Raw genomic sequence first — 134,161 nt, forward strand, 5'->3', positions numbered from 1 at the left:
CTTTCAGGTATTCCAAAGTACTGATTCTCTATAACTCTAAGGTGCTTTGCAGCCAAGTGCTTTAGAAAAAAATACCTTTACCCTGGTCCCTGGGAAAGACGTTTATACAAAGAGGTTGCATTTGGGGCTCTCCTCTGGTGAAATAACAACAAAATCTAGCCAAGAAAATGGGAAGTTTTAATATTTCATTTATGGGATTGATTCCATGATGCCATTCCCAAAGAGTGATTATCCCAACAAGAATATGAGTAGTTACAATTCTCAAGGCCCAATTCTCAGGGAGGCTTTGTAGGCATTTGACTTGGAGTCAAAAGGATTGGGTTTCCACATCACCTCTGTGGGCAAGTCCTAAAGTCTCATTTCATATGGAGAAAACTGAAGTTTTTTCTTAGATCTGGTATTCAATGATTCCAATCTAATCATTATTTTATTTTAAAATTCTAAGTCCTTTCTTGACTGAGACTTGGAGTGAGGACAAAATGTTGCTACTCCTACAAACTCCCAGGCATATCTGTAGCTTGTACCTTATCAGGTTCCCCAGCTCCCAGTTGCCAAGGGACGTTTGAGTGCGTTACACAGGAAGTGTCATGGCACTCTCCAATGGGGGCTTGTTTTTCAGGTTGCACTTCAATAAGAAAAGCTTTAAAAAAAAAAAAAAAGCCAAGAGAATTTATACCTCTTTTCTGTAACCCGTGCCCTCACGGTTCCACTGCAGCCCTTCATCTCCATTGCTGTAGCACAAAACAGAATGACATCCTATGGAAAGTACACAGTTCCTAGAAAACAATGATACTGAGTTTTTAGCAGCCAAGGTCACCTAGGCATGACAGAAACTCTTAACACTTATGTTTTTGAAGTCAGAAGAGGATGTTTGAGCTCAGACTGGGCTATGTGCGACCAGGTCACTGTGAGACACCTAAGGAGGATGCAGAGACGGCACCCTTCCTAGACAAATGCCAGGGACACCCTTCCTAGACAAATGCCCAGGCGTGAATACGGGTGAAGTCTTCCCTGCAATTCCAGCAGCTTCCTGCCAACTCTTAGCCCACTCAAGCCTACCTGTGGACCACCTGTTATGGACTGAATGCTGGTGTCTTTCCAAAATTCATATGTTGAAACCTTACCACTCAGTGTAATGGGATTAGGAGGCAGGGACTTTGGGCGGTAATTTGGTCATGAAGGTGCAGCCTGCATGAATAAAATCAGTGCCCTTATAAAAGGGACCCCATGTGAGGATACAACCAGAAGTTGGTTGTCTGCAACCAGGAAGAGGGCCCTCACCATAATCTGATGATGGCAGCATGCTTATCTCAGACTTCTAGCTCCAGGACTGTCAGAAATACATTTCTGCTATTTATAAGCCATCCAGTGTACAGCATGTTTGTTAAAATACCACCATGCTTCAGGGTTGCATCTCTTTGTGTCTATCTCAGCCCTGTTGGATCTAAGCTGCATTTTGCACCTGAGATTCTGGAGCCCAGGTCAGCAGCTGCCCCGCCCGGGGGTTATCTCCAGTAGTGCACAGGTGACACCTACATTGGATGTCCTTGGTCTTCACAATTCAACCAGGCATTGACTAGCAGTGGGAATGTGCTAAGGGAGCCATGCCAGGCAGGGTGTGCTTTTGCACAAACTGACTTAGCTTTTAAACAAAAACTGCTTTGGCCAGACATTTGTGTGCAAGCTTCAGCTTACAGCAGGGAACAGCACTCTGTGGGCTCACAAAAAAGATATGAAGGAGGCCAGATGGAGGTGTGCTGTGGCTGTGGCCTGCTGCTTGGTGACAAAGGGCTGGAGGCTTTGAGTTTTGTTTGTTTTCCAAGTCCAGACCAGCAGTGGACGGGGAATCTGGAGGCCTGCTTCCTAGTCCCATGTCTGACACTCTGTTACCCAAGAACAAGGCTCCTGATGCCACAGGATCTCAATTTTCCTGTCTATGACACAGAGGGAGGTAGTGGATTACATGCTTTCTTGCCTCTGGCCTGAGCATGTTCTGATTATATGCAGAAGGAGGAGGCAAGACAAGATAAGAGGTCTCGCTTCAGCCGTTTCCTCCTTCAGGGTCTGGTCTGGGTCTCCTGATACCCAATACCAAGTGGTCCCCATCTACCCCTCCCCTGGTCCTGAAAGCTGGGGCTTTGTGGCAGGTAACACAACTTGCCTTGTGTTCTGCACTTGAGTGCTCTTGAGTTTCTGCTCCCCAGAAAGATCAGTTTCTTGCCAATGTCATCACTTTTAGCCAGCAGGGACCTATCAGCGGCTCCATCAGGCACTGGGGGCCCCAGCCCCCCTTGGCTTAAAGTCTGAGCCCTGGGAACACTGGGGAAACTTAATTCTCGAACACCTTCCACTCAAAGAGCCACTGTTCTGCAGAACCAGTGCTGGCCCCTGTATTTCAACAGCTTTCGGGTGGGTTTCCCACCCCAGACGTCGATAGGGCCGAAACGCCTGTGAATGTATTGACCTGACTTCACCCGCAGGCTCAGTTTCAAAGGGTTGGCTGAGCTCTGAGCCCGCCCTCATTCTGTCTGAGGCTCAGCTCCTGGAAACCTCAGGCTGGATCTCAGTTACTGGGAAGCCTTGCTCTGAATGTGGGTTTTCACTCAGTGTTTCCCGATGAGCCATTTCTTGTGGCAGGACGCCCACCTCTTAGGGGAAACAGCCTTCATTCTGGGAACTTCTTGCTTCATCTCTCCTTCTGTCTATGCCAGAGGTTGCTATGAAGGGGCATGCACTTAGCTGGCAGGAGAAACGGGGTGCAGCTGTGCCTGCCCTTCTTTCTCACTGCCACTGTGCCACCTTGGACGAGTCATTTCTACTCTGTGGATGTCGGGTTCCCCCGGGCTTATAGCAGTAGGTCTGCCTTCCTCATTGAGAGAAATAAAAGTGCTTTGTAAATAGGAAGCACTACCTAATGCTATTAGGGAATCCACTCAACAAGGAGTATTGGGGACTTTTTGCTATTTCCCTTCCTGTGACTGAGAAATTAGCAGGCACAGATTGTGAAAAACCAGCCGGCTCTTTGGAATTACAAATGTGCACACACCATCCCACTGAGCATCATTTTCAAAAGGCATATTAAGCAGCAGAGACCACAGGGGGGACCCATGTAAACAGGCCTCAGATCCTGGTGAAAAAGGCTCCCAGAAGCTGTCGTCTACTGAGCTGTTAGGGGCTGCTCCTGCTTTCTGCCCCCGCCCCCACAGCCCTGGCTGGTGAGAACTCATCTCCCAGGGAGAGGGTTCTGGTTCATGGTGAAGGACAGGGTCCTGGTGCCATGCAGGGCTAGTGCTGTTCCAGGTCCACAGTGTGCCTTCAAGACCCAAATCCCCCAGGGCTTGAAGCTCTCCAGAACCTCACCCCCAGATACATCTCCCAATGTCATTGGCGGCACCCCATGTTTTTTCCTGTTACCCCACAGCAGGCCAGGGGGAATGTTGCCTGTACTGGACCAGTGAGGACGCTGAAGCCCCCTGAGTTGAATTAACTGGCTGAAGACCAGGCTTCCTGTTGTGGTGCTGGAATTTGACTTGGTACCCACTCCCAGCCCTTGCTGTTCCCTCCATGTTCCCTGCTCCCTGCTCCCTGCAGATGCACAAATGAAGACCAAAGTCTTGAAAGAAGCTAGGGTCAAGCATCATTAAACCCACGAGTCTTGTGCTAATACAAGGCAGGGTCTCTCCGGATGTTGAGGCATCATGGCTGTGTTGGGCGGAACCCCTGTTTGTCAGCAAAGGTTGTGGAAGCTCGTGCTCACTCCTAGGGGCCATGGTGATGCAGACAAGTGAGGTGCACTGTGTTTGCCTGAGCAGCTGCGGGCTGTGCTGGGCAGGCCACTCCTCCCTCCTGAGGTGACATCCCACATGACCAGCTTCACAAGGCAGCTTTCCTGAACATGGGTGAGGGGGTTCCATGGGGGTGGGGATGCTGCCAGGGACTTCTAGGAAGCAGACAGGGTTCAGGGCTCAGTACCACCATCTCACTGCTGTGGAAGCAAGAAAAGGAGACTATAATTCAGCTCAGGGTGGCTAATGGACAGCTTCCCAGATAACAGACAGGAGGGGGAAGATTAATTCTGAAGCAGGAATAGATGTTATTTGGGAAGGGAAGGGCATTCAAGGCAGAGATGAGGTGAAAAACAGCATTGATCATCTACCGGCTACGAGTAGTTGAATCTGACTGCAGTAGAAAATAAAGGAAGCAGGGCCAGGGAGTTGGGATGACGGCATGGATGAAGCTGAGGAGCAGGCAGAGGCCAGATTGTGGCAGTCCCTGTAAGCCAGGCTGAGAGTTTGAACTTGGTCCTTAAGGCGGGGAGGGGTAAGAAGAACTTTAAACAAGAAGTAGTGCGGCTAGAGGCGGGTTCTAGAAAGATCACTCTGTGGGCAGGCAGGAGATGTTCATCCCTATGCAGGCTCTGGGAGCCAGTCTTGGTCCTGTGAACCAGAGGTGTCCCTCTAATGAAGTGCTAATTGCAAACCAGTCAGTCACACTCTGGGATGCTCTGGCCCCAACACCCAGAGTTCAGCTCTGTTCCTGTGAGTGCGGGCGTCTACCAGGAAGTGGAGCTGGCCTGTCTTCTCGGAAGAAGCAGCAATTAAAATGCAACCCTGAGACATCAAGGAGTCAGCCAACTCTGTTTATTTTTATATACTGATAAAATCCTCAGAAAGGGAAGCCAAGCTTTTCAGAGCAGCCTGCTCATGCCCACCCAGCATGCTGTGGATCTGCAGGGAGCCCCTGCTCAGAAGGGCAGTCAGTGGCTGTGTCAGTGACCATCTCAGAGGGTAAATATGAGCTGGTCTGAGGAAGTGGGCACATGGGTCTGAGGGAGTTTTGAACATGACTGCAAAGCCCAGGGTCCCCAGAGCTGCAGCTGTAGCTGGATTCAACTCAGCCAGCACAACATAGAGCACCTAGTGTGTGCAGAGATCTTTTGACAGACTTGCTGCACAGTCGAGCAGCCGTCAGGGAGGGGAAGGGCCATTCTACTGCACATGCTGCTTGGATGGAAAGAGCAGCTGAACTTCTCACTGTGGGTCAAGCTGGGCCTCTCTATATGCATTTTATAATAAATTCTGCCCCTGGAATTCCCACTGGAGGAACTGAAACTTCAGATCCCAATCCCCCCCTACCCATTTCTTGTAGGAACAGAAAGTCTAAATAGTTTAGGATGCCCAGGCATGGGAGGCAGCCTCTTAGTGGCCCCCAAGACCCCTGCCTTTTAGCATTCAGCCCCGGATCTGTACCACAGTTGGTTTGTGTGACTGATTGCATCCAGCAGAAGTGTGGCACTCCAAGGGTGGGGTATAAAAGACATTTGTGTCTTGGTCATGCTTGCTGTCTTGGGCCATTTGTTCTGGAGAGGCACACTGCCAGGTCAGAAGCATGATGGAGAGCCCACATCATGCAGAACAGGCGCCTTCTGCCAATAGCCACCAAGTGAACTAGGATGTATGGTGCCCCAGCCCCATTAAGCTTTGGATGCCTGCAGCCTCAGCCAACATCTTGACTGCAACTTCATGAGAGAGCCTGACCCAGGACCACCCAGTAAGACCCCTCCCAGATTCCAGACTCTTACCTTAAACTGTTTTCTGACCTTAAAACTGTTGTTCTAAGCTGCTAAGTTTTGGGGTAATTTGTTACACAGCCGTGGGTGACTGATACACCATGGGAGACATTTTACCATCTAGAACATGGGTTTACAGAGATGGACATGGGCCTGGGTCCACACCAACCTTGTGATCTTGGGCAAGTTACTCCACCTCAGTGACTTAATCTTCTCATTCCTAAAATGGGGGTAGTAACAGTGGCAACCTCATTTGTTGTCGTGATGATGAGGCCAGTGAATGGTGCATTAGTTCTTGTCCCAGCTCATACTAAGTGTACAATAAACAGGACTGAGCATCAACACCATTTTTTCAGCCTTTCCTTCCAGCTATAACAAACTTCTTACAGATCTGCAAACGTATGACTCACACCTTTTCCTAGCTCTGGGCTTTGCTGCCTGCCCCTGTGCAGCTGCTTCTGCTGGAGATCTTTCTCCCACCTCTCCACCTGTCACCCTCACCCATCTGGGTTGCTCAGGTGCCTGTTTGCTCTGGGAACAAGTTCCTGTAGACAGAGATGATCATTCCTTCTGGGCTCCCACTGTGCAGTGAAGATTGTCGTGGTGTTTCTTAATTATGTTTTATTGTCATTTTTCTGGGGTCCTTTGTGTCTTCAGGGGCATGCAGATAGTAGGCATTCAGAAGAAGTGAGTTGCACCAAGGCTCTGCTGGATTTATACAAGAACATCCTGCAGGGAGGAAGGCCAGCCATGCTGCTGACCAGCCATTCACTGGCAGCCTCTGGCAGCTGTATATAGTCAAATCCTCATTTGAGTTGTATATTTCTTCCACTCTTTTGTGTTTCCTTTTGCCACCACAGGCAGCTCTTACTATTTTATTTAGTTCCTCCTTGAAGCATGTCTTTTGACTTTTATTTTATCCCTTTCATAATTTCATCTTATTTTTTAAATAGAAAGTGTCTGTATACTTGAGACTATAAATGTACACATTAATTAAAGGAGTTGACATAACTTTATTCCTTTAACTGTATTTCCTTTAATCTGGTCCTGGTTGATCTCTTCACTCTGAAGTCCATAAGCATTGATAAAGTGGAGACTCTTATTCTGTACTTCCCCTCCAATACAGAGAATACTGGGCAGTGGGGCCACATCACATGGTTTTTTAACTTCAAGACAACTCTGCTTCTAAGAGAGGAAGGAAGCCCCAGCACCAAGAGGCATAACCTCAAATACACCCCAGTCTCTGTGTTCCATGAGGCATCCAATTCGTGTGCCATAGCAAACAGGAATGCCAGGAATTACCCAACTTGGACTTTAGCCTAGGCACCACCTCTAACTCACTGGGGACACAAAACATATCACCCAGCCCTCAGGACCCTCAGCTTCTTGGTGGATATAATAGGGACAATGACACCCTCAGGGGATTCATTTGCCCGGTAATTCTTGGGTGCAGACTCTAAGCCATGCTCTTTGCTGGGTCCAGTGTCTGCCTAGGAAGAAGCTGTTCCCTGCTCTACAGGGGACACTCAGCCAAGAGAGGAGTAAGGTCAACATTCAGATCCTGGTGACTGCATGGACTGAGAGATACAGAGGGCATGGGAGAACAGGGAAGAAGGGTGGCCAGGCAAGGCTGGGAGCACTCAGGGAAGGCTGCAGGAGGCGGCACCAGAGGTGATGGAAGTCTTAAAGGTGAGGAAGGCATGACGGAGGCAACCCAGGCATGGGGCTGAGAAGCAGCAGTGCAGATTCCTGTGTAGGTAGGCACCTGTGCACATGGCACAGCTAGGGGATGAGACATCTGGCAGTTTGGCATTCCAAGTACAGAAAGCATGGAGCAGGAACAGGGAGGGTGGGTTGAAAGGGGAGCTGGAGAGCCTGGCATGAGCCAGGACATGGAGGAGAAATACAACACGTCTGAAAGCGCTTTGTAAACTCTGAAGACCTTGCACAAATGTGAGGGCCATCCATTGTTTCAGGACACTTAGCTTTCCAGCTGCCATAGCCCATCCTTACAAAAAACATGCTGAAACCAGCGTCTTTTTTTTTTTTCTTAAATGATCCTCCTTTCTACAGACTTGCAGAGTACAATCAAGTATGTGAGTATTCACATGTTGTCATATAATCAAATGATTGGTGATTTTCTTTTTAATTTCCCTTTCTTTACCCAGTTGTGTTTCTACTGATTTCTCATTTCAGGAACATAAACGCGGTGTCTCCGTGTTTTTAGGAATAAATTGGGAAGTGCTCACTTAATTTCACCATCCAAGAAACAAAATCACTTCTCCCTCCATGCAATCCTGCAATCCAATCACCTGCGGCAGGAGATGAGGAAGGAAATTACTCTGCTTTTCTTTTGCTTTTTTCCTAACTAGTGATATTTGAGAAAATTAAGTATGTTTTATTTTACACTCAGGACCCAGATCCTCAGACACACTTGGGGACTGAAATAGGAGAATGCCAGTTGGTTACAGAAGCAAATATTTCACTGCATCCTTCCCCAGCCCCTATGAATGTCTTCGTAAATGAAATAATAGATTTTGTTTTGACACTACCTTAAATATTTCCACTAAGGCAAGACTCAGAGCATTGTAAATAGTCCCTGTTTATCACAACTGTGGAAATTTCACTTTTCTGGGTAGGACTGTGGAGCTGATGTTCTGGGCTTAGGATTCCAGTACCCTTGGCCTGAGCCCTGTCTTTGCTCATGATATGACCTTGGGCATAGACTCCCAGCTTGAATGGGGGCAGCTGTAGAGTGATAGAAAGGGCACTGGGCATGGAAGCAAATAGAACAGATTTGAACTATAATTCTGCTGTTTACTAGCTATGTGACTTCAGGCAATTTACTTAAATTTTCTAAGCTTTGGTTTTCTCATTTTGTTAAATGGGGATAATAGTGCCCATCTTGCTAGACTATGGTAGAAAGTTTAAAAATGAAATGGCATATAAAAGGTGCTGAGATGGTGCCCAGTATCTGGTGCTGCTATGTACAGTTGCATGGTTTCTGCACTGAACAAAGATGCCAGCCAAGGGGCATATGGAGCTGATACCCGGCCTTGCTTTTCTAACTTGCTGGTGTGCCATACAGGACACTTAAAAAACAAACCATCTGACCGGGGAGAATATTTGGAAGAACCATCCTGCAGAGATGGAGTCTCTTTGGAATTCACATGCATGTGAATTGCTGGGAGAGGGGTCCCTGAGCACGAGGAGATAAATCTTCACTCCACTCCATTGGATTTGACTCCACCATCCTCCTGCAAAAAGCCATATGGCCTCAGCTACAAATCTGTTCAAAAGCAGAGATGGCACCATGTCCTGAAGCAGCACATTCATCTCCACATGACTCTGTGAAAAGTATTGTTTTATGTTTGAGCTGAAATCTTCCTTTATTCTACTTCTCCTTGGTTATCTATGGACTCTTCGGGGCCCTCATGAACAAGTGAGTCAGTAAATACCAAGTGCTCATTGGCTAATTTGTTAAATAGCATATTGCTTAGGTTAGGCTAGGTTGCTCTGCTGCAAGAAAAAAAGCTCTGTGACTTAGCACAGCAAAAATATGTAATGTGAGTTCACTACAAGTAGCAGAGAGGGGCACTTATGCAGGCCCCAAACCCACGAAGACTTCACTATGTGGAACACTGTCATCATCGGTCCTGGCAGTGAGAGAGAGAGAGGCTGGAGAATCCAATATCTGCTTTTCCCTGCAGCAGAAGAAGGGATGCATTTCACTCTGGTTGACATGTCACTGGCCAGTCACATGACCCTGCCTATGTATAAGAGGTCTGGGGAATGTGGAGGAGCAAATGGATAGTCCAGTGAACATCACTATCTCTGCAACTTTCGTAACAGTGGACTGATTCAGTTAGGACCGTGAGCAGGGTGCTGGCCTTCAGTATACTGGGTAGCTGTGGGCAAGCCCCTTTCCATTGCCAGGGCTCATTTTGCTCATGGGGAAAATGAAAATATGAATTACCACGCTGACTACAGATATGGAATGGGACTTGGGTGTTCCACAAGCCCTAGCTCTCTAACACTTGCCTCTATGGGCTTCAGCCATTTGAAAACACAGCTGGGAAAGACCCCAAAGCATACAGGGGCATGTGAGAATGAGAAATCTGTCCAAGAAGCCAGAGCCCCTTTTCAAATGTTTGGCTCTAGAGCCCTCCAAAGCAAATTATGAGTATGGAGAAAGAAGAGGGTCTTTCTGCTCCTATTTCACCAGACCCTGTGATGCCCACAGTGTGGCCCCACTTTTAATAGTGCCTGGGGTGGGTGGAAGGGCCTGGTCTGTGGCCACAGAGAGAACTTTTGTCTCCAGGGGTGTCCAACCGGCCTCTATCCTGAGGATTACCGTAACTTTTTAATTAAGGCAAAGTTTGCAGGGAGTTTGGCCTTTTGATGTGGCAGCTGTAGCTGGAAAACAGGCCTGCACTGCAGACTTTACTGCCTGCCGATGGCCCAGGAGCTGCCACCCACATCTCAGAGCCCACACCCCATAAACAGCCCAGATCATGTGTCTTTAGGGCAGGGTGCATGACAGGGGTCGGGACCACCATGATGTGAGAAGACCGCTTTTGCTGATAGTCTCACAGGCCCTGGACCACCCCAGGTCCCCCACAAAATGGGGGTAGGGGTTTGAGATAGCAGAAGAGTGAATAAGGTGATCTTCAATACACATGGCAAAGTTGTCAGTCTTGGCCTCGGCCTCGGTGTCCTACAACACCCAGGCAAGAATGGAGTGGGCAGGGGCATGGAGCCAGGAAGTTCCTGCAGCATCTTCACACCAGAGTGCATGTGTCTGCTTCCTCTGGACAGGGGGAAGGGCAGGGACCTGCCTCACTCACCTTGGTATCCCAGAGTCCTACATAGAGTAGGCCAGCCCTTTAGATGCTGACAGAACTGAAAACTGTCCCTCTGGGGACAGTTACAAAGTGCACTTTGAGCATGTCGCTTTATTTGTATTCGACATCTATTTATTGAGCCTCTGCTATGTACCAGGTATGTGTCCCAGACACAGAGGATTCAGCAGTAAATAGCAACCCCTGCCCACAGACCGGCTATTCTGGCTTAGGATGTTTATGACACCACTGAAGTTTATGACATTTATGGCACCCACCATGATTCATCCAAGTCACACAGATAATTTAGGGCAAAACTGAGATAAGAACTTGGGCTTACTGATTCCCATGAGGGCAGCACTTTTCAAACTTTCTCACTGAAAAACCCCTAAAAGAGTGTCTGGGGGCAGGGCCCAAAGCAGTCAGATGCAGGTGTGACATTACTTTGACATTTCAATGCTTTACTCAAAAAATTTATACAAATGTTGAATTCCATACTATATTATATCCATAGTTTTTTTACTATAAATAGTGTAAGTTAATTAATAAATATATCTGTAAAAAAAGTTTTCACCTCATTTATCCTGCATCTCTGTATTTCTCTTGGCACACAGACACATACTCAGCGCAAGGAGCACATTGTGAGCTCACATGGACTCTCCTAAATTTCCACCAGGTCTTATGTACTGGCTTCTCTTTGCTGATGTTCTCAAACGAGTTACAGCATACATAAAGTTAAAAACAAATGACAAACTAGGAAAGAATATTTGCAAATGATATGTCCTTGATCCCTCAAATACATATCCTACAGATCAATGAGGAAGAAACAAGACCAACAGTGCAATACAGTTGACAGCCATTTATATGAAAGGATATACCAGTGGCTGTTAAATATATGAAACTCTGCTTCACCTAATTCATAATAAAATAAATGCACATTTAAATCATGCTGAGATGCTCATTTTTACCTATAGGGTTGGCAAAAATCTCAATGTTGGTTATCACACGGTGTTAGGGAAGTGTACAGAAACACTAGAGCTCATTGATTGCCACTGCTCCAGGTACAAAGTGGCACAGGCCCTATGGAGGGCAATTTGGCAATATTATAGAGAAAGCACATTTATAAACAAGGTGCTTTTATTAGGTCAACCCCTTTGTTTTAAGTGTCATTTATATATTCAGCACTGGCCAGAAGCTCTGTGGGAATAATGAGGCACTTGCACAGGGCCTGCCCCCAAGGAGTTTGTGACCCTGCCTCGTGGCACTGGAGACAGGACATAGTAAAAATAATGATATTTTATATCTCTCATTTATCAAGAACTTTCAAATGTAATAGGTCATTGAGCATCACAGGCAACCCTGCAAGGTAAGTATTTTTATTTCCATTTTCCAGTCCAGAAAGCTGAAGCAGAGCATAATTTGCCCAAGGTCATACATAAAGTAACCCCAGAGCCAGATGAAGAAACAGGGATTTCCATGCACTTTCTGCTGAGGCCAAGCAGCCTGCTCAGGGGAGAGTGTGGCCACAAGCAGCACCAGACTGCATGCGAGACATCCAGAGAGAGTTCTCGGGAGTGGGAACCAGCGCAGGTGCAGGTCACTGGAGTCTAGTCTGGAGACCGAGATGGCCTGTGCATCACTCTTACCTGGGTTCAAGGGTTGGTGCTATTACTTGCTACCTGTGTGACCCTGGATGAGCAGCAAAACTCCTCTGAGCCCTAGGCTGTTTATGTATAAAGTACAGGCAATAATAAGGTTTTTGTGGGGATTAATGAAGATATTAATAGTATCTTTAAAGTACTTAGCCTATTGCCTGCTACATGGTTTGCACTCAGTAAATAGTGGTGATGAAGTAAGAAGAAGAGGAGGAGACAGAGGAGGAGGAGGGGGAACAGGGAGAGAAGGAGCAGAAGCTGGGGGTGGTGATTGTCAGCTGCATGGGAGAGGGGAGGCCTGAGCCTTGAAGGATGGGTGGAATTCACGCTAGCATGCACATGTGTGTGTTTGTGTATTAGGAAAAAGGCTCTTCTCTGAATTGGGTCCTTGATGTAGCTCAAACCCAATGCAAAAGTGAAACACGTCAGACAGCAGTGTTTCTGGGAAGGTGGTGGTGGGTTCATAGTCTGGCGGAGGAGCCACCATGTTTCAGACCTGCAGGACTGAGGCACTCAGAGCTGGTCGAGCCACACCTCTGCTTTCCACCAAGTGGGACCGTGACACACTGGAGGTAGCCCAGGCCACCAAGGGTGCAGTGGAGGGGGAGGGAGTGGCTCACACAGAGGGAGCAGCGTCCTTGCCCCAGCCAGATCACAGTGCACACCTTTTCTCTCGGAGCCCAACAGTTGAGCTATTTAGAGGGAAAATCTGATTTATGTTGGGAGAAAAGTGAAAATACCTTTCCTCGTAACTTCCCATAGAGGGTTAAGCAGTAATGGAATTCGAGGTTTCTGGTCAAGCCCCTAGAATCTCACTTAGCCCCTGAACCTCCATCTAGAGATGAACTTTTAACTCCCAGAATGATCCCAGAAAGCTCTTTTCCCTCCTCCTCTCAGCTGCCAAAATGACTCCCCAAGTCTGCCCTCCATATAAAAACACAATGAAACCTTATACAGTCAGGAAAGTATTCAAGCCTCATAATAAATAATTGCCCTGTGACTGGTAGATTGGATCTCCTGCACACCCTCAACGGGCCCTTTTCTTTAACAGAACAAATAAAAGGAACAGATGCAGGGACTCTCCTGCCAACACCGCCATGGCCTCTCCTCGGGGCCTGGAGGGTCATGGGGGAGCAGCCTCCCCACACTGGACACATAGGAACAGCAGGACAACACCCACCCCAGAATGCTGCTCTAGAGACACTGAAACATCTTTGGCAATAGCAGCACTTTCTTCCCGGGTCCTTGTGGTTGTCTTCCTCTTTTGTCGCTAAGGGAGTGAGTCCACAGTAAGAAGAATCACCATGCTCCAAGTGGAATCCCGGCATTCCATGACCGGCTGACCAACCTCATCAGCTCTCCCATGCCCCCAGCACACATTCTCCGATGGCACTACCCCCTTTGCTATCTTTCATCTCACTCCCATTTCTCCCGCTCCTTTTTTTTTTTTCCTGCTTCTCTCTATCTCTCTCTCCCCCTCCTTCATTAGACTGTAAGCTCTTCACAGGCAAGGCCAGCCCCTGATGAGGCTCAGTGTTCTGGCACAACTCCTTGATACCAGAGAAAGCCATTAAATGTCTGTCAGACTAAAACATGAACTGGAAAACACAGTTTCTTGAAAAACAGGAAATGAAAGGCCACCCTACCAAGTGCCTGTATGTTCTCTTCAAGATTGATCCTAGCACATTTTGCCGCTTCGGGTGTCTCTGCTTCAATTCTCCAAGTGTTTCCTGACAATCTCTGCCCTGCCTGGCTCCTCTGAGTAGAGTCATGTGACACAGAGCCCAAGGCCTTTCCTATGTCATGCTAATAGCAGGGACTTGTATTTGTTCTGCACAGCCAGCACCCAGCCCCCTTCTGATCTGAGTACCTCTGGCTCCTCTCTGGGGCCAGCCCCCTACCCCTGGCATGCAGATCTGAAGGTTCCCTGACCTCTCCAGCACCCAAGCCTCAACCTAGCCAATCCCAGCATTCTCCCAAGAAATTCGCATCCCTTTGCTAATGGCAAATAGGCAGAAACTGGCTGACCTGGCAGTGGCACTTGGAGGAGATTGCCCTTAGGTCTCTGCACACTCCACACTGGAGCTGCCCCTCTCTTGCTCTCTGAGAGGTCAGCCACATCAGTTCTTACCTCTATTCTCTCCTTCTAATAAGTTACCTTTGATACTTAAGTTGACTGGAGCTGGGTGCTTAGAATCCAAACATCCTAAGTTCAGATTTCACCTTGGAATTTCACCCTAAGTTCAGTTCACCTTGACACTACCGGCATTTTCACTGGATAGTCCTTTGCTGTGGGTATCTCATTGGTAACCAGCGTGGCAGATGGCCAGTGGATGCTGGGTTTCCTTGATGCCTTGATGCAGCCAGCGCTCCTATGCCAAGGTTTCTCAGCCTTGGCACTATCAATATTTTGGACTAGATAATTCTTTGCTGTGGGCACTGTCCTGTGCATTGTAGGATGTTTATCAGTATCCCTGCCCTCTATCTGCTAGATCAAGGGTCCCCAACCCCTGGGGTTGCAGACTGGTACTGATCCGTGGCCTGTTAGGAACCAGGCTGGACAGCAGGAGGTGAGCAGGAGGAGAGCACTACCGCCTGAGCTCCGCCTCCCGTCAGATCAGTGGTGGCATTAGATTCTCATAGGAATGCAAATCCTATTGTGAACTGTGCATGTGAGGGATCCACGTTGCAAGTGCCTTATGAGAATCTAATGCCTGATGATCTGAGGTGGAACAGTTTCATCCTGAAACCATCCCTCCAACCCTGACCCCATGGAAAAATTGTCTTCTACAAAACCTGGCCCTGGTGCCAAAAAGACTGGGGACTGCTGCAGTAGATGACAGCTGCACCCCCTACTTGTGAAAATGTCTCCACACACAGCAAAACTGTCCCCAGGGAGGTAAAACCACTACCATAGACTGATTAAATGGTTGAAAACCAGCGTCCCTAAATGGACTTGGTGGCTGAGTGCACATCACTTGGTGTAAGGCGTTGAGTCAGCAGTTGGGGGACCTGGGGTCACCTTGCCTGGAGCTTTCCTTCACTTTGCCCTCCCCACTTGCTCCACCTTCCTCCCAGGACCAAACCTGAGCCAGAGTGGGGACAAGCTGGGAGAAATCCAAAGGACTGCACAACGACGACATTGGAAGATCCATTACCACGTCCCAGCAAGTCCTTACTTGTCAAAGAAGTTAAAACCTGCCTCTTGGCCAGCTGGCTGAACTTGCTGATAACTAAGGCAAGTGAATAAATACCCAGACCAGTGGAGTCTGTCTGAAGTATCAACATTTCACTTATCGTATTGGGTGGCATTCAACAGACAACAGATAAATTGTTCTTGCAAAGACAAACCTGTCTTTCTTCCATCAAGTGCTCTTTCTGCCATAATGACCAGCATGGTGGAGTGGGAGGAGAAACAAGCTGAAATTATAAACCTCGGAGATACGGAGCTCAGAAGCTGCCCTTTCAGACAAAGCAAAGCTCCGACCCTTTCTCACACTTCAAATGGAAGCCCCTTTGAGCCTGGATAAGATGCCAGTGGACGCTTTGTTCTTCCCTTCTCAGGCCCCGGTTGCTCACCTTGGAACTTTCTGAGGCCACTTAGGTGCAGGTCCACCAAGGACATCTGGCCGGTCCAGTTCCAAATAGGTAACTCTTAAAATCCTGACCTTTGCCCTCTGTGCTTTACCATCTGTCAGGTAGAGGGAGGGAGGGCACTGAGTGTAGCCTGGGAGTCAGGACACTGAAGATGGGGTCCCAGATCTATCACTAACAGCCACAGCTTGGTAACACCTTTCCCCTCCCCGGGCACCTGTTTCTCCATTTACAAAACAGTGTTGGAATAAATCAGTGAGTCTCAAAATTTATTTTGTTTTCTTACGATTACTCTGAACCCTCCCATGGAGTATGTGCACTTGGGCACACTCCCATGGATGCATAATTTCATAAAACATATGAAGATGCCCGGAGCCTCTCACAGCTATGCAGTCCAGGGTAAGGCCATTGGACCAAATGTCCTTGAAGAGCCGCCACTTTCTTGACCCAACTTTTGTAGCTCAAGCCCATCAGTTTAGCTTGTGTGATGGCGGACAGGACATGAATTTTGAAATCAAACTCATCTGGTTTGTGATCCCAGCTCCTTCTCTTATTAGCTCTGTGATACTAAGTTTTCTAACCTTCCCAATCCTCATTTGCTTTGCTTATAGAACAGTGAAATAATACCCCTGCAGTTCGCTCTAAGGATTAAATTATGTAAAGTGTGTGACCATCACACACCTAGAGAATTCTTCATTCATTTCTGCTTTCCTACCCTTTCCTCCTCTGCCTTGTCCTTTCATTGGTGTTAGGCTCATATTAAAACAGGAACAGAAAAGCAGTTAGTACATCAGATTATTTTGATGTCTGGGCAGGTCCTGGGGAAGGTATGATTATGTATCTACTGTTCACAGCAATACACACACACACACACACATATACAAAACGTGACTCTCTCTATATATACATATGGAAGGTATGATTATGTATCTACTGTTCACAGCAATACACACACATATATATACAAAACGTGATATATACATATACACACATACACTAAACGTGACATCCCAAGAGATAAATTTACAGTTTAGGAAATGGCTCTTTACAAGCTGTGTGGCTGTGTTTAATGGGCCTACCCTCTCTGAGTCACATCTATAAATGGGGATGATAATGCCTCCCTAACAACCACCCACTCAGAATTCCCTCTGGATACCAGACACTGGGCTGAGCATTTACATATCACTTTACATCATTAATGGCAAGTCTATTGTGAGGATGGCGTGAAATAACCTACTTGGAAGGGTTTTATAAACAGTGAAGCATGAGGCAGATATTTCATTTTCCCTATTATTAGTAGGTCTCAAGTGCTTGTTTTCCATTGTGAAAACAGGAGGGACTTTTCCAATCAGAAGGGCAAGTGTGTGTGAATGAGATGTGCCAATGAATGATGGTGAGTCAAGGGCTGTTTCAAAATTAAAAGGTGAGTGCCGGCTGGCAGCTTCTTTCCTGGAGCTTCGGTGAGACATACAAAGAGGACAGAACACAATATAATTTCTCTTCCTGTATGTTTCACAGAACATACAACTCTCCTTGCTGAAAGTCTAATTTACCCAATTCACATTTAGCACTCAACTGACTGGATGCTGCAGCACAATAGCCCAAATCCCGGATGAAATGATACATCTAGTAATAAAATATCTAAATGATGGATAAACATGGTTTAGGGAGGCTTTTGTAGGTAAGGCCGCCTCAGCTAGTCTAAAAAATCCCCATGCTTTGGAAACTCTCCCCAAGACACCTACTTCCAGCACGTAGACCTTTTTGTCTTTATTGAGCTGAACTGCCAACTCCAACGTGTGCAAATACAGATTTAACAGGCAAACGTGGAGCCAACTCCAGGACTGTAAGTGTTTGAAACTGCAGATCTGTTTGATGAGCAAATAATGCGCGATCAATAAAGACTTGTCGAAATGAAACTAAAGGAGAGCAGCTGTTTGCTGAATCTACTTTGGTATAGATGGTATGCAGACCGAACAACAAGGAAATGCAGTGCAGGGGTGTCAGGTCCGAGCAGTGTGTGTTAGAAAGAGAATGCTGGAATTCTTGACTAACGTGGACTTACCTGGGCTGAGAGAGGGGCAGGCTGAATGCAAAGGGGGCCCTGCTTGGAGTCACCCCATGACTTCCTGCCAAGGAAAGAAAGAATAATCAGGAGCTGACTGGAGGACTAAGCCAGGTTTGCAAAAATTAACATCTTGATTCATAATAGCCAAAAGGTGGAAACAACCCAAATATTCATAAATGAATGAATAACATGTGGTATATTCATTCAATTTGACTACTGTGGGTACCTCACATAGGTAGAATCATGTAAGATATGGCTTTCTGTGACTGGTTTATTTCACTTAGCCTGATGTCTTCAAGGTTCATCCATGAGGAATTTCCTTCCGTTTTATTTTTCTTTTCTTTGTTTTTTTTTTTTTTTTTTTTTTTTTGGAGATAGGGCCTTGCTCTGTTGCCCAGGCCTTAAAAGGAAGGACATTCTGCCTAGAGTGGCTCAGGCCTGTAATCTCAGCCCTTTGTGAGGCTAAGGCAGGAGGTTCACTTGAGGCACAAGGTTTAAGACCACCCTGGGCAACATAGTGAGACCTTGTCTCAAAAAATTAAATAAAAAAGTAGCCGGGAGTGGTGTTGTGTACCTGTAGTCCCAGCTACTTGGGAGGCTGAGGAGAGAGGATCTCTTGAGCCCAGGAGTTTGAGGCTGCAGTGAGCCATGATTATGCCACTGTACTTCAGTCTGGGCAACAGAGCAAGACCCCATCTCAAAAAAAAAAAAAAAGAAAAAGAAAGAAAAGGAAAGAAAGGAAAAACAGAAGAAAATTCCTCATGGATGAACCTTGAAGACATCAGGCTAAGTGAAATAAACCAGTCATAGAAAGCCATATCTTATATGATTCTATGTATGTGAGGTACCCAGAGTAGTCAAATTCATAAAGATAGCAAATAGAATGGTGGTTACCAGGGGCTGGGGAGAGGGGAGAAGGAAGAGTTATTCTTTAATGGGTTCAGAGTTTCTGATTAGGAAGACAAAAAAATATTCTGGAGACAGACAGTGGTGATGTTTACATAACAATGTGAATTTACTTAATGCCACTGAATTGTACACTCAAAACTGGTTAAAATGGTAAGTTTCATGTTATACATATCCTACCACAATAAAAAATAATGTCCTATAGTATTTTTCCATTCCGACTTAGATTTGAGTTGTCAAGTGTCAACCTGTACCATCAGATGGTGAATAAGTCGGTGCCAAGGATTGAATCTGATTTACCTAGCATCCCCCACTGTGTCCAACACAGTGCTTCTCAAAGCATGGTCCGTGCACTTCCAAGGGTCCCCCCAGACCCTTTCAAGAAGTCCACGAGGTGAAAGACTCTCCACAGTGTTACTGAGATGCAATTTGCTGCTGGCTCTGGTGGCGGTGCTGCAATGCATTGACGATGCAAGGACAGTGGCCGCAGTAAATTGCTGGTGCCTCAGCAAGAATCAAAGCAGCGGGCCTAGGCTGGACTGGTAGTCATCATACTCTTTTGCACTCAGTCTTTAAGAAGGTACTTAACAATGTCCTTGATGAAGCAGAGCAACATATTAAATTAATTAAGTCTCAACCCGTTGGTAGACAGCTTTTTAATATTTTGTGTAACAAAATAGGGAGTCTGTGTCTAGCACTTCTGCTCCTCCTGCAGTACAATGATTACCTCAAAAAAAGGTCCCTGTGAGTGTCATGCTAAAATAGGCACTTTTTTCCATGGAACATCATTTATTTATTTATTTAGAGACGGGGTCTTACTCACTCTATCACCCAGGTTAGAGTGCGAGTGCAGTAGTGCGCTCTTGGCTCACTGCAATCTCTGCCTCCCAGATTCAAGCGATTCTGCTGCCTCAGCCTCCCGAGTAGCTGGGATTACAGGCATGTACCACCATGCCCAGCTAATTTTTGTATCTTTAGTAGAGACAGGTTTCACCATGTTGGCCAGGCTGATCTCCAACTCCTGACCTCAAGTGATCTGCCCACCTTGGCCTCTCAAAGTGCTGGGGTTACAGGTGTGAGCCACCATGCCCAGGTGGGACATCATTTTTACTTGAAAACATGACTGATAGGCAAATTAAGATTACTCTGATTATTCAGTATCTGGTCAATGACCCTTTCTCAAAATCGAATGTAGGGAGTCTCTCGCTTCAAGAAAAACAACCATCGTATGGTTGCCAAAGCTAAAATTTAAGTGTCCCAAAGAAACTTAACGTTTTGGACAACTCATATTCAACAACATGAGCTTGAGTGTTTCCCAATACTTACAGGATTTTCTGATGAGATCAGGGGTAATATAAATTAATTGTATTTCTTGGATGTTGTATAATTAAATGGGCCAACATTTCAAAACATCTAGTGAACCAATATTTTCTAAATGACCAATGCATCATACTCCAAAATTGTGCATGGGTAAAAGGTCCATTTAAAGTATAAGATAGAAACATGGAATTTAATGTAAATCAGGTACCAAAAGTTCATTGATATAGTTTCAGATTTCATATCACAACTAAACTAAGAGACTACCACATGTTGAGTTTTAGTGTAGTACCAAAAGAGAATAGCCACAGTTATCTGAAAAGGCAATACTCCTCTCTTTTCCAACTACAAATCTGAATGAGTCAGGATTCTTTCCACAAACTTCAACCAAAACAACATTTTGCAACAGATTGGATGCAGAAGCAGATATAAAAATTTAGCTGTCTTTTATTAAGCTAGATGCTAAAGAGATTTGCAAAAGGGTCAATACCATCTTTCTCATTTTTTTGTTTTGAAAAATAGTTATTTTTAATAAAAAAATTTATGCTAATGTATAGTAGGTTTTTGTTGCTATTGCTAACTGCATTATTAAATAAATCTTTTTAACATTTCTCAGTATTAGTTTTTCATATTGATAGATATAACCTACATAAGCAAAAGCTCTTTGGGTTGTCAGTAATTTTTAGGAATAAAATGGGTCCTGAGATCAGAAAATGTGAGATCCTCTGACACAGTCTTTAGCCCTTATCTTGCTAGGTAAATATATGAATGAATATACAAATGAATGAATGAATGCATAAATGAAGATGCTGCTGGCAAAAGTATGGTTACAAGTAGTGAAATGGAAAAAGATGGGTTGAATGGAAGGCTTCCAAAGGACCGTTCAAGGTAGACTATTAGTGGTTCCTGATCTGGGGATTACACAGATGGATAATATTTTCAAATTATTTTGGGGCTCTACATAGAGTGGCCAACTTTTTAACTGGTGGAGTAAGGATATTAAAAATGAAACTACAAGTCTACTATCCCGTTTATTTCATAAAAGTCAAGATATTTTAATGGGAAAGGAAGCATGGATCTAACCTTGGTACAAAGGGTAGTCTGGAGATTGAATAGATTTGGCTTTGTTGAAAGCTGGACTCCCGGTCCTCGTTTTTCTGGCTTTGCCATGTCCCTGTAACTGTATCCTCTGTCAGACTTTGTAACCATCAATCTAGAGCAGGAGTTGGCAAACTTTTTCTGTAAAGGACCAGATAGTAAGCATTTTAGGCTTTGCATGCCATTCAGACTCTCTTGCAACTACTCAACAGTGCTGTTGTAGCACAAAAGGAGCCCTAAACATTACATAAACAAATATGCAGGTTTGTGCCAATACACTTTTATTTACAAAAACAGGTGGTGGCTGGATTTGGCCCATGGCCAAACCCTGATGTAGAGAGCTGTATAGGGACATCTGGGTGACTGGAGAGACACCATTCCTGCCCGGCCACCAAGGACTCTGGAATTGCCGAAACTGCTGGGTATACCATTTTCCTGGTAAACAGATCAGGAAAATCTGCTCAAGAATCTGGCTGGTCCACAGGGGTACACGGAGCCTGTCGTTTCCGGCATCTGAGGAGGATGGGAGTAGACAAAGTCATCAGACCTCCCCTGGAAAAGCAATATTTAAGCACAGTAAGCACAACTCTATTGGTATCCAAGTTGCCAGCTAAAGAAATGGAAGACAGGCAGGTGAGATGGCCTGTCCACGGCGACAGGAGAGGTAAGTGACAGACCATCACCTGAACCTGAGCTCTCTACTGCAGTTTGATTTAGAGATGCATTTAAATGCCCCAAGTTCAAGAAAACACCAAATCCATTATTTTCTTTGAGAACAAAGGAATGCATTCTTAGACAGTGAATCTCTATCGCCATCTTCTCTCTTCCAGGGTGTCAAGATTTGCCAGGCAGCTTTCTGCCAGCCGTGGGCATGTCCTCCCGCCAGCTGCTGATCTGCTGGTCAGATTAGGGGCACATGCGTATGGTGGCAGAGGCAGGGAAGAATGAGCCACATCATTTCTGACATGTGAGCACCAGATCTGCGAGCATATGGCCTGGACGCCTCTCCAGGAATTTCACGGGACATTTCATGCAAGTTGAGACTGAGGCATTCAGGAACCTGGATCCAGAGAGAGAAAAAGAGAAATTGCAGAAAATATTTCCCTTTGAAATATTCTCATCAAATGTGATGGAGAAGAGTTAATATCTGTAAAGAGCTCACTGGAATCATTAAGAAAAAGGTGAAAACTCCAAAAGAAAACTGGAAAATAACGTGAACTTATGATTCATAAAAGAAGCACAAATAACCAGTATACTTAAAATGAAATTTATCCTTGCTGTTAATAAACAAATGCAAATTAAAATATGACTTTATTTTTTTACTTACATTTTAAAAGAATAACATTTAATGTTGGTGTGAATGCAGTGAAAGGAACATTCTTTGTATATTGCTGGTGAGCAGGAAAATGGGTACATACCAGCTGGAAGTCAATCTGGCAATACATACTAATAGTTATAAAAAATAACCATAATCTTTAACTCAGTAATCCCATTTCCATGAATATGCACAAAACAAACTAAGGTCACCACCTCCCTCTGACAAAATATCTACCTCTATGAATACAGTTCATGCTGCTGATAGCTTTTTCTGACAGTTCCACAGGTCATTTCTTGTATACTAGAAACTGAAACTTAAATGCCTCCTTTTTTCCTCCACAAATGATGCTGGGAATTCATATGTACATAGCTCCCCTCCTATTCAAATATAGGTTTGGGGGATCCTCAAGCAGAACCTTGTATTTATTCTTGGTTGAGTCAGCCCATCATGTGATCATTTGAATCCTATGCTTGTCATTCCAAACAGCCTCAGCTTTGCCCAGCTTAGTGTCAACTTCAAATGACATTTGTCAGCCTGCCATGTGCACCATCATCTGCCTTCCCAGGAGGTGGTATAGTGAGTGACACAGCTGAGGATGGGCCCAGTGGTAGGCCACTAGACACCTCCTTTCCTATTGACTCCTATCCACTAAACAGCGAGTGGAATTTTTCAACCTATCACGAACCTACTTTATTTAACTAGGATTTAGACACATTCCTCTGTTTTGTCCACCTGGTAACCATGAAAAGTAACATCAGGCCGGGTGTGATGGCTCATGCCTGTAATCCCAGCACTTTGGGAGGCTGATGTGGGCAGATTACCTGAGGTCAGGAGTTCGAGACCAGCCTGGCCAACATGGTGAAACCCTGTCTCTACTAAAAATACAAAAATTAGCCAGGCGTGGTGGTGGGTGCCTGTAATCCCAGCTACTTGGGAGGCTGAGGCAGAAGAATCATTTGAGCCCGGGAGGCGGAGGTTGCAGTGAGCTGAGACCAGGCCACTGTACTCCAGCCTGGGCAACAAGAGTGAGACTTCAAAAAAAAAAAAAAAAAGGAAAGAAAGAAAGATAGGAAGGAAGGAAGGAAGGAAGAAAGAAAGAAAAGAAAGAAAGGAAGGAAAGAAAGAAAGAGAAGGAAAGAAAGAAAGAAAGAAAGAAAGAAAGAAAGAAAGAAAGAAAAAGAAAGAAAGAAAGAAAAGTAATGTCAGATGTCTTGCAGAAGTTCAGCAGAAGCACAATTACAAAGGGCAGGAGGGAAGAGCATGCCCCCAGGGGAAATGCCCTGTACTCTGCCTGGCACTATGGCACTGGCTTTTCTAGATCTCCACCCTCCCAGGACTCCCACTTCCTCTCTCCTCAACTCCTACCTCCTGCCCTTCCCCACAGGGCTTTGCTTACCTCCCTTTGACCTAATATTGGACATGTGTTATCTGCCTCTGGCTGCAAGGTGAGCAGAAGGGGGTCCAGAGTCAGGGATTGGATGACTCACTCTACCATTTACTCCTACTTGGACATGTCCTTAACCTTTCTGATCCTAAAATCCCTCACCTACAAAATGGACAGAATATGCCCTGTTCTTCCCTCCTTCAAGGGTTATTTGTAAAACTCAAAGGAGACAGTGGATGGCAACATGCCTTGTAAATCCAAGGATGGTTCAAAGGGAAGGTTAATTGGTCAGTGTCACCACCACTACTACTAAAATATTTTCTCCTTGCTATTTGGTGTAGGGGAAAGGGCAAAGTCTTCTAGAGTGTTCACTAAGTGTGTAAAGGATGAGGGATCAACACCAATGGCTCAGCAGCCCAAAGCTTCTCTGTAGACTTTATAAACAAAAGGGATTTGACACCGGAAATGACTGGACCAAAACCCTAGAATCCTTGAGTGTAGGCCCCTTGAGAGCCAGCCTGACTGGCAGCCCTTGCAGATGAGAAACTTTCAGTCCCAAAGTGGAGGAGGATGTGTTGAGGTCACACCACAAGTCAATGAAAGATGGGATCCTAGTGCTTTGCAGCCCCCCAAACTCTTCTCTTGTCATCAGACTTCAACAACACTCATTTGAGGGGCCCCAAGGAGATTCCAGGAGATGAGATTAGAAGCTACAAAAATATTGATCTTCAGGCCGGGCGTGGTGGCTCACACCTGTAATCCCAGCACTTTGGGAGGCGGAGGTGGGAGGATCACGAGGTCAGGAGATTGAGACCATCCTGGCTAACACGGTGAAACCCTGTCTCTACTAAAAATACAAAAAAATTAGCCAGGCATGGTGGCGGGCACCTGTAGTCCCAGCTACTCGGGAGGCTGAGGCAGGAGAATGTCATGAACCCGGGAGGTGGAGCTTGCAGTGAGCCGAGATTGCGCCACTGCACTCCAGCTGGGATGACAGAGCGAGACTCCGTTAAAAAAAAAAAAAAAAATTGATCTTCAAAAACATATATGAATATAAAATCCAAGGGAACAAAGCCACCCTTAAAGGCTCCACCTGTAGAGTTCATTAACATTCACTCAAGTGGTTTGTCATAGTAGGTTGGCATTTTGGGGGGCAATGGGGAGGGGAAGTCTGTTCCACACCTTCATTTCCAGGGAAGCTTCCCCAATTTTGAATCTGCCTGGGAAACCTTGAGTCCGCAGTCCTGTTTCTAGGTGAGGAACTTTGGAGTCATCTGTAATTCTCCTCTCTTCATTCCACAAGGCAGGAATCCTTGACTGCTGGTCCCTGGTGACCCTATAGATTTGTTACCTGTGCCTGACTCACCGCAGCACTCAATGAATCACACTGCTGCATGAATGCATTTGCTGACTGAGTCCCCAAAGGGTGAACTGACTTTCCCAAGCACTAGGTGGCAGGGGCTGAGGAGAAAACTGCTTCCTCCCTCCTTCCTCTTATATGCAATTCATAGAATCACAGGATGTTCAAGACAAACAGACCTGTGTAGATCACATTCTTCCCCAACATCAAAGCCCTCTGATTTCCTCGGGTACCTTTCTTGGCAGCCACACTGAGCATTTTCAGTCACTCATCATTCAACAAATATTTGAGGAGTGCTTATTTTATACAAAGAGGAAAGTTAAGTAATGCAACATCTCTGACCTCCAAATCCCTTTCCACCTCTAACATCCTCCGGGCCTGGATGAAAATCCCAGTGGGGCTGGTAACCTGCCCGCAGCTGCAGCCAGGCACAACGTGGGAATCCCAGCAGCCTCTGGTTGGTCCGTTGCATGTCAAGCTCTGGCTTTTCTGGGGAAGATATTTTCATCAGGAAACTACATTTGGCCTAAAATGCTGAACCTTACATAGGGCTGAGGGTGAGTATTAGCAGCTCTGCCCACAGAGCTGCATTACAATTTGCAGAGTTTCTGAGAGGAGGCTGGGATCTGAGTGCCAGGGTAGTGATAAGCCCTTCGTCTTGGGGACACAGCATCCCCCAGGGCTTGGGAGCATCAAGATAGGTCTGTGTAATTCCTCACAGTGACACAACTCAAACCTCAGAGCTACTGGTTTCCTATAGCCTGGTTGGGGAACCAAGGTTTAGCTATCAGCATCCATTAAACAGAAAAAAACTCCAGCAAGCCTTCTTATGCTAAACAGGAGGAAACCCAGGCCCAATGAGGTTAAACAGCATGCCCTGGCCACAGCTCAAGCAGTGAAACAGACAAGACCTCTGCACCATTGGTTCATTGTTGGACACACGGACACCCCCTTTTTCAGGGGTAACATGGAGCTGTATAGTTTCACTTCAAGCTATGTGTGAGTAGCCTCTATTATTGGTATGTGGCTGAGAAATTGTTTTTCAGTGAGGAAAGGATTAAGTCCATTTTGAGACATCCTATGATAGAATATATACAGCCAGTAAAAATAACATCTTTAGAAAATATTTCAAGGCGTGTGACAATATTCATGATCGAATGTTAAGTGGAAGTAGCAGGAGGCCAAATTATATATGCACAAGGAATCCTGATATTGTGGCTACATACCACATTTCCTCCATTGTAACAGCATTGATAACAAGAGGCATCACTGGCTTAATAATAGTTCAGAAAAAAGGAAAACATTAAATCTACTATAAGAAGGATCCTGATTTCAAAAACATTAAAATACAAAGAATGTACAACCAAGAAGAAGGGAAATGTAGCATAAATACATCACACAAATGTATGTATGTGTGTGCACATGTGTGAGTTCATAAGATTCGTGAGAAATACATGAAACGTGGAATGATGGTTATCTCTGGGGGAGAGATTTTTATTTTATTTATTCTTTTCAGTATTTTTCAATTTTGTTTCTGATGTGTGTGTATATACTAATTTTTTGAATCAGAAAAAAATAAACTTTGTCTGTAGAACAGTCACAGCAAATATAGGGAAAATACACATGATTTTTTGACTTACCCAGGGCAATTTCCACTTTCCAGTCTCTATACTTTTTCAGCGTTTCATTTCGTTATGTTTCTATCCTCTGGTTTTTAAGCACAGTTTAGCATTCCCTCTTCCATGAACTGTAATGAGGTTCCCATAATGCCTTTCCCCACTTTGCTGCATTTTAGCAGTACCAACATCTCTTAGGAAAATCAGGTACAATGTCATAACACAGGTGCCACCAGCATGTTTAAGATCCCACTCTGCACTGCAAGCAGAGTTCTTTGTCAAATGTCCACCTGGGAAAAATTACCCAGACTCCAGCGTTAAGAGACTCTGCTCTTTTTTGAGAAAATAGTGTGCTTTGGATTTTTACTCTGAAAAATCACAAATGTTATCTTGACTATATAATCTTTCCTTTTTTCCCCACCTGCTAAGAAACTCGGAGTCAAATTTGAAACTCACTATGGTAACTCTGTTGGTCTCTAGAGTGGGGTTATTTGTGTGCTATTTTCCTTTGGTTCTGATTCTTGAGATAAAAGATTTGATTTGACTCTCTGTGTTCTTTTGTAAGAAGCTGCAAATCATTAATGGAAAAGGCAGAAAATAAATAAATACATAGAATTATTTTCTGTGAAATCTTATTCCTCTGTGAAACCTTTCACTTCTCCCTTTTTAGTACTCACTATATCCTGTCTACCAATCAATCTTGTTAGTTACACTTCTAAACTATGTTCCATATATGTCCACTTTCCTCATCTCCTCTGCCATCCTCCTGGTCCAAGCCACCAGCATCCCTACTGGACAGTAACAACAGTCTCCTCACTCGCCTTTCTGCGTCTTCTCTTGTCCCTCCTCTGTTCCATGTATCTCCTCAGAGAACACCTTTGGCCACCCAAAAAAAGCCGGACCCCTATTCATCCTCTCTCTCAGATGTCACCCTATTTTACTACCCTTGTAGTGCTTACAATGCTTGAAATAATCTTCATGTGTTTGTTTACTTGTTTGTTTTCTTTTCTCTCTCTTCTTCCCATCCCCAAAACGAGAGCTCTATCCTGCCAGATGCTACATTCTCAGTGCCCAGGACCACCTGGCACATTGCAAGTTCTCAGTATTTGCTGATATCAATGAAAGTCCCCCTCATCTCCAGCATCCCCCTAACCATGGGCAGTAATTCCCCAAGCATGTGTTTGCATTTTCAAACCATGAGCAAATCTCCCTTCTGCTAGCCCCTCCGACCTCTCAGCAAGGGGTTCGCCTAACCTGTCTGTGGTGGGAGAGTTTCCACAATCTGTGCCTCATGGGAGACGGGACTAAAGGCTGGTGAGGGAAGCAGACGACAGTGGTGATGAGGACCCGCTCAGGACCCCCGTCAGCAGGATTGGGATCTCTGGAAAGGTCCAGAGAGGCCTGCGGCCCCACACATTATCCCAAGGATCACCCCCATCCTTTCTCATTAATTCATTTGCCAGACATTCAAAAACCATATTAAAATTATTTGCCCTAAAGGAGCAAAACTTCCCAAAGAGACCTCACACACTCTATGAGACTTGTTCCTGGAGATGAATTTTCTCCAAGGCAATAAATAGCCATGTCCTTCTTTTCTTTGGCTGTCTCCTCCTTCCAGGAACTGGATGTGTAGGTTCCACTAAGACCAGAGCTCTTGCCCTGACATTCCCTTTTTGCTAAGAAGACTTCCTGGTTCATCAGCTTGCAGGAGACCCTTTCTGCTCTTCTCTGTCTGGGCCCCAGGAAGACATTTATAGGGGTTCAGGGAGAAGCCCCCCAACCTCCTCTCAGAAGACATTTTACCCAGTTATTCCAGGGACTAGAGACGATCCCTAATTCCTCTTTATACCCTCTTCTTTTGGGCCCATCAGTGCAAACACAGGCCAAGGTATCATCCCAGGTGACCTGTGGTTTCCAAGCTCAATATGCAAGCCACTGTGGTCTCCCCACATTAAGTAACTTCCCTGGGAGATGGTTGGGGCAGTGACTGGCCTGGGGGTTGCAGGCCCTGGAAAAATCCCCTTTGTGTCGCAGGAATATCAGTACTTGGAGAAGGATCAGAACAGCCGAGAGAAGAGTGCTAAGGGTCGGCCCCATCTGTGAGCGTGTGAATAGGGTGGGGCAGGAGAGAGGGCCAACGCTTTGTCTCGGGGATTTGGAGATTTTGGATCTCAGAGGATTTGGTATATGAACCCCAGGTAGCTTCAGTACCCTCCTGGGCACCCCCCCAAACCCATCCCTCCAACCCTAGGCACTGCCCAGAACTCCAGGAAACCCTTGAAGGAGGCTCTAGTTCAGGCTCACCAATTTGAGGGACTTCAAAAACATAGTAGGAGGTTAGTGCTAAACATCCACTGTCCCCAGGTATAGCTAAGGCAGCTGAGGCAGAGAGTTATGCAGCAGACTAGGAGACCAGCCTGAGTCCAAGGCTGCACTGAATCTGGGTATGAGATTTCCATTTCCCTCTCTCTTCCTGCAAGGCCCAGCTGAAATCTGTGTCATACACGTGTATGAAATATTTAAGCCTCTCCCAAGGAGCATCATGTCACTTCTAAATCAATTATTCTAATCTAATCCTCATCTGCCATGGTTTTCTGGGCCAGTGCCATCAAGAAAACCTCTTGGCAGGTGAGAGAGACTGAAAACACAGGGCATTTGTTTTTAATAGGTCCTCTACAGCCAGCAGTTTCCAATACAGCAAAGTCCACACACGCATGAAATACGACTGCTCCTTGGAGATGACCCCTGACGTGCTCTGAGACCCATGCAGAGTGGTGCTTGCCAAACTGTGAGCATAAAGTCGTCAGAAGCACCTTAAAACTGCAACAAACACCAAGGTGAAGTGAGGCAGGCGAGGATGCCCGGACAACAGCTGGGGGAAGGCTGGAGGAGGCCTGTTGTCATGTTACCAAGTGGCCTTTTAATATCTTCAGCCGTAAAAGGCACTGTTTACTCCATCTCTGCCTGGGCTTCAATAGGATTCGCTTTTTCCCAGCTCCTTTTGTTTTGACAGAAATGCTCCAAAATGCAGAAAGAGGCTTCACCTTGCTTTTCCATCAGGCGCAGCTGTGGAGCTCTAGACGCAGTTGGGCTCAAGGCACAGGGAGCTTTGGGAATTCTCATGGTGGCTGCAGTGCCCTGTGTGCCAGGGAAGGGGCTATGGGAGCCGCTCCCACTGGACCCAAAATTATCTGACCAAAGCTTCCTTCTTTATAGAGCTGTCTGCTCCTGCTGTGCCATCACCAGCCCTTCCCAGCCAAAATTCCCACCAGGCCCCCATGCCTGCGCCAGCTGCGCACAGGGCAGGAGATATATCCACAGCTCTGCCCAAGGGGTGGGGCTGTGAGGGACCCTCAACATCAAACCTGACAGCCTGGCAGAAATGAGTCTGGGACTTCCGAGTCCAACTCACCCATGCTGGGCCAGCCCTGCTCAAAAGGTAGGGCTTCCTCCGTATAGGATCTCCTTGACTACAGAAACCCTCAAATTCTGTTTTCTGGGGTGGAGAGGATTGAGGTCCTACCTGGAAACCAAACTGAGTGAGTGGCTGTGTCTCTTGCATGCCCAGGGACTCTCCCAAACTGTCAGGAACCTGACACTTCCCTTGAGTGGGAATTTAATGTTGGAGAATCTAGGCTTGAACAGAATAAGGTAGAATGGAGTTCAAATCTCATCTCTGGCACATCCTGGCTGTATGATGTCAGGAAATCACATTTCAGGGCCTTAATCTGTCTATCAGGAAAACAGGTGTAATGACATGAATCTCCAGCTGAGAAGTAAATGTGATCATTCACAGAGGATGCTCTACACGCTGCCTGGCAGTGGAAAGTCTCTCTACATGGCAGGGATTATGGGTGTCCCTTTGTGGCACAAAATCCAGTTGTCCTCTCCTATAGAGGCATGCGGAAGACATTCCTGCCCCTGGTACTCAGTGACTATTGGCCATTTGGTGGTGATCTGTGTCACCCGAGTGTAGGGTGTGTAAGGACAGGCATGTTTTTAACACAGTCTCTCCCCCTTCCTTGGTAAGCCACCTTTTGCAATGGCAGCATCACTAGATGATGAGGGGGTCTCACCAGGCTGGATCTCTGAGACAGTACGTGGAGAAGAGCCCTTTACCAGCTCCTGCAGGGACTGGCATGTAAGCCAGAAATAAACCTTTACTGTATTAAGCTATGGAGTCTGGTTACTTGAGCATTGACTCAGTGCATCCTGCAAATACAGCATCTGATTCCCTAGCCACCAAGTCAGCACCAAGCCTTTGCTCTTCATTCTGCATGTTGGACATAGGGGTTGGAGGCCCTGGGCCCTCCCTCTCCCGCTCCTCCCTGACAGTGAGCTGTAGCTCTCAGCCACTCCCTACCCACATTGCCTCCCCTCCCTGCTGGCCCTCATTGCTGAGGTCTGAGCAGGCTTGGGCCTGGACCAGAGGAAAGGGTGGCAGGAGAAGCCAGGAAGAGCGCTGTCTGGAGCTCCAGATGGACCTGCCCTCGGGGGCTAAAGTGCTCTGCTTGACTCAAAGCCCAGGGCAGCAGAAATGCCCAGCACAGGCTGGCTGCATCTGCAGCTTCCTGCCCCTGGCACCGTGGTTGTAAACTCCTCCCCATAGAGAAGCAGAGAAAGGTCACAGTGACCTCTTGTTTCCTCTGAATCAGCCAAATTTTCACTCCTCTGTTGAGGTCTGAACGCTAAACAGTGCCTTTTACGGCTGAAGATATTTTCCATAGGGCTGTAGAAAGTGAGCTAGAGGGACTGTCCACACCAATTCCATGGTACAGAGTAGGAAACTGAGGACTGAAGAAGGATGGGACTTGCCCAGTAGCAATGATTGTCATGAGACCAGAATCTTGCTACCAGCATAAGCACTGAGCACAAATGTCAATTAATTTTATTTTTCTAGAATCTGGAACTTGCTCTCTCCAGAGCTAAGTGGTTTAGCCAAAGAGATAGCTTCTGCTGAGCAGCAATGTGATGTCCATTCTGAAAAGACCACAGCTCGTCCTAGCCAGAGAGCGAACCCAGAGAGCAAACCCAACCTGCACGGCTGAGCCTGCCTGGCTGTCCAGCAGGGCATGAGCTTTCTGTGCGCTCAGGAGGGAGGCCTTGTGGTGGGTCCTCTGCATCACCACCCCCAGTGTTCTCCACTTATTCTGAATCATTTCTTCCAGAAGTAAAAACGCCCAAAAATTAATGACTCTGAGGCAAGAAGAGCCCTTGAAGACTGCATAGATGGCTGCCACTTGGGGCCTCTCCATGGCCCTCTCACCAAGCAGTCATTGAGCCTCTGGCTAAAGCCCTGCTGTGATAGGCAGCTCACTACCTCCCACGGTGGTTATTCCATCATGGGCTTTGTCTCACCATCTAAGTGTGATGTCCCCTCTCTGCTCCAGATCTGCCCTTTGGACCATGTTAAACCTCTCCACACCTTGACAGCCCTTCTAGAATGGGAGGCCCCCTGTGAATCTTCTCCATCTGGGCATGAACAGTCCAAGGCTATCAGCTTTCTTCACGGAACTCAGCGTCCCATCTCCTCACCTCCAGCCCCCTTGCTGCTCAAAGAATGCTCTGGCAGCATGGATATCCCCTGCGATCATGTAGAAATGCAGCTTATCAGGCCTGCCCCAGACGTCCTGAATCATTATCTACATCTTAAGATCCCCAGGCCCAGTGTGGTGCTCATGCCTGTAATCCCAGGGCTTTGGGAGGCTGAGGCAGGAGGATTGCTTAAAAGGCCAAGAATTCAAGACTAGCCTGGGCAACACAGCAAGATGTAGTCACCACAAAAAAATTTTAAAATTAGCAGAGTATGATGGCATGTACCTGTAGTCCCAGCTACTCAAGAGGCTGAGGAGGTTAAGGTTGCAATATGAGCCATGATTGTGCCACTGTACTCCAGCCTGGGCTACAGAGTGAGACCCTATCTCTAAAACAAACAAACAAACAAACAACAACAACAACAACAAAAACAAGATCCCCAAATGTTTCCTGGCCACATGAAGTGTGGGAAGCACTGGCCTAGACACCTCCCACTGTCCATGTAGCTCTTAGAGTAGAGGTTCCAGAATGCAGCTCTCTCTCAGGAATGCAGGGCAGGACTCTCACCTCTCTCTCCTAAGCATTCTTTAGAGCTGCAGAACCCTGACCACACAAAGCATCCTGGGTCCACCCGGATCTCAGAGTTGTCTTCACGGGAACTGTTCCCACACTGCATCTCCCAGCCTGGGTTGGGGGGAGTTGGTATGTGTTGGGTCAGGTGTTGACACTTACATTTGCCAAATTAAACATCACTGTTCTTTCAGCTGTGTCTCACCTACTATTTAACCCATCAGCTTTCAAATCTGCCTGCACATTAGGATCACCTAGTGTACTTTTGATACAATCTCTGATTCCAAGACCCCTTTCCAGAAGACTTGAATAGACTCTCTGGGGAGTCTATTTTGTGGGTGTCAGGTCTTTTTTTATGCTTCCCAGGCAATTCTAATATGCCATTAGGATGGAGAGCCACTGGTTTACTACATTTATTAAGAAGTGAATTTTATTTATTTATTTTTCAACCGTGCTCTGGGATCCATCGATGTAGTCAGCTCACTTCTGACTGTGACTCTGGGCTCATGGGCAAGGTACCTATTGGCTACTGCCACAACATTGCTGTGTAACAAACAACCACAAAATCTGAGTGAATACAATAATAAACACTGTGCTGGCCAACCTAGGCCATGGTGGCTTGGTGGCCCTCCCAGATTATGGAGCTGGGTTAGCCATGCTACTAACTGCAGGTGTGTGGGTAGGGTGACCCGCTTTTCCCAGTTAGCCCAGGACTTTCTTAGTTTGAGTGCTCAAAGTCCCAAGTCCCAGGATATGCCTTGGTCCTGGGAAAACCGGGATGGTTGAATACCCATCCATGGTCGGCCTGGGTAGTTCTGCTCCCTGTGTCTCATCCTCCTTGGACCAGCAGGCTAGCCAGGCACGTGCCTTTCAAGATGTTGGCAGACACTCGAGAGAGCAAGTGGGCGCAAGAGAGACCCAGCCTTGAATGGGCTCACTGCCACCGCCCAGCACAGGTTAGCTTTGTCCACCATGTTGGCCAGAAGTCTCCAGTCCCAATTAGACTTCTTCCTTACAGATTTAGCCTGGCTCCAGGCTCTGGCCATCTTTCTGGATCTTTCTTCAGGCATCTGGCATGTTGTCCAAAGCCAGTTACACAGCTGAGCCCAAAGTGAAGGGGCATGGAAAAATATTCCACCCACTATGAGGCCATGGCAGGCACGTCGATGCAGAGAGGGCTAAATAATTGGAGCCAATCATTCCATCTCCCACAGGCAGAGAGGCTCTGGCTTCCAAATGTGGATGACCTTAAGTCCTTCCTTGGCTGCCAGCTCTCTCTGGGGAGCCCAGTTGCAGGGCCAGAGACCTTCCCAACTCCCACTCCCGCCCAGCTCCTAAGACACATACTGCTCTGGTGCCTCATTGCCTGTGTGGCTTCAACCCTCTCTCCCTCTTCCTCTCCTCCTTCCCTTGCTTTTTCTTCATCAGGTATTTAGAGGCGCCTGGAAAGGGAGGGATGATCTTGTGTCAGCCTCATGAGCTATCTTGACCTGCGCCAAGTAAATTTCAACATAACAAACTTAGCCCTACTTCAGCCTGGCAGGCTCTCTTGGATCCTGATTCATTCACCTCCAGTACATTCCCAGTTGCCTCCAGCTCTGCATCCTGCCCACATTTTTCATGTATCAATAAGCCAGATGTCAGCCTGGGCTTTTGGGCCCTGAGTATTCAGGCACACTTGGCTGTAACCCCCAACTCCAAGACATGTAATCCTCCAGAGATCCCTGGCCTTGACTTTTTCCCACTCCCAGAAGAATCATGCAAACATCCCCAGACCAATCTGATGCCCCCAGAAGCTCACATGTCATAAATATAACTGTGCTGAGGCCACTGTGGGAAGGACAGGGTCACGTCACTAACCTCACAGTCCAACAAACACCCCAAGCTCTGGTTCCTCCATCCCCTCCTTCTTCTCCTTCCTGGTCCCATCCTGCAAATCCCCTCCCTGTTCCTCCTGTTGGGTCATTCCACCTCCACTCAGACCCATGGAGAGCTCAGCTTTTGTCCTGAGAGGAACTTGAGGAAATGTTTCCCTGATCTCATTACATGTCGATTATTTCTGACCATGTTTTAGGTCCCTGGGCTCTATCTTTCCCCAGCCACCCAGCAAGCTTCTGGGCTCTGATCCCAATTAAGAGCAGTAAAGCATGAAGAATGGCTAGGCCTTCAGGGGAAAAAATTTGAAAAGATCTTCATTGCTTTAAACATTATGTGGGCTGACTCACCCTGCATCCCTAAATTTATGACTGTGGTCTCCACAAAATAGGAGCAAAAGGATGCTGACCTTATACCCCAGCCGGACACCTTCCACCCTTATTCCTGCAGCCCACCTACAGCTTGCCCCCAACTAACCAGCCAGGGCTGGACCACAGAGTCAGGGTGGCAGTGTAGGTGAAACTCAGCACTTCCAAGTCTGGATGCAGGTCCTGGCTCTGCCACTTAGAGGCTGACTGTGCCTGGATAAGTCTCTTACCCTCCCAGGATCCCACTCGTTGCTGGGGTGATACCCACTAGGTAGAGATGTTATGGAAAGTGCATCTAAGAAATAGCACCAGCGGAGGTGCCTCGAAACCTGAAAAGCACCACACCAATGCGAGGCACTGTTCTTCCTGTATGCTGAGTTCAAGAAATGAGGCTGATTTCAAAACTTACTCGTAGTAAGTTTCTAACTAGAAAGGAGATCCACTGTCACAAAAAACAGGTCTCATCCCCAAGCCAAATAAAATGGGTTTCTGGCTGGGCCCTGCTGGTGGCATGTGATGGGGCTCCTGCCTGTCTGGCAGAGCTGACCAAGAGGGCGGGCTCCACTCTCCACTCCCCAGCCTCTGGGTCTTGGGAGTGCAGGGGGCCAGGCAGCTGCAGGCAGGAGGGCAGGAGGATTTGAGCAGCTGGGCTAAGGTCAGGCACAGAGGCTTGGGCTCAGCAGACAGCCAAATGCTCGGCCCAGCTGCTACTGCCTCTTTCTGGGACCTGTGCAGGAGGCAGATGCTGGCTGCCAGGCTGGCGGGCTCCCCTCCACAGCTGCAAGGCCACCTGGGCCCAGGGGTCTGCTCTTCCCTCTCCTCCTGCTGAATGGCATTCTTTCCTTTTCTTTCTCTGTCTCCTCACTCTCCCTTTCCTTCTATTCCTTTTCTCCCTCATCTCTTTGTGTCTTCATTTCTGTCTTTGTCTTATCCTATGTCTCTCTTCTTTGTATTTTTTCCCTCCCTCTCTCAGTTTCTTGGCCTCTCTTCATCTCTCTGTCTCTGGGTTAAAAGTTGTAGGAAAAGGATAGAAGGTGGGGCCCAAGAGGAATCCCAGATGAAACTGAGCTGAGCTCCTACTACGATTTCAATGTCTGTGTTTCCCCAAAATTTATATGTCGATCCCTAATCTCCAGTGCAATAGTATTAGGAGGTGGGGCCTTTGGAAAGTGACTAGGTCATGAGAGTGGAGCCCTCATGAATGCAACCATAAGAGAGGCCTGAGGGAACTGTTTGCCCCTTCTGCCATGTGAGGTCATAGCTACAAGGCGCTGTCTATGAATGTATGAACAAGAAAGTGGGCTGTCATCAGACATCACACCTGCCACCACCTTGATCTTGAACTTCCAGCCTCCAGAACTGTGAGTAATAACTTTCTGTTGTCTATAAGCCACCCAGTCTATAGTACTTTGTTATAGTAACCTGAACAGACTAGGACAGATCCCATCCTGTCCCAATCAAGAGAGATTCAGGAGGGTGTCTGGAAATAGGTTCAACTTTGGAGTTGGGAGCAACACAGATCTATGGACTCTTTAAAGACATCCTCAAAGAATGAAGCCAGGCCCCTGCACTTGCTCCTGGGACACAGGAAGCCCCACAGTATTCAGTTCTCACTGATACCATAAGGACTCTCTCATCAACAAACATTCTTTGGGGCTTTTCTAAGTCCAGAGTGTGTGCTGGGGCTGGGGGATGAGGAGGGATGAGGCAGGGGCCCTGCTCTGACAGAGCTCCCACATGCAGGGCAGGAGACAGTTAAATGAGCAACTACATAGTTAGATGTGCCCTATAAATGGTATCCAACGGGTAGGGCCAGGACAGAAGTGGAGCCACTTACTCACACTGGAGAGGCAATGTTGAAGCTGAGCCTAGAATTAGTTAGAGGAGTTTTATAGGCCATAAAGAAGAATCTGCCTGGGAAGCATGGACATTTTCTCCCATCTAGGTGCAGAGGAGCAAGGGGGTATGGCAGAGGATGACACGGGAAAGGGGCCTGAAGTCCCATCATGCAGTAAGGACTTTGTAAGGCAGAGGTAATGGGTAGCCCTCAAATGCTGGGAGCCATAGGGCTGTGGCGGGGAGGCCCTTGTCCATCTGTGAAATGGGAAAATGATCATTTCCCTCTCCCCCTCCCTTCCACGGAGCAGGAGAAATGAATAAAGAGGCTGTGCCGCCATTGCCGTTGGCCAAGCAGAAAAGGGAGGGCGTGGGCTTGGCTCTCGATGCTGGGAAAGGGCCTCATTATGAGCTGGTTTCATTCATAAAGGAGGTTGTCATGGACCACACAATGGGGCTTAGTTTCTAAGTTAAGAGGAAAACCTAATTTTAAAGTTGCTTCTTCTGTGACTGGGAGGAGGAGGTGGTGGCTGTGGGGCCAAAGAACAGAATATTAGCGAAGGATGAAATAAAAGCGGTGCCTTTGGCAATCTGACTTTGTCCCAGCTTTGGGGCCATTCCCCTGTCCACTGAGCCTGCCCTGCTATGTCTATCCTCGCCCAGGCATGCACCCAGAGCTTTACCTCCCTCCCTGCTCCAAAAGGGCTCTAAGGTATGAAGAATGAAGAGGTAGCCAAAGCTATCATTGTACAAGTGGGGAAACTGAGGACAAGATGGGGGAAGATTGTTGCCCAAGTTCACAGAATATGCTAGAGCTAGTTCTGTGATGCACAGATGCATCTGTCACCTTCAGGGGTAATGTCACTCCTGGCTCCCTTTTGGGGTTGGAGTTGTGTGATTTTCAAGTGGACCTTGAGCATGAGCTGAGACCTGAATGTGATCCATGCCAGGAAATCCAACTTGGAAGCAGAAACTGCTTCTGAAGATCACCGTGGATGCCCATAGCAGGTCCCTTCACTGTCACACTCACTGACACTGTGGTCTGTACAGCCTTCCAGTGAGGACAGTCACCATGTCTGCATTCCAGATGAGGAAACTGAGGCTCATGGAGGGTAGGGGTCCTGAGTCAATGCTGGGACTCAAACTGGAGACTTCCAGCTCTAAAGCTCTTAAAGCCTTTTCTCCATCCTGTCAGATACATGTGGATATTTTCACTTGAACATTGTACATGTGATATGGGCATAGATAGTATGTATGTATTTATAATATACACACATGTATGCACATACATGCATGTGCACACATAGAGTTTTTAAATCTCCACTGGCTGCCCTTGCCCTGTGTTGCATAGAAAATTAGTATATTGGTGCAGCCACTAATCCCTTTCATTTGGATGCAAGCAAATGACAGGATCAGTCTCCATCGCTGCCACGGCTAAACCCCAGGGCTCCCCTGGTGCCTTGAATAAGAGTCAAGATGACCCACTTTCTCCAGCTATTCCCTGTCTCTGGGCTGCTTTGGCTGGGAAACTGTCAGTCTGGTAAATATCAGAGGCTTAGCAGAGCGGATTCCTGCTTCCAAGACTGCCCCTTTTTGGCTGTGCAGTCTGGCTTATAGAACTAAGCCCCAGGGTCCTGCCCCAGGGCTAGGGTTCAGTTGCCCACATGCAGGCAGGGCCTGTCTGCCTAGCACGCTGCTGTCCACAGAGATGTCCACATAAGACGGAGGGCACTCATTGCCTCTACAGGCATTGCCTCGGTGTCCAGTCTGTACAAGTGCTCAGGATAAGAACTTAAAAAGACACAGGGTCTGCCCTCGTGAAAGGAGGTTGTCATGAAAACAAACCCAGAAATAAATGGCAGAGCAAGCCAAGTGTTCTCTGAGCACAGAGGAGGGAACAATTAATTCTGCCGGGAGGATCAGGGAAGGCTTCTCAGAAGTCTCTGGAGTGGAGACTGGAATGTAAATTAGAACTGCCATATGGAGAAATGAGGGAAGGGTATCCCAGTTGGAAGGGACAGCATGGGCTGAGGCACGGAGGCAGGAAAGAGCAAAAGCAATGTGAACAAGAGTGGCAGAGGGCAGCTGCAGCTAGATCCTGACAAGCCTTAGACTCTGGAGGAGGGGAGACACTTCTGTCCTCCAGGCACAGGTCAAAGGGTGCAGAGAAGTTTTACGCAGAGGAGCTGCAAAATCCAGGCAGCCTACCAAAAGGCCCTGGCCTCACCTCAAACCTCAGTGCCAGCCCATACCTGAGCCTTTTTCTACCCCAGTGACCTGACTCTCCACCAGTGGGTACTCTGATGCTCTCTCCTTTCTTCCTGGAACTTTTCTTCCCATTGAGTATGGAGCATTTTCTTTCAGATACCAAGCACTTCTAAGTGTGAATGTTGGTAACTGCAACTTTCCTTGCAAGGGCACTTACCTGAGGCAGGAGAGAGGGAAGGATGCCCAGAATTCTCAGAGGCTGGTGCCTCAGGGTACACTTTCTGAGTTTTACAAGGACAACAGACCCCAGGCCTGACTTTGGACTCTGGCCTCAAGCCTTCAGGAGCCAAGGTTAATGGAGGCGGTGGTCTATGTTGCCTGTTTCTGTGTTGATGGGGCCTTCCCGGAGCAAAGGCCAGCCACACCTAATACCACCAGGTTATTTCGGGGATAGGTGGCCATCTCTGAGCCTGGAGCCAGAGTGCTGTCTCTGAGTAGACGGCACAGCTGTTCCATTCTGCAAGGCCTCCTCACCAAGGTGGACATGTGGATGTGGAGGTGTAAAGAGGAACAGGCTAAGAAAGTAGCCTTGATGCCCCCTGGCTCAGCAGTTCTCACCCTCAGGGAGAGCCCTGCAGGTGCTCTGGGTCAGGCTCTCTGGCCCTGGTTAGGTGAGTGGCCATGGGCCTTGTGCATCTTCCTGGTTCTGAGGGAACCAGGATAAGCCACAAAGGCCCTGGAGGAGGAGTCAGCTGCTTTCTTAAGTCAACTTTTATAATTTTAATATAATGAACCATGAAAAGCATACTTTGACAAGCTCAGATAAATGTAAACACCTATGCACCTCCCACTACAATTAGAATTCAGAACATTTCCTGCATCCCTCTCCCCGAAGCTCCCTCCTTCGCCCTTGCATTCAATCTCTCTCTCCACCTCTGGCCCAGACAACCACACTCTGCTGTCACTATGGATTAGATTGGACTTTTCTAGTTTCGTGTACATGGAATCATATGATATTGCTTCTAGTCTTTGGGGCCTGGTTTCTTAGGCTCAGAATTCTGTTTCTGAGATTCCTCCTTGTGGACTGTATCAGTTATGCACTCTTTTTCATTGCTGAGTAATATTCTATTGTGCAGCCATACTACAATTTGTTTATTCATTCACCTGTTGATAGACAATCTGGTTGTTTACAGCTTTTTGGATTTTTAAAAATAAAGTGGCTATATGAACATTTACAAAAAAGGCTTTGTGTGAACACACATTTTAATTTTTCTTGAGTAAATATACAGAGTGGAATTTCGGGATCACGTGGTACATGGATGTTTAAACCTATAAGAAACTGCCAGTCTGTTTTCCAAAGTGGTTGTACCATTCTACATCCCCACAAGCAGTGTATGAGAGCTCCAGTTCCTACACATTCTTGCCAGTATGTGACATAGTCAGTATTTTTGAGTCATTCTACGGGCAGTGTTTCATTGTGGTTTTGACTTGCGTTTCCCTGGTGACTAGTGATGTTCAGTGTCTTCTCACGTCCCAATCTGAGTCTTGAGTCTGCCACTTTTCAGCTTCATGCTTGCACAAGGCACTCTACGACTCTGGATCTTAATTTCCGTGTCTGGAAAAACCGAGTACCAATCCCTGCCCTGTCTCCTTCTCCAGGCCTTTGTAAAGATGGCATCAGGTAATGTGTGTGTATGTGCCAAAGTATGCAAAAGTATTTGCAAGGTGTAAACCCTAGCCTGCAAATCCTATAGCACTCAGCTCACTGTCTCGTTTTAAATAGATCTTCCTGCAGGAGCTTCCTTACTAGTTGTCCTGGTTCTAGTCATCTCAGTCTTGTCCTCCATATGGTAGCCACAGTGGTTTATCTAAAGCAACTGACAGAACTTGGCCTTCCTTTGTGCTTAAAATCATCCCCCTTTCTTTCCATTGCTGCAGATTCCATTTCATTCTTTCCACTAATAACACTGACTGAAGACTTGCTGTGTGCCAGGCACTCTTCCAGGTGCTGGGAATAAAGGGTTAAACAAAGCAGACAGGCCCTGCCCTTTACCCATTTTCCTTACTTTGTAAAGGTAACACAGGCCCATAGAGATGAATGGGCTGCCCCAGATCACACAGCAAGCCAGCGGCAGAGCAAAGACTAGAACCAGGTCCCTGCCCCAGTCCTGAGATCTTTCTACCCTTCTAGCAGCCACTCTTTCCACTGTTCTTTCTCTCAGAGCCACAGTGGGACAGAGATAAGGGGAGGTGGTCCTGGGGAGCCAGCAGCAAGCTTCACTAGGGCCCCCCAGCTCAAGTGCCACTTTCTTCAGAAGTGTTGGCGTGAATAATTGCCTCCTGTCGAGTGCAGACCTGGGACTAGTTGGTAAACGGCGCCACTTGCTCCTGCCTCCTTTCCCCAAGGCACCTCTTGCTTTCCAGCCTGCGAGATTCTCTATCTGCTAAGAGAAGGGGCAGAGCAGCAATCTCATTAGGTTGCTTGTGGCTGTCAATCTCCCTTTAAACAGGAAAGCACTGCACGGTGACATTTAAAGAGGGCTCTACTCTAAATCTCAGCCTGCTTCTCCGCTACCAACAAGCTCCCTTGGTAACTGGAGACTCGATGCCACATAATGTCAGAGATGAGAGTGGGACTGTTGGGGATGCCTGAGTCTAAGGAAGGGGCACAGGATGGCCAATGTACATGCATCACGTGATGAGAAGAGTTGCGATTAGAAACCCCGATCACCCATGCCTATCTCCACATCCTTTCCTATATACCATTGTGGCTCTCAAGAGGAAAAAACTGATGGGATCCCATGCTTTTCCCAGGATCCCAGGTTCCTGCCTAGCGACCTGCCCCTGGAGAGGAATGTCCTCCTATGGTTTTCCTTCCTTTCCCTCATTGGGCCACATATCAGTCCACGTGCAGCAGCAGATCATAGACACCACTCTGGCTGGCTTCACCAGAAAGGGATTTAATGCAGGGAATTAGGGGATTATGACCCCATGGAAGGGCTGGGGGAGGAGGCTGCAGGCTCAGCTTCGAGGAAAGAGTCCCAGAATGTCACTGCCAAACTTGCTTGCCAGAGAAGCTGCTCCCTCCACCATAATCAGAAAGCTGGGGGACCCAACTGCTGTTTCCAAGAACTGCATTGTTTCTGCTATGACCTGGAGATTAGATGGATGCTGTTATCCCAGGTGCTAGCTGCAGGGCCTCACTGCCTCCAGGAGACTAAGACAGAGGTGAGCAAGCCAATCTGTGACATCTGCCGTGGGGCTCCAGGGTTCCCCTAGGAAAGACACAAAGACACAAAGTTCCCCTTTTGCTACATTCAAAAAAACTCTTTGCCCGTGGTTAAGTTGACGCAGAGCTTTATGTGTTCTGAGCCTATGTCTTGAGCTATAAACTTATAAAAGGAGGTGAGGTACAGAATAGAGCTTAGGACAGAGCAGAAAACCTAGACTCACATTCAAGCCCTTCTGAGAAGTGCAGCCCAGTGGGTGAGAGCACAGCCTCTGGAGACTTCTGCTGGGTGTGTGTCCCAGTTTGACCCATGCACCTGTGTGGTACCTGGTGACACTGACCCTTTCTGCTTCTTGGTTTCCACATCTATACAACAGTAGCAGTACACAGAACGTACTTACAACAATTCCCTGCACAGAAAGGGCAGTTAACTAAAGCAAGCTATAATTATTCTTGCAAATGTTCTAGCTTTGGGACTTAACACAGGTTATTTGAAGACTGAGCCATAGTTACCTGAGCCTAGATAAAGGTTTCTCAATGTGGGCACTATTAACACTTAGGGCCAGATAATTCCTTGCTGTGAGAGGCTGTTCTGTGACTTGTAAGATGTTTAGCAACATCCCTGGCCTCTACCCACCAGGTGCCAGTAACATTCTCCCCTCTCCCTAGTTGTGACAATCAAAAATGCCTCCATATATTGCCAAATAGCCCATAAGGAACAAAATCATCCCCAGTTGAGAATCACTGCTGCAGAAGATGGGGATAATTTAATTTGTTCACAGCACTGCCATGTATACTAAACGAGGAAAGGAATGTGATGGTTATTTGTAACCTAGAGGTCATCTGGCTCCCCCACCCCTTGAGTAGTAAACTTAGCTCAAACCTACTTTCCACCCTATAGGAGATTTAGTGTCCTCTCCAAGATTTCTGAAAATTCTTGAGAGTTGGCATTTAAGGTCACCTCCTGTTTCAATTTCTTGTTTCTGAAAAATTGTCAATATCCCTACTTTTGTCTTTGCATTTTGGATGGTCTCTAATGTGGAAGATAGACCCCTTTCATTTATTTCCCCAAAATACTACTCAAAGAAGGCAGTTGAACATACCAGGGCTGTTCCTGAATGCCATGGCAAGGACAGCCCAGTCTGCTGGGTCACTTGGGTTTGAGTATTAGTCATCCCCCACAGAAGTTCTCGGGGCCACATGCCTCTGAAGTCCCCCAGTGCTACCATTCTGCTCACCTCTGTTCCTTGCTATTATCCCAGGCCTCTCTTCACAGGCTCCTCCAGGACTCCTGCAATTCAGCAGTCTTACCAGTTGCTCAGGCCCAAGGGCAGCCTCTCCAGCCAGCATCACCATCCATTCTGCTGTCCCTGCAGCACTAAGCTGCTGGGGAAGCACCCTCCCCACCTCCACCAATACCATCATGCCCACTACAAACACGGTGAATTGCCGGCTAACATATAACCCAAGCAGATTTATGACCACATTGGTGAACTCAAAAGCAGAAAGGAAGCATTCTCCCATGCCAGAAACAAACAAACAAACAAACAAACAAAACTCTTAAAGCCAGAGCAGTGAGCAGGAGCTAACGCCAAAGGCCCACAGAGGTATAAGAGCTGGACAAAATGCTCCTGTTTTAGTATCCATGAGGGACCGGGGGCCTATACAACAGGCCTTGAGCACAAAAGAGGATACGAGTCATCTTTCTGCTTAGAGGCAGGAGCCTGGAAAAGCTGTCCCTTCAGTAAAATGAAAGCAGAAAACCACCACCCACCACTCACAAAAGTGGGCCTACCTCCCCAGGCCATGAGTGAGAGAGGAGACATCAGAGAGAAATCTGGACTCTAAATCTGCACCACAAATGTACACAGGGAGAATTGGTGAGTACATTCACGGAAGCACTCTTCATAAGAGCAAAGCCATAAAAATAATCAAAACATCAGAGGTCTCTAAAGCTGTGCTACTCACAGGGACCCAGGTATGAGGCCCCAAGGAAAAGAATTACAATAAAACCCGCCTGGATTGAGGGAAACCCTTCCAGCTATGGCAGAGGTGAATGTGAAACCTGCACCTCCCAGGTGGGAAACAGTACCTTCTGAACATGAACTTGGAGTAAAAAACAACCAAGCATTAGAGGCAAGTGGAACCCAGAACAAGGGTTTCCAACTATGTCTAACAGAAGTTCTAGAGGGAGAAACAGAGAAGGTGGAGAGAAGCAATATTTGAAGAGTTATCAGCTGATGGTCCTCCAGAATTGAAGAAATATATTAGCTTTTATATCAAAACTGTAGCTTGAGTTCCAAGCAAGATAAGTATCAACAAATACTCACATGTGAAGGAGGGAATCAACATATAAGAAGCCAAGAAATCAAGCAATCAATGGAGAAGAATAGTATTTAAATATAAAAGAATAAATTATAATATACCCAAATAAGACATTGGAGAAAGTGAGGTAGAGGAAGTAAACTGACTTCCCTTTGTTCTTGGTGAGGGTCTCTTAGTCATAACTCAATAAATAAGACATAAAAGAATATTGTATACAGTTACAAGGCAACCACTAAAGAACTAAAAATACTCCATAAACCTTCTTATTAGAGGGAAAACCAATACATAAAGCAAACTATGAAAATATGGAACATGAATAAAGGATTTTTAAAGGAAGCATTAAAATCAAAATGTATAATGTAAAGTGTGATAGAACTGAAACAAAATCTATGTTGGTTTTATCATTAAATATAATAGGATAAACTAATTTTTTTTTACTAAACTTGAATTAACTTTATTCATTGACATTTTATATACATGCATAATATACACTAGCCATTAACATATCAAGTTTTTATGTGTATGTGTGTTTATGTAAATTTTATCTTATTCCCTTTCAATTTTAACACATAATGCTAAATTTTTTTTATTATTATTATACTTTAAGTTTTAGGGTACATGTGCACAACGTGCAGGTTTGTTACATATCTATACATGTGCCATGTTGGTGTGCTGCACCCATTAACTCGTCATTTAGCATTAGGTATATCTCCCAATGCTATCCCTCCCCTTTCCCCCGGTGTGTGATGTTCCCCTTCCTGTGTCCATGTGTTCTTATTGTTCAATTCCAAAATATTATTATTTTTGGATCAAAGAGGGAAACAACAAATACAGGCTTGTAGAATATGCCTCTTATTTCTCAATTAAGTCTTCTCAGCCTTACCTCTGATTTCTACCATGCTGGGATAGATAGTTCCCTAGGGCTTGGACTGACTTCAAGGCAACGGCACCTGCATGCAACAATCATGTGCATTTTTTCCCTCCGCTCCTGGGCTTCACTGGTACAAGTGGGAGCTCTCAGGGTCCACACATGCGTGCAGCTTAGAAGTGCAGGGAAATTAACACCCCCCCAGAGGAAACAACCAATGTTGAATGAAACCCATCTATGATGAGATGTTCAGCCCCATTGTGTCATTAGGGAAATGCAAACCAAGCCCCAAGTTTTGATACTGACGTATACTCATTGTAGGAGCAAAAATCAGAGACAGTCTATGTAAAAGAATGGAGATACTATGGATCAACAAAACCTTTTATATGTTACTAGTGGAAATACAAATTTGTAGGGCCATGATAACCACTTGGCATTATCTTACAAAATTGAACATTCCAGGCTGGAGTGCAGTGGTGCAATCTTGGCTCACTGCAACCTCTGCCTCCCAGGTTCAAGCAATTCTCCTGCCTCAGCCTTCTGAGTAGCTAGGATTACAGGCACCCACCACCACGCCTGGCTAATTTTTGTATTTTTAATGGAGACAGGGTTTTGCCATGTTGGCCATGCTGGTCTTGAACTCCTGACCTCGTGATCCGCCCACCTCAGCCTCCCAAACTGCTGGGATATGATTCGGCTGAGATATGGTTCGGATATGGTTCTCATCTTGAGCTGTGGGTCCCACGTGTCATGGGTGGGACCCAGTGGGAGGTAATTGAATCATGAGTGCAGTTACTCTTATGCTGCTGTTCTCATGACAGAGAGTGAGTTCTCAAGAAATCCGATGGTTTTATAAGGCACTTTCCTCGCTTTTGTTTTGCACTTCTCCTTGCTGCTGCCATGTGAAGAAAGATGTGTTTATTTCCCCTTCTGCCATGATTGTAAGTTTCCTGAGGCCTCTCCAGCCATGCTGAACTGTGAGTCAGTTAAACATCTTTCCTTTATAAATTACACAGTCTTGGTTATGTCTTTGATAGCAGCAAGAGAATGGACTAATACAATTCTCATAGCAAGTTTATGCTTCAATGTAATTCCAAGAGAAATTCTTGCAAATGTACTGAGGAAGAATTGGTAAGTATATTCATGGAAGCATTCTTTATAATAGCAAAACATAAAAACAATCAAGATATCCATAAACAAAATAAAGGCTAAATAAGTTGTGGCATATTTATACAATGAAATATTATATAACAGTCAAAATGAATAAACCATGGCCACATGTAACAATATGGCCACATCTACAAAATGTCACATTTAGTGGAGAAAGTAAGTACTAGATGACATACTGATAGAAACAAAATAAAATAAATTTTATTAAAATTATTAAAAGCAAATGCTAAAAAAAATAATTTTAGAAGAATAATGACAGATGCAACAAAACTACATTCAAAACAGAGGTGGGACAGCTCAAATTATACTTAATGATGAAAGACTTAAGACTCAATATTAGAAACAAGACAAGGATGTCTACTTTCAACACTTCAACATTGGAAGCCAGGTGCACTGGCTCACACCTGTAATCCCAGCACTTTGCAAGGCTGAGGCAGGCAGATCGCTTGAGGCCAAGAGTTCAAGACCAGCCTGAAACATGGTGAAACCCCATCTCTACAAAAAAAATACAAAAATTAGCAGGATGTGGTGGTGTGCTCCTGTAATCCAGCTACTTGGGAGGCTGAGGCAAGAGAATCACTTGAACCTGGGAGGCGGAGGTTGCAGTGAACCAAGATTGTGCCACTGCACTCCAGCCTGGGGAACAGAGTGAGACTGTCTAAAAAAAATAAATAAAATAAAGTTAAATAAAATAAAATAAATTTCAACGTTGTACTGGAGGTGCAAGCCGGAGCAATTACGCAAGAAAAAAAAGCATCTAGATTGGAAAGGAAGAAGTAAAACTATCTCTATAGGCAGATGACATGATCTTGTACAGAAAAATCCTAAAGAAGCCAGTAACAATCTATTAGAATTAATAAATGACTCTAGAAAAATTGTAGGATACAAGATCAATACAAAAATCAATCATATCTCTATAAACTAGCAATAAACAATCTAAAAATGAAATTAGGAAAATAATTACATTTACAATTCCATCAGAAAGAAAATATCTAACAATAAATTAAACAAAAGACATACAAGACTTACCAACTGAAACTTCAAGACATTGTGGAAAAAAATGTAAATGGGGAGACGTCTCATGTTCATGGATTGGCAGACATAATACAGTTAATATGACAATATTCTCCAAATTGGTCTAAAATTAGATGTTAGTGATGGTTGCACAACTGGTTGTGAATGTAAGAAAATCATTGACTTGTACACTTTAAATTGGTGAACTGTAGGGTATATGAATTTTATCTCAATTTTATCTCAAGTTGTTTTTAAAACAGGGTTTGGGAAGTAAAGCATCAGTACAAGATTTCTAATGAGCTCAAATGAGGTGAAAAGCAACAGGGGGCTGGAGTTAAGACAGAATCCCAAAGATAGACTCAAGTTTCTACTGGAGTTCTAGTGACTCATTGTGTGGTAGGTTCACAGCTTTTTGTTTAGTATTAAAAGCAAACAACCAACAAATACATACAGAATAGAAAAGCTCCATGTATGGATCAATCATGGGGTATGGCTACCCCACATCTGAGCACCTGTGGTCCAAACAAAAAAATTAACAGTGAATATCCAGGAAACAGCAACAATAAGAACACTGCCTGTGATAACTCATGGGTACAGCTAAGGCAGCGCACAGAAGAAACTTCACAGCCTTGGTTTATCTCATTAAGTAGGAACAAATGAAAATAATTCAATTGAAAATTACACAAAGAACAATATATTAAACATGAGAAAAGCAGAAGGAAAGAATTAGTAAGGATAAAAGCAGAAGTAAATTAATTATAAAATAAGAGACAGAGGAATTAGTACATTCAAAAGCAGATCCTTTGGGGGAAAAAAACCCAAAATCTTATTTTCTTAAAAAAACAAAAAATTGAAAAACCCCAAATCTTTGTGGTTTTTTTGAAAAAAATAAAACTAGGCAGAGTAATAAAGAAAAAAAATTGGTGAAATCACAGATACACAAAAGTAGAAATGAAAATGCAGACACAATCACAAAGAAAAACAAACCATAAGAGATGAAGTCAACACTGAAAATAAACCTGAAAACCTGTGCGAAATCAATAATTTGCTGTGTAAGTATAATTTATAGAGTTAGAGTTAGAAAATATAATGAGACTAATTATCAGAGAATAAATTGGGAAAATGTCAAAGAGCTATTACTCCACTCTCCAGAGTACCAAATCCAGAAGCTTCATAGGAAATTTTTTAACTTTGTAACATTAATCATTTTGTTCCTGTGTTATTACTTATTTTTAAATTAAACTTTTTGAGATAATAGTGGGCTTGCCTGCAGTTGTAAAAATATAATACAGAAAGATTCTTTATACGCTTTACCCAGTTTCCCACCATAGTAACATCTTGCAAAATCTAGTATAATATCACAATCAGGATATTAATAGTGCTACAATCAAGATACAATCAAAATGATATAGAGCATTTTCATCACTATAGAGATCCTTCATGCTGCCATTTTACAGACAAACCTACTCTCCTTTGCCCCTATTCCCACATTAACCCCTGAAACCACTAATTTGTTCCCCATTTCTATAATTCCATTATCTTAATAGTGTTACATAAATGGAATCATGCAGTACGTAACCATTTGGGATTGTCTTTTCTCACTCAGTGTAGTTCCCTGGAGATTCATCCATGTTGTTGCATGTATCAATAATCCATGGCTTTATTATATTACCAAGTGTGTATCAAACTTCATTTAACCCATTAAGGAATATATGAGTTGTGTCTAGTTTTTGGCTGTTATGAATAAAGCTGCTAAGAACATTTATATACAGGTTTTTGTGTAAAAATGTTTTCATTTCTCTGGAATAAATGCCCAAGAGAGCAATTTCTAGGTATTATGATAGGTGGACATTTAATTTTTTGAGAAATTGTCAAGCTGTTTTCCATTTTTCACTCCCACCAGCAATGTAGGAGTGATCTAGTTTCTTTGCAGCCTCGTCAGTATTTGGTGTTTCACTATTTTTATTTTAGCCTTCTGATAGGTGTGTAGTGATAGCTCATTTTGGTTTTAACATGCATTTCCCTAATGGCTAATGACATTGAAACTCTTTCCATGGGCTTATTTGCAATTTACACATACTTTTCAGTGAAATGTATGTTCATGTTTTTCAATAAATGTTCATCAATTAAGTAGAGAGAAAACAATATGTCTCTTCAATTAAGCCTTCTTTAACTTAACTACTTTTAGTAGCACATTGTAATTTTGAGCACACACATCCTGTACATGTTTTATTAAGTTTACACCTAAGTATTTCATTTTTTGGAAGTAATTATAAATAGTATTGAGTTTTAAATTTTGGTTTTCAGATGTCCATTGCTAGTAGGCAAAAAAGTGACTGATTTTGTTTGTTCATTTTGTAGCCTGGGATCTTTTGAACTCACTTATTATCTCTAGTAGGTTTTGGTGTTTTGTCTTTTATTTCTGTTTTGTTTTTCGTTTTTTACATTTCTCAGGATTTTCTATGTAAATTATCATATATCTGCACTTAGGGAGAGTTTTCTTTCTGTCTTTTATTTCTTTTTCTTGCTTTATTGCAATGAGTAGGACTTCCAGTAATATGTTGAATAAGAGTGGTGAGAGCATATATTAATTACTTCTCCCTTTCTCTTAATATTAGAGGGAAATCACTTAAGCCTTCACTGTTAAGTATGATTTTAGCTATAGGTTTTTTGTAGATGCTCTTTATCAAGTTGAGAAAATTGTCCTTTCTTTCTGCTTTACTTCTCCACCCCTGAGTTTTTAATTTGTCATGAATGAATGTTAGATTTTTATAAACTACTTCGTGTCAATTGATATGATCATCTGATTTTATTATTCAGCTTGTTTTTATGATGGCTTACACTGAGTGATCTATAAGTATTGAACCAGCCTTACACACCTAAAATAAACCCCACTTGATTATGGTATTCACCTCTATATAAACTTTTTAAGATTTAATTTGCTAACTTTTTTTTTTTTTTTTGAGATGGAGTCTTGCTCTGTTGCCCACGCTGAAGTGCAAGTGGCATGATCTTGGCTCACTATAACCTCAGCCTCCTGGGTTCAAGCAATTCTTGTGCCACAGCCTCCCAAGAAGCTGGGATTACAGGCATGCACCACCATGCCTGGTTAATTTTTGTATTTTTAGTAGAGACGGGGTTTCATCATGTTGGCCAGTCTGGTCTTGAACTCCTGGCCTCAAGTGATCTGCCAGCCTCTGCCTCCCAAAGTGCTGGGATTACAGGCATGAGTCACTGCACCAGCCTGATTTGTTAACATTTTGTCACAAATTTTGGGGTCTAAGTTCATGAGAGATAGTGGTCTGTACTTTTTAATGTACTCTCTTTGTCTGGGTAATATATTAGTCTGACACAATGGAAAGTGTTCTCTCTTCTTCTATTTAACTATTTGGTAGAATTCACCAGTGAAGGCATCTGGACCTGGAGATATATTTTAGGAGATTTTAGGTTATATATTTAATTTTTTATTTTATTGTTTTTTATTTTATTTTATTTTATTTTATTTTATTTTATTTTGAGATAAGAGTCTCGCTCTGTTGCCCAGGCTGGAGTGCAGTGGCACAATCTCAGCTCACTGCAATCTCCGCCTCCTGGACTCAAGTGCTTCTCCTGCCTCAGCCTCCTGAGTAGTTTGCATTACAGGCCCCCGCCACCAGGGTTGGCTAATTTTTGTATTTTTAGGAGAGACAGGGTTTCATTATGTTAGCCAGGCTGGTCTCAAACTCCTGACCTCAAGTGATCTGCCTGCCTCGGCCTCCCAAAGTGCTGGGATTACAGGTGTGAGCCACCACACCAGCCATATTTAATTTTTTAAATGGTTTTAGGACTATTTGTATTATTTCTTTCTTCTTGGTTCAGTGTGTCAATTTGTAGTTTCAGAGGAATCAGTTCATTCATTCTAAGTGGACAAATTTATCAGTGTGAATTTATATGTCCTTATCATTTTAATGGCTGCAGTATTTGTGGTGATAGCCCCTGTTTTCTTCTATATTGGCGATTTATGGCTTCTTTATCAGTATGGCTAAAGGTTTATCAATTTTATTATTTTTTTATTGATTTCTTTCTATTGTTTTTATATTTTCAATTTCATTAATTTCTGTTCTGATTTTTATTATTTCCTTTCTTCTGCTTGCTTTGAGTTAGTTTATATTTCTACCTTATTCTCATTTCTTGAAGTAGGAACTTAGATTATTTACTTGAGATCCTTTCTTTTGTATAATTTAAGCATTTTGTCATATAAAATTTCCCTCTCAGCCCTGCTTTAGCTGCATCCCATAGGCTTTGATATTCTTTATTTTCATTTTCATTCCATTCCATGTATTTTTTAAACTTCTTTTGAGACTTCCTCTTTGACTCATGGGTTATTTAGAAGTATGTGGTTTAACTTCCAACTGTTTAAAGACTTTAAAAATTATCCTTCTCTTACTGATTTCTCATTAGAGTCCATTATAATCAGAGATCATATTGTATAATTCTAATTATTTTAAATTTGTTGAGGTTTGTTTTATGTCCTAGGATATAGTCTATCAGTGAATATGCCATGGGCATTTGAAATAAATGTTTATTTTTCTGTTGTTGGGTAGAGTATTTTATATATGTCAATAAAACCCTGTTGATTGTGCTGAGTGCTTTTATATCATTGCTGATTTTCTGTGTAGTAGTTCTATCAATTGCTGAGATTGGGATGTTGAAGTCCCCAACTATAATTGTGGATTTATCTATTTCTTGTTTAAGCTCTATCGGTTTTTGTCTCTGTATTTTGAAGCTCTCTTGTTTGGTGCATACACTTTTACAACTGTTATGTCTTCCTGATAGATTGGTCATTTTGTCATTATTTAATTGTCCCTCTGTCTGTAATGCATTTCCTTGCTTTCAAGTTAATTTTCTGATATTAGTAGAGCCAGTCCTGTCTTTCAATGAATTTTTTATGGTATAACTTTTCAACCCTTTTACTTGCATCGTATCTATGTTTTTGTATTTGCAACAAATTTCTTGTAGGCAAGAACTCTTTGCTCATTTTCTAAATCTACTCTGCCAATTTCAATCTCTTTCTTTTATCTGGTCTGTTTAGACCATTTACATTTAGGGTAACTGTAGATACATTAGAACTTAAGTCTGCTATTTTATTAATTTGTTTTCTGTCCATTTCCTATGCTTCTCGTTTCTCTCTTTTACTTTCTCACCTTCTTGTGGGTTAGTTAAATATTTTTTAGAATTCCATCTTGATTTGTTTTAGTGATTTTTAGCATATGGCTTTGTATAATTGTTTTAGTGGTTGCTCTAGGTATTTCAATATACATGCATGGTTTATCACTGTCTACTAACATTGACATTTTACTACACGAGTTAAGTTTAGAAATCTTACTTACATTTGGGTCGATTTACCATTCCTACTATTTTTGTAAGCATTTTCTCTACATACATGGAGCACCACATTAGGTGGTATAATTTTTGCTTCTACCATCAAATATTATTTAAGAAACTCATGAGAAGGAGGATCCTCTGTTATCTTTACTCATTACATTGTTTGTTTTTCTTTTCTGAAGTTCCAATACTTGTTCTGTTATCACTTCCTATTTAGAGCAATTTCTTAAACCATTCTTAAGGTAAGTTTGCTGACAAAAGTTCTCTTACTTTTCCCTCATTTGAGAATTTTATTATTTCCCCCTTAATTCCTGAAGAATATTTTCTTTGCCTATATAATTTGCAGTTGGCAATTATTTTCTTACACTACTCGAAAAATGTTGCAATACTTCCTCCTTGCCTCTGTGATTTCTGATGAGACATTCTCTGTTGTTTAAATTGGTGTTTTCCTAGAGATAATGTGTTGCTTCTGGATACTTTCAAGATTTTTTTTTATCTTTAGTTTTCACAAGTTTAATTATGATGTGTCTGTCATGAATTTCTTTGGCTTTATCCTATTTGGGATTCACTCTGCTTCTTGAATCTGTAGGTTTATATCTTTCGCCAAATTTAGGAAGTTTTTAGTTTTTACTTTTTCAGTGTTGTTGGGGCCCAGTCTCTGCCTCCTCTTTCTGGAACTCCAATTATACACGTTAGTTCTTCTGTTATTGTTGCCCAGATCCTGAGACTCTGTTAATTTGTTCAGTCTACTTTCTCTCTGTTGACCAGGTTGGGTTGGGTAAATTCTATTGATGTTTCTTCAAGTTCTCTAATTCTATCTTCTGTCATTTCTGCTCTACTGTTGCATCCATCCAGCTGGTATTTTTATGTGTTATTGTATTTTTCATTTCTATAATTTTCATTTAGTTCTTCTTTTATAAGTTCTATTTCTCTGCTGAGAGTTTCAATTTTTTTTTATTTGCTTTAAGGGAATTCATAATTGCTCATTGAAGCATCTTTATGATGGCTGCTTTAAAGTCCTTGGCAGATAATTCTAACATCTGATTCATCTCAGTGTTGATTGTCTATTCTTATGCATGGTATGGTTTTTCTGGTTCTTGGTATATGAATAATTTTTTATTGTATGCTGGACGTTTTGGACATTATGTTATAAAACTCTTTATCTCATTTAATTTTTTTCATCATTCTTCAGGAATTAAGGAGGAAATAATAAAACTCCCTTTGAGGTGTAACAGAGGGCTGTGTGGGTGTTACATTCAGTTTCCTGTGGGACTTTGATGCCACAAGGAGGGCCAAAGCATAGGGCTGACTCACACTCTTTTATTGCTGCAGGCTGTGGGAGGAAGCTCAGCTACCCATAGGGTCCTGCTGACACCATGATAGCAGGGAAGGGAAAGGAAGCAGCTGAAGTGCCATCTAGCCCTGCCCACCCGAAGTCATTCCCTCTCATGATGCTAAGTGGGGCTGGAGGCTCAGCACCTCTCCAGGACATACTACGCCAGGATAGGAGAAAAGCGGGGTGTTGACTATTTCCCCTTGTACCACCTCATACCCCCTTGTTGTGGGTGGAGGGTCGGCTCCCCACTGGAACCTACTGATGCTATCCTGGTCAAGAGCTAGAGCACTGACTGCTTCCACTGGCCAGAGAATTGATGATTGGCTTCCTACTCAGCCCAGCTAGCACTAGCCTGGCAGGAAGCGGGAGCACTGCCTAGTTCCACTGGGGTAAATGGAAGGTTACCTCTCCACTTGGCATCTCCCTGAGGGATTAATCAAAGCACTGTCTGCTTCAGTGAAGTGGAGGAGGACATAAGGAGGAGGATGCAGGCTCAATTTCTGGCTCAGTCCTGCTAAAACCCAGGGTTTGGGTGGGCATGATGTTTCCACTCGCATTCAGCTGGAGTAAGGCAGGTATTGCCAACAAAGTTTTCTGTTGTTAGGTCACTCCTGTCCTGGTCCTTTTCCCAGGGTAATAGGTTTTCTTGGAGCTTTTTATTTTTGTCTGTGCCTGTTGGGGGTTCTGGACTGGAGGCTTCTGCAGCACCCTGGCCGGGATACATGGGAGGCTACAAGGAAACCTGAGGAACTCCGCCAGGCTGCTCCTCAGGTGCTAAGGACCCTTCCTCTTCCCACCTGTCCAGGTCTTCCTGTGCTTGTTTGTTGTGTTCATGGCAGTTGTTCTTTAGCTGTAAGAAGGACAACCTGGGAGGAATGGGGCTACTCCATCTTAGCAGAACCGAAACTTGGAATATTTTAAATGTATACTTCTTTTTGAAAGTGTAATATACTCATGGAAAAAAGGTACAGATTGTCAATGTCTGCTTGATGATTTTTCACACACTGAACACATCTGTATACCTAGCACCCAGTTCCAAACTCATCATGACTGGCAGCCCCATGAGTTCATCTTGTGCCCCTTTTAACCACTACAGTCCTCTCCTCAAGAGTGACCCCTCTTTTGATTTCTCACACAATAGATTAGTTTTGCCTGAGAGAACTCACCCTTCTTCCAATGATCAATAAAGTAGTGACTGATTTTTTTACTCCAATCCAGGGTGAAGGCAGGATTTCAGCTCTCTTGTGGTTTGGTCTGCCTCTAATTTACCCTTATTTCTTGGGAATAGTTCTCCAGGTGAGAGTGCTTTTCCCCCACCAACTCTCTTGACAGCAAATATGGGGTGTCTTTCCCAACCATCAACTGTCTGATTCGCTGACACCAGCTGGATGTCCAACAATTCAATTCATTTCTGACACAAACTACTCAGGGTTAGTGAAGACCCCAGGGGTTAAGGACTCAGTCCCACAAGACTGCCCCCACTGCAAACACCAGTTGCAAGTTCTGGGTCTCCTGTACTTCTGACTGACCAGTTATAAATTCAGAGATTCCCACAACATCCCTGGTCCCAGTGCAATAATTCACTAGAATGACTTACAGTATTCAGGAAAACCCTTTACTTATGTATTCCAGTTTATTATAAAGGGTGTAACTCAGAAACAGCCAAATGAGAAGACATACATAGGGCAAAGTATGAAGATAGACAGTGACACGGAGCTTCCAGGCCTTCTCCAAGTAAGCAATCTTCCCAGCACCTCCATGTGTTCACCAATTCAGAAGCTCTCCAGCCCTGTCAATTCAGGGGTTTCTGTAAAGATTCCATTACAGAGGCATGATTGATGACATCATTGACCATTGGTAACTGGGCCCTATCTGTCCCTCCTTCCTTCTCCTGGAAGGTCTGAAAGTTTCAACTCTCAAATCACGCCTTGGACTTTCTGGTGACCAGCGCCCATCCTGAAGCTCAGAATTTATTCATTAATTTATTTATATCCATATGAACTCCTGGATATCTATGTTGTTCTAACTTGCAATTTGTAACTGTCATTATGTATCTTGTTCTTGACCTGGCCTTTGGCTTCTGTGTCCTTTAGAAAGGCCTCCTTCATTCTTTGAATCCTTTCTTATTTTCTGGCACAACAAGATGCTTCAGCCCTGGAATCAGCCATTACTCCCAGGCCCCTTTAATGGAGAAGGGGATGGTGGGCAGAATAATAGCCTCCAAAGATGTCCACATCCTAGTCATCAGAACCTGTGAATATGTTATCTTACATGGCAAAGGGGCTTTGCAGATGTTATTAAGAGGAATTTATCTTGAAATGGGCAGTTTATTCTGGATTACCCAGGTGGGCTCAGTGTAACCAGAAGAGCCCTTATCAGTGAAAGAAGGAGCCTGGAAAATCAATCAGAGATGTGAGGAAGAAAGCAGACATCACAGTGAGGCCTCTGTGGGCAGTGAAGATGGAAGGGACCACAAGCCAAGGAATGTGGTGGCCTCTAGAAGCTGAAATAAGGAAAGAAAATGGATTCACGGCTGGAACCTCCAGGTTGAACTGATGTTCCCTACTCTGCCAATATCTTGATTTTTAACCCTGTGGGGCCCATTTTGGATTTTTAACCTCCATAACTGTGAGAAAATAAATTAGTTGTTTCAACTCACTTAGTGTGTGGTGATTTGTTACAGCCAACAACAGGAAACAATTAGGTTGGTGCATAATACAGATGCTACGTAGAAGCCAAAAACTGCTGCTAGGTGTGCTCTTTGCCACTGGGGTGTCACCACCCCCAGGCTCTTTCAGTGATCAGAGCTAGAATATACTCACCTCACATGAATGCACATATACACATTTACATTTATACATTTACACTTAACCATGAGTTCACAACAAAACCTTCTGTTCCTATCCAGTACCACAAAATCCATTCGGTTTTCTCCTTTTCTATAGTTGCAATTCTCTTCTCCCACAGCCAGAAACATGAGATTTACTTATCTGATCGGTACGTAACCAATCTCTCGTTCTGGCCACAACCTCCTCCCTGCATGGACATGCTCCTCTCCTGGCCTGTGCTCTGCTTCCCCATGGCAGGCCATCCCCTTGCACAGATGCCCTCCTCACTTTTTTTAAGCTAGACAATATGATTCTACAATATATATATGGAAAATAAACTTACAAGAAACTTTGCAACACAAAAATTATGAAAATAGGAGTGCTAAGAAGGAGTGAATCCAATTATCCCATAAATCTAGAATGACTATTATATATTGGCATATTAACAAGATGCAAATCAATGGGAAAAAAGTTCTAACTTTTTAAACAGCTTCCAAATAATTTAGTATATTTAGTGTATGACAAATGTGATATCCTAAATTAATGGGAAAATATGGGTGATTCAATAAATAATGTTGGGACAATTGACTAAGTACAGGGGAAAAAATTAAGCTCTTAAGTCCCTATGTTACTTCTTACTCTAAAGTAAATTCCAGGTAGATTAAATGAAACTAAAAAATAAAGCCATGAAAGTTATACGATAAAAATAAATGATCTAGATATATTTGGTTGGTGCAAAACTAATTGCTGGTTTTGCCATCAAGTTATTGCAAAAATCACAATTAGATACAGCACACAAAGACAGAGATAAACATATATCTAGCTAGCTTTAAATTTATGGAACATATGAAAAAGAATTAACATTCTTAATAAATAAAGTATACTGGAAAATTAATAAGAAAAAGACCAACCATGGTAATATGAATGGCTTTTGACAATATGAAAAAATTATGCAAAGCCATTTCTAATTAAGTAAATAAAAATCGAAATAATGAATAAAATATTTCATTAATTAACAGCAAAAATTAAAAAGTTTGATAATACCTAATGTTGGCAAGGGTGAGAGTATAAATTGGTACAAGGGTAATTTGTCAGTTTCTTTTCAAGTAAATATATAAATATCTATCACCTTGGCAATGCTACTTTTAGCAATGTAACCTGCTGATATACATCACCAGTGCAAAGATGAATATCAAGAATGTTCATTGCAACATTGTTTATAAGTAAAAAGAACACTGTAAACAATCCAAATATCCAGCAAAATTTGACTAGTGAATACATTGTAATATATTGTAATATGACCATGAAATCTGACACTATGTACACAATTATGCTTTATAATGGTATAGGTCCCTGCCTGAATCCTAGCATGTCTTCAAAAGGCACAAGAAAATATTTGGCACCTGGCAAAAAGTTTCCTAAACATAAAAAGAAAACATAAACTCTAAAATTAAAGAAGATTCAATTGTCTATGAAATGCAATGTGTCAACAAATAAAGTACAACTCAACTTCGTGGTAAAATTTAAGGAATAAAATGAATTCTTGATCTATTTATTGATTTCTTATTCTTTAGGACAGAGGCTGGAGTTGATCACACTCGACCATTCCTGGGAGACTCTCCCATTCTGCCTTCTCTTTTTTTGTTTATTCTTCCCCATGTGTGGTTCTCACTCCCTTTCCCCCTCCCATGGTAGGAACACTTCTAATGTGTCTGATGTATCACTCTTCTTTATGTAGTAAATTTTGTGATTGTATGTGCTTTAAATTTGCATGAAAGTTAGCATATTACATATCTCCTTCTATAATTTTTATTCACTCAACATGATTTTGTATGGGATCATGTTTCTCCATGTGCCTTTTTTTTTCTTGCTTCTAACTGCTGCATAGCATTTTCTAATAAGTCTACCCAAGGCCCCGGCCTAGACCCCTAAATAGCCTCTATCCCTCTACTCCCACAAACATGATTCAGTGAATGGCTTCTAGGATTGACAGGAAGATGAGAGTAGATTCTGGATCATGGAGTATCTGATCATCGAATTTTCATATGTACAAGCAGACCATCTACAGTTCCCGGAACAGTGGATAAGAATTTCCAGTTTTCTACATTTTGGGTCAAATCTGATGTTCACCAACTTTTGACTTTTTGGCCAGCTAGTGTGAATGAAGTCACACCTTGGTCAAACGTGTATTGCTCTATTGCAGAGTGATCCACAATTTTTTGTCCCCTGGGTTTCTCCTTTTGTGCGCTGCCTACTCACAGTCTTTGGCCATTTTTTCCTCTTGTATTTCCTATCTTTTTCTCACTCATAGGCAAAAATTTTCTTGTACAGTCTTGCTATTCATTACTTCTCAGGTTTTGTTAATTTTGTCCATGGTGACCTTTATTGAATAGAAATCCTTGATTTTGATCTGATCAGATCCATGGATTATTTTTCCCCTGAGGCTTGTGCTTTTTCAGTCTTGTTCAGAACATCTTCCTCTTCCTCAAAAGACACAAAGATATTTGCCTGTCTCTTCATCCACATATATTTATATTTTATCTTTTGCATTTAAGTTTTTAATTCATTTTGATCTCACCTTTGTTCATGCTGTGAGACAGATTCAATTTTGGTTTTATTGACATAATAAATAATTTTTCCCACAGTCTTCCAGTAAACAAAAATCTGCCCTCTGATTTGTAAACACCTTTACCATGTATAATTTCATATACATGGGTCTATCTCTGAGCCCTCTGTTCTGTTCACTCCTCTATTCTACAATATGTCACTACATTTTTGCTTCCTATTACTGTAGCATTGTAATGTACCTATTACATGGGAGGATAAATTCTACCTCTTTGTTTTTAGTGTTCAAAATTGCTCAAAGCTTAGTTCTTTGTATAATGACACTCTTTCACATAAATTTTAGAGGAATATTACCAACTTTCTCAAAAATTTGTGATGAGTATTTTTTATTTGGAATTGCACTGAATGCATAGATTTATTTGAGGAGAATTGACATAGCTATAAAGCTGTTCAATCCACGAATATGGCTCACATAGAGAATTGTGTATGTTCACTTGTACACTCCACTAGGGTTTTAAACTTTTTCTCCATAAAGTCATCCTGCAATATTTTTAGGCCAAATTTTAGACATTTTATAGTTTTCATGGCTATTGTGAAAATTATGATATCTTCTATCATTTTGTCTCATTGTTTGTGCTGGTGTTGAAGAAGAATGCTATTTGTTTTAGTAAGTTGTGCTATTTATTTTGGTAAGCACATTCATAGATTATTTCTGAAAGTACATCCAAGAAGTTTATGAGAATTGTTGCTTCTAGGGAGGAGGACTTGGGGACCAGGTGTAAAGCAGAGGCCTACTTTTGATCACATACTTTTTAGGACTATTTGAATTACTCTTTCAATAAAAACTAAAATAGATATTATGAACATATTAGTATAAATACAGTCGACCCTTGGACAACACAGGTTCACTGTGCAGGTTCACTTATACATGGATTTTGTCTCATCTCTACTACCCCTGAGACAGGAAGACCAACCCCTCCTCTTTACTACTCATTAAGTGGAAGTGGATCATCATGAAGGTCTTTATCGTCATCATCTTCATGTTGAATAGGCTAATATACTTTCCCTCGCTTATGATTTTCTTTCTCTTTTCTTTTTTTTGAGATGGAGTCCTGCTCTGTCTCCCAGGCTGGAGTGCAGTGGTGTGATCTCGGCTCACTGCAATCTCCGCCTCCCAGATTCAAGCCATTCTCCTGTCTCAGCCTCCCGATTTGCTGGGACTACAGAAGTACGCCACCAGGCCTGGCTAATTTTTTTGTATTTTTTTTTTTTTTTAGTAGAGATGGGTTTTCACCATATGGGACAGGCTGGTCTCGAACTCCTGATCTCGAGTGATCCACCTGCCTCAGTCTCCCAAGGTGCTGGGATTACAGGTGTAAGCTGCCGCACGCGTCCATGATTTTCTTAATCACATTTTCTTTTTTAAAGTTTACTTTATTGTAAGAATACAGTCTATAATACAAATAAAATGCAAAATGTGTGCTAATCAACTGTTTATGTTATTGGTAAGACTTCTGGTTGACAGTAGACTATTAGGAGTTAAGTTGTGTGGGAGTAAAAATTATATGCACATTTCTTACTGCACAGGGGGTTGGCACACCCCCCCCCCCGACACACACACACACAGAGACACACAGATAAACTATATATAGAAAGAGAGCAAAAGAGAGAGGGAAAGAGAGAGAAGAGATCAGAACGGGCAAAGATGAAAGCCTGCATATGCCACGTATGTATCCCCCATGATGGAAAACGCCTCAACAGCTACACTTAATAATGCATAGAGGCCGGGGGCGGTGGCTCACGCCTGTAATCCCAGCACTTTGGGAGGCTGAGCGGGTGGATCATGAGGTCAGGAGATCGAGACCATCCTGGCTAACACGGTGAAACCCCGTCTCTACTAAAAATACAAAAAAATTAGCCGGGTGTGGTGGCGGGCGCCTGTAGTCCCAGCTACTTGTGAGGTTGAGGCAGGAGAATGGCGTGAACCCAGGAGGCAGAGCTTGCCATGAGCCGAGATCGCACCTCTGCACTCCAGCCTGGGAGACAGAACGAGACTCCGTCTCAAAAAATAATAATAATACATAGTAATGGCCAGCAGCCACTGTCTACTGTGTTGTCATTTGCTCGAATTCAGGAATCCTGCTTCTTAGTCTAACTTGAGCAATTCCTCCTGTTACCTTCTTCATTTTTACAAATATTCCTATACCTGGCAAAACAATGGAGCAATAAATATATGTGAATTGGAATTACTCTCAAATCTTTTGAGTCTTGGCAATCACCAAAGCATTTTTTGCAAATTTTCTTTCTCTAATTGTCTGCATGTGACAGAAAAAGGGGTTTATAAAGCTTCTAACACACATGCACTTGAGGCTTATTCACCCTTCTTACCTGTTAAAGTCCCATACTGAGGAGTCCAGAATTCCAGCTAATATGTGCTGAGTGATATACATGGAGAGAATGTGACCTGAGACAAGGTCAAAGGGTTGTGAAGTGCTCATGGTTCATCTATTCCTTGGAAATGAATGTTGAAATAGCACTCTTGTCTGCTCAACAAGGGGAGTGGATATCTTAGCAGCAAAACTGCATTTCAAAGAAGTCTTAGGGAGAACACCAATTGTGGTTGAGACAGTAGAGTTTACCAAAAACTCCATCTAATCCTCTACGTTTGACAGCTCCCTTGCAGTTAGGTAGTACCACATGACTACTTCTGGCCAAAGGACTCTGATACCAGTGGGTGTGACAGCTGTTCTGGACTAAGCGCTAGAATAGCCAGTGTGCGAGCCCCCTCCAGCTGTTTCCTCCCCTGCCATGGTCATGGAAAAGGCCACGTGGTCCAGATGCTGCAGCTTCTGGATGGCAACATTGCTGTCAGCCTAAGTTCCAAAGTGACTACATGGAGCAGAGCCTCCCTACAACCCTCTATTGACCAGTGGCAGGAGTCAGGAATAAGCCTCTGCTGTACTAACCAGCAGGTTCTTACCAGCACACCACAGTATAACCTAGCCAATTAACAAAACATGTCGACATTGTGAATTTCTGCGTGCAGCAAGGTGAAGGCAGAAGTGCCACAGCCAGACCTGTTCCTCTAGGCTTCAGCATCTCCTCCTTAGGCAACCCTAAGGCAGCTCTGGAGAACTTTAGAAATGTGCACAGTGCATCCCAAAAACCAGTAGACTCATCCCCAAGTATTTAGAATTTAAACAATTCAGTTGTAAATAATCCATGAGTCAATGAAGAATTCTCAAGAGAAATTTAAAGCACATTTTCAACTAAATAAAAATGAAAATACAACTTACCAAAATTTGTGGAATGCAGTGAAAGCAGTGCTTAGAGGGAAATAAATGGCATTAAATGCATATATTAGAAAAGAAAAAAGATCTAAAATGAATAATCTTAGCTTCCACCTTGTAAAACTAGAAAAAGAGCAAATTTAACCTAAAGTAAGCAGAAGAAATGACATAATAAATATTAGAGCAAGAATCAATAAAATTGAAGACAGAAAAGCAATAAAGAAAATCAACAAAACCAAAAGCTGTTTCTTTGAAAAAATCAGTAATATTAATAAACCTATAGCCAGGCTAACTGAGAATAAAAGAAGACATGAATTACCAACATGAGAAATGAAAGAAGGTCTATCACTACTGATCCCATGGACATTGAAAGGATAGTAGGAACAATTTCAAAAACACCTCTATGCCCACAAATTTAATAACTTAGATGAAATCAGCAAATTGTTTAAAGACATAAATTACCAAAATGCACATAAAGAGAAACAGATAACCTGAAGAGCCCTCTATTTATTAAAGAAATTAAATCTTTCCAAATAAGTAAGCTCCAAGCCCAGAGGGTTTTACTGGTTAATTCTACCAAACACTTAATGAAGAAGTAATACCAATCGTCTACAATCTCTTCCTGAAAATAAAAGCAGATGGAACACTTCCTAACTCATTCTACAGGCTAGCATTACTCCAGTACCAAAACCAGATAAATACATTATAAGTAAAGAAAACTACAGACCAATATGTTTCACAAATATTATGTGTGGAAATCCACATAATATTAGCAAATCAGAGCCAACAATGTATAAAAAGAAGTACATGCCACAACCAAGTAATTCAAGTATGCAAGGCTGCTTCAGTATTTAAAAGATCACTCCATGTAATTTATTAACCATATCAACAGGCTAAAGAAGAACATTTACAGCATATTAATTGATACAAAAAGCATCTTACAAAATTTAACACCCATTCATGATTTGAAAAAAATTCCTAGCAAACTAGAAACTATAACTAGCAAACTAGAAATATTGGCAAAAATTTCTAAACTTCATAAAGAACATCTACAAAAAACTTAATAACAAACATCATATTTAATAATGTACACGTTCTTCCTAAGATTTGGAACAAGATAAGAATGTTCTTTGTCAGCAGTCCTACTCAATATTGTACTGGTTTATTTATTTATTGTACTGATCCTATCTGGTTTAATAAGATAATAATCTTGTTTATTATTTATTTATTGTACTGGTCTATCTGGTTTAATAAGACAAGAAAAAGAAATGCAACAGAAGAAATTAAACTTCCTTTATTCACAGATGACATGATTGTCTATGTAGAATATCCCAAATGAGCTACAAAAAACTCCCAGAACAAATAAGTGAGTACAGTAAAGTCGCAGGACACAAAGTCAATATGCAAAAGTCAATTGCTGTCTTATATACCAGCAATGAATATTGAAATTTGAAATTAATAAAACACAGTGATCTCAAGCATTCCTTTGCATCATCCAGGTTCAATACTTCAAAATGTTATAGCCTAATTCTCCCCATTGTATATGTTAAGTTATATGATTTGTTTGTGTCCCTGAAATCAGATGAGGTGGCCTGCTGTCCTTTGAGATCCAAATAAATTTGACAGAAATTTTTTCACACACACAGGGTCCCATGCATTTATCCTAATATCTCTAGGAATTCTGAAGGAAGGGTGTATTAATCATGACTCTCTGGTTTGCATATGAAACAAACTTTATTCAAACGTGGGCCAAATACTATGAGTACTGACAAAGGGCCTTTAGATTTAGCAAGATCATTGGTGGCCTTAACAAAGTGGTTTCAGTTGAGTGGTGTGAACAAAAGCCTGAATGAAATCCTCCAGAGCTCTGTCCTTAGTCTCTTTTATTCTCAATCTACTCTCATTACATTGAAAATCTCAGAGACGGGGTTGAGAAAGGCCCTTATCTTAGGGCTTTAAATTCCACCTATAGGTTGATGATTCCCAAATTCATATTTCCACCTGAACTTTTCTCCCTTAATTCCAGACCTCTATGCCAACTTCCTTCTTCACATTTCGTAACAGAAATCCTCACTGTCTCTACTGCTACTCCCATCCAACTCAGCTTCAAGGGTTGCTAGGACTATAGCAGTAGCCTCCTAATTGGGCCGTTTGCTACCTCTCTCACCTCCCTCACAATCTATTATTATCCTAGGATTCAGGAAGATCCTTGACAACTACAGAATCAGCTCCCTCCTCTGCTCAAAATGCAGCAGCAGTTCTTCAATTCACCCAGGAACAAGTCTTGGTGAAACTACACAAAGCCCTATACCACCTGCCCCCCACCTTTTGTCCTGCCCTGACCTCATCTATTACCTACCACATAATAGTTGCTCAGTAAATATTTCTTGGAAGAATTAATCAATGAACGGGCAGGCAAAAACAACAAATGCTCACCACTGGTCGCCAACATTTTTGTTAGTCATATCCGCATGGAAGATTTTGCTTCCCTTTAATTAGACTCGGTATGGATATTGCCACAGCCCCATCTAGAGAGAAATTAAACACCCTCCCTTGATACTTGATACACATCAGTGTGCACATGCACATGGGCATGTATGTGTGTATACACACACACACCCACACACACACACACAAGCCCCCTTTGGTACAAAGCAGACATGACTGAAATTAAGAGGAAAAAAGTGTGTAGGATGTCAGGATATCAAACTAATGCAAAAAATAAAAAATAAAGCAATCAAATATTAGATACTGCTTTTAAAAGAGTGCCTTGATCTTTTCAGGAAATATATTGCTTTGCCTCCTCTCACCTTTGTTTCTTCTCTCCTCTCTTCTCTGCCCAACACTCAAATATCTGATCATCCTTTTCCCGTGCACTAGTTTAGCTTATTTTTGTGTCTTCCTCTCTTTCCCACTCATGTTCTTAAGGTTTTACCTCCCTCAATCAAGCAATTTACTACTTTTTTTCTTAAACAAACATGGTTCTCTCCCTAAGATAAACTTTTGCCTCTGGTGTGAAGATGATAACTGTTCCTTTCATCTCACCACAATTTATCTCATGTTCTAAAATCCAAGTTCTAAAGCCAATGATTCTACATGTTATTTCCTAACAGCATGTGTTCTAAAATGAGCGTTCTGGGGATTCTGTCCTTACTTCCAAGTGGGACATCTGGGGTAGATGACTGAGTGTCCACAGTAGCCTTTCCCTTGCCTTGTGCAGCCTCAGGTGTCCAGGGAACTGCTTCACCTCTGAATTCTCTACAGTGTACCGGGGAGGGAGGAGCATGGGCTCTGGAGCCTGATGTCCTGGGTTTGAATTCTGGCTCCACTGTCTGCTATCTGTGTGATGTTGGGTGATCTCCTTAACCTTGCTATACCACAGTTTCCTCATCTTCATCTTTAAAGAGGAGAAAGTAACAATGCCTACATCAGAGAACTGTCATGAGGATGCAATGAAATAACAAGCGCAAACACCCAGGAAAGTGCCTGGTACACAGTGAGTGCCCAGTAAATGGCAACCATGGTGAACAGTAGCACTTCCTTGGACAGGGTTGGGACAATAATAGATGCTCCCCACATTTGGCATTAAAGGACATCAGTTCCAGGTCCTCCCACTATACCACTGTGCTTTTCTCTTGTCCAGTATGATGTGTCACTGAAACGCTGCACCTTGTCACGTGGTGTAGGCTCCAGCACTGCTGTATGATCTTGGATAAGCTGCTTTTCTTCTTTGAGGTTGTTTCTCCATCTCTGAGATGAATATTTGGGGCTAGATTATCTCTAAGGTTCTAGTTTTGATCTTAGATATGTAGAATCTAAAAGAAATTTAAAAATGACCTGTGTTACACTCTAAAGAAAACGCTTCCGCACCAGAGCCTTGTGGCCGACTGGATGGTTCTAGATACACAGATTTCATAGAACTTAGAAGACATCTCCTGGAAGAGTTGACACTAAATGCCATAGTAAACATTGCAGAGTGTGGTGTAGCCCCCTGCTTCTCAAATGCAATGGGCACACGAGTCACGTGGGGAATTTCTTCAAAATGCAGATTATGATTCAGCAGATTTGGGGTGGGATCTGAGATTCTGCATTTCCAATGAACTTCCAGGTTTGTTGATATTATTTGTTGGTGAGCCACACTCCGAGAAGAAAGCAGTTTAACACAGTGCTACTCCAGAACCAGAGAACACGTAAGACCAGAGCAGTAGGTAGCTTGGGAAAGGAGTCATTCCTACACCTCCAAAGGCAAACTCATCTCCCTGCCCCATGGTGAGCTTTGCTTGCCCCTGAGCACCATAATCTACATCCAGCGGTGTGCAACCACCTGTGCCATTCATTAAAGTCCCCAGTCAAGGTCCCGGCCTTTCATAGATAGAGCATGCTGCTCTCTTATCTTTGGGGCAGCATTGTCCAATAAGACTTGCTGTGACGATGGAATTGTTGCATATCCTCACCTTCCAATATGGCAGCTACTAGCTACATGTGGCTATTGAGCATTTGAGATGCAGCCGGTAAGACAGAGGAACTGAATTTGTTCTCTTATTTCATTTTAGTTACTATAATGTGACCAGCCACACCTGGCTAGGGGCTACCATATCAGCAAGCAAGCTTCATATATTCCCAAAAGAATTGAAAGAAAAAAAAAAGAAAGCTTTAGGGGACACTTCTATATTGTGGTTTCTGGAAAGAAAATAGACTTTAAATCTTAAAGTCGGTTAGCAATGCTTCCAATTGCTATCTTAATGGCTTTTGGCAAATCACCAGTCTTGGCATTTTGCTCATTGGTAAAATAAGGATGAGCACACCTAATTAGCAGGACAGACATAAGGATTTTATATCTTGTATAAAACTCCTGGCACCATGCACAATTCATAGTGGATGTCCCCCAAATAATACTTCTTATCATGTGTGTCTTCACCACAAAGGCTGTCCAGTCTCCCAACCTAAGTCTGGAACCCTAGTATGAATCTTCTGTGGTCCTCTTGTGATACTGAGAGCTGTTCTGGCCCCACTTTTCAGAAAGATTCAGTGAGAGAAAACATACCCATTCCCTCCAAATTGTGGATGTTGGTGGTGGCGGAAGTCAGAAAGGGGCAGCTGGCTACATAAGGTCACACAGCAGTCAGAAGCACGAATGCTAGTCTTCTGTGTCCCAGCTCATGTCTCTCTGTTACATTGACTTCTACTTAAAATTAAAACATTACTATTTATTAAGTCCTGATGCTATGCCAGGCACTGCCTGCAATCCTTCATCTAAGTTATTGCTGCCTTCACAATGGCCCTGAAGAATAGCTGTGATGAGGATCTCATTATTCCAGATGGAGAAACTGAGGCTTGGAGGAGAAAGTAATTTGGCTGAGGTCCCACAGCCATTTAGGGCTGAAATGAGGGCTGGAAGCCAAGTCCATCCAACCACACAGCCCGCCTTTCAGCATGGCTTCCTTTTCACCAGGTATTTGCTGTGTGTTCTTATCCGCAGCCTGGGTTCTCTCCTCCAGCACCACCATTCCTTGCTTTTCTCTTGCCCACCCCAATCCCACAGGCTTGCACACAGCGGCACACGCATGCATGCAAACAGCAGGCATCAAGACCCACCATCCCTTATCCTGAATGACAAGGAAACATCCACGCAAGATTTGGGAGGTGTGTGACCCAGGCAGAGGGAAGAACAAGCACAGAGCCCAGGTGGGGGCATGCTGAGTGTCCCAGAACAGAGTGGCTGGAGCGCTGGGGGCCATTGGAGGTGGGACACGCTAGAATATGGAGGCAAGCCCCATGGGAAGCAATCTGGACATACTTCCAAGTTCAACAGGAAGTCATTGAAGAGTTTAGCAGGGGATGACACAATCCAGTCCATGCGTGGAGAGCTCATACAGCCTGCTGGAGTGGAGACCCAGGCCCATGGAGGCAAGTGGGAAGCTGTGCCGCCAGCTGGCTATGCGGTGACACCAGCATGAAGGGAAGAAAACCAAACGCGGATGCACTGGGGAAAAGGAACTGACAGAGGATGGTTGGGTTTGATATGAAGGAGAAGAGAAAGCAGACCACGGGGATCTCCCAGGGTGTCTGGAGTGAGCAACCGGGAGACTGTGTTGGCGTGTGCTGTGTGATCATCGTAGGGCTCTAATTCTGCCCTTATCACCGACCCCTGTGTGGCCCCCCTCAAGACTAAAGTATGTGCAGCGGTCTTCACAGCCCTGCTGGTCCTTTTATAGCCCTTGCTGTTATGAAGCCTGAGCCTGATCTGAACGTGCAAATGAGGCAGCTAGCTAATGACACCCTAATGAGAGCCGTCCACTGTGCTAGTGAGACTCCAATGAGTGTTCTAACACCTGCAGATCACAAGCTTGACTGTAGCTGCTCTATTAAACACAAACTGGGATCTCTGCTCAAGCTACCACATAGGGGGCTTATCTGGACCTTGCAGCAAGGCTGGATTGGCAGGAAGAGGCTGTGCTGTAAGGGCCTTCTTGGGCTCCTGGACCATAGAGCCCTCCACAATTACCCTTGATCTGGGGCAGGGGCATGGGCAGGAACTGGACATTCGTGGTAAACTCTGAGGCTCAGAGCCTATTTCAAGATCAGCAAGGTCCATGCAGCAAACAACACTGAAAGCTGAAAAGGGCATCCCCCTAAGCCCAGACATCTCTGTATGCTGGGGAATATGGGACAAACACTCCAGGCCAGGGCACAACCTGGGCGATCACTGAGAGATGGGACAACACAGCATGTCTTTGGCCTCTGAAGCACAGGGCATTTGGATGGGGTCGGATGGGATAGTGTGACCGTTCTTCATATCTTCCAAAAGAAAACTGAGCAAGCATCGCAAGCTGTGTGGAAGAAAAGATGCCACAACCAGATCAAATTGACACAAGCTTCCAGTGCCACACAGTTGAGTTTGGCCTTCGCTATGAAGCACCATGAGAAACATGGAAAGCTATTTTCGTGCGTGCTTCTGATGAGAAGTAGGAGGCGGGGAGGCAGGGAGGAATGATGTCATCTGAGCTCTGCTCTGTTCTTTGAAAGGGTGCTCTGTCGAAAGCATGGAGGAGGTACATTTGGCAAATCAGTTTCCCTGTCACTGCCCACTCAGGTAAATTAATCATTTATTAGAGGCTCTCTGCGAGGAATCCTGAGACTGATGGTAAAGTCTGTAGGGGCAAGGGAGTGGGCATCATGTTACCCATGCCAAGCATGTGGCATTCTTGGCTCAGAATAAGGAGAGACTGGAGGAGGTGAGCTCCGGGAAGAGACTACTGCACTAGTCCCGGCAGAGGGCAGAGGGAATGATGATGAAGGGAGGGGCATGGCTGAGGGGGCCATAGCAGAAATGGTAACAGAACAGAGTTCTTCCTTCCTAGGGTTCCAGTCATGCCCTACATTCTATTTCTCCTTCATGTGGCCAGGGATCGTCTGCACCCACCCCTGACCATGGACCAGCAGCAGTGGGCTCATCCAGCTCTCCCATGATGGGGCCCAGTGGGGTGGGAGGCCTCAAGGAAACTGCCAAGGCAGGCGGCCATCAGCGCTCAGGGAACAAGGCCATTGAGTTAACACTTCCTCCTCCATGCCAGTTTTTCAAAGAACACAGAGGTAACATTGTACCACATTTTATAAAATGGAAAATATTTGCCTGAATCCACAGAGACCTGCTCATATGAGTCCCAGCTCCTGGGAGATCTTGAATACTTTCTACAGACACTCTGTCACTCTGACTGCAGCATAGGTTATTTCATGCAGGCTCCTGCCTGCTGCCCAGGCTGGGCCAGTGCACTGTGCAAACTGCGCTCCACCAGGTCAGCGGCGAGGAGGAAAGAGCATGTGGTAGGGTCAGGAGACCTAGATTCTGAGGATGGCCAAGCTCAGGGTTGAAGGAAACCTAGATCGTTTAGTTCATCAATGTCCCCATCAAGTGACCATCCAGCATCAGCTTACATGCTTCTAGGGACAAGGATCTCACTACCCCTCAAACACCCGGCTTCCATCATTACACAGTTGAACACTTGGATGTTTTCTCACATCAAACAGAAACCTATCTTCATAGAGTTTCTACCATCCATCTCAGCACTATCCTTCAGTGAGCTCCCTCTTCATCTGTGCTGCTTTGCAGAAAGATGGAGGCACCTTTCCACTCCCACACCTTCCACATCCCTGTTCTTAAACCAGAAGCCCAGTTCCTATGGCCACCACTCACCTGCAGAGGCTTCTCAATGACTGACCCATTTGGCCCTCATTTCCCTTACAGTAAGCTGTGTTGCCCATGTGCTTGGTGACACACAGCCCAGCCACCTGGCAGGGTTGTAGTGAGGATCCAATGGGACAGGGAGCCCTTAGCAGCCAGGGACCCCTCATTGCACGGATGCCCCAGTGCAGCATGGGGTAATCACTGACCAGATGCAATTTATGCATCACTGATGGGATCACCAGGGCCAGGTGAAGGCATTTAAAAGCACTTTGCCTTGAAAAGATTATGTGCCTCCCATATATAACGTAAAGTGAATTAACTCTAATCTGTTAGGTATGTGTAAGGACATCCAACAACATTATAAGTTTTCCTTTGATGAATATGTCCATGCTGTCTGTGAAATTATAAAATTCTTTCAAAAATATTTTTCTTTAAAATTGTTTTGTTTTTGGTGCCCCTGCTTTGCTGGTGCTCTGTTAAGTTCTTTTTTTTTTTTTCTTTTCTCACTCTGTCACCAGGCTGGGGTGCAAAGGCACGATCTCAGTTCACTGCAACCTCTGCCTCCCAGATTCAAGCGATTCTCCTACCTCAGCCTCCTGAGTAGCTGGGACTATAGGCGCGTGCCACCACACACGGCTAATTTTTTGTATTTTTAGTAGAGACGGGGTTTTGCCATGTTGGCCAGGCTGGTCTTGAACTCCTGACCTCAGGGTGATCTGCCCACCTTGGCCTCCCAAACTGTTGGTATTACAGGCACGAGCCACCGCACCCAGCCCTGTTAAGTTCTAAGTCTTCCATCCAGTCAAAGAATTTAAAACCCAGAATCAAAATGTGGACAACATACCTCAGAATTTGGAGATCAGAAAAAGAGATCTCATAGGAATCCTTGGACCTGGTTGAGTTCACAGGGCTCGTAAATTTACAGAAATCACATGCAGAATTGTATTTCTGGGGTGAAATTCTGCAGCTTCCATCAGATCATCCAAGGATCTATAGATTCATGGAATTGGAGGTACTGCCACACAGACCCTAAAAACCAGTAATATAAACTGGTGCAACCACTTTGGGAAACTGTTTGTCAATAGCTCCTAAAGCTGCATGTACTTACTCATATGCAATGATTCCATGTTTCCACTCCTCAGTTTTTGCTCATCAGAAATGTGTACACAAGTACAAAAAAACCAGCATGTACAAGAATGTTCATAAACAGCTTTATTCATAATAACTGAAAACTTGAAACCATCCAAATATTCACCATGATAAATGGATACCTAAATTTCACTATCTTCATACAGTGAAATATCACAGAGCAGTGAAATGAAAAATCTGCAACAGTATCCAATGATAGTGAATATCACATCATAACATCGAACAAAAGAAGCCAGACACAAAAGATTGCACAGTGTGGATGATCCCAGTCATACAAATACAAAAAGCAGCAGCATTAATCTATGTTGTTTCATGTTGGGATGGTGGTCACCCTGGTTGGGAGGAGTGATTAGAAGGGAGAATAAGGGGGGCTTCCATTTCTTAGTCTTGGGCTGCTTATATGAGTGTGTTCTGTTTGAGAAAAGCAATTGAGTTGTACCCTCATGCTTTTTGTATTTTTCTGTATGTATGTTACGATTCAATGACAAGTTGAAACTGTGATGTCTGCAATGTGATCCACATTTGATGAAATGGCTTTTGAGGCGTTCCTCAAGCTGACTTCAACTTTTGAGCCCAGAGTCTCCCAAAGGCCATGCATAGCCCTTATAGCGTGGAGTTGAGATTATCTGGCCTTTCTCTATCATCTCACCGGAGGCCAGTGACTGCAAAGTCCTGTCTTCTCCTGACAGGTCCGGCCCCCTTCCCGGAGCAGGTGCTCTGCCATGTCTGCTAAAAAATGTGTTGCTAATGTGATCCCTTCGAGAGGACATGGGAAAAGCAGGGCCTGGGAGCCTGAGGCTGGCCTTCCCACCCCAGCTGAGAGTCACCAGGCAATTGGCCTGCTCGGATTACAGACAAAGGGGGTGGGGGGGTGGGGCGGGAGCAGGTTCACAGGGGGGCGAGGCCCAAATGAAATCACAGCTGGAAAAGCACTTTATGCGCTGTACATTGGCCTACCCATGCATGGGATTATTGGTATTGTTATTGTTATGGATAATGATAATAATAATAATTATTATTATAAATTAAAATGGTGTATTTTGTTCCCCTAACTGAAGAGCCCATTTGGAGCCCAGGGGGAATAGCATGCAGGCTACTTCCAGTTTTTTTCCAATTTGGCTTTAAAAAATTCAGCATGAAAAGAGATTGGTCTGGGCAGTGATGCAGACAACACACAAAAAAGAGAGTGGGGGGCTGGGGAGGGCTGGGAGCCCTACTGGGCTTTCAATCATCTGGCTGCCGAGTGCCCAGAGCCAGTGCCTGATTTCTAAGGGCAGTGAAAGCTGCACACTCATTAGAGCGGGCCTCCACCGGCTTTCAGGTTCAGAGTGGGCGATTGTTCTCAGCTGTCCGTGGAGGAGGGAGAGGAGGCTTGTGTTTACCAGGCTCAGAAACTGGCCCCAAAGAGCCTCCCATGGGTGGGCAGGAAGCCCACAGTCGCTGGGGTTCTGGGGTGACCCGGCTGTGTGACAGCCATTCATTTTCAGTGGGAGGGAGCCAACATCAGTCTACCCTGTGGGGAGGCCTGGAAGCTGCTTGTCTCTGAAGACAGATTCCAGGTGCTGCTTTCCCTCCGGAAGCGGTCTGGAGCATGGGGGCAGAGGAGAGGCAGGGAGTGGTTGGAGGGGTGGTAGAATAGATACCAGGCCCAGACTCTGCCCCAGGCCTCAGCACAGGCCCCAAAGTGGGGGGCAGAGGGTTCACTCAGGGTGCCAAGCAGCCAGAGGCGCCGGCGGTCTGGTCAGATCAAAGAGCTTTGCAGCAGGTCCCAGGCATTTGGAGGCCTTTCAGAAGTTGGCTGGGGGAGTTGAGGGGATGAAGTGCAAGAGTTAGAGGGAGGGAGGAAAGAAAGGAGAGAGGAAGGGAGGGAAAAGTGAGAGGCAGTGAGGGAAGGGGAGGGGAGGGGAGGGAGGGCAAGGCTGGACCTGCAAGCATCTGGGCTATGTCTCTCTAGACAGCTTGCTGACTCCCTCAGACCTTCATTTTTCTTCATTTTTAAAATAGGGAGGGGCAGTTAATGTTTATTGAGCATTTACTGCCTTCCAGAAATGGCTCTAAGTGCTCTGTACGCTTAACTTGCTCGATGCTATAAACCAGACACCACCGACATCCCCACCAGTCAGGGGAGAAATTGAGGGCACTGCCTGGGAGGTGATGCACTCAGGGCCTGGCAGCTAGAAATTCACAGGGCTGGGATTTGTGCTCAGGAACTTTGGTCCCAGAACCCCATCTGCGCAACCACACCACACTCCCTGTCAGCTCAGGGCTGGGGAGCACCTCATTCCACATCCAAGCCCCCACAATTCTCATGCCACAGAACATAAGCCCAGGATGGGGGATAACGACACACACTGGGCCCTTCCATGCCACCATCCTCTGCACAAGCTGTGCCTTCAGCCTGGAGCGACTTCCTCTGGCCCCCACACCTCCACCACCTCCTCTAGGTGTCGGCTCCCCGAGGTGTCCGCAAAGCCTTCCCTGACCAGTCCGGCCCGGCCTTCCAGGCCCACCACATGACTCCTCTGGTGCCTAGTGCCGCCCTCCACCCCACAGGGTGGCCATTTGCACATCTCCACCCCCAGTGGGCTCACTGATGCTGCAGTGATGATCCTGTCTTGTCCTTTTTAATATCTCCAGCACCTGGCATGACAGTAAATTCATGCATAAATGCCCAAGGTCACAGAGCTGGGATGAGAACCCAAGGCCTCCAGAATGTCCATCAAACTGTCGCTTCCTGACCTCTCGAAATCACAGAAGCAAGATCAGATTCTAGGACTGAAAGGGGAAGAAACAGAACATAAGTCCAGTGCCCCAGGTTAACGGAAGAGGAAACAGAGGCCCAGATAGGGCAAGACCCATGTCCAAGCCCACAGAAGCAGTTAGTTCTGGCCGAGCCAGGCCCCTGACTCCCTGCCCATCCTCCTGTAATCTTATAAAACTCATCCCTTTGCTACCTGCAGGGGACTAAGGGAGTGCCTCTCTCTGGCTGCAGCTGGGTGGTTTTGTAGAGGATGTGGCTGAGAGGCCGTCAGCTGTGGCCCCACTCAGACAGCTCTCTGTCCATGGGTGGCTTTGTATTGGAGTGTGCTATCAAAGGACTTGACCTGGATTGAACCAGTGGCCAATTACGCCTTCCTGTGGTGCACCGAGCTGAGCTTACTCAAGGCTGACAGGCTGAGGGGGTAAACAACAGTGCATGCGCATGCCATCCAAATCACCCTACCTATCCAAGCCTGGCGTTCAGCCAGGCATCCATTAGCTGTGTTACTCACTGGCTCTCCTTCAACCATCATTAGTCTCTCTGTTGTAAACATGAGAAAAAATGAAGTTCAGAGAGGAGAGGTAAGCAGCCTTAAGTTACACAGCTGGTAAGTGGATAAACCAGGATGCCAAGCCAGGCCTGCTGGAATGCAAACCCATACTCTTCCTGCTTTACAGAAATCCCTACATTCTGCAAGAGAGGCACTGAGTCTCCTCGTCTAGCACCTGTCTGTGGGGCCTCACTTTCCTCATCTGTGAAATGGGTGGGGTATGAGGAAAGTACTCACTGGCCAGCCAGGACAAGGCACGAGTGGCAGCCAGGCTGGGGGCTGAAAAGAATGGGAGCCAAGTCAAGAGCTCTCCCATCATTTCCAAGGGCACAGTATTAACTCCCACATTTGCCCATCATTTGTTCAAGCAAAACCTTGTTCACCAAGGCCCAGTGAGGGTCTGGATGCCCAGAGGAGACTTTGGTCTGGAAGGAGGGAATACTCTTTCTATACCCATAAAACCAGTGAGCACAGAAAAACACGCCAGGTGCAATGTTCCCTGGCAATGTCTCCCAGAAAATTCCAAATCCTTCAGTGCTCGGTGAAGAGAAAAGCAGATTTTGTGGATAATTGCTTTAGGAAAACCCTGAGTTGAATGAAGCTCAGCAGATGACTGCAGGACTTTTCAGAGCCTTTAAAATGCTAACAAGCTTTGTAGTTCACCAAGAGAAGTGGAATGTTTTCGAAACATACTTGATCATGCAAAGTGTTTCAGAGCATTTCAGAAGAACAATGCCTGTGTTATACCCTTTAGAAAACCCTGTGCTGGGGAAGAGGAAAGTAGGAAGAGCTACAGTATATATTTAATTTACGGTAAAGAGGCAAGTAAATTAGAGGAGGACATATATTGCCAAATGAGGGGACAGCTTTTTCAGAAATGTGGCATTAAAAATGCACAGGCTATGTTCGGGAAGCAATGATCCCTCCGAATGTCTCTTCCCCACACTGGCATCCCCAGGACAGCCCTGTTTGTATTTGGTTTGCATGTCTGGCTTCCAAGAAAGATTTTATTTGACAAAAGCATTCTGCCACAGAAGGGGACATCTGTTGTTTTTCCTGTCCAACATCCATTCTCCCTGCTTCTGGTAATAGAATCTCAGTTTTCTTTAGGGAACACACCTCTTCCGCCTTCCGTCCATGTGGTTTAGGGCACTCCACGTCCCCCCTCCTCCACCAAGCCCCAGGTCTGCCAATCAATTTATTGCACCTCTAACATCATCTAACCTCCACCTCTGTGACTGGTTCACAGGTGGGCATATCAATCACAGTGGTCCAATGAGCCTTCAGCCAGAACTTCTGCTGGGATTACTGGAAAAAAAAGCTCATTTATTGCCAGAGTTCCTGCAAGCTTGGAGCTGCTAGAGGCCATCTTTGCAGCCTCGTGGGGAGATCTTTTGGGAAAATGAAACCATCACAAAGGCAAGCAGAGTCTAGAGACTGAAACAGATTTCTGTCAGCATCCTATGGGCCCTTGCTCCCAGCCACGCCTGACGTTGGCTGTACCTCCGGGACCTAGACATTTTAGTTACTCAAAATAATAAATTCTCTTGTGTCCGAAACCAATTTGAATTAGGATTCTGTCACTGGCAACTGAAGGAATCAACTACCTAACAACAGTTATAAAACATAGTCCCATACAGGTTTTTTGTTGTTCTTCAACAAATTGTTCTTCATGCACATTATTTATTCATTCAAAATAATACATATTGGACATGTATTGTGTACATGTAACCTATACCGGTAAGGCTTCCAGGTACAGATGTTCAAGTTGTGCACTACCCAACTCCTGGGGATTGCCCTTCATGTAGTGGCCCCCTTGGGTTACACAGTGCAGCACCCTTGGGCCATGGGAATATACGAATATATAAATCAGCCCACCACACAGAAAGGGTCCATGTCTCACTACAGCCTCTAAACCCTGCCATTCTCTGGAGTGGTAAGGAAATGAAGAGACTCTTTACAGTAGGAAAAACATAAGGTATGGTATTAGGACACCTGGATTGGCATCTTCACTGTATTATTTACTAACCAAGTGTGATGTTGGATAAGCCAGTTAAGTTTTCTTAGCTGTTGCTTCTTTATCTGTAAAATAGGAATGATAATATTACCATCCCTGTTGAAATCCTTTTTTTTTTTTTTTTTTTCGAGACGGAGTCTTGCTCTGTCACCCAGGCTGGAGTGCAGTGGCACAATCTCAGCTCACTGCAAGCTCCGCCTCCCGGGTTCACACCATTCTCCTGCCTCAGCCTCCCGAGTTGCTGGGACTACAGGCACCCACCATCATGCCCGGCTAATTTTTTGTATTTTTAGTAGAGGTGGGGTTTCACCATGTTAGCCAGGATGGTCTTGATCTCCTGACCTCGTGATCTGCCCGCCTCAGCCTCCCAAAGTGCTGGGATTACAGGCATGACCCACCGCGCCCGGCGGAAATCCTTTCTATCCTTCAAAGCCCAACACAATCACCACCTCCTCCAAGAAGCCTTGCCTGATTGTCTCCCTGGCCACAAAGTGGTGACTCAGGAGGAAAAGAGAGAAGTAAAGGCGCATCATGGGTGAAAAAATGACCTGAGAACTTGAAATCCAAGCCCAGCCCATGCAGGCTGTTTTTCTTAGTCCTTCCTGGCAGCAGGGCTGAGGTGGGAGAAACCGGCTGTAAGCACACTCAGTGGGATGATTTGCGGATCGCCTCCTGGACACCTCAGAGTGCTACCTTGAGTGAGGGGAGAACAGCTGTCCTCTCATCTCATCACCTAGAGTAAGAGAGAAGGCCTGTCTGTCACCTGCACCACCAAAGCTTGAGCACTATCAATTTGGGAAGAAGCGGCTGTAGTGATCATCCAGACAGCACCTAACTCCCCAGGGAAGCAGGCTCCATTCTTCTCATCCCTACCTGTTTTTCCCATGGGTAGGGGGTGTGGATAAACTGTGGAAGGCAGAAATGACACCCCTGGCTTGTCATCATCCCCCAGATTTCAGGACGGAGGGACTCTCCCAGTCACCCAACCTGCCTGCTCTCTGGGGCTGACCTGTCTTCCCACTGGGACCCCTCCCTCCCATCCAGGCCCATCGGCTGGCCCCCGAGCAGGAGGGAAAACACCCTCCAGCCCATAGGATTTGTTGCTTTCTTTCCCTCTCCACAGGGACCCGACAAGCCTCCAGTCCAGCTCTGTTCCAAAGCCTTCCGGACTCCCTGATGTCTGCATTTGCATGGAATCCAATCTTCTACACAACCCCCTCACCTCCAGCCCGGCCCTTTCTTCAAACCCCTAGCCTAGGTAAATAGCAAATAACCCTCATTAACATTTCCTAGATGTTGTATTCTGCTCTTTTCTGTTGTATAAAACATGATACAAAAGACAGCCCAAAAAGAAACAAAACACCCTGCTTGTGTGTTATTTACAGCAGGCCTCTCCTAATCTAATCATCTTTCTTCTTCCCCCCATCCTCTCCCCAGCCCACCGCAACTTTGCAGGGTTTTATGAAAATGAACACGTTGTTCATGCAGCCGGACTCCCTCCCTTGCAGGCCTCGGCATAAATAATTTATCTGAAAGCTGATTTGGTTGGCTACGCTTCCATAATTGAAGGCCGTCCCACACACTTTATTGGCGAGCACGGGGGCCCAGTCGCTCGGGTGCACTGACCCCGGATGGAGGGATTCAAAGGCCCACCATGGGCCCCTTCAAAGCCCTGGAGGCCCTTCTTCTTGATGTCCACTCCCGCCCTCTCCCTCTTCAGCAGGCCCAGCCCCCTCAGCCCTCAATCTGTCAGGAGACTGAGCTGCCAGGCTCTTCCATCCATCCTTAGCTGGTTGCAGGCTGGTCCCTACCTGATGAACTCCCATCGCCCTGCACAGCCCTGCCTTTGCACCGTCCCGCCTGTCCGGCATCCTCTGAGCCCAGGTGACCCCGGAGTGTCTCCCAGGGCTGGCCCATGGGGGAGTCTGGGACTAACCCTGGGGCACAGGATAGGCCTGGAGACCTCCCATTTTAAACATTAAGGAGAGGCTGGAGTAAAGTGGTCTATGCCCTGTCTCATGCCCTTGAGCTTCAAGGGGTCCTATGCTCCTGGCAATGCCCCAGTGCCTTCTTGGCTCACCGATCATCTCCCTTGCAGACCACCAGCACCTCCTTGCCCCACTTCATTTAGTGGAGGGCCTTGCTGATCTTGAGAACTTGCATACCAGCCCGCAGCACTGTGCACCATACACTGCCCCTCCTTCTGGCTGGGGACAAGTCCTCTGCTTGCCCACTCCACCCCATCTTATCTTGACTTCCCCAAAGACAAAAATCTCCAGGAATCCTCTTGCAGTTAGCCTGCATCATCAATTTTCTTCTCTCCTGGAATTTTTGTCAGGTATAAAGATGCAGATAGCATGGTGGCTAAAGAAGAGCCTCAGAGCCATGTGACTGGGGTTCAAATCCTAGCTCTGCTCCTTAACTGCAGTGTGACCTTAGGCAAGTTACTTAACCTCTCTGTGCCTTAATTTCTTCATCTGTAAATTGGTAAGCAAAACAGTAACTAACTCACAGAGTGCTTGGTGGATTAAACGAGTTAATATATACAAGGTACTTAGAACAATGTCTATCCATAGAAAGTGTACAAAATGCTTCCTATCAATATTATGCTGAAAATAAAACTCTTTACCCCACCTCCCTCTCCAGCTATCATCCCGATTTTCCTGCTGCCCATTTGTAGCAAACTTCCTACAAAGGGATGTCTACATGCCCTGTTTACAATTGTTCTCCCCTGCTTCTCCCTTGAGCCCCCTCCCATCAGGCTTTCTCACCCTCAACACTGCTCCAAAGTACTTCTCATCAAGATCACAGTGGCCTTCATGGTGCACAGTGCCATACTCAGTTTTGAGTCCATTCTGTACCAAACCCGTAGCAGGTACTTGACACAGAGAATCAGTCTCCTCTTCATACATGGTCTTCACTTGGTCGATGACACTGCTCCCTCATGATGCTTCTCCTTCACCTCCTCTTTCTCCCCCTTCTCCCTGGCTTCTCATTCTCAGTCTCTTCTACTAGATATCCCTGACATCCCGACCTCTACATGTTGGATGCCACAAGGGCTCAATGCTATGAACTCTCCACTCCCTGGGCCAGTGCTATTCAGTGGAGATACAACACGAGCCACTGATGTAACTTTGAATTGTCCAATAGCTACATTTAAAAAGTACCAATGAACAGGTAAAATTAATTTTAATAATAGATTTCATCTAACCCAATATAATCAAAGTATTATCATTGCAACATGTAAGCAATATAAACATTATCAATGGGATATTTTACTTTTTTTTCTAAATCTTCAAAATCTGCTGTGCCTGTTACCCTTTCATGCAACATGACCCCTGCAGACCAGCCATATTTCCAGTGCTCAGTAGCCAAGTGTGGCTGGTGGCTTCTAGATTGGACAAGACAGCCCTAGGGGATCCCCTCCATCCTCATTGTGTGAATGTCATCTGTATTACCAGGACACAGAAATCTTTTTCACCAGTCTGGAACTCTCTTTTGAACTCCAGATTCTTGTATACATTTGGTGCCCCAAAGACACATCGAACTTCAAAGGGAATATCATGGGGTGGGCCGGGTTTACAAGTTCATATAGCATGGCCAGGGAAGGACCCTGGGAGGAAATGGTATCTGAACAGGGATCTGAAGGCAGGGAGGAAATGCGCTCTGCAGCTGTCTTGGGGAAAGCCCGATGGGCGGGTAAAAGGGCAAGTACACCCATCTTGAGCCAGGAGCAAGCCTGGCATGTCCCAAGAACAGGAGGGAGGGGGCTGAGCTGGGAGAGAGTGGCAAGGCGTTGACTCTTGGTCTGTGTGAGTCAGGGAAGTCATGGGAGTAAGGGTGGAGGAATGGCAAGTTCTGATGTCTATTCTAAAATGACGCTGTGGTTCAGGGTAAAGAAACAACCAGAGGGCCAAGAGTGGAAGCAGGGAGGTGAGGCAGGAGGCTGTTGCAGTGGTTCTGGGAGAGGTGGTGGAAGCGTGGACAATGCCGTGGAGGAAGGAAGACACCTACGCTTGGAGGCTGGATCTGTTTGTAAGATGCAGGCCATGGGGATTGGTGAAGAATTGGGTGTGGGCTTTGAGAGAACCAAAGGAGTCAGGGTGATTCTAAAGTCCTTGTCTTAAAGGATGGGCAGGTTCCAGTGGCCTCTGACTGAGGAGGTAAGATGCAGAGGCCTGGCTGTCAGAGCCCCACATGAGATGACGCTGAGGGGCTAGCTGAGTTCCAACAACTCTGTGGTGTCAGCCAAGCCACATCACAGCTCCACCTCTCCCCTGCCCCATCCTGCCTCCCTCCCTGTTTCCCACAGGTGTTTGTCTCAAGGCATTCCTCTTAAGCGTCCTGCTTCATAAACTCCTTCTGAGAGTCCTTCTGAGAGCTCAACCTTCACCACTCACCCTCAACAAGATCCAACTCATAAATTCTCCTGGACACTGTGATGAGGCAGCTGGCTTTCTCCCTGGCACCAGCCCCAAGGGAGCCAGCCTTTGCCTATAATTGATTCCTGGCCCTGACCCCCTCCTCCTGCCAGAGGCCCATGCAGCCCAGAGGCTCCAGTGGCAATGACCATGTTGAGATGCTTAAATCCTGCCATCTTGGCTTTTTCCATTATTTTTTAAACCTTGGGGGCCATGGTGTCCAAGGTCCATAGACACTGGGTGCCCAGTGATAAGAGGTCCCTGTCACTCTGCCCCAGGAACAACTGACACCAGCCCTAGGCAGCCCTTCTTCCCCCTACAGGGGCCCTTGCTCCCTTTTGTCTTGACAAGAGGCTCCACCTCATCCCAAGAGGTGCAGGAGGCCAGACTTTGTAGAGTAGCTGGCCAGAATCAAGAGACCAGAATGAATTTGTTTCTAATGATCGCTCCTTTTTGCTCAACCTGAGATTGCCAGTAGAAGGGTCTGTTAAGACAAATCTGAGTGAGTCATTACATCTGGGAACCTGTACTGTCTCCTAAATGTTCTCAGGTGATAGCCCAAACCTGTGCTGAGAAAAGAAATAAAGACAAGAAAGTTAGACAGGGCCCTCACTGGACAGAGGATGACTGGCCAGCCCAACACTCCAGATTTCAATTTCCATTGAGACTAAAGGGCCACAGCGTAGGAGCAATAGGCAGCTGGGCCGGAGTGGCCTCAGTGAGTCAATGCAGGGATATTCACTGAGCATGTAGCTTGGGCCAGGGACTGCTTAAAAGGAAGCTGCTGGGGGAACACCGACCATGGTCCTCAGCAGAGCAGGAAGCTGGGATCCCAGGAGCCATGGCAAGCTCCAGATGAGAAGTGAGTACAAACTTGCAGAACAGACAAAGAGTGAGGGAGTGGAGGCTAGGTCAAAAAGCTGACAGTGAAGCAGGCTTCTGTCCTTCAAGGCCCAGCCCAGAAGACCCTATGCCCAGTGATATAAGGTCCTCATCACTCTGCCCCAGGAACAACTGGTATGATCCATGAGCAGTCCTGGGCAGGGCAAATACCTGGGCTTTGAGTACTGAATAAGGTGTGATGCACAGTCCCTAAGAATCATGACGATATCCTTAGAGTGGCACCTTAAGGTAGCCCTGTTTAGTCCTTGCCTCTTATCCACCCTCTACACAGAGCAGTCAGTTTAAAAAATGGCTTGGCTCACAGATCAGGAACCCCTCAGAGCAAAGACCTACCTCCCCCACTGCAGCCCAGCAACTTGTAGGGTTTTCCTGCAGTCGAACAAGTGTAGCTGGAATTGCATTCACCTACCTGTTCCTGAGTTCTCCTGGGACACAATGTTGGATTGGTGGGCACTAGTATATTCTTTTCACAAGTGCTGGAATATCACTATTTCAAACAGCTTAATGATCATTGTACATGTGCCCTGAGCAAGGCTGCATGAATAACTAAAATGTCAAATGTCTTTGTTTTAGCTGCGATTCTATCAACTCTGCAGGTCTCATAAGCATGAGCCACATGCCAATTAGAATCTCTGATGGTCAAGTATAAATGTCTTTGTTTCATAAAAATGAAAGAATGAGTTCATTATCACTTAACTCCCTCTAGAAGAAATAATCTTTTAAAAACTTAAGATCCATAAGGAGGAAAGATGGGTTGTTAAAGCAGGTCCTCCCTAAAGATTGCTTCCTTGCCTGTGAATAGAATGAATCCAATGGCATCATTTCCTAGAACCAAAGTTGAATTTCCCACTGGAACCAGAATTCCAGAAAGCCCTGGACATCACTCTACATGTCAAGGCTGCAGACACACACACATCAATTCTGAAAGAGGGAGGATCGTAAGAGTGATGGTGCCTGCAGGGCCTTCTGAGATAAGATGAGGAGTCTTTCTGGTTTCCAAGGGGAGGAACCCAAGCTACAGTCTCACTGGCACCAAAGATTAGAGAGGTTAGTGATTGAGGGCCCAGGGAGGCAGCTGCTCTCTGAAGACTCTTCCCTAGTGGAGCTATACCTCAGCTCAAAAAGGCAACCACAAATCTTGTGTCCAGCACAGCTCCAATTCAAGGAAATTTCATTCTCTTTCACCAAGGGAAGTCTATACACATACACATGTATATATACACATGTAGGTATATATGTTTATATACGTGTGCATGCATATATACATACATATGCATGTGTATAAAATGGGATTTGAATTATAGACTTAGACCTGTCTTTTCATCAAAATAAATAAATAAACATGAATTTACCCATCAGAAAACTTCAGTTGTCAGGACCTGTGTCTGATATTTAGCTGGGGAAATTTCCCCTGTCACTGGGGTGGTGGATGTTGTCTCAGAGCTGAACACTGGGCTGGTGGGGTCATCGGGGGATGATGAGGATGAATCAAGGCTGTTCTCCCACTTTCTCCAGGGCTGTGCTCTGGGACCATGTGTGTGTGTGTGGCTGAGGAGGCATGGGTCCCAAGACATAGGTCATCAGAGACTGAAGCTCTCCAGGGCAGCCTGAGAGATCTGGCAGGGCTCTGGGGGCGCCTCAGTTTTGTGAATCACCGCCATGTGGTGCCTTTGGAGTCAGCCAGCTCTGCCTCCTAACCCCATCCCCTCACTCACCAGATGTGTACCTGGGCCTCAATTTCCCCCATCTGTCATTGAGGACAGTCATACCGACTTCAGGGAGGGATCAGGTGAGATAAATGTGATGATGACCAAAATGCAAGACAATTACTGATCATGAGCAGATGAAGTCTAGAAATGGGGGAGTTGGTCCACAGAACACAGTGGGTCAATGAGGGACTTAGAACCAAAACTCGAGTCTTGGGTTCCCAGGCCAGACCTCCTTTCACTGCACCAGGGATTTCAAAGTGGGATCCACAGATGTACTGTCAGGGGCCCTTGAGTGATATGAGAGCCTTTTTTATTCTGATATTTTCATTTTAAAAATTGAAAAATATTAGTGAGACCCTATTGGGGTTGTGTGTGGATGATCATATTATCACCAACTAATGCTTCAGGAATGCAGAGTTCACATTTGCATTTGGGTTTACTATCATGTTTTTGCAAAATGAAGGCCAAATGACTTCATGGACTGCTGTACAAACAAAGGTTTAGCAATTGTTCAAACAGAGATAAGTAGAGGGAGGATTGAGTCATCAAACAGAACAGGGGACACAGACATGCCACAAATAAGCTGCTCTGCATTGAAGCTGGTAGAATCGTAGTCACTGTTTTGCAAGCAGGTGCCTGAGTGGATGCCACCTTGGTTTGCAACAACTTGCAAGACAACACTAGCAGCTGGAAATGGTAAATGGTATATAGTCTTACTAAATGGTACATATTTCTATATATTTTAAATTATTATATTTTGGAGTGCTCTATTAAGTTGATCGCTCCATCAAAATTCTAGGTCTGTGTTTAGAAGTGTGTCCATTGTAATACATGAAAAATATAATAATATTGATAATAACTCTAATGATGGTCTAGCATGTCCAAACATCAAAATGATCTAGTTGATAACAAGCAGAACTTAAATGGGAATGTATCCTTCTATTATTAAACCCAACATTGGTTGTTTTACTTTCAGAAAAACATCATCTGTCACATTAAATTAATGCCATTAATTTGAATTTTAATGGTTTTGTAGCTTTATTTGCATTTAATTTGTAATTGTGTTTTGGTTTTATAGCTGTGTAGGAGCTAAAAGCATAAGGGATTTATACTTACTTTTATGTTTGTATATATTTAAGTAACAATATGATCAAAATAATTCTTATCAACACTGGGGGTCTGCAATGATAGCTTTCCCTTTAGAAGGCATGTTTTAGTCAACTTTAGGAATCACTGAGACTGTGCCACAGCACACTGCTCAATGCACAAGAGGGATTGCATTTGAACAGTACTAGGTGGGATTGGATCCGGCCCAGTATGTTGTGGGAAGGGCATGTGGGGACAAAATTCCCCTGGGAATTTAGGTCCAGGCTTTTCAAAGTGCTGGGTTACTTAGTCACCATCTCAGATGACTCAGGGACCCCAATCAGCTACCAATATCTTTTGGCTCTCTTTCTGCTGTTCCTTTACCAAACAATTTCGTGTAATTCGGTGATAAGCCACTGAGAGTCCAGACAGAGATTCTTAACCTGAATCCTATAACAAACTTCGCTGGAGGAGAAACCCACAGCCTTCACCAGAGTGTCACCCGCATGCTTCCAGCATCCTCAGAGGATGGGGCCAGCCCCAAAATGCTGTGGGGGCAAGGGCTGGTATGTCCCTGGACGTGACTCTGCGGCAGGCACTTTTTTCCTTGCCTTCCACTCCCATGTAAAAGCCGGCAGAGGAAACAGACTGGAAAAGGCTGGGTCACTTCCCTGAGACGCACAGCTGGGTAAGTAGCTGAGCAGGAACTTGAACTTGGGTCCACAGGACTCCAGAGCCTGGGCTCTCTCTGGCCCAGTGGCTGTAGGTGAAGGGAGAGGAAAACAGAGCCCATGCCCCTTGTGCTCAGGGAGTTTCCAATCTCTTACATCTAGGACTTGTTCTCCTAAGGGACTGGATACGAGTGGGACTCATTCCACTGAAACCCCAAAGCCCAGGACAATGGGTGTCAAATGCCCCTACCATCCAAGGGGTATAGCTACCAGGTTCCTTCCTCCTGGATTTGTTAAGAGGCTTCTACACTGCCTGCTCCTCACCTCCTCAGTCCACATCCATCCTGCTTAAGCAGAAGAAAGAGAATTGATGTGAATGTGGAGGAAACTTTACGTAAAATACTGTGACTCGGCTGCTCCGTGCACTCCTGTAAGCTACTAGCAGGGGCTCCAGAGAACCTCTTGCAGAGATTGGGGTGCCTGTAGAGAGAGAAGACTCATGCTTCCTTCCCCAGTTGGAGGCCCATTGCACTGCAGAAACTCCAAGCACACCATGAGGCACAGAAATTTCCAGAAGAGTTTATCACATGTCCGCTGGGTTGTGGGGGAAGGGGGTGGGGACTTAGTGAGAGTAGGAACTGAACCTGCCCCACCTTAGAACTCAGGACAGGAGGCTGGCCGGAGTGGGATGAGGCCAAGGGCAGCTGCAGCAGCCCGCAGGCCCGCCTTTGCCCTGGAAAGAGAATGTGAGCTTCTCCAGGGCTGAAAAGAGGCCATAGAAGGCAAGCAGTTTCTGGCACTGTGATGGGGACCCACCCCGGGGGTCACAGAGGAGGGTCCACAGAACACCCAGCACTGGGGTACCTGCCTTGACAGAGACTTTGAAAGCCTCTCCTTGAACTGAGGCGGCAGCAGTGGCCATCCAAAAAGAGAGGGTCTGCTTTTCTCCAGCTCCTCACTTTGCCTGGCCCCGGGGAAAGCAGGAGGAAGGTGGATGCATTCATTTCCTAGAGCTGCCGAACAAACCCCACAGACTCAGAGGCTTAAGACAATTGAATTTGTTGGCTCACAGTTCTAGAGACCAGAAGTCCTAAGTCAGGGTGTCGGCAGGGCCGTGCTTCCCCTAATGGGCCCAGGGGATGATCTTTCTGGCCCATTCAACCTCCCGGCTCAGAGATGCATGCTCCAGTCCCACAGCTGGTTGCTCCCCACTCATCCCCAAGTTGTCTCCCTCTCTGTTTGTCGGTCTCCCTGTCCAAATTCCCCACCATCCACCCCCCCATTTTTTTTTTTGTTTTTTTTGTTTTTTGTTTTTGAGATGAAGTCTCACTCTGTAGCCCAGGCTGGAGTGCAGTGGCATGATCTTGACTCACTGCAACCTGCTCCTCCCAGGTTCAAGCAATTCTCCTGCCTCAGCCTCCTGAGTAGCTGGGGTTATAGGCACATTCCACCACACCTGGCTAATTTTTGCACTGTTAGGAGAGATGGGGTTTCACCATGTTGGCCAGGCTGGTCTTGAACTCCTGACCTCGTGATCCACCTGTCTCAGCCTCCCAAAGTGCTGGGATTATAGGTGTGAGCCACCTCGCCCTGCCCAAATTTTCCCTTTTTATAAGGAAACATCATATTAGATTAGAGCCTCATTTTAATTGGATCGCTTCTGTAAAGACTATTTCCAAATAAGGTCATACTCTGAGTCCCTGGGGGTTAGGACTTTAGCATCTGTTTTTGGGGAGGACATAAAGGAAGAATAAGAAAGAACTGACCACAACCCATCCCTGGGCCACCGCAGGCCTCTGCCCACCAAGCTGCCGGGAGAGAGAAACTTTGAACTGGATGTCCGTGGAGGCTGTGCATGGGCCGGATAGGACCTGTTTAATATCTGAGAGGAAAATACTTTCTATCCCTGCATGTGACAGGGAGGCTCTGGTACATGCCTGCAATGCCATCAGGGGGGTGGGGAAGATCTAGCCAGGCATGTTTGAAAGCATCCAAGGGAGAGAAATAAAGCCATTTCCTGTTCGTGCCCCGTCGAGTTCAGCCCATTCAATATATGGTTATGTATACAAGAGGCAGCTAGGGACTGAGGCAGCATAGCATAACATCAAGTGAACTAAATCAACTCTGGGGGGAGAGAAAGTACCAAGACAGTCAGGGAGGGAAGACTCAGCGAGGGCCCCTGCAAGAGAGGCGTCTGGGTGGGCCTCCAAGGATGGGTAGATTCTGCCGAGTGGGCAGAGGGAGAAGGTGAGAGTGGACAGGAGGTGTGTGAGCAGAGGTGCAGAAGCCTGCCCCAGTGCCCAGCTGGAGACAGCCTGGATTCTATCCCACGAAGGTCTACCACCCTCTTAAAGAACTTTTATGTCCCCCATCCTGGGCGGCGGATGCAGATTTTATGTGTGTCTGCAGGAGGCTAAAACTGTCTTCAAACACGAAATTATAATGATCAGATGTCTGTCTGAGGGATGGGAGCATTTCCTCTAGCTGAAAGAACACAGGCAGACAGTGCCAGAAGTGGAGTATAAATAACCCACTACCACTCCGCTCCTTCCCATTGCCGAGGCTCCTGGCCCCAAGTCTCTTTCTCCCACTTGGCAAGATCCCAGGTTGGTTTTAATGAACAGTTTTGCTTTCCTGGCTACACGCATCTAGGTTTTCCAGGATCTGGAAGATATACCATTCCTTTTCTTCTCTTCTGGCTTTTGAACAAAGCAGAGGCTCTCTAGGCTCTTACGATGGTGAAGAGAATAGAAAGGTGCCACTCTCCTGTCAGAAAGGAGAGGTCAGAGGGAAACTGCCCACTACAAAGAAGAGGCCCAGAGCCTGATGTTTTGCAGAGAGGTTCTTTCTCTGCCAGGCTTCCATCCTCATTTCTGAAGGCAGTGGGCCACGGGAAGTCAGTGATGAGGTGTCTGTAAATAGGGGACCCTTTGCAGAGACCATGCATTGTGCTGTGATAACACCCTAACCTATAGGAACAAATCTAGCCTCCTTTTCCAACCTGATGCACCTGTTCTCCCTCTTAAGTACACAGCCAAATTGCACACCATGTGCTGTTCACACCCACTACCCTCAAATGCCTCCAATGCCGGCACTGGCTTTTCTGCAAGATCCTTCTCCCCCCAGGTCCCTACCTCTAAAGCCTCATCCTTCCTTAAAGCCCAGGACACACACGCCCTTGCCATAAGCTGCCTCCCTGGACCCCCACAGACCCAGCATTATTTGTCTGTTCATCCTTCCCAGGGATTATTTTCTAATGAGTATCAGAGCCTTGCTTCCCAGAAGGGTGTTGAGGAAGCCAAATGATGCTTGCCATACTTCAGAGAAAGGGCCAGTTAAGACCAAATTAAGTTAGAGGATCCTGGATTCTACAGCCTTCTGGGAGAGTAAACAAGATACAGCATATTTACAGCTAAAGAGTCCTACAATAATGAAACATGCTCGACCTCCTTTGACTCAGCATTTCCCAGGCTCTCTGACCACAGAATCCTTTGTTCCCGTAACATCTATTAATGGTCCCCAGGCGTGGTGGGTGGTGTCTCAGGGACCCACTTTTGAAGAGCTCCATGAGGCTCTGGTGTGCAGCACATCCACCCTCCCCTGGCCGGTCCTTGGGGTGCAGGTAGGGGTGGATCCAGGTCTTACATCTGGTCTGATTGGCCTTTTCCTTGGCACCATGACCTGTATGTTGCTGATGACAGCAGTGACTGGGGTCACTCTCACTCACTCATGCAGAACAGACTTGGGGAGATGGCAGATTGTGTGCTGACATACAAAGAAGACACAAGCTCACCCTCTGTGATTTAAACACACTCCCCACTAACCCACTGCGTGTCTCTTCCCTTCTCCAAAATGGGAGGGATGCAGTGAACTTCTCCAGGGGGAAGACAGACTTTACTAGCCACACAAAGCCTCCCAGACAATGAGGTATATTGGGAATCTTGTGGGCTTTGGGGGCAGACAGATGAGGTCCTACTTTCTTATTTCAGTGGGTGATATGGACAAACTACTTCTCCCCTAAGCCTGGCACAAGAGGAAGCCAAAACACTGTGGTTCCGAATCCTGTCTCATGGCAGAATTCCTTTTGGTGACCCACAGCGCATACATTTGGGTCTTCCATATTCCCCCTAGAGTCTTGCTTAAATTAGTAACAGATTTGGCAGGAGCAGGGCTGATTGGAGGGCTCCATGGCAGGGGTTCTGGTGGCTTTCTAGGGAGCTCCTTCTGTTTGTGGAGCCTGATGGAATGGATAGATCAGAGCTGTGGTGGGAGGATGTCTGAGCCTTCACTAGGAGGGCTGGCCTGGCAGGCTGCCCTGCTGGGGGTGTCCCACAGCCCTGGGATAGAGACCTGGAGGACACCTTGGCTCTGTTCCTTGATCTCTGGGCCTGGCATGGCTCTTCCCCTGAAGCCTCTGCCTCTGTCTTTGTACACACAGAATTTTAGCTAGGTCCTCCCTTTCTCACCAAGGCCCATATTCCTATAGGTAGGTCCTCCCTTTCTCACCAAGGCCCATATTCCTAAAGAGCCCGGAGGTCTGTCTAACTACCTGGGGGAAGGGATGGAGCTGCAGGAAGCAGAGAAACTAGACATGTCTTTCCAGAAAGCCATCCCTACTGGGACTGCTGGTCTCTGATAAAGGATGTGGAGGATACACAGTGAATAACAGCAAGTGTCCCACCTCCCATGTCTGGGTTTCCCTGAGGATGATCAGTGCAAGGGAATTGGAAGAAGGGATATAAATGGAGTTGTCAGTGTGTTCCCAAGAGACGAGCCCTGCACACCCTCTCCAGGAAGGCCCCATGACTCCCAAATAGATTGGTGAAATCAACAAGGGAAAGGCCCATACCCCTACAGCCCAGAAAGAGCTAGAAAGGAGACAAAGTTCTGGAAAAGGAGATGCAGGATATTTCTAGGCAGAAGGGGCAGCTCAGGCGGCTTCACATCATTTCATGCCCCAATGGGTAGCTGAGGCAGCAGAAGGATTGTGTGGGTGGCCAAGCCTGGTGTGGAGGGGCAGAGAATGCTCCTAGGTTTCAGGGGACTTACAGACAGTGTGAGGAGCGCCCTGCATCACCTACAGGATCACACCTGAGGGCCAGGTGCCTGAAGGACATGCCTGTGGAAACCAGGACACACAAGGACCCAGCACCCCACCCACCCCTACACTTGTATAGCTCCCAGAACTCACACATCTGAGCAAGGAGAGGTCATTCATGTACAGGGTCCTGGGTCTAGCACCTTGGTGGAATGGGGACCAGAAACAGAAATTGAATTGTATAGGAAAAGTGAGAAAATTCCATTTTTCTTGCACACCTGAGCTTTTGATCAACATTCTCAGCCACTGAACCTAGTGCAGTTTCAGGACATGTTAACATGACTGTCTAAAATACTCTCATCCAGAACAAATCTGCTGGAGACCCTCTGGGACCATGGAATATTCTCTCCATCATCTTCTACCTCGTTTTGCACTGGAAACTAACTTCACCCTCTGAGTCCCTGAGGCTTGGGGCTTTGGGGCTTTGTCCTTGATATTAAGGATTAAGTGAGATGCCATATAACATAAAGCTCTTAGTAACGTGCTGGTATAGATTAAGCAAGCCCTCAATATGTGCAGCTCTTGTTTTTATTATACCCCTTTCTGTCTCTCCCTTCTCCTTGGAATGCCTCTGGCTCCTACCCTTCCCCCTACCCTCCCAAAACGGGCCACCACTAGTCATTTCAGTTTGTCCTTGGCAGGTGGTAACTAACACTTCACATTTCTCCTGGCCATCATTTTCCACTGAGAACAAGTCAGGGTCATTATACTCCCCATCCATCATGCTGGGCATCAGGGAAGAAGAGGGAACAGTAAACAGATTGGGGGAGTGAGTCCCACAGGCCCACTCAGAGATGGAGCTGGGTCTGCCTCTGGTCACACATTGGAGGACACCAGAGCTAGAAGGGCTTTCAGACAAAAGGGTACTCATTTTGCAGATGGGGAAAGACAGCCCAGAAGGGATGGGGAGTGCCCCAGGCCTCACTCTGAGTGAAAAGCAGAGCCCAGGCTGGAAGCCAGGCCTGGCCCGCCTAGCCCATTGCTTCCTCCTGAGGCTGGACTCGGTGCACAGGAGGCTCACGGAGGAGGAGTGGCAGGATTACTGACTCCTTATGCCTAATGAGGGGATCGCTCACTTCCTTGGATCGAGTCCCAAAGGGGTGGTCCTGGGAAGTCAGGAGGCGGCAAAGCAGCCAGATAATCCCTCTGCGTGCTCCCTAGAGAACAGCACCGAGCTAATGGACTCAACTCTGCCTCCTTCCCTGGGCCCTGCAGAGCAGCAGCCAAATCCCTGCAGCTGCCTGACAGCTGGTAGAGCCCTGGAGACCTGATGAAGGCTGATCAGGTGGGGAGGCAGGAGGGATATGGTCCCTGTCTCACCTGCAGATCCCGCCATGGGATACCCTGACCAAGAGGAATGGCTCACACTTTAATTAGTGCCACTTGTGGGCCTGCCCTGTGCCAGGCATGGGGGGCTACAGGGAAGAAGGAGAGAGGGCCCTGTCCCCAGAAGCCCACAGTCTGCTGTGACCCCCATCCAGGAGCCCCTGGTTTTGTGGATGGCTGCACCTCAGCCATTCCCCTTCCTGCTCCTTCTCTTCACCTTCCCATCCTGTCCATGCACAAGTCCTAACCATCTGACTGCCTCAGTGTCCTTGCTGCCATCTGCACACTCAAGGCCATAGTATCTATTGCCTGCAGGTAAGAGCCTGTCTGCCCCTGCCCCTGCTTATTCTCTCCTGCACACACCTGCCTTTGCCAGGTGGGCAGAAATCTGACACCCAGGTGATATCTCTCCTGCATCATCACAGTTACTCTAATGAGCCCTAATCACCCGCCTTTGTGGTAGTGATAGAGCCCACATGGGCTTGTTCCAGGTGTGAGGGCAGCACATCCTCCCCCTAACCCTCTGCTTCACTCCCTATCTCCACTGGGTGTTGCTGACTTGGTTTCAGATCAAGGCCGGGGATCTGGCTGCTGCCTCCTTCCGCTGATAGTTTTTGCGACTGTGACAGATCCTGCTCAGGCCAACTGTGAGCTTGATAATGCAACAGAAATTTGAATGCAGAAGCTCGTCACTACAGGGCAGCAAGAAATTGCTGCACAGGTGATAGGTAGAACCTTGAATGCTGATGCAGTCTAAGGCATAAGAGGCAGTGATGCACAATGGAATACTACACAACAATGAGGAGAAACAGCACAGCTACACTCAACAGTGTGGTGACGTCTCACAACTTAATACTGAGAGAAGCCAGATGCAAAGGCATCCCGAGGTCTGTGGAATGCTGGACATGTTCTGTTTCTTGATTACAGTACTGGTCACACAACTGTATTCCCTTTGGGAAATTCCATCAAACTGTACACTTACTATTCATGACCTGTTCTGTATGTATATTACACTTCAACTGAAAGTTTACAGAAAACAGCGTTGAGTCTGCAGCACCCAGCTCTTTCTGGCCTGGCGGATCTCCCACTTTGTGCAGGAGTGGTTGAGTCCTGAACTTCAGACACATTTTGAAAGTCAAGATGTACAGAGACCCATATTCACTGACTTGCAGCCCTGCTTGTTTGCTGTTCAATAGCAAATTGAATTGGGAACAACCACAAACCAAGTTATTGTCACTAGTCCTTTAATCTAGACTAGACCTGATCATCTGGTTCCACTCACCAACAGGTCAGCCTTGAGACCTCAAGGGCAGGACCACTTCCCATCTATGAGGACAAAGGAGTGCAACTCAGCTCCTCTGTAACCGTCAAACCAACGAACTGCATTCATCACCCAGTATCTTGTGCTCAGTCTTGTATAAAACAGGATCTATCAGAACCCCTTCCACTTTAATAAATGAGGAAACTGAGGCTAAAGAGGGAAGGAGCTTGCCCATGGTCCTTTTGTAACTGTCATCCCAGCGGCCTCCACTGTGACCAGTACAATAGCTCTTCAATAATTGCGAGTGAGTTTATTTAGAGGATTCCTTCTTTTAAAAGAAGACTTCTTAACAGCCAAAGCTTAAAGCGAAAGAGGGTTCTCATCAGGTGGATTTGGGCACACTGGAAAAGCGAGGTGGGCTTTAAGTTGGGGGGAGGTTCTCTGCTGCTTCCGAGAGGATCACAATGTGCTGGCAGCCCTCAAGCCCTCTCTGCAAGAGGCAGGCACAGACGTTAGTAGCCCCAGAATATGTTCACAAAGCTGTTCAATACAGGGCCGTGCTGTCAGAGGGAAGGAAAGGCTGTCCCTTCTTGGCCCTGTGTTGCAGCCCCAGTGGCTTCTAGAGAGACACCTTTGCAGTAACCATTCAGGGACTGCTGGTTGGTGCAATTATTGGATTGTAGCTTCATCTGGCTGGAGGTGGCAGTGGGGAGAAGAAGGGGAGTGCTTTGCTTGTTACCCTTCCAAAGCAAAGGAGGCTCAATGGCCTCTCTCCTTAGCTCATCCTTTCTCGTCTCTCACTATTCATCCATCCACATCCTATGCATTCTGCTTCATCCATCAGGCCACACTCATCCTTCATTACTTCTTTATTCATTCATTTATTCACTGGCTTACTTACCCCTTAATTTACTCCTTCACCCCTTGATTCTCTCTTCCTTCATTATCTTCTCCCTTCTTTCAGTCATTCCATTGATCCATCTCATTTTCCCGTCATTCATTCATTCATTTTCCTTTTCATGTACTGTGGTAGGCATTAGCACTGTTCAAGTATTTTCAGCTCTCCTCCTACTATGCGGTGGCTGATTTTACTTCCTGGACCCCTTCCTGGACTCTCACTTCCTGGATCCTGGGGTCACATGATCAGATCTGGCCAATGGTCACCAGTGAAGTTGACACACATCTCTTCTGGACTAGAGCCTTTAATTAACAGTGTGAGATCCTCCAGGTTATCTTTTTCCTCTGTCATGGTGACCAGCAACATTCTAGACAGTGGGTTCTCTAAAAAAAAGCCTGGATTCCTGAATGAGGAGTGCCTGCAGCCGAGTTCCCAGCCAACCACAGCAGCCATGGAGGCGTCCCTCTCAGAGGCTCCTTCCAAAGAGCCTCCCTCTAGGCAGAGCTGACCCACGGCCACCAGCTATTCCCTGTGGATCTCCCTCTGTCCTCCTCCCAGGCCACACTGGCTTCCCTTGGCTGTTCCATGCAAATGGCTGGTATCCATGACTTGAATATTAGAACTCTCAGTCCTACTTGATGTGGGATTCTGCTAATGAGCAACTTTGGTTTAGGGACTTGCCATCAGCCTGGCCCAGGACTCCGCAGAACCATGCTGCAATCCCAGGCTCTTCCTTCCCCATCTTTCCTTCTCTCTCCTTTCCCAGGTGTCAGACCTGCACTGTGGCTAAAGCTTCTCCCTGCCTCTCCTGCTCCCCCACCCTTTATCCTTCACAGGCATCTCCCCTAATAAAGCCACAGCTACTCCCAGGTAGGAGCCTGTTTCTCAGACGACCTAACCTGGCACCCAAGTCCCAAAGGACAGGCAGCACAAGAACAAACTAACCCTTTGCCATTTGGTTTTGCCACAGTATAACCTAGCCTCACTCCCCCATTCATTTTTTCATCCAGCTACTCAACCTATACTCACCAGCAGCTGTTTGTCCCCACTTGTCACCTATTCATGACTCCAGTCCCGCACCTGCACACACCTGTCACATGCACAGCTCTGGCCCTTTGTGCAGAGGCTCCCTTGGCAGCCCAACTTCCTGACCCATGTGAGCTCCTATGTCTGCTCCACCCCGAACCTTTTCTGGTGTCTATGGGACTATGTAGAAGGTGGAGTGCATACCTGACCCAGCTGATTGGAGTGCAGGACATCAATCCTCCCAGAAAAAAACCACCCAAGTGCAAACTTAAGCAATGCCAACCCAGTCCTGGAAAGAAAGGGGCCCTGCCTCATGCTGGAGATGGAACAAACAGATGTTGGCGCAGACAGCCGAGCAGAGTTTCAGAAATAAGACACAGCAGGAATCAATACCATTAAATCAGTCCCTCATTCCCCTCTTCCTCCCTCTAAGGGGTGGGCTCATTCACAGTTCCACCACACACCTCTGGCTTCATTTCCCTCCTCATTAGCCCATGAGGTGAGCCTTTTATAGGATGGAGTATTTGGGCATCCAGCCATCTTCCCAAGACTCATGGGACCTCACTCCCCACTCTTTCTGCCTCCCTTTCCTGGGGATGCTAATTGAGGTTGGAAAGAGGATCAAAGAATCAGATGATTGACTCCCCTTGCCCCAATCCGCCCTCCACAGGGCCTCCAGAGTGTCCCCCTAAAAGATCCATTCATATCCCATCAAGAACCCTTAATAGCTCTCATCACCTTAAGAAGAGAGCTTGAACTGCTCAGCATATTTTATGGCCTTCCTCGGCCTAACTCCAGCAAGCTCACCGCCTGCCACCTCCCCTTGCCTCCCTGACACACACACACACACACACACACACACACACTCCTGTCTATGCATATCCAATTGCCCTGGCTGCTTTCTTGCATTGAGGGAGCCATGAACTTGACTGACCTTCACTCTTTTGACTTGTTTGTTTCTTCCATCTGCCTGAAGCACCTTCCTTGCTGCTTCTCCACCTGACAAAGCCCCCCTTGTTTCCAAGAACTCCGTTCAAAGGCTGACTTGCTTGTGACCTTTACTCAGCTATCCTAAAACAAGTGCATGGGTCTCCAGCTTCTGTGAGGTTTGGTTAATGCTGGAACAATCCGTCATTTACCTACCTGGCTCCCTCATGGACAAGGGTGTTGAGAAAGAGCTTTCGACTTGACGTCAGCTGAATTTGGCATTAAGTCACAGTCCTGCCACCTTGAGAAAGTTACTCAGCCTCTTTGAGTCTCTGTTTCTGCATATATAAAGTAAAAATACTACTACTAACTGACTCACAGAATGATCGTGAGGACTCAGAAAAAATAAGCACTATGATCCTGTTTTGTTCCTATATTTAAGCATGAGTGTCCCTAGTCATAGGAAATGGTCTGGAAGAAAATCCAAGCACTAAACATGGTTGTCTCTGAGTGGGTGAGATTTATGGGGATCATTTTTCTGTCTTTGTTTTCCTTGGCCATGTTTTCTGTATATATATTTTAAATAATAAGCATGAGCAGCTTTCATCATGAGAAAAAAATAAATGTATTTCAGGCAGGAAAAATGAGCAAGTGAGCAAGCCTGGCTTGTAGCAGGCTACCTGGTTCCGGGAGGGCTATGGGCTTGTCTTTGTGTCTTTGTGCATCTTCAGCACCTGAGGCTGGCACCTGGTGGCTGGTACCCAGTGGCTTTGATGAACTCATCTGGTCCAACTCCCTCATTTAGGAGATGGGGAGCCTAAGAACAGAGAGGCTAGCCCAAAGCCACATATGAAATGGGTCTCTTCGTAGGGGGCAAACCCAGACCTCCAGGCTCCCAGGCCACACTCTGTCCCTCTGGTGGGAGACCAGGTGGAGAGAGGAGATTGCCTGGAGCCCATCGGCTCCTTTCCTTCTGCATCCTCTGCTTCCCAGGTTGAGTACCAGGCCTCAGCCCCATGCCCTGGCTCTGCCCTTCCTGCTCCAGGTTGGATGGGTACTCGCTCTAGAATGGTGATGACCATTGACCCTGAATTTTATAGCAAATATCGTAAGATCCATCAAGGTATATGGGCAAATCCATGGGGGATAAATTGCTGAGACATGTTCAGGCTAGTGTCTTAGGATTGGAGACTCCAGAGAAGGTAATGCCACCACATCACAGAGCAGGACAAGAGGGAATCCAACTCCCAGACTCAGCCCTGCTTTCTCATGCCACTGTAACTCTTCCTCTTCACCCTCCTCCTCCTCCCTTCTCCTCCTTCTCGTCTTCATGTTTGGATTACCCTCAGTAGGACTCATTTAAAATAAAAGCCAATTTCACAAAAATTACAGGACATTCCACACTTGAAAGTAACATTGAATTTTCAAGGGCAGCAGAACAGGCTCTCCAGTTTCATTGAATCAGGGACAGTGAGGAGCTCTCACTCCCCCTTTCTTGACAAAATCCTAATAAAACATCAAGAATTCCTGGCATTCAGGAGGCTAGGATCTGCTTGGATCCTCTACGTTTTCAACCCTAAGGAAATGGATCCGTTTTAATACCAAGAACCATCCTCCTGCCACACCATTGACCCCATATAATTGACAGTACTGGGATGGGGTGGATAGTACTGGAGCAGGTGGGGAAGGGTTGCCCTGGCACCTGGTCTTTGGGGGACCATGAAGCCACACACTTGGACATCACATATAACCATCCCCCAGTGACCCCTTGAATTACATCTCGAATGTAGCTAAACCGAGTTCTAATATCCAGAGGCAGGGGGATGACCAGGGTCCACCCACAGCACTAGCGGCGCCTTGGATTCCTTCTGGTATCCTCAACTTGTCCAGGTCAGCACTGGACAGCATCTGACCCACAGCCCAAAAGAAAGAACCGGGGAGCCTGGGCAAGCTTCCCTTCTGATGCTCTCTGAAGCAGAAAGCATGTTAGGTAGGGTCCTTCTCTTTCTCTGGGAAAAAAAGAGATGAGAAGGGAAAGGCAGTTGCAAAGAAAGAGCATGAATTTATGCAAGAAGATTTGTTAAGGGCTGAACTGTGTCCCCCTAAATTCATATGTTAAAGCCCTAACGCTCAGTACTATATTTGGACATAGAGGCTTTAAAGAATTCAAGAAGTCAAGATGATGCCATTAGGGTGAGCCCTAATTCAGTATGATTGGCATCAATATAAAAAGTGGAGACCAGGGGCTGCGCATGGTGTCTCACACCTGTAATCCCACCACTTTGGGAGGCCGAGGCAGGTGGATCACCTGAGGTCAAGAGTTTGAGACCAGCCTGGCCAACATGGTGAAACCCCATCTCTACAAAAATATAAAATTAGCTGGGTGTGGTGGTGCACGTCTATAATCCCAGCTACTCAGGAGAATGAGGCAGGAGAATCACTTGAACCCAGGCGATGGAGGTTGCAGTGAGCCAAGATCACACCATCGCACTCCAGCCTGGGCAAAAAGAGTGAAACTCCATCTAAAAAGAGAGAAGAAGATGGAAAGACGCAGGGGGAACACAGCCACCTGGGAGCCAAGGAGAGAGGCCTTGGAAAAAGTCAGCCCTGCCAACTCCTTGATCTTGGACTTCCAGCCTCCAGAACTGCAAGAAAATAAATTTCTGTCATTTAAGCCAGCCAGTCTGTGGTATTATTACAGCAGCCCAAGCTAATACAAGGTCTGAAATTCACTGTCATTTACTTAGGGACACATTATAACTCCATCAGAACTTTGGCGGGCACTTTTCCCTTAATGGACCCCTTTCCCCCATAAATATGTAATTCTTATTTTAAAACTGCATTGTTGTAAAGACGAATACATAAATATGATATACTGAAAGATTTTCTTCAACCTGAAAGCTTTTTTTTCTTCTGATTTTAAAAGAAATAAAAACATTTTTGAGAGTACCTGCAAGTATTCTGGGCAGTGGGCACCGTGCCCACTGTTCCTGATGGTGCGGTTATCCCTGCACATGCCTTGCCGGGCTCCCATTGCCAAATGCACACCACTGAGCCCAGGGACCCTGGCTCAGGCAGTTCTGAGGGTCCAGAGCTGAGCTGAGCTCTTGTGCAAAGGTGCCTGGCCTGGTCGGGGTGTCAGCATCAGCCTCTAAATCTTGGCTGAGGAAATAAAATGCATTCCGCCTCCAAGGCTATACTTCTCCGCCTGCCTCCAGCTTCCTCACCAGTGACCCAGAGTTTGAGAAGCATGCCTTGTGGGTCTGCCTGATTGCTCTCTGATGGTTTCAAAGGGCTTTTTCTCCTGGGTCATGGCAGGCAAAGTCAACAGGGAGAACAAACTCCTGCCTTCGCAGGCGGTCTCCTCCTTTCCTCTGCCCTGACCCCATCTGGCTCTCCCACAAATCTCCAGGGATTCCACAGCATAGAGAGAAGGCCCCAGTCCTTCCTGCAAAAATACAATACTGGTCAATATCATTACTTTGGAAATATTTTTTCCTGCCACAAAAACTGTTCTTCCAATGAAATACTCTGTGGTAACCCACTGGATAAAAAGGATGAGCAGAAAGCTGTCCTGGTTCAATCAGGGGCAGCAGCTAGGACCCTCCTCACTCCGACACATAACCTACAGTTCCTCTTCAGAAACCAAAGGTCGCCCCAGAGGACACTTTTGGAAAATCACAGGGCGGATACTCTCTGGGCTCCAAAGTAGAGAAGGATGGCCTAAATCATGCAGAAAGTGGTCAACAGAGTTCTGTCCTCCTCCTGGGTCAGGGAGGCCAAGACTGGGGGATGGGAGGAGGCATGACCAGGAGCCAAGGAAAGATACACAGAGTACTGCCTTGTTGGGTGGCAGAACTGACAACAGCTACAGTAGGGCCCGTCCTAGGAGCTACAGAGGGACTGAGCCCAAAAGTACACAGTGCTCTTGAACACAGCAATCCCACACACACAGTGGCACTGGACACACAGTCACAGGCACAGTGGTCATAGACGCAGTGGTCAGGGACACAGAGACCACAAACACAGAGGCCACAGACACAGCAGTCATGGGCACAGTGGTCACAGACACGGCGGTCACAGACACAGCGGTCAAGGACACAGTGGTCACGGGCATAGTGGTCACAGGCACAGGGGTCAAAGACACAGTGGTCACAGACACAGTGGTCACAGAGTGGTCACGGACACAGCAGTCAGACACACATTGGTCATGGACCCAGTAGTCACAGACACAGCAGTCATGGACACAGTGGTCATGGGCACAGCAGCCACCAACACAGCAGTCAGGGACATAGTGGTCAGGGACATGGTGGTCACAGACACAATGGTCACAGACACAGTGATCACACACACAGCAGTCAGGGACACAGTGGTCACAGGCACAGCCATCATGCACACAGCAGTCATGCACTTTGGTCGTGTAAAGCCTACAGGGGGGCTCCTGCTGAATCCATTAGCAGGCTGGTGAGCCAGGCCCCACTCCTCCATGGGGGCTTTCTGGCAGCTAATCCCTGCGTGGCTGGAACATGACATCATTGCTTCCTCTGCCTGTGGGCTGCCCAGGTACATCTGGCTTTGGTTAGTCTTCCCCATTGAATAGAAACATATGTGGGCCCTGGCGTCTGTGTGTACGGGCTTCTGGGGTGGGTAGGGGATGAGCGGCCGTGAGGAGGGATCTAAGGCGTCCTTTCAAAACTGTGTTTTTCGGCCAGGTGCAGTTGCTCACACTTGTAATCCCAGCACTTTGGGGAGGCCGAGGAGGGCAGATCACGAGGTCAGGAGTTCGAGACCAGCCTGGCCAAGATGGTGAAACCCAGTCTCTACTAAAAACACAAAACTTAGCTGGGTGTGGTGGCACGTGCCTGTAGTCCCAGCTATTCAGGAGGCTGAGGCAGGAGAATCACTTGAACCCAGGAAGTGGAGGTTGCAGTGAGCTGAGATCGCACCAGTGTACTCCAGCCTGGGTGACAGAGTGAGACTCCACCTCAAAAAAAAAAAAAAATGTGGTTTTTGGCACACAAATGTTCTGTGAGGTGTAATTAGGTTCTACAGAAAAAAAGGTTTTCTCAGTTAAGTAAATTTGGCAAACTGTACTGAACCAAAGTAAACAGAGGATTGTGGGATTTCTCAGAGACTTTAATAGGTGACCCTAATGGAGAATAGAAAGTGTGGTGTTCCCAAACATTCTTTGCAGTGTATCAGGAAGGGTCCTTTTTGCTGCTAGTGAGCAGGAAATCCAGCTCTAAATAGGTTACATTTTCCAGGACAGCATTAGCTTACAAAATAGCAAGTCCAGAGATGGGTATTTCCAGGCTTCAGCAGCCAAACAATGCCACCAAAGCCACAACCCCTCCGTCCCCTTTGCCATCCAGTGTCTTCTCCTGGGGACAGTGGCCCTCTGGGTCCAAGATGGCGCCTGCGGGTCCAGGTTCCTATGCAGCCTCCGCAACAGCCCCCAGCAGAAGGCATCCTCCCAGACAGCTTTGATAGGGTGAGGAGACCCTTTTCTAGAAATCTCTCAAAAGACTTCTCTCCACATTTCATCAGCCGGAATTGCATCACAGTCTCTTACCTAAACAGATCATTAACGGCTTCAAGTCCACTCTATCCCAAACGAAGGGATGAGGCACCCCAGATTGCCACACCAAATTCAGGGGTGCCAGGGGATATTTTAAGCTTTCAAGGAAAACTCAGTAATGCTGGACATCTGTTGGACACCACTTGAACTACTTTCTTTTTATATATGTATGTTTTTTGAGACAGTCTCGCTCTGTCGCCAGGCTGGAGTGCAGTGGTATGATCTCGGCTCACTGCAATCTCCACCTCCCGGATTCAAGCAATTCCCTTCCCTCAGCCTCCCAAGTAGCTGGGACTACAGGTACGTACCACCATGCCCAGCTTATTTTTTGTATTTTAGTAGAGACGGGGGTTTCACCATATTGGCCAGGATGGTCTCAACCTCCTGACCTCGTGATCTGCTCACCTTGGCCTTCCAAAGTGCTGGGATTACAGGCATGAGCCACTGCACCCAGCCCACTTGAACTACTTTTTAGCTCAGGTTATTCATGGTTTAACATTAATCATGCTACAGACATTTGATGATATCATATCTTTGAGAAGTTTTAGTGATTGCTGAAATAAAACAAGTATGGAATGAAAATCAGTGTGGAATGTGAAATGGGGGTGCTGGTGTCCAATCCAAACACACAGTGTAAGAAGTTGTGCAGTGCCCAACAGGTGCATCCATTCCACTAGTAAGTGATTATAGTAGAATAAACTAGATCTGTTGTACAACATGGTGACATAGTTCATAACAACGTATTATATACTCGAAAGTTTCTAAGACAGTATATTTAAGTGTTCTCACCACAAGAAAATAAGTATATGAATAATGAATGTGTTATTTAACTTGACTCAGCAACTCCACAATGTACACATATATCAAAATATCATGTTGTATACCATAAAAACATATATTTTTTGCCAAATTAAGTTCCACTTGCCTACAAAAAAAATTTTTAACAAGTTTCTAAAATTTAAAAAAAGAATATATTAATTAAAAGTATACCTTTTTTCTTTCAGTTCATGTATAGTGTCTTTACAATTAGCTAGTTGCAATTGGCTAAGTTGTTAGGGCCTAAATACTTACTAAGCTGTCTGGGCCTAACCCAGCAGAAGGGTTAGATATTTCTTTTAGCTTAGGGGCACAGTGAGAAAAATTGCTGAGACTAAGGGCCCCATAAACATAGGAAATTGGAGAACTTCTAGCTGAAACTGATCATGGTTCCTCCTTGATCAATCTTGGGGCAGGAACTGGGACTGGGGCCTGCCTCACCTGAAGCCCATGAAGAGTGTATACCTGAATAAACTCTTATAAAGAAAGGAGGGGAATGCATTAGGAATGCCACTAAACTCAGTGATATGGTTTGGATCTGTGTCCCCATGCATATCTCATGTTGAATTGTAATCCCCACTGCTGAAGGTGGGGCCTAGGGGGAGGTGGCTGGATCACGGGGGCAGATTTTCCCCTTGGTACTGTGTTGTGATCATGAGTTCTCACAAGATCTCGCTGTTTAAAAGTGTGTGGCACCTCCCCCTCTCTTCCTCCTGCTCTAGCCAGGTGAAGTGCCAGCACCCCCTTTGTCTTCTACCATAATTGGAAGTTTCCTGAGGCCTCCCTGGAAAAAGAAGCCAGTCTGCTCCCTGTACAGCCTGCAGAACCATGAGCCAATTAAACCTCTTTTCTGGCCAGGCACAGTGGCTCACGCCTGTAATCCCAGTACTTTGGGAGGCCAAGGCAGGTGGGTCACCTGAGGTCAGGAGTTCGAGCCAGCCTGGCCAACATGGCAAAAACCCATCTCTGCTAAAAAAAAAAAAAAAAAAAAGAAAAGAAAAATACAAAAATTAGCTGGGCATGGTTGCACCTGTAATCCCAGCTATTCAGGAGGCTGAGGCAGGACAATCGCTTGAACCCAGGAGGTGAAGGTTGCAGTGAGCCAAAATCACTTCATTGCACTCCAGCCTGGGCGACAGAGCAAGACTCCATCTCAAAAATAAAATAAAATAAGAACCTCTTTCCTTTATAAATTACCCAGTCTTGGGCATTTCTTCATAACAATGTGAGAACGGACTAATAGACTAGGGAACTGGTGATCTGCAGAGCACACCTGGAACTGTGGATCCAAGCAAGCAGTCTGCTCTGTAGGTTTCTCTCTTCCTGTTCTGTGTCTCTACTGCAACCTCTCCTCAGAATGCCTATGTTATCTGGGAAGGCTCCAGGGGTAGGTGATTTCAGCAATTTACATCCCCTGTCCTTTGGCTTCACCCTGTCTGCTGTCAGCCCACCAGAGGCAGATGGAAACCTTCCAGACACTCTGTGACATCGACATCCACCTTCCCACCAGGCCTGGGTCAGGCACCTGTGCCCCGAGAGAGCCCACACATCAGCCTGTGCTGCCCAGATTCCTGCCTGGGCCCACAAAGCGTGGGGCATCTGTGAAGGCTGCCCCCGGACTCCTGCATGGCATCCAGCCCGAATGTGATGGAGCATCCAGCACTGGTGTGCCCGGCTCAGCCTCACAGCAGGCCCTGCTACTTCCCCGTGGCATCCCCTCCCCACTCCCACCACACTCAAGATCTTGGCACTTGTGGTTTCTACAACCTGGCAGGTGCTGTCCCCCCCTGCCACCCTCTCATCCTCAAACAGCTCCCAGCCCAACGCACACCATTCACTTGCCCTCACACTGCACTGTTTATTATTATCTCAATGTGAAATGATCCTGCGTGTTTCTCTTTTGCTTGTCACATGGCTGCCTGCCCTGCTAGAGAGGGAGAAGCGTGTGCACAGAGCCCCTGCCTAGCTCTCTGATGTTTTCCAGCTCCAGGAATAGTGCCTGGAACTTAGGCAATCAATACCCATCAGTAGTTGTTTGATGAATGACTAATGCTCACCAGTGGTCCTAGGAGGTAAGAGTCATGTCCTCATTTCACAGATAGGCAGATGATGCCCACAGAGTCAAGCCCCATGCACCATGCCACAACCTGGTAAGGGACAGAGCTGGGTCCCTTTCCCCTCTCTCTAGCTGTCCATTTGACTTCAGTGCTGGTCACTTTTGTAGGGAAATGCAGAAGACAGGCCCGGGTGGCAACACATTCTGGATTCCTGCAGACATGCCCAGGCTTCATGCCCTCGGGGGTACACAGCTCCCCAAGGGGTTTGCTAGGACATGCAGAGTCCAGCATGGGTGGCAGGAGTCCAGCATGGGTGGCAGGAGCCTAGCTCAGCAGCTTCCCTCTCTGTGACTTCAGGAAGACACCCACATTCTGTGGGCCTCAGTTTCCCTATCTTCACAATAGGGGTGCTAGCTAGACTTAACACATCATTTGTCCTTCTCTCCTGATAACAGACCAAAAGTCCCAGAGAATACAATGCATTCACAGTAGGAGGAAATGAGAAGAACCTGCCACCACTGGCCCCTCTGATCCTGCATTGTCCTTTCTCATCCAGGGACCTTCCCTTATCCTGCCTGGACTCCAGAAGCAGCTGCACTTTGTTCCTACCCGGCATGCTGTAACTTTTCTGTGGACAAGGTCATACGTGATCAGCCCCATTTACAGATGAGGGCCCCAAAGCCCAGAGAGTGCTCACCTCTCCTAAAGTCACACTGCCAGCAGGTGGCAGGGCCGGTGTTTGAGCCCAGATGTGCAGAGGGCCCTGACAGCTATGGCCTGTGAGGCGTGGGGCCCCCACCAACCCCCCACACAGCCTCACTCCTGCATTCCCCTCTGAGCCTCTCCCCATGCTGAGCTGCCAGCGTATTGGACCGTTTTCTCTGTAGGTGGTGAGTATGAGATGGAGATGTTTCTCAGCGAGTTATTTCTAGAGTTCCTGGCAAAGGCAGACCTCTGAAGCATTGTGTGTGTGTGTGTGTGTGTGTGTGTGTGTGTGTGTGTGTGTGTGTTTAATGCACTTCCACTGGGGGTGGCAGGCTACAAATGAAAGGGGCCATGGAGCTCAGCAAATGTTCCTCCTGTGAAGCCGGAGGGGCTCGCGGCCCCACCCATAGGTGTCTCTGTCCTTCCCCAGACCACACGTTTCCTGGGAAGGGAAACCTTACTGGAAATTCAGAATATTCTGGCATCTGCTTTTCTGAATGATCTGGACTTCCTCTGGGGGTGGGAGAGCCAGGAGAGCTGTGCATGCTTTTCCTCTCCTTCCCCTGCTCTTAGACACATTGCACTGGGCTGCAGGGCCTTCAGGTGAGCTGATTTCCAGATCCATGTTGGACTCTGGGCAGGTGGACAGAAGCCCAGTGTGTCTGTAGCCCTGGGAAGGTCTGATGGTTTTTCTGTGGTTTCTGTTTTCTCAACACAGACACCTACAATAGACATAGCACTGAATCTCGTCGATTGCTGTCAGCTACAGGTCCTCCCCAGCCTGAAGAGCCAAACTGGTTACCACAGAGGTTCTCGAGGAAGGAACCCAGTCCAGGAGGTCAGAGTCTTGGTTTCCCAAGATGGCCGGACTACTGAGTTGCTGTGTGACCTTACACAAGTGATTCAAACTCTCTGAATCTTCCAGGTAATTTCCTGGTTTGATTAAAGAGGAAATAAATGTGTCTTCCTACTTAAGAATACATCAGCTCCACCATAGTCTGGGAATCAGGAAGCTGGGGTTACAGAAATGAAATGGATTGTGTTTTTGCTCTTGGATTGGCACTCTTGGACATGGCCAGGCTTCAGCACGGGTTTCCTGCCAAGGAAAGAGGCCTGTTGTCATGGAGCTGAGTCCTGGAGGAGAGAGACCAGAGACAGGCAAGGGGAGGGCAGGAGGCAGGCAGAGACCCTCCAACGAAGACCACAGAGGGAGCAGGGATGCAGACTGAGGGCAGCACTGGTCCGTGGGGCCTGAGATCTGTCTTTAATCCCCTGGGTGACTTGTCCCCAAGCAGGAGGCCAGATTGGCCTGGGAGTCTCTGTGGGGCAAAAGCAAGGTAAATGTGCAGAAGCTAAAGGAGACAGATGATCTGTTCCGCAGAAGGAAGAACTTTCCGGCATCTGAGCAGTGTGGAGTTGGGGGAAGTGAACTTGGGGTTTTCTGTGGCAGCTGGGGGGCATGCTGATTTACATGAGGTCTTTAGCAAAGTAGCCGCAGTGTGCAAAGCTGCCATGGCTGAAGTTTCTATTGTGGACACCGGTGCTATTGTTGGACGCTGCAGAACTGCAGTAATTCACATTTATGTCCCAGGCAGTTCCCTGGAATGAAACACCCCGATCTTTAGAGCCTTTCCTGGGCCCTTGGAAGACACTCAGCAAGTAAATTTTATGTTCTCACTCGGGTTCCTAACACAGGGTCTGTCTGGAGGGAGAGAGGCACTGTCCGTGCCTGCAGGAGCTTCCCTGGTGCAACCTAGAGACCATCTTTAGGCTGAATCCATGCTGGGTCAGGGGAGGAAGCCTTCATCCCACTGGGCAAACGAGGTGACAGTCGTCAGTGCCTGTTCCCTGGGCTAGTGAACCCTTTGATGGTTATGCGAGGCAGGAAGGATCAACTCGTTTCCCAGGGAGGCCGGGAGGTATGTGGCTCCTCACTCTGCCTCCCCCAGCTAATCAGCAGTGAAAGCAGCACTTAAGCCCTAGTCTGCCAGACTCCAAAACTCATGGCTTTCCACTAGCCAGGCTGCCTCATGCTCAGAACTAAGGAGAGAGCAGGGGGTGCCCCGAGAAGGACTGGGGAATGTCCGCAGGGGAAGCTGGGACCCCTGGGAGATTTCACTGCAGCACCAGTTGCTGGAGAGGATGGAATCACTGTGTGCTCTGAGACCCCCACTCACAGCCCTGTGTCTGGAGCCAGGGCCCCCAATCCTCCATGCAGCCATTTTTCCAAGAAGCCAGATGCTGTGCCGCCTGCCTGCCTGTGCTTTATCAGAATACAGCAAAAGGACATAAATAAATAAACAAAACTCTGCTGAGCTCTTTCCCCCTAACGACCGCCAACGTGCAGATGCTTAAAGAGACATTTTTCCAGAGAAAAATGGATGAGAGGAGTCCAGACCATGGAAGAATTTTGTGTCAGATATTATTGTTGGTTGCATTTTTTTAACAAACCCAAGCAGATAGGACCTCATTGAGATTTCTGTCGGGCCCAGGAGGTTTCCTGCATTTCAACTTTTGTTTGTTTGTTTGTTTTTGTCAATACATTAGTGTCTGAAATTTGTAAGGCACTCACTTGTAGCTAGAAAAATTCCTCTGTTGGGGGGCAGTGTTTGAAAACACAATCTTTTTAATTTTCTTCAGCTGGACCTCTATCACTGGATCTTTCGTTAATATAGATCCTTATTTGTGACCGGCCCCTTCCCATCTCTCTGTGGCTAATCAGCCCGTTGGACATATGGAATTGTTCATGCTTAAGCGGTTAGCAAGGCCAGACTGGCTGCAAGAAATGTAACACTTTTTGGGCAACCCCCTCTAAGCTCTATTAGGGTTCATTGGGCAGAACCCCCGTGGTCCCGAGGATAACCCTTCTCTGCTCAGGGAACACTGTGCAGGGCCAGACAGGTATTTTCCCAAAGGACACAGGGCAGGGAGTTGGGTGGGTGGAGGGCTGCTTCTGGCTTCATCACTACGTGCTGTGGGGCCTTAGCAATCCTCTTCCCCTCTCTGGCCTCCTTCTGCAGTTGTCAAGAACAGGGTTAGATGACAAGCAGGAAAAGTCCTGAAATAGGCAGACGGTGCAGGACCCTTTGAAAGGGCACCCTCATGACCCAAGACAGCCCCTGAGCTGGTCCTCTCGTGCAACAGTGCCAGCAGTTCACTCAGGTTGACCCATTCCATGAGGGGGAGAAGAAACTGGGGGTTCTGTGAGAGCAGGTCTGACTCACTGATTCCCCGACACGTCTCCATGGACTCTCAAGGTGCCTGCCCCTGCCCATCACTGGACAATGGGCCTGGTATGAAACAGGAAGAATCCATCCCCACGGACAAGGTGGGTCCTCCACTGTCCCTGGCCCTACCCATCATCTTCGTGATGCTGGCAGGCAACAAAGGCCCACAGAGGGTCCACCATCCCACACACCCAGGGCACAAGATTGCTAGATAAAATACAGGGTGCCCAGGTAAGTCTGCATTTCAGTTAAAGAGCCAATAATTTTTTAGCATGTCCTAATATTGCAATGAGACATGCTTATCTTAAACAATTTTCATGGTTTATCTGAAATGAAAATTTAACAGAGATGTCCACTCGTTTTTGCAAAATCTGGCTATCTGGCCGGGGTACGGAGTATGTAGGCATGTGAGCTGGGACCAGAGCTAGTTCCCATCCCCAGCTCTCACCTCTTGCCCCAGAACCTCTTACCTCCCTCCCCTTCCTGTATCCTCCACCCCCAAAACTCTGGAAGATGCAGAGTTGCTGCAGTGATGCTTGGGAGGAACTGTCCTCATCCTCCCCAGCACTGAACTTTTAAAATTCTGAAGCCAGAAGTGTTGTGTCCTGAGCCCCCTGCAGACCACTCCACGGTGCATCTCTGACCTGGCCCTGTCTCTCCTTTGCAGAGCTGGTAGAGCCACCGAAGCAGAGAAGGAGTGGGGGAGGAGAAGTCTGCAAGTGTGCACTGGACTGTGTCCTAAAGTGCCAGCCAGATGGCCATCTGTGCGCTTTGGCCTCCCCAGTCCTGCCAGGGAAGGAAGTATGAAGCCAAAGCCAGATGAGAGTGAAGACCTGGCCAACAGCCTCTCTGCAGACCCTGCCAAGCACATGCCACCCCCTCGGTCATGTGCACACACACACCTGCACACACACACTCTGCTCAGTCCTTTAGCTGGTCAGCGCTGATGGCTCTTGTGGGGGGCCTCTGCTCTGTCCCGATCCACCCATGCTCACAGTCCCCACTGCAGAAGCACTAGCAATGCTCAGAGGACTTTCCAAAGCCCCTACGGAACCCAGGGACTGCTCACCCGTGGCTGTTGGTTATGTCAGATATCGGAGAACCAGCCCCAAAGACAGGCTACTGTTGTGGGAAAGCCCAGAACATAAGACTGCAAGGTCTGGTTCTTTCTGGAATCACTGCACTCCCTGGAGAAGGCCACACCCCTTCCTCTTTCAGGCTTTAGCTGCGGCATCTGTAAAATGGTGATCCTAACCCCTGTCCTGCCTGCCTTATGGAGATAGTGAGGATTAAATGTGTGTTAGAAAGGAAAGCTCCCTGTAGGTAAGAAAGTGTTGAGCAGACCTCACAACCAATGCTTTCCGTATGTGCTTCCAGGATTTCAGGGAGATTTTTCTATTTTCCATGGGTGTGATATGTCTCCATACAGCCTGGAGCCTAGTATTTGTGCAGATAGTCAGGACTGGAAGAGCTCAGATGTTGGAGAATTTACTGTAGGCTGGTCCTGTATATTGCATCGGCTTGTCACCTTCCTCGTTCTGCACACTGGATCTCGGTTAACATAGCCCCTGACTCTCACAGAACTTATTGTCAGCTCTAACCCTGTGCTTGTTTTCTGCACTCTGCTGCTAACATTCCCAGCCCTTGTATGGATAGGCCTGGGGCCTCATGGCGCCCTGTTCCCAGGCCTGCAGAAATCTGCTCTCTGGGAGCACCTCCACCAGACCTGGCTGACCGTGTCCCTGAGCCAGAAGGGGATTAGAGGCCCCCACTGAGCTGGAGATTTGGAACAGAATACCCCCTCCCTTTCAGCTGGGCAAAAAGGAGAAGGAGCAGAGCCAACAGCCCCAGGGCTTCCTGAAGAAACTTTGCACCAGGAGCCTCCCATTTCCTGGGCTTCTGCTGATGGAACAAACTTTCCTCGGCCCTCGGCCCTCGGCGACCCAGATTCTGGAACAGGCTACTCTGCAGTCAGGCACCGTGTGGGGGAAGGGGTGTCAGCCTGGGATGGCAAGGACAAAGCCCCAGCCCATGCTGCTCCCCAATCTCTCCTTCCACCCAACTTGCTCTGTGGCCTCCAGCAAGGCCCTTCTCTTCCTGGGGCCTTAATTTCCTCAGCTGTAGAATGAGTCAGGGAAATAAGATTGGTCCGGTGAAATGTCACAGCTGAGTGGGTCTTACAGAGGCAGATTCTACATGGAGAAGGGGTGTGGGGCACCACCATCTTTTCTGATTCCACTCTCACTTCCCAGCTCTCGCAGCCTTAAAGCAAACTCCAGCTGCCCAGACCTCCACTGTGTGCCCTGGGCTCTGGGCCTTGGCTGATCTGGTAAATGCTGCCCCCACACGCCAAAAGGACAGAGGAAACAACTAAGAGAGTCCCCAAGGCCCAAGGCTGGAACAATTTGAGCAACAAAATACATCCTGAGAGTATCAAATTATAACTCCTAGAATAAAATAAAAATCCAGGAGTCCACATGGTTATGAGTAAGTACCTGAATAAATAAATAAAGGCAGCTCTTCCTTACAGAAGAGTTCCAATTAATAAATGTGACATGAACAAGGGAAATAAAAAAACACCATTAGAACACCACAGTAATAATTATTGCAGACAAGACGCACTGATGTATGCTAAAATTAATGGGTCAAAGTTTGAGGAGAAGCAGCATGTTCAAATTGTCTCAAAGTATCTCCCCCAAGAGATTTACTAATTATAAAGGGGAAAGAAAACACAGTAATCTGCAGTGGAGAAACCCAGTAGGTGCCACCTTAATCAAGTGACCAAGTTAACGTCACCAGTAATAAGACGTAGCGACATCACCACATGCCCCTGATAGGATGCACAGAAAAGACATTTCATGTATATAGTATTCTTGCCAAAAAATGCATAACATCAATTTCATCATGGGGGGACAATCAGACTGAGGGGCATTCTACAAAATCACCCATCAGTACCCTTTCAAACGTCAAGGTCATGGACGGCAAGGATGCTCTGAGGAACCATCACAAATTGGAGGGGATTAAGGAGAATGACAGCTAAATGAAACATGAGAGCCTGGACTGGATCCTGGAACAGTGGAAGGATATTAAGAGAAAAACTGGTGAACTCTGAATCAAGTCTGTATTTTAGTAACAGTATTGCCCAATGTTAATGTAATGATTTTGATAAAGTATAGAAGATGCTAACATTAGGGAAAGCTAGGTGAAGGTGTACAAAAACCCTCTGTGCTATATTTGTAACTTTTTAATTTCAAATAAAAAGTAAAAAATAAAACTGTTTCATTCCATTTTCTAGGGCTCTTCACTGATGCCAATCAATAGTTTGCAGCGTTTCTTCCCCTAGGTCCACCCTTGAATAAGTGGTGGGCCCTCCGGGCCAGGCACTTTACATACACAATTTCATTTGAATCCTCATAATGGCTCTCTGAAAGAGGTATTATTAGCCCCATTTTATAGATGAGAAAACTGAGATCCAGGGACACACACTGGAACACAAAGGCTCTAAATTCAGACTCTGTCTGAATGCAGAGACTATGACAACTGATGTTTTTACTCAATTGTGGTAGCTTATGGAGGAGGTCTCATGCATATGGCCAGCAGCAAGGGCAATGCCTTTTGGTCCTTTGGAGCATGGCTTTGAGATGCTACATACCTTAATCCAAATGCAGGGCTGATCCTTTAACAGTAGAGTAAACGTAAGACTCTAGACTGCTTGGGCAGAAATCCCAGATCTTCTACTTATTTATTATTGTGTGTTCCTACAAAAGTTACTTAATCTCTCTGTGCCTGGGTCTCCTCTCATATAAAATAAAGGTAATATTTAATAACCGTCTATAGCCTCGCTCTGAGGGTCAAGCACTCAGGTCAGTTTTACACACTCCATAAGTGTTAACCATCGCTTTTGTCTTCGCCTTCTGCATCTTTCCCCAGCCACCTACAAAGTGCCAGCTTGCTGGCTAAGATTTCCTAAACTAAACAGCAAGTTGAGGTCCAAGAAAAGCTCAGAACACACTGTGGAAAGAGAAGCAGAAAGGCAATATCTGACCATCAACAGAAAGGTGTAAGATGTTATCAGCCTAAAATCCTAAGCTGGGTAGCAGCTAAGAACCATATAGAGACATTGTGGGATTAGCAAAATATTCCAGTCAAGGTGTCCTGGAATGATCCAACTCCTTATTAACTTGAATGTGCTCCACTGGCGGAGGCACCTACCTGCCCAGATGTGACCAATCTAAGGTTAACTTTACAAAGGGAGAAAACAGAAGGGAAAGAAAGGGAAGGGGTGGAAAAGTGATGGGAAGAAGAAAGGAGAAACACTTTTACCAAATGAGCTCATGAAGGAATGAATCTTAGAATCTCTTAAATTTTGAACATGAATCTGTAAATCTCAGAACACTACTGAACACCAAAATCTAGGCAACGTTTGGCTCCTGCTGGCTCGGTGAAAATACTGTTTTTTTAAATGCATGGAATGATTGAGATCTGAGAGCCACCCTTGCCATGTAAACCTGAAGAAGGAATTGATATGAGCATTGGCAGAATGCACCCTGTGGTTCTCCAGAGTGCTGAAGTCTGTTAAGTAGCAGAATTCTCATCAACTTGATCAAAACCAACCAATGACTCACACCAGGTCTATAGGTGGGCACTTCTCTGGTAATAAGGCTGATAGAACTGATTTTAGGGCTGCAGAAATCCACAGTTTTGCATAGCTAATAGGTTGGTCTTTGCTCCTGTATTTTTGAGGACATACACACCCCTCATCCAAGTTCATTGCGGACCTCCTGCCACAATTGTAAATGCCTGGATGCCAAAAGACAGCCTCCTAGGAGAACATATATCCTACCCTCCTTCCTCTAGGCAGAGTCTTTTGCAACAGACTGAAATTTCACTCGCATTTGCCTCTAACTCTTCCTCACTTCAGTGGCCTCAGCTGTAAATTGACAGGGTTGGACTGGGTCAGTGGTTTTCAACCTTGGGTGCACATTAGAACAATAAGAAAATTTTTAAAAATCTTAATGCCCCTGTTCTGACCAAATCGAAATATCTGTAGTGGGTCTCAAGTATCTTTTTCTTAAAGACAAACAAACAAAAATAAAAATAGTAAATGTCTCCTCTCAGTCATCATAGAGTGATAGTACCAGAACAGCTCTCCCACTTGTATTAGTTTCCTATTCCTGCTGCACGTAAACAATATACATTTATTATCTGATCTGGAGGTGAGAAGTCAAAATGAGTCTCAGTGGGCTGAAATCAAGGTGTCAGCAGGCTGTGTTCCTTCTGGAAGCTGCAGGGGAATCCATTTCTTTGCCTGTTCCAGCTTCTGCTTCCCTTGGCTCATGTTTTCTTTCTTCTAACTTCAAAGCCAGCAAGGTTGGGCCAAATCCTTCTCACACTGCCATCCTTCTGGTTCTCTCTCTTCTGTCTTCCTCCTCCACTTTTAGGAGCCTTTTCAATTATAATCCAAAATAACCTCCCTCTTTTAAAGTTAATTTACTAGCAGTCTTAATTTTATCTGCAATCTTAACTTGCCTTTGCTACGTATCATAACATATTCACTAGTTCCAGAGTGAACATCTTTAAGGGACCATATTCTGCCTACCACATCATCTAAAATGGGGGAAAAGTATGGACAAATACGTAAAACGAATGCTTTCAGACACTGAACAACAGGCATCATAGTAGTGTAGTGACTAAGAAAAAGAAAACAAAGGAAATGTGCCCTACAATTCTGCAGATTTCTGCCTAGAAGCATTTAGCAGACATGGCGATTGTTCACAAGAACCCAAGCACATCGTGCAGTCTCTGTGAGCTGAAAAGACAGAGATGTAAGTTTGGGAAGGCTGAGGCTGCTGGAACTTGTGGGGCAGAAAACTAAAGAGGAAGAGGCTATGCAGAGGAGGAGGTCCAGATATTGTCATGAAGATCCCCTGAGTCTTTGACTGAAGACTAAGCTATAAATGTGTAAAGACTCCATTAAGCCAGGCAAAGAACAATCACCAGACAGGGAGTAACTACCGGGGAACTGTAAGCTGAACAAATACTAAAGCTTGGTATGGTTGAGAGACATTTGAGTTCTGACCAAATAAAGAAACCTTATCAAACACTTGGAGAATTTAGGAAAAGTCTCATAAAAGGCACACCTTGGTGGTATAACTTAGCTGTCCTTCGAGTAAAGACTACTTTAGATCCCATGAAACTTAAAACCAAGCTCAAAAGTGCAAGATAACCTGAAAGTGAACTACTACTGGCTATCAGAACACAACTCAATGTGCTTTATGGGGAAAAAACACACACACACACAACAAAATCTAGACATTCAATAACTTCAAACACACAATGTCCAGCATCTAATTAAAAATAATGAAACATGCAAAAAAAAAATTAAAAAGTAACCCAATAAATTTCAATAGGACAAACCTATAGAATCAAGACCAGAAATTATAGAGGTAATGGAATTAGCAGAAAAGAACTTTAAAACAGCTATTATAAATATATTCAAGGCTTAAGAAAAACATAGCACACTGAAGAGATAAAAGGTTTTTTTAATCCAGAACACCTAGAGCCAAAAAATATATAATATCTAAAATGGAATATTCACCAGACAGGCTTAATAGCAGATTAAACATTGCAAAAAGAAGTTGTAAATAAGATTGAATAGAAGGCAAGAACTATCCAAATAGAAGCAAAGAGATATTTTTAAAAAGCTAATAAATTAAACAGAGCCTCAGTGACATAAAGGACAATATTCAGTGATCTACCATTCTGAAGAAAAAAACACATTGTTTTCTGTCTACCCTCGCACACAACACAGAAAACTTCTGTGTCCAAAATGTGTGAAGATTTCTTTCCACAAACAACCAGTTCTTCAGCAGATACCAGCTGGGTGTCCTATAATTCAATTCAGTTTGATACTATCTGCCTGGAGATAAGGTCAGATCCCATAGGTGAAGGACTCAGTTCCACAAGACTGTCCCCATCAACTTCAGATGCTAATTGTAAGTCTGGGTTTTATACCTTGTGACTAACCAGATCTAAACTAGGCGGTCCCATGACCTTCTCCTCAGGTTTAATTAATTTGCTAGAGAGCTCACAGAACTCAGGGAAACATTTTGTTATACTTACACTTACCCATTTAATACAAAGACTGTTGTAAACAACACAAACGAACAGTCAGATAATGACACACAAATGATTCAGAAGGGTCCCAAGCATAAGAGCTCTGTCTCTATGGATTTGAGGCACACCACCTTTCCAGTGCATGAATGTGTTCTTATTTACCAACCTAGAAGCTCCTCGAACTCTGTCCTTTTGCGTTTTTATGGAAGCTTCATTATGTAAGCATGATTGATTATATCACAGTGATTTGGTAATCAACTCAACTTTTAGCCCCTCTTCCCTCTCAGAAGGTGAGGGAGTGGGGCCAAAAGTTTCAACCCTCCAATCACATGGTCAGTCCCACTGGCAACCAGCCCCAATCCTGTGATTATCTAAGGGCTTTCCAAAAATAATCACCTCATTAATATAAACTCAGGTGTGGTTGTAAGAGACCTGCTGTGAATAATAAAAGACACGTTTTTCACTTGTATTGCCATGCAGCTGTTTCAGGAACTGAGGGGAAAAGTCTAAATTTTTTTAGCAAAAAAATATGCCTATTGCTCTAGTCACTTGGGAAATTATGAGGGTTGTAGGAGCTGGGAACCAGAAGCTGTGACAAAAGCCAGAATATGTATTTTTTATTATATCACAATAGCACAACTATATTATATAATATAGAGTCTTCAAAGAAAAGGAAGAGAGCATTAAAATTATTTGAAGAAGTATTAGCTGCGTTTTCTAAATGTTTTTGAAAGTATAAGTTGACATAGTCAAAAAACTCAAGAAAGCACCAGTCAGGATAAATACAAAGAAAATCATATCAGGGCATTTCATAACCAAGTTTATGAAAATGAGAAAATCTTAAAAGTCACCAGAGAAAAAATACTCATATACAGAGTAAAATAACTAAAAAGTAATAAAGACTCACATGAAACTATGCAAGCCAGAAGACGATGGAACATCTCTAGTGTGTAGAAAGGAAAGGAAAAGAGACTGTTGATCTAGAATTCTATAGCCAGTGAAAATATCCTTCAAAAGTAAAGACAAAATAAAGAATTTTCAGACAAATTTTCATTATCCCTAGCATACCTGCATTATAAGAATTATTAAACAAAGTTCTTCTAGCTGAAGGAAAATATCAGACAGAAATCAAGTTTATACAAATGAATGAAGAGTCCCAGAAATGCTAAATATGCAGGTAGGTTAAAAAAAAATCTTTGTGTTTTCTAATTTCTTATTTTCCTTAAAAGGCGGTTGATGACAATGTAAAAATAATGTGGAGTGGGGTTTATAATGTATGTATAAGTAAAATATGTGACAATAACAGCACAAAGGACAGGAGGGAAGAAAGGAATTATATTGCTGTAAGATTCTTATATCACACATAAAGTGGTACCAGTAATTGACAGAACAAGGAGACAGAAAATCTATAAGGATATAGGAGACTTAACCAAATAGACCTTTATGGAACACTCTACCCAACAACAACAAAATACATATAACTTCCAGTGCGCGTGGAATACTTACCAAGTAGACCATATTCCCAGTGTTGTGCTGGAGCTGGCTTGTAGCAGCTCACAAAATTCTGCACATTTCTTTCCAATAGTACATTTAGTAACATTATGTTGAATTTGGCCATGGTGCAAGTATTTATACCATGAAAACTGGCAAATACTACTAATCAGACCTTTTTTTCCCACAAGACCTGACTTACCTGTACATTACCACATAGTCTGGTGTGCATGACAAAAGGTAATTTACATAAAACAAATACCAATAAGTTTTAAAGTATTGACATAGTAAGTACTGTGTATGTTCTCTGGCCACAGTGGGATTAAATTTTAAAATCATAATAATAAGATATATGCACAAGCCCAAAATATTTAGAAATTAAACAATGCACTTTTAAAATAACCCATAGCTCAAAGAATGAATTACAAGGGAGATTTTTAAATATTTTGAACTAAATGAAAATAAAAACAAAGCTTATGAAGTTTGTGAAATACAGATAAAGCAGCTCTAAGATGCAATGACAACTTTGTATTGATATCAGAAAGGATAAAGTCCTAAAGTCAATCATTTAAGGCCCTATTTGATGAATGAAGAAAAAGAAGGACAAAATAAACCCAAAGAAAGTAGAAGGAAGAAAATAGTAAAAATAAGAGCATAAAACACTGAAGTAGAAAATGACAAACACAGGGGGAAATGAGTACAAATGCTGGTAGTTCTACAAGGTCAAAAAACTAGTACCATTGACAATTGCTAGGCCTCTAGCCAGATTGACCAAGAAACAAAGACACAGCTTACTAATCTCAGGAAAAAAAAAGACATATTACAGACCCTACTTTAATTAAATGGCTAATATGGAAAGAGCATGAACAATTTTATGTCACAAATTCAACAACTTAGAGAAAATGTAAAAATTCCTTGAAATGTGCAAATTACCAAAGCTCACTCCAGAAGAAATAGAAAGCATAAATAACCCTGTGTGTACTAACGAAATGGAATTTGTAGTTATAAAACTTCCCTCAAGGAAAGCACTAGGTTCCAACAGTTTCACTGGCAGATTCTATTTTTAAAAACTAGGTTTAAAAAAATCAGACCTATCAAATTATTTCAGAAAACAGAAAGAAAACTCTTCCCCATTTGTTTTATGAAGCAAACTTATTCTGATACCTAAACCAGAAAGCATATATTAAAATACAAAACTACAGACCAATACCCTTCATGGAGCACAAATGCTGCTAAAATATGAGCAAATTGTATTCAACAGTATGTTAATACAAAAATGATAATACACTATGACCCAGTGGGGTTTATCCTAGGAATTAAAGGTTAGTTTAATATTCAAATATAAGTGAATTTATATGATTATCTCAATAGAATCTTGAAAAAATTTGACACAATTCAATATTATTTATGGTAAAAACTTGCAGTGCAAGAATATATATGTATGGTCTTGCACTGCAAGTTTTTACCATAAATGATGTTGAATTAATATATATATATCAATTCAAGCAAATATATACATTTGCTTCCAGGCTGCTCTTCTTTGCACTGAGGCTCAAGGTATTGGTGCTTTCTTCCCTGAACTGGCTCCCTCCCCAGGACCTCAATTATACTGCAGCCCAGCAGTCCAAAGTCTAGTTCTATTCAAGGGGACTTCTCTACCACCTTGGTGTAAGTCCTCAGCACCACATGAGCAGAGCCATTGCGTTGGGGAATCAGGGTTTCCCAGCCAAGGGAAAAAGCTTTGATTTGGTCAGCACTTATTTTTGTCTGAGCATGAGAGAAACCCAGCTCAGCCTGGATTAAGCCAAAAATAAATCTTATCAACTCACATGACCACAGCTAGTCCTGGCTGAACCCAGCTGCTGGATGCAATGATTAGTTCTGTTTCTCACCTTCCGTTCTCTGTTGACTTCATCCTCGAACTGGCTGTCCCTACAAGGTGGCAGAAATGGCCCCAGCAGCTCCAGGCCCACGTCCTACTGTGTCCAGAGTTGGTTCCTTCTGGTGGATTCTTGGTCTCACTGACCCCAAGAATGAAGCTGCGGAACTTTGTGGTGAGTGTTACAGCTCTTAAAGGTAGCACAGACCCAAAGAGTGAGCAGCAGTAAGATTTTTTGTGAACAGCAAAAGAACAAAGCTTCCACAGCATGCAAAGTAACTGGAGCAGGTTGCCTGCTGGCTTGCGGGGTGGCCAGCTTTTATTCCCTTATTTGTCCCTGCCCACCTCCTGCTGATTGGTCCATTTTACAGAGTGCTGATTGGTCCAGTTTACAGAGCGCTGATTGGTCCATTTTACAGAGCGCTGATTGGTGCATTTTTACAGAGTGCTGATTGGTGCATTTACAATCCTTTAGCTAGACACAGAGCACTGATTGGTGCATTTACAGTCCTCTAGCTAGACAGAAAAGTTCTCCAAGTCCCCACTCAACCCGGGAAGTCCAGCTGGCTTCACCTCTCAATCCCAGCACTTTGGGAGGCAGAGGCGGGTGGATCACAAGGTCAGGAGTTTGAGACCAGTCTGGCCAAGATGGTGAAACCCCGTCTCTACTAAAAGTACAAAAATTAGCCTGGTGTGGTGGTGGGTGCCTGTAATCTCTGCTACTTGGGAGGCTGAGGCACCAGAATCACGTGAACCCAAGAGGCGGAGGTTGCAGTGAACTGAGATGGCACCACTGCACTCTAGCCTGGGCGACAGAGCGAGACTCCATCTCAAAAAAAAAAAAAAGAAAAAAAAATGCTATATGAGGCTGGTAAACAGGGGCATGTCACTTCTCTGGTGAATGAGCTTAACCAACCCCCCAGCATCCTCCTCTCTTGAAGGAGGAGTTACAGACTATGCCAGCCACTTGGGGATTCACAGCAGCCTTGGGACAGGGCTCTTGGGGGTGGGTTTTCTCTGGTAGAAAGAGTAGCTACTAAGGCGCCAGGCATTTTACCAGATTGACGTTCCACATGCATTCCATGTCTCCTCAAGACAGTCCGGAGAGAGGGACATTGTTCTCACCTGACAATCAGGGAAACCAAGTCCCAAAGACTTAAGTGACTTCACAAAGTCAGGAAACACTGGTGATAGATTCTATTCTAAATCTAGAAAAAATATCCTTCCCATAGCACCTCTATCTTTTCCCATTAATGTTAGTAGGTGTTCAATAAATATTCATGAGATAGGGAAGAGAATTTGAACTGTCTGCACGCTAGCCATTTGGCCAGTAAATTGGAAGGCGAGAATATGGTCCCCGTATACACTTACAGCATGTTGAGAGAAGCAGGGCTTCCCGGACAGGCGAGGGCTCTTTTCAGAAAGGGTGGAGCAGGCTCTGAGCAGCCTGGCTTTTTAAACAAGAATCGAAGGTGATTCTTGTGATTAAGTGTTGTCGGCAGCCGTGCCACGGGGACCCACAAAAGGCAGAAAATGGCCGTGACCCTTGTCTTACTCAGACTGCAGTGGAGGGAGCAGACCCGCCTAGTTTCTGGAAGAGGGCAGCCTATTTTCTCCCCTTCGAGGCAAGTGGAGGTTCGTGAAGGGTGGGGCCAGAAGAGGCGAAGGAAAGTTACTGCTGCCCAGAGCAGCAAAGTGTTTTCTTTTCTTTTTTTTCTTTTTTTTTCAGACGGAGTCTCGCTCTGTTGCCCAGGCTGGAGAGCAGCGGGGCAATCTGAGTAGCTGGGACTACAGGCGCCAGCCACCATGCCCGGCTAATTTTTTGTATTTTTAATAGAGACGGGATTTCACAATGTTAGCCAGGATGGTCTCGATCTCCCGACTTTGTGATCCGCCTGCCTCGGCCTCCCAAAGTGCTGGGATTACAGGCATGAGCCATCGCGGCCAGCCCAGAGTGTTTTCTTTTTCCTCAAAACAACCAGTGATGACCGAGGGTTTCTCTGTGCCTAGACAGTGGCCAGGACTGTTGGTCTGTGCCGTTGAGCAGGTCACACTATTTGGGGAAATATCACATGCGTGTCTTTGATTACCATTTCACTTCTTTGACCCATCTCTGCTGCAAAGGTGATGAATAGAGCTTTCAAGACATTGACTCAAAGCTCAGAGAAGAGAGCAGACCCAGGGAGGCCTTGAATGTCTGCTGCCAACGTCCACTGCCCCACCAGACCAGGGAGCCTGACACGTGTCAATCACATGTGTGACTCCCCCAGAGCCATTGCAGGGGGGCCCTAGGAGACCCCGCTGCTGGATGGATCAAAGCAGACTTTTCCTGTAATTATATTCACCTGGATGTGGGGAAAGGTGTAGGCCTCCGTTTCCACATCTGAAAGTGGGGGTAATCGTTGTATTTCTCATAGTCTTCCTGTGATGATTAAATGGGTGTAAATAATGCATATAAAGCACCTGATTTAGCACTTCAAAATGTTAGCTAATATGATATCTGTTCTTGGTATTCTCACCCTCATCTAAATGCAGATTCTACCTGCAAAGTTTCATTGGTTTTTTACCTGACTCAGAGCACATAATTACATAGTGCCAGGGCTGGAGAAGAGCCTTCTAGAGGTGCCCTATTCAGTCAAACCCCTTTATTCCACAAACGAAAGAACAATGAGACCCAGCAAGAGTCAAACTCTTAAAAAGGTCACATAGGAGTGTGTCCCAAGCCAAAAGAAGCCCCAGCCCACCCAGCCCTCAGGTCCCCACCACCCCACTGGCAATCAGCAGCTTCTCATACTGCAGACGTGGTAAGTCCAACAAGAATTTTGGTGTATTTTTTTTTAAAAAAAGATTGATTTTGATGTTTTGAGGCTTCGTGAAACCAGCAATTTTAATCAATTTTTCGAAATTGCTAATTTCATCCATCCAAGGAACTCACACACAAACAGAAGGGCTGATTGAAATTTAAATGGCGGCTGGCGTGTTAGCTGCAGGCACAGGCTGGGTATTTTCATATGCAAGTCTGGAACTGTGTCCCGGCCTGCCAGCAAGAGGAAGCAATCTCCCCGAGACACTCAAAGGCATTAAGAATTCAGCCAGCCAAAATGAGAAGCAACAACAAGAAATGATAAAACAAAGACAGACCATTATTAGCGCCAACATAATGTGTTCCAGTGTCCTCAGATCTCATTTAGAGCCCGGTCCGTTGTCTATTGAAACTGTAATTAGGCTGATAGGAACCAGAGGATTAAAGTAACTTTCTCCCCCCAGTTGCAGGGATTTCAAATGAGCGAGATGGGGAGGAGATAAACCTGAGAAAGATTTTAATATTCTAAGCCGCAGCTCCTGGGACAGCACAGGCTGACAAACAATGGCTGGTTCCTGCCGAGACAGCCGGGGGAGGGATGTGACCTCACTGCCTGCCCCTCCTCCAGGATGGGGAAGGTGAGTCCGCCCCGCTCCCCGCCAAACCTGGGGCACTGGCACCAGCACCACCGTCCTTGACGCCTCCCTCTCCTTGACCCCTCACTGATCCATCCCTCCTCTCACTTCCCACATTCTCTTTTGGGACAGTTCCAACACACCAGTCTCGCCCCAGTTATTGCAAGGACCTCCTGACTGACCTGGGAGAGTCAGGAAGGCAGTAGCTCCCCTGCATCTTCCTTGCTTCAGCCTCTGGTGCCTTTAGTTAGATGCCGGTTTCCTCACCTCCATCGGGCCACCAGGTAACCTTTGCAACCACACACTTGATCTCGTCCCTTCTCTCTTTAAACCCATCCCATGATCCCTACCCCATCCAGAGAATAAAGACAAACCCTTGGCAAGGCATTGAAGGCTCTTCCTCACCTGTCTCCATGCTGCCTCTCTGGCCCCTCTTGTCTCAGGCTCTGGTCGCACAGGACCCCTTGTCTGCCCTAAATATGCTGCAGGCTTCACCCTCTGGCTGGTGCACATGCTGTCCTCTGGCCTAGAACACCCTACCACACTCCTTTATTTGGCAACATTCAAGCGGCCTTCACAGTCTTCCATACTCCTTCTTGGCAAAGTCTTGTCTGGAGCCCCTGCAGGAAGGAGTCCATCATTCCTTCTTCAGGGCACCCAGAGGACCCTGTTTAGACATGTGTCTTATTAGCCCTCCTCCAAGCTTTGCCCCTCCATGTTGGTGACCACACAGTGACCTTCCACTGGACTATAAGCTCTACAAGGGGAGGGACTAGACTGTGTTCACCCTGACATTGGTGAGACCCGGTGCTTGGCTAGAAACTCAGCATTAAAGTTTGTGTCAACACCAATCACCTGGACATGTTATTTGGGACCCCAGGGGCAGGCAGCCTGGGGACTCCTACTGCCTCTCCCTGTATCTGCTTTTTCTGGAAATATTACCAACCCAGACAGTTTTTCTTGTGTGAGTCTGTAGACAGAGAGAGAGAAAGAGACAGAGAGAAGAGTGTGTGTGTGTGTGTGCGTGCACACACGTGTTCCCACGCGTGCCTGTAGTGGGTGTACACCCATAAGCACAGCAAATCCCAATGAGCTGGGTGAAGGGGAGTTCTCATGTCCTGGGTGAGGTATTGACACAAGGCAGGGAAGAGTGGTTGCATCACCCAGGACTAGAGGAACAGATCAGCCTCCAAATTTCCCACAATCTTTGTACAAAATTTAATATTGCCTTGTCGAGTCCCTCATACTCCAAGCCCTCAAAGCCTCAAGAGCTGCTTGGAAGATGGCAAAAGAGCAGCATCTGACAGTCATTCCCCCAGTGTCCACTGGGGAACTGGGAAGTGACAGTCATTGTTCTAAGCACTGGGTCCTTAATCTTCCTGTGCCTCAGTTTCCCCACCTGTGAAATAAGGGAGAATCTTTCATGGTGACAGCGTGTGCAGCTCTGACAGTGTGACCCTTATGAATGTCCCTTCAGGGTGTCACTGCCACATTTCCCCACTCAAGCCAGCAGGGCATGGCTTGACCTTGGAATAGGCTCTGTGACTAGTAATAGGGAATTCAGCCTTGAGGGGGCCCACCCAGGACTCGTCTGAACAGCTTCCCATCCCTGTATCAGATGATATGATACCCACAGAGGCCGTGGAAAGGGGCTGGAAGGGTGTTTTATCCTCACTTAACACTTGCGGAAACTGAAATCTAGAGGGGTAAAAACACCAAGCAGTTCATCCCCGGAGAGATCCTCACTAGGCCCCCAGCCACTTCCAACCTGCCCTCTTTTGCTTTTGTTTTTCTGCATAAAAAGCTCGTCGCCTTTGAGAGTTGTGGGAGATGACAGAAAGCAGCTAAGAACTGCTAGCTCGCTTTCCTGTTCTCTCCTAGAAAAGATAGAATTCCTTTGCTCAGAGAAAGAGCTGTGTAAATGTGAGTTTTCTTGCTATGTGGATTAGCCTGTTGTGTATGTGTGTTAGCATGTCCACCTGAGAGGGAATGTGTGTGTGTGTGTGTGTGTGTGTGTGTGTGTGTGTGAAGGCAATTTGATGTAGGCTGTGTCTGTAAAGCAAGTAGTCCTGTGGATATGTGGGTGAGAGGACACAGCAGGTGTATGTGGGTGTGTCACATGTGAGCATCATCGTGACTGTCTGTTCATACACGTGAGTGAGGATGTGTATACATAGGTGTGTGGGCTTTTAAGAGTGTATCAATGGCCAGGCGTGGTGGCTCACACCTGTAATCCCAGCACTTGGGGAGGCCGAGGTGGGCAGATCACCTGAGGTCAGGAGTTTGAGACCAGCCTGACCAACATGGAGAAACCCCATCTTTACTAAAAATACAAAATTAGCAAGGCATGGTGGCACATGCCTGTAATCCCAGCTACTCAGGAGGCTGAGGCAGGAGAATCGCTTGAACCCAAGAGGCAGAGGTTGAGGTGAGCCGAGATCGTGCCATTGCACTCCAGCCTAGGCAACAAGAGTGAAACTCTGTCAAAAAAAAAAAAAGAGAGTGTATCCATGCAGATATATGTGTGTTCATTGTGTGTGTTGCCTATGTACATTGTGTTTGCAATTGGAGAGAGAAAGAAGCCACAAAATACACATCTTTCCTAGGATGAAAACCACAGCCTGATCCCAACCTCAAGAGTTGATGTTTTGCCCCCAGACCTCTGCCATATAAAGTCATCCTCATTTAGGCTACCTTAAAACCCTGAACTTCAGACAAGTAACTTGCACATCGTGTTGCATGCTGTTCTCCATGTCCTAAATGGATTCATTGGCTTCATGGCACCAAGGAAACTGCTGTGAGTTCCTTTGAGTTCTAGTAGAGTTAGGTTTGCTTGGAGTCAGGCCGACTTCAAGGCAGCTTCTTAATCTGTAACTGGAAGGACGGTGTCTACATGGCAGGGCTGTGGTGAGGGTGCAGGGAGACGGCAGATGTGTGAGGCCCAAAGCCAGCACCCTGTGCTTCGTAGGTGCTCAGCCCCCATCCCCAGCGCTTCATGCCACATGACAGCCGAGGGGACTGGGCTTCAGCTGCCAAATGCTATTCACACTTGCTCCTCTGGTGCTGGACCAAACAGGCTTTGGCAGGGTCAGTGGGGGCCCACCTCCCCCACCCCCAGTCCCTGTCATACATGCCCCACTAGTTGCACAGTGCCCCAAAGTACAACAGAAATGTTTCCTACGCCGTTTCCTCTGCTAAATGCCTCCATGACAGCTTCTTGGCAGGAGGAAAGCACCAAGGTTAACATATGTTAAGAACATGTGTTGCAGGTATCCCACCTCAGCATAGAGGCAAGAGGGGGCCTTACCTCATTGTGGCCTTTCCTGTTCCTGCAGCCCGTGCCGCTCACTTCCCAGGTGTCCCCTTGGCTTCTCCCGGGAAGCCACTGAGGAATCTCAGCCCAGACATATCTAGATGGTCATCTCTCTGTTCAGAACGCCTCACATGGCCTCCCTGCCCAGTGACCACTGGACTCAGCTAACACATCCTGCCGACAAGGACTTGCCACCACTGGGGATGTCAGTAGCCCTTAGGCACTCTCCATGGGCCAGGCTCTGAGTAGGCCCTGGGAATAGATTGTGAAAAAGACACAGCCACACCCCTGAAGGCCTGACAAGTTTCAACTCATATCATGGTGAGGGCAGGGATCACCTGTCCCCTCATAGTTTGAGCTCTGGTTTGCCAGCCTGTCCCAGTCCAAGGAAAGGCAATGATTGGATCATGTGGCAGGCCATGGTCTGTGGGTTTGTGGCTCTACAAAGTGCCTCTCTCTATTGTACTACAGTTTTACCTTCTTTACTTCCAAAATCCAGGAGCATCATACCTACATCGCCACAGCAGTGTTGTCCCCAGAATCCCCTGTCTCCTGGAAACAGACTGGCCTTCCTAGAAGGGCAGTGATGGGGACTCCAGGTCCTCTGGAGCTCTGATATCATTTGGTCACTTTGCAGATGTGGAACTTGTGGCTTTGAGAGGGCACATGATTATCCCAAAGTCAACAGCTGAAGGAATCTCAGTTCTGATTTTGAATCTAAGTCAGCATGCTACAGCATCCCAGGGTTTGGCCAATGAAGTCAGGATGGATAGTGGCCTATCTAGGAGGTCAAGTTCAATAGTAGTTTTCACTGGGCATGCCGCTGAGAACACCCTCTTAAGCTGTTCCATTTATGAATTCCATATCTATTAGCATCCCACAAAATTCATCATTTAGATGAAAAAGCCCACTGAATCCATGCTGGGTGACCAGTCTGTGCTCAGAGCTGCCAGGCAGAGAACAGTGGAGATGGAGGGAACAAACAAGATGTTGTATTAACATTGAGCAATGCTAGCTGCTGCAGCAGAAAAAGCCCCAAATCTCAGAGACTTAAGATGATGGAGTTTGTTTCTTGCTCATATTACATGTCTAATGTAGGGCAGTGGGAAGCTCTAATCCACACAGATTCAGGGAACCAGGCTGACAGAAGATCTATCATCTTATAAGTGTAGCATCTGGATCACATGGCATCTGTAGTCATTGTGGCATGGAAGAAAGGAATGGAGAAGGACTTCTGCCAGCTCTTAACTGCCTCAGTCAGGAAGTGGCACATGCCACTTCTGCTCACAGCCTACAGCTAGTCACATGGCCCCATCTTCCAGCAAGAAAGGCTGGAAACGTAGGAATGCACATGAGAGTTTTAATGAGTACTCACTGTCTCTGGCATAGACTTTTGGTCCCAGCCCTCCAGGGACTTACAAATTAGCCAAAGAGAAGAAAGAGGCCCACCAGGGAAGAGAAACTTGTCTGTGTTGGTTTGTGCAACACTGGTGATCAGAGGTGGAGGTCAGAGGAGGGAGAAGTCAGTGAGGAACGTAAAGATATTAATCGTAGGGAAAATTGCCTGTAGGAGGTCAGCCTAGAAAGAAGTATTCACCAACACCAAAGTGGGGACAGACAGAACCTGTTTGACTAGTTTCTGAAGAAGGAAGATGGAGGCCAAGGACAGGGAGAATTTGGCCAGGTCCATGGAGCCAGAGAATGAGGCCCTTGGAAGACAAACCTGGGGAGTCAGGTTGGGAGGGGTGGGCAGTTAGGATAAAGCAGGCAATTAGCAAAGGTAAGGCTTGTGGCATCCCCAGGACAGGCTGGGAAGGATCAGAAGTAGGGACATATTGAAGGGCTCTTCCGGGAATCCTTTAGAGAAGAGAGGAAGACAAAGGGGATGCCACTGAGCTGGTTAGACAGGAGAGGCATCTTGGAGGGAGCCAGAAGTCCTGAAAACAGTCACTCAGCTAGCGAGAAAATGCATCTGAGCCCATAAAATTTTGACCTCCATTCCACATAAGTTTCTGGAAAAGCTGCAGCATTAAACCCAATGGGAATGCCTGTTCAACAACTGCCCTGTAAATTAGATGATTTGATTTCAGAAGGTAAAAGTACTTCTTGAAGTTAAATTCTTGGCTCTAGTTTGAAATCCTCTCAAGCAGGCTAGAACAGCTGGTTCATCCTTAATGGATGAAGTCAGGCACTCCCTTCCCCTCCCAGCCACTTGAGAGGTGTAAGGACACACAAGGTTTCCCTTTTAATAGCACATCTCTCCCATGCACAGAGGAACAGATTGCACTAGGCTTGAGGGTTAAGGGGGAATGCCTGCAGACCTAGATTCTAGAAGGCAAGAGGGAGCAGGCAAACCTCCTCTGCAGAGGGTCCTCTTGCATTTCAGTCTGGCTTCTGTTCTGGTGCCAGTGATCCTCTTATGCCAAGTCCTGCACCGTGTCCTGAGGAATGTGGGAAAGTGGAGGGAAGGGTCCTAATGTCATGACCAGCAATGTACAGGCAGATGTTTGCTTGGAAGGTCCATGGTGTGGACTTCAATGGTCCAATTGGTTGATTAACATCATATGCTTGGCCCTGTGGGCTAAAATTCCAGCTCACAAGTGGGTTCATGGAATTCCCTGGAAGGCCAAATTTTCTTCTTCTTTTTTTTTTATTATACTTTAAGTTTTAGGGTACATGTGCACATTGTGCAGGTTAGTTACATATGTATACATGTGCCATGCTGGTGCGCTGCACCCACTAACTCGTCATCTAGCATTAGGTATATCTCCCAATGCTATCCCTCCCCCCTTCCCCCACCCCACAACAGTCCCCGGTGTGTGATGTTCCCCTTCCTGTGTCCATGTGATCTCATTGTTCAATTCCCACCTATGAGTGAGAATATGCAGTGTTTGGTTTTTTGTTCTTGCGATAGTTTACTGAGAATGATGATTTCCAATTTCATCCATGTCCCTACAAAGGACATGAACTCATCATTTTTTATGGCTGCATAGTATTCCATGGTGTATATGTGCCACATTTTCTTAATCCAGTCTATCATCGTTGGACATTTGGGTTGGTTCCAAGTCTTTGCTATTGTGAATAATGCCGCAATAAACATACGTGTGCATGTGTCTTTATAGCAGCATGATTTATAGTCATTTGTGTATATACCCAGTAATGGGATGGCTGGGTCAGATGGTATTTCTAGTTCTAGATCCCTGAGGAATCGCCACACTGACTTCCACAATGGTTGAACTAGTTTACAGTCCCACCAACAGTGTCAAAGTGTTCCTATTTCTCCACATCCTCTCCAGCACCTGTTGTTTCCTGACTTTTTAATGATTGCCATTCTAACTGGTGTGAGATGGTATCTCATAGTGGTTTTGATTTGCATTTCTCTGATGGCCAGTGATGATGAGCATTTTTTCATGTGTTTTTTGGCTGCATAAATGTCTTGTTTTGAGAAGTGTCTGTTCATGTCCTTTGCCCACTTTTTGATGGGGTTGTTTGTTTTTTTCTTGTAAATTTGTTTGAGTTCATTGTAGATTCTGGATATTAGCCCTTTGTCAGATGAGTAGGTTGCGAAAATTTTCTCCCATTTTGTAGGTTGCCTGTTCACTCTGATGGTAGTTTCTTTTGCTGTGCAGAAGTTCTGTAGTTTAATTAGATCCCATTTGTCAATTTTGTCGTTTGTTGCCATTGCTTTTGGTGTTTTGGACATGAAGTCCTTGCCCATGCCTATGTCCTGAATGGTAATGCCTAGGTTTTCTTCTAGGGTTTTTATGGTTTTAGGTCTAACGTTTAAGTCTTTAATCCATCTTGAATTGATTTTTGTATAAGGTGTAAGGAAGGGATCCAGTTTCAGCTTTCTACATATGGCTAGCCAGTTTTCCCAGCACCATTTATTAAAGAGGGAATCCTTTCCCCATTGCTTGTTTTTCTCAGGTTTGTCAAAGATCAGATAGTTGTAGGTATGCGGCGTTATTTCTGAGGGCTCTGTTCTGTTCCATTGATCTATATCTCTGTTTTGGTACCAGTACCATGCTGTTTTGGTTACTGTAGCCTTGTAGTATAGTTTGAAGTCAGGTAGTGTGATGCCTCCAGCTTTGTTCTTTTGGCTTAGGATTGACTTGGCGATGCGGGCTCTTTTTTGGTTCCATATAAACTTTAAAGTAGTTTTTTCCAGTTCTGTGAAGAAAGTCATTGGTAGCTTGATGGGGATGGCATTGAATCTGTAAATTACCTTGGGCAGTATGGCCATTTTCACGATATTGATTCTTCCTACCCATGAGCATGGAATGTTCTTCCATTTGTTTGTATCCTCTTTTATTTCCTTGAGCAGTGGTTTGTAGTTCTCCTTGAAGAGGTCCTTTACGTCCCTTGTAAGTTGGATTCCTAGGTATTTTATTCTCTTTGAAGCAATTGTGAATGGGAGTTCACTCATGATTTGGCTCTCTGTTTGTCTGTTGTTGGTGTATAAGAATGCTTGTGATTTTTGTACATTGATTTTGTATCCTGAGACTTTGCTGAAGTTGCTTATCAGCTTAAGGAGATTTTGGGCTGAGACAATGGGGTTTTCTAGATATACAATCATGTCGTCTGCGAATAGGGACAATTTGACTTCCTCTTTTCCTAATTGAATACCCTTTATTTCCTTCTCCTGCCTAATTGCCCTGGCCAGAACTTCCAACACTATGTTGAATAGGAGTGGTGAGAGAGGGCATCCCTGTCTTGTGCCAGTTTTCAAAGGGAATGCTTCCAGTTTTTGCCCATTCAGTATGATATTGGCTGTGGGTTTGTCATAGATAGCTCTTATTATTTTGAAATACGTCCCATCAATACCTAATTTATTGAGAGTTTTTAGCATGAAGGGTTGTTGAATTTTGTCAAAGGCTTTTTCTGCATCTATTGAGATAATCATGTGGTTTTTGTCTTTGGCTCTGTTTATATGCTGGATTACATTTATTGATTTTCATATATTGAACCAGCCTTGCATCCCAGGGATGAAGACCACTTGATCATGGTGGATAAGCTTTTTGATGTGCTGCTGGATTCGGTTTGCCAGTATTTTATTGAGGATTTTTGCATCAATGTTCATCAAGGATATTGGTCTAAAATTCTCTTTTTTGGTTGTGTCTCTGCCAGGCTTTGGTATCAGAATGATGCTGGCCTCATAAAATGAGTTAGGGAGGATTCCCTCTTTTTCTATTGATTGGAATAGTTTCAGAAGGAATGGTACCAGTTCCTCCTTGTACCTCTGGTAGAATTCGGCTGTGAATCCATCTGGTCCTGGACTCTTTCTGGTTGGTAAACTATTGATTATTGCCACAATTTCAGCTCCTGTTATTGGTCTATTCAGAGATTCAACTTCTTCCTGGTTTAGTCTTGGGAGAGTGTATGTGTCGAGGAATTTATCCATTTCTTCTAGATTTTCTAGTTTATTTGCGTAGAGGTGTTTGTAGTATTCTCTGATGGTAGTTTGTATTTCTGTGGGATCGGAGGTGATATCCCCTTTACCATTTTTTATTGTGTCTATTTGATTCTTCTCTCTTTTTTTCTTTATTAGTCTTGCTAGCGGTCTATCAATTTTGTTGATCCTTTCAAAAAACCAGCTCCTGGATTCATTGATTTTTTGAAGGGTTTTTTGTGTCTCTATTTCCTTCAGTTCTGCTCTGATTTTAGTTATTTCTTGCCTTCTGCTAGCTTTTGAATGTGTTTGCTCTTGCTTTTCTAGTTCTTTTAATTGTGATGTTAGGGTGTCAGTTTTGGATCTTTCCTGCTTTCTCTTGTGGGCATTTAGTGCTATAAATTTCCCTCTACACACTGCTTTGAATGCGTCCCAGAGATTCTGGTATGTTGTGTCTTTGTTCTCGTTGGTTTCAAAGAACATCTTTATTTCTGCCTTCATTCTGTTATGTACCCAGTAGTCATTCAGGAGCAGGTTGTTCAGTTTCCATGTAGTTGAGCGGCTTTGAGTGAGATTCTTAATCCTGAGTTCTAGTTTGATTGCACTATGGTCTGAGAGATAGTTTGTTATAATTTGTGTTCTTTTACATTTGCTGAGGAGAGCTTTACTTCCAACTATGTGGTCAATTTTGGAATAGGTGTGGTGTGGTGCTGAAAAAAATGTATATTCTGTTGATTTGAGGTGGAGAGTTCTGCAGATGTCTATTAGGTCTGCTTGGTACAGAGCTGAGTTCAATTCCTGGGTATCCTTGTTGACTTTCTGTCTCGTTGATCTGTCTAATGTTGACAGTGGGGTGTTAAAGTCTCCCATTATTAATGTGTGGGAGTCTAAGTCTGTTTGTAGGTCACTCAGGACTTGCTTTATGAATCTGGGTGCTCCTGTATTGGGTGCATATATATTTAGGATAGTTAGCTCTTCTTGTTGAATTGATCCCTTTACCATTATGTAATGGCCTTCTTTGTCTCTTTTGATCTTTGTTGGTTTAACGTCTGTTTTATCAGAGACTAGGATTGCAACCCCTGCCTTTTTTTGTTTTCCATTTGCTTGGTAGATCTTCCTCCATCCTTTTATTTTGAGCCTATGTGTGTCTCTGCACGTGAGATGGGTTTCCTGAATACAGCACACTGATGGGTCTTGACTCTTTATCCAACTTGCCAGTCTGTGTCTTTTAATTGGAGAATTTAGTCCATTTACATTTAAAGTTAATATTGTTATGTGTGAATTTGATCCTGTCATTATGATGTTAGCTGGTGATTTTGCTTGTTAGTTGATGCAGTTTCTACCTAGTCTCGACGGTCTTTACATTTTGGCATGATTTTGCAGCGGCTGGTACCGGTTGTTCCTTTCCATGTTTAGCGCTTCCTTCAGGAGCTCTTTTAGGGCAGGCCTGGTGGTGACAAAATCTCTCAGCATTTGCTTGTCTGTAAAGTATTTTATTTCTCCTTCACTTAGGAAGCTTAGTTTGGCTGGATATGAAATTCTGGGTTGAAAATTCTTTTCTTTAAGAATGTTGAATATTGGCCCCCACTCTCTTCTGGCTTGTAGGGTTTCTGCCGAGAGATCCGCTGTTAGTCTGATGGGCTTCCCTTTGAGGGTAACCCGACCTTTCTCTCTGGCTGCCCTTAACATTTTTTCCTTCATTTCAACTTTGGTGAATCTGACAATTATGTGTCTTGGAGTTGCTCTTCTCGAGGAGTATCTTTGTGGCGTTCTCTGTATTTCCTGAATCTGAACGTTGGCCTGCCTTGCTAGATTGGGGAAGTTCTCCTGGATAATATCCTGCAGAGTGTTTTCCAACTTGGTTCCATTCTCCCTGTCACTTTCAGGTACACCAATCAGACGTAGATTTGGTCTTTTCACATAGTCCCATGTTTCTTGGAGGCTTTGCTCATTTCTTTTTTATTCTTTTTTCTCTAAACTTCCCTTCTCGCTTCATTTCATTCATTTCATCTTCCATTGCTGATACCCTTTCTTCCAGTTGATCGCATCGGCTCCTG

At 45.5% G+C, this 134,161-nt stretch overlaps 1 long non-coding RNA gene across 1 annotated transcript; it reads right to left on the reverse strand.

The window, feature by feature from the left end:
• Positions 1-42,124: 42,124 nt before the first annotated feature.
• On the reverse strand, positions 42,125-120,269 carry LOC129525076 (uncharacterized). The gene is made up of 3 exons (XR_008669124.2): positions 119,978-120,269; positions 65,918-66,922; positions 42,125-42,393 (listed from the first exon to the last, which is right to left on the reverse strand). It is a non-coding gene; the product is annotated as an uncharacterized lncRNA (long non-coding RNA).
• Positions 120,270-134,161: the final 13,892 nt, after the last annotated feature.

This window comes from Gorilla gorilla, chromosome 8 (assembly GCF_029281585.2).
Source record: "Gorilla gorilla gorilla isolate KB3781 chromosome 8, NHGRI_mGorGor1-v2.1_pri, whole genome shotgun sequence".
Classification (NCBI taxonomy): domain Eukaryota; kingdom Metazoa; phylum Chordata; class Mammalia; order Primates; family Hominidae; genus Gorilla; species Gorilla gorilla.